The 141,962-nt window shown below is 44.1% G+C and overlaps 8 protein-coding genes and 4 long non-coding RNA genes across 20 annotated transcripts; 8 read left to right on the top strand and 4 right to left on the bottom strand.

Annotated features, from left to right (window-relative positions):
- The first annotated feature begins 5,750 nt into the window (after positions 1-5,750).
- On the top strand, positions 5,751-14,877 carry snw1 (SNW domain containing 1). The gene is made up of 14 exons (XM_060041356.1): positions 5,751-5,865; positions 6,324-6,477; positions 6,685-6,846; positions 7,110-7,205; positions 7,479-7,585; positions 8,206-8,310; positions 8,473-8,542; positions 8,675-8,740; positions 8,838-8,954; positions 9,336-9,477; positions 10,124-10,226; positions 11,438-11,555; positions 12,967-13,130; positions 13,848-14,877. Exons 1-14 carry the CDS (start codon positions 5,804-5,806, stop codon positions 14,041-14,043), a joined length of 1,662 nt encoding a protein of 553 aa, XP_059897339.1. The 5' UTR covers positions 5,751-5,803; the 3' UTR covers positions 14,044-14,877.
- A 6,378-nt stretch (positions 14,878-21,255) lies between these two features.
- Positions 21,256-45,239, top strand: sptlc2b (serine palmitoyltransferase, long chain base subunit 2b). Its single transcript, XM_060041828.1, has 12 exons — positions 21,256-21,509; positions 25,635-25,829; positions 26,548-26,702; positions 27,806-27,954; positions 29,051-29,175; positions 31,455-31,548; positions 32,696-32,801; positions 34,846-35,065; positions 36,707-36,833; positions 40,113-40,248; positions 41,035-41,164; positions 42,557-45,239. Exons 1-12 carry the CDS (start codon positions 21,291-21,293, stop codon positions 42,671-42,673), a joined length of 1,773 nt encoding a protein of 590 aa, XP_059897811.1. The 5' UTR covers positions 21,256-21,290; the 3' UTR covers positions 42,674-45,239.
- On the top strand, positions 41,184-42,497 carry LOC132449933 (uncharacterized). Of its 2 annotated transcripts, none has more exons than XR_009523705.1 (2): positions 41,184-42,005; positions 42,104-42,497. It is a non-coding gene; the product is annotated as an uncharacterized LOC132449933 (long non-coding RNA). The 2 variants fall into 2 exon arrangements; XR_009523704.1 differs by having other exon boundaries at positions 41,184-42,009.
- Positions 45,240-45,329: 90 nt separating the features above from the next.
- Positions 45,330-57,231, top strand: ism2b (isthmin 2b). The gene is made up of 6 exons (XM_060041829.1): positions 45,330-46,380; positions 49,425-49,673; positions 50,405-50,750; positions 53,145-53,282; positions 53,398-53,466; positions 54,383-57,231. Exons 1-6 carry the CDS (start codon positions 46,246-46,248, stop codon positions 54,898-54,900), a joined length of 1,455 nt encoding a protein of 484 aa, XP_059897812.1. The 5' UTR covers positions 45,330-46,245; the 3' UTR covers positions 54,901-57,231.
- Positions 57,232-59,380: 2,149 nt separating this feature from the next.
- On the bottom strand, positions 59,381-61,121 carry zgc:153284 (uncharacterized protein LOC751696 homolog). The gene is made up of 3 exons (XM_060041830.1): positions 60,918-61,121; positions 60,510-60,677; positions 59,381-60,164 (listed from the first exon to the last, which is right to left on the bottom strand). Exons 1-3 carry the CDS (start codon positions 60,963-60,965, stop codon positions 60,102-60,104), a joined length of 279 nt encoding a protein of 92 aa, XP_059897813.1. The 5' UTR covers positions 60,966-61,121; the 3' UTR covers positions 59,381-60,101.
- A 4,539-nt stretch (positions 61,122-65,660) lies between these two features.
- On the bottom strand, positions 65,661-115,222 carry LOC132449686 (deleted in malignant brain tumors 1 protein-like). Of its 6 annotated transcripts, XM_060041457.1 has the most exons (22): positions 109,543-109,561; positions 109,390-109,443; positions 109,190-109,267; positions 108,667-108,693; positions 107,946-108,266; positions 107,356-107,661; positions 106,590-106,904; positions 105,642-105,932; positions 104,978-105,292; positions 104,541-104,837; positions 104,038-104,352; positions 103,552-103,857; positions 103,160-103,468; positions 102,683-102,997; positions 101,991-102,290; positions 101,608-101,901; positions 101,168-101,503; positions 99,855-100,190; positions 70,634-70,969; positions 68,141-68,248; positions 67,760-67,844; positions 65,661-66,926 (listed from the first exon to the last, which is right to left on the bottom strand). In XM_060041457.1, the coding sequence occupies exons 3-22, from the start codon at positions 109,230-109,232 to the stop codon at positions 66,770-66,772; spliced, it is 5,112 nt and encodes a 1,703-aa protein (XP_059897440.1). In that variant the 5' UTR covers positions 109,233-109,267; positions 109,390-109,443; positions 109,543-109,561; the 3' UTR covers positions 65,661-66,769. The 6 variants fall into 6 exon arrangements, 5 of the variants coding, with proteins under 5 accessions (XP_059897440.1, XP_059897441.1, XP_059897445.1 ...); XR_009523632.1 differs by lacking the exons at positions 65,661-66,926; positions 67,760-67,844; positions 68,141-68,248; positions 70,634-70,969 and adding exons at positions 78,881-78,953; positions 79,376-79,541; positions 98,385-98,462; positions 98,778-98,885 and having other exon boundaries at positions 109,390-109,586; XM_060041458.1 differs by lacking the exon at positions 99,855-100,190 and having other exon boundaries at positions 109,390-109,583.
- LOC132449693 (uncharacterized) lies at positions 75,679-77,701 on the top strand. The gene is made up of 2 exons (XR_009523635.1): positions 75,679-76,470; positions 76,511-77,701. It is a non-coding gene; the product is annotated as an uncharacterized LOC132449693 (long non-coding RNA).
- On the bottom strand, positions 79,572-97,067 carry LOC132449690 (uncharacterized). The gene is made up of 3 exons (XR_009523633.1): positions 96,933-97,067; positions 96,307-96,436; positions 79,572-80,046 (listed from the first exon to the last, which is right to left on the bottom strand). It is a non-coding gene; the product is annotated as an uncharacterized LOC132449690 (long non-coding RNA).
- LOC132449692 (uncharacterized) lies at positions 83,825-86,674 on the top strand. The gene is made up of 8 exons (XR_009523634.1): positions 83,825-83,975; positions 84,082-84,277; positions 84,439-84,575; positions 84,664-84,757; positions 84,852-85,184; positions 85,288-85,457; positions 85,651-85,779; positions 85,906-86,674. It is a non-coding gene; the product is annotated as an uncharacterized LOC132449692 (long non-coding RNA).
- A 1,481-nt stretch (positions 115,223-116,703) lies between the features above and the next one.
- On the bottom strand, positions 116,704-122,207 carry sh3bgrl2 (SH3 domain binding glutamate-rich protein like 2). The gene is made up of 4 exons (XM_060041468.1): positions 121,968-122,207; positions 120,105-120,290; positions 119,055-119,138; positions 116,704-117,405 (listed from the first exon to the last, which is right to left on the bottom strand). The coding sequence occupies exons 1-4, from the start codon at positions 122,010-122,012 to the stop codon at positions 117,391-117,393; spliced, it is 330 nt and encodes a 109-aa protein (XP_059897451.1). The 5' UTR covers positions 122,013-122,207; the 3' UTR covers positions 116,704-117,390.
- A 216-nt stretch (positions 122,208-122,423) lies between these two features.
- lca5 (lebercilin LCA5) lies at positions 122,424-129,796 on the top strand. 3 transcript variants are annotated; one of them, XM_060041465.1, is made up of 10 exons: positions 122,424-122,648; positions 123,327-123,433; positions 124,418-124,812; positions 125,057-125,319; positions 125,855-126,160; positions 126,453-126,590; positions 126,806-126,902; positions 127,329-127,459; positions 127,599-127,764; positions 127,916-129,796. In XM_060041465.1, the coding sequence occupies exons 3-10, from the start codon at positions 124,425-124,427 to the stop codon at positions 128,806-128,808; spliced, it is 2,382 nt and encodes a 793-aa protein (XP_059897448.1). In that variant the 5' UTR covers positions 122,424-122,648; positions 123,327-123,433; positions 124,418-124,424; the 3' UTR covers positions 128,809-129,796. The 3 variants fall into 3 exon arrangements, with proteins under 3 accessions (XP_059897448.1, XP_059897446.1, XP_059897447.1); XM_060041463.1 differs by having other exon boundaries at positions 127,898-129,796; XM_060041464.1 differs by lacking the exon at positions 123,327-123,433 and having other exon boundaries at positions 127,898-129,796.
- A 248-nt stretch (positions 129,797-130,044) lies between these two features.
- On the top strand, positions 130,045-135,537 carry fam167ab (family with sequence similarity 167 member Ab). Its single transcript, XM_060041823.1, has 3 exons — positions 130,045-130,243; positions 133,163-133,654; positions 134,404-135,537. Exons 2-3 carry the CDS (start codon positions 133,190-133,192, stop codon positions 134,665-134,667), a joined length of 729 nt encoding a protein of 242 aa, XP_059897806.1. The 5' UTR covers positions 130,045-130,243; positions 133,163-133,189; the 3' UTR covers positions 134,668-135,537.
- The last annotated feature ends 6,425 nt before the right edge of the window (positions 135,538-141,962 follow it).

The raw sequence follows: 141,962 nt of genomic DNA, 5'->3' as shown, positions 1-141,962 counted from the left end.
GTGAGTCAATGGGGAAATACCCCAACCCCACACACCAAGGAGTAGGTGACGACCACATGAAGCACCTCTACGATATTCACCTGGTAGTGGTTAGAGGGCACACCTGCTTGTGTTAAAACAGGGACAGAATTATGCCGAGTTATATCAGTTCATAGGGGCATGTAGTCTATTTGGCATGCCTGGGAGTTGTGTGCATGCATGGAGCGTGCGTGTGTGCTATCGTATGCATACAATGTGTCCCAGACCCTATTTCAAGATTGCTCCTGGATCTAGCTGAAAAGTAAGCTAGGCAAAGGAAATGGAAATCTGAGTTGCAGTGTGACACTGAATAATACATGTTCACCAAAAAAAGAAGAAACAAGAACAGAGGTTTCACATTCAGGGACATCAAAAGATTTACTAGATTGTTTGTGTCATACCTTCTCCTTGTCCAAAGTCTTCCTCTCGCATTGTGATTCCTTATTCAAGTGTTAACAGCACCCTTAGCATTGTAGCTTGAGGGCTACAATTTATGTTACTTACACCATTAGAAAGAGTCCTGCAAGGCTAAGGCGTCACAACATTTCATGTGTTGTTATCTTGCCTACTGTGTTATTATAACATGTATTCTGGGCTTGTCTGTTTAAGCATGTGTAAAATGTATGCACTACAATGTCCCAAGCATTGCATCAGAATCCATGTATAAACCTTCCGACCAAGACAGAGACACGGTAACCCATTTGCAAACATCAACGGAGCTCACTTGGGTTCCACTTGCCAAAACACTCAGACCTTCGCGCAGGGTCAGGCTTAAAGTTGGAACGATGATACCTTTAACCGTCGCTCGCTATCAGCGACGGTCATCGAGGAACATGAGATTAACGGCTCCATACATCCATCTCCCAGCTTCCTCTTCAAGGTCAAAGCCGCGTTCGGACGCTGTGCTGCAGCCTGGCCGCGCCACGGGCCTGTATGGGACAAATGCCGCATGAAATGAGGGGCATCAGGAGAAGCGGCCACTGCCGCGATCGCTTGTTTACTGCGACGGTGGCACGCAGCAGGATGGGGAAATTGTGTAAAAAAAGGACAGACCACGTTCGTTGAGAGCATTTTAATTAGCTCACCACTCTGTTTGCTTTCTTCACAACAATATTTCCCAGAGTGACAAAGCAATTTGTGTCGATTAGAAAATGAGCGATTTCCTCCCCAGATTGGAAAAACAATGTGTCGCTGCAGTGGTGTTTAGGAGATGTTGCATCCCCTTCGTTAGCCTGCACGCAATTTGTGTTGAGCACACTTTTCAAGTATTAAGTTATCAAAGTGAGCCTATAGGAAGCATATCGGCTCGACTGATGGCAAGATGTCCTTGAGATTGTGCCGGAGAGGGTGAGCATGCATTAGTGTGTGTGTGTGTGTGTGTGTGTGTGTGTGTGTGTGTGTTAGCTGTGTGTGTGTGTGTTAGCTGTGTGTGTGTGTTGCTGTGGGTGTGTTAATGATTGTAACCCCACCTTTGTTAGGGCTGCCATCTAGTGGCCAACATTGCAGCCTCTTATTTACAGTTGAACATTTGCCAAATTGAAATTTGTTTTTTTAAACTAATTGGAACTAAACTCTTCCATCCCAAGGAAAGGAAGAAACAATATTGAAGAATAAGGAAGGAAAAGGTTGTGATAAAAGTGGAAAATGAACTGAAACCTCAATAGTTTATACAGCCTAGTTGTAATACCAAACTAGGCTGAAACTAAACTATGACAGGCCATAGAAAGGATAAGCCAAAAAATGTACATGGATGTACTGATGGTTGCGTGCGTGAGTGTGCGTGCCGTGCACATATGTGTGGGTGTGTGTACGTGCACGTGTGTGTTTTCCGTAGCAGGAAGCTGCAGGCCACTGACCCAGTTCACGTTGTTTCCATCTATCATTCACTCCCCGTGAGCAGCCACAAGGCCCTCTTTCCCCCCCACCACTCACCCCCCCAACCTCCTCCCCTGCTCCAGCCCCCTCCTCCCCCCAGTAATTACCTGGGAATCAGTGGGATATGAATCATTTCCGACAGGGAGGAGCCGAGCCTAGAAACAAACTCCACAACACTAGTACACTCACGCGCCATGCACACGCACGCACACAAATGCATGTGAGCCCAAAGCACACAGAAATCCACGCACACGCACACACAGCTAGCACACACACACACACACACACACACACACACACACACACACACACACACACACACACACACACACACACACACACACACACACACACACACACACACACACACACACACACACACACACACACACTACTCCCATGTAGAGTTTTGAGTGTGCGGGTATTGTTTGCATCTGATCGGCATGTGAGTGATTGGCTTGTGAGCAGAAAGTAAATCTTAAAACACATTGAAATCACATGCAAAATGGCTGCTAAAAGTACTTTCGTATTTTCTATCCCTATTTGTATTAGACCATAAATAATGTATTAGATGCATCTCTGTTTTTTTCTCTGTCAGACTGAGATTTTAGTAAGTCCCTTGTAACATGGGGTTTACAGGTCGATAAGGTATTAACACACAATATGGTATTATCCACAACATCTGCAGGCTATGGTGGATCATTGTTTATTTGCCTACCAAGCCTTTCATAACTTTGGATTGGACAGCTCAATAGCAATTGATGCATTTACCCACCAGCTCATTACACAATAAATGTATTTCCTGCAGTCACGAGCCAAACGCTGAATTTGATAATCACCGTGCTGAATGTGTCTAGCTCTCTGCTGGCTCTCATAAATTTTTCTCTCTCTCCCTCTCTCTCTCCCTCCCTCGCTCTCTCGACCTCTCTTCAGCTTATTTGTAGAACCGTTCTACCACATGTGCACCTTCCTTTGCACTTCTTATTGTATTGTATAGTGTTGTATGCAGCCTCTGTTGCTATGTAGTCAGAATGAATATAGGTTATCTTGCTCAAGGAAACCGACAGGTAAACTGCAAAAAATGAGGCTCAAACCCAGGACCAAGGTAGGACAGAAAATATCTTCTTTGTTGTGATGCCCTCACTCACACTATGCATTTGATTGCTGTAAATACATATAGATCAATATCAAACAAATTAAACGACTATTCATGGTTGCCAAGTAATGTAGCTGTACACTTCACGCTGGCCAGTTGCTTGTTATGGATACCCTTTCAGAAGAAGCGCATTGCTTAAATTTTTTTGTTGTGTCTTCAATATTGATTGTATGCTTTGGCTTGATGTTAGGCCTCATCTGTAAGTTGCTTTGGATAAATGTGTCAGCTAAAAGACCAAACGTGTATTCAATGTAGGCAACATCCCCACACCTCATAGGACATAGTCTCTCAATGTAGAATGGCCATGGAGGGTTTTCGTTTTATTCCTGAAAGCTTACGAAGCCTTGAAGTAGATTGAGGTAAGATAGGTTCCATAACAAGAAAGAAACATAAAGACAGAAGGGAAAAATAAAGAAAGGAACGACCATAGTCCAAACGTATTTTTATATTCATCCTATCCCATAAAACCTACAGGAGCATTTTCTAATTATATTCCATCGCAAACTCACCCAAATCAAATTTCTGCAAAGGCCCTTCAATTTGTTTCCCATAATCCTTTGCTGCTGTATTAATAATGACAATCTGCCCCCATTGTATCTGAGCACTGCCCCAACAGGTTATTTCAGCCCTTTGTACTGGTGCTCGGTGATAGAACTCCGTTTGGAGAAAGTCAATGCATGAGCCCGGCAAGTCTTAACACAGAAGTGAAAAAGAAGGAGCAATATGAACTATATTTACCCAAGAGGGGCCTGGATCAAGTGAGAACTTGGCAGAGAGTGGAACGGACAATGGTTCCCAGTTACATAAGCAATGGGCTATTCATCACTGCCATTCTGCTAACTAACAGGCAAAGAGAGGAAGGAATCCATTGTGGAAGAGTAGCCTTGACTGACCTCTATCATGGCCTTAGACTGTGAGTGGGAGAGAAGAGGAACTGCACCAAGCTGTTGGTTTTGGCTAAAATGAAAGATGCAGCACCATTAAGTAGCAAACTAAAAGTATACAACGTTTGGGTAACATATTCCAATTTCCCATAAAATAACCTTTTCGCAATAGGAATTACACAGGTGTTGTTCATAACATTAGTTATTGGTCCGCTCAATTAAGGTATGGCAGTTCATAGACATAGGTACATACATAGACCGCGAAACGTCAACGTCACCAACAAAATGGAGAAAAATCGATAGAAGTGCTGTTTTTATTGATACAAAGCACTATTTCGTTTACATTTATGGTCCATTATTTTTTTTTTTTATTATTTTGGTTTTTTTCTTATTTAAAAATATGAATATATAACCACATCATGTGATAAAATATGAATACAGAAATGAAACTTGGAAATCGGTTGAGAAAGGAAAACCTTATAGTGCTCATTATCCATAAAACCCGCTGCTCGCCCGTATTCTTTTGTTTTTTGTGTCATGCCACGCATTTTTTGTTTAAAACAAATTTGGATTAAATACAGATAACAGATAACAAAGTGCTTTTAGTACTTTTTCAGCCGATGTTCATGTATTTCAGGATAGACTTTGCGCCTCTCTTCGCAAACTCAAAAGTAAAATATAGCGTGATTGCATGTGCGTGTTTGAGCGTTTGAGTATGTGCATGTTTGTGTAAGTGTGTTTTGTTTTAATTCGTGTCCTTAAAAAGAGAGTTCTGTAAAATCCTTAATCAACGAAAATATACCCCGATTTATGAAAACGTATGGATGGTTCAAGTCGCTCCATTATGACAAATATTGTCACGCTGAATTACCAAACAAATAAACATTAGTACTTACATTAACATTCCATATGCTTCCAAAACGGAGGTGGTCGTTGCTACATGACGCGATGTACAGCCACAATAGAGTGGCGAAGTCACGCCCCTTCCGGTAGGGCTCATGGGACCTATGAGATCGAAAAATATGAATGGGTGTCAATGGAGAGAAAATAATTATTTTCTGGTCCCAGTCTTTATATGCCCTGGATTACACATATCTTGTTTGTGGATTTAAATGATAATTTTTCATGCAAAGAAAACTAAAAATGTTCGTGAAGAAGTTAGATTATTTTAGGTTTTATGTGAGGCCGCTTTGTGAACTACAGCTCTTCGCTGCTCTCAACGCATATGATATACGTCACCACACCCGCCCTTGGAACTCGGCACTGAGATGGCGATCTCTCTGCCCCACTTCAGCGCTTTTTCCAAGGGGAGGATAAAAGCATCGAAAGAGGTGAAAACCACGGGGCACGTGCAGAATTTCAGTGATGCCGATGGGAAGATTGTCGGTCTTCTCCACGCCAGTCGCAGGGAGCGTGACGTCACATACGAGCCGTGTAGTCTTTCTCGTTGTGTTTTCTCTACAGCCTTTATCTGAACAATTGCACAATAAACGGTCGAACTCTTTGCATGAAAAATTATCCTTTAAATCCACAAACAACATATGTGTAATCCAGGGCATATAAAGACCGGGACCAGAAAATAATTATTTTCTCTCCATTGACACCCATTCATATTTTTCGATCTCATAGGTCCCATGAGCCCTACCGGAAGGGGCGTGACTTCGCCACTCTATCATTGAGTAGGCTGGGGCTGCGAAAGACAATAAAAAATAACCTAAAGTTAGTCATTAAAAAAAGACATTAGGTATAAAAAGTTAAATAATGTTAGTGAAACTAAAAATAGTAAGTTACTTTAAATACCTATACAATTCTTTAGTTGTACTGTTCTATTGTATCATATTCTAGTGCTGCGCTGTCTCAACGCTACTCTATGACCTGTGGTGCGCATGCTCAGTTCCTGGCTAGGGAAGAAAGGAAAATGTCGCTTTCGAGGTAAGTCTTTCTGACAAGTCCATTCTTGTGTTTTAAAGTTGTTTAAATGTGTATGTGGTTTTTGATTGCGCATTGTGCCCCTTTATGCGACCTTTAAGTGTTTCGCAAAGGGAAATGTGTTCGTTTGACTTGTGAACTAGTGAAAAACTACCATCTGTGTTTAGCGCCGGCTAACGTTGCTAGTAAATACACGGCGAACGTAGCATGCTAGCATAGCAGTTGCCCTGTAACGCTTTTCAACTTAGTGTATGGTAAAATCAAACGGGCATTTCACCGACACAATGATTGCTATCAGATATATCGTCATCGATCTGTGCATGTTTGGGTGTTTTATTTATAGTATTATGTTATTGAGGAAAATAGAACGGGCTAGGTAGGCCGCATAGCCGCATAGTCAGGTGGTCTACATGTGTCTGCTGGAGCTGAAGTTCAACCCCGGTTGTATTGGATTCCTACAGCTTTTTACCCGCTCCGACCCAGCTGTCGCAGGACCAGTTGGAGGCAGAAGAGAGACTCCGGGCCAAGAAGTCGTACTCGACCGTCGTGGTATCCTCTCGCAATGAACCCCCGCCATACGAGCACCGAAAGGGCTGGGTTCCTCGTGCACTTGAGGTAAACATGACACTAACTGCCAAGCAGTATGGACTATACACTGCCATTGAGAGGTATATAATTAAGATGAAATGTTTTATATTAAAAGCCGTGCTTTGTATATACATGTTTATTGTGGTAATCGTTGAGCTTTGTGTCAATATTGTTTCTTCCACCTCTTCTTCAACCCACATAATATCTTGCTTGTTGCCATCTGTGTTTGCGTAGGACTTTGGAGATGGAGGGGCTTTTCCCGAGATCCACGTGGCCCAGTTTCCCCTGGAGATGGGCAGGAAGAAGAAGACGTCCAATGCCCTTGCTGTGCAGGTTGACGCCGAAGGGAAGATCAAATATGATTCAATCGCCAGACAGGGACAGGGAAAAGATAAGGTAAGCCATTGCATGATGAGCGTGGGTTATATGTGACAAACAGATTTAATACACACAGTAAATACTGTGGTGGAAAAAATGCATGCATTCGTGTTTGGCATATTTTTCTATTCTACTCTGTGAATATTCAAAGTCTTAATTATGTACCCATTCATATTGAGCATAATTGTATTTATTTTTAAGAACTGATATATTAACAATGTAGCGAGCCTTGGCTGTACATCGATGGATTACTAACTTGCTTACCTCCTCTACGCGTGTAGGTGGTCTTCAGTAAATACACAGACCTGCTTCCCAAGGAGGTCCTGAACGATGACGCCCCAGAGCTCCAGCGGCCCGATGAGGAGGCTGTCAAGGAGGTAAATCCTAGAGCTGTTTGTGGACATGGCTTCTGGTCTTTGGAAGGAACCCAATGGAATAAAGATCCCAGCCAATAGGATCGTATCTGGTTGATGTTAATGGGATTTAATTGATCTGAAATGGGTTTGTACCACCTCCGAGGTACTACTGAAATAAATTGCCTTGGATAAAGTTGTTTGTTCAACGGTTAAAGTAATACTTTTACTTTCGAGACCAAATACAAAAACGTAATTCCCTTAACCAACGTATTTCGGTATGTTCTCCGTCTCCAGCTTACAGACAAGACTCGGGCTGCCCTGGACAAACAAGTGTCTCAGAAAATCGCCGCTGCAATGCCTGTGAGGGCCGCAGACAAACAGGCTCCTGCCCAGTACATCAGGTATGTACCAGTGCATGACACCCATTCAGCCAGGCATTTGGATACAGCCAGAGCACCGTGGTTTGTTATGGCTTTCCAAGGACGTGACACGCATCCTCTGTGACCATGCACTTGAAATCACTACATTCAACAAATGTGTGGATCTTCACCTCAAATGTATATATTTTTGTTTTAAAGCTTGGGTAGGCTTTTTGGAGACACTAGCCAGTACTTGAATCATCCCCTCTCTTCAGGCCTTTCTCCAAAGCCAATCAAACCAAAACACTTGACTAGCTCGCTAGCTTCAGCAATATGTCCCCCTAGTCTTCTTGAATACTCTGGTTATTTGCAATCAGTGCAAAGACGTGCAATCATTTTATTTGGGCCGTATTAAATTATGAACGCTTACTACAGGCCTTTGACAGCCACAGGTACCATATTTTAGAATTATTTCTGTCATTTGATATATGGTTTGATGTTTGCACGAAATTCATAAAAATGTAATGTGTTGTCTACCCCTAACTCTTAATATGTGACATGATGCATGTTCTGGGGCTGCTAATAGTCATTTGTGTAATGTGCATTTGGTATCCAAAGGTTAGATCTGGTTACAACTTTTTGGAAATGTCCTCTACTTGCAGATACACTCCATCTCAGCAAGGAGTGGCCTTCAACTCGGGGGCAAAGCAGAGGGTCATCCGCATGGTGGAGATGCAGAAGGACCCAATGGAGCCCCCCAGATTCAAGTATGTGAACGACTCCTCTGCCTCCTTCCAATAACTAGGTGGACCTGAATTGTATGCATGTAACTTAATATCAAAGTCTGCCTGCTTTACTCTATGAAAAAACAGTTTAATTAGTGGCTGTTAAAGAATGAGATTTATGTGGTTGTTTTTTGTGTCCTTCAGGATCAATAAGAAGATTCCCAGGGGTCCCCCCTCTCCCCCGGCCCCTGTTCTGCATTCCCCGAGCAGGAAGGTACGGTTCACAACATAATTTATTTACTTTTATCCAAAAGTACTGTGAGTCGGCTACAAATTGTAGGATACTTTTTTTAGACTATAGGGGAATTGATCGAGGTTTGATGACCAACTCCTTCCCCTTCTTTAGATGACGGTCAAGGAGCAACAAGAGTGGAAGATTCCTCCCTGCATCTCCAACTGGAAGAACGCCAAGGTACTGTTGCAACAGCTGTCTGAAAATGGCCGCGTGACCTTCAAACCAATCGAATATATTTGAATGTTAAATCTGAATTTCTGTTTGTTTTTTTCAGGGTTACACCATCCCCCTGGATAAGCGTCTGGCAGCTGACGGCCGAGGTCTTCAGACCGTTCACATCAACGAGAACTTCGCCAAGCTCGCCGAGGCACTCTACATCGCTGACAGAAAGGTCATTGTCTTGGATTTAGTATTCGTTCTGGGGAGCTGAGACATGCCTGCATGTCTTTGGCAATATGTAGGCGCGTTTGACTTTTATTTTAATAGCGCCCATTAAAAACAAAGGTAAATCTGGGTTTTATATGGACAGGAGTGATATTTCAAAGATAAATAAAAGCATAAGAAGGTAAAAATCAATGAAAAACACTAAAAAGTGTGTATATGGAGTTTGGACAGAAGTCAGACTTCAAGTAGATAAAATTCAACCCTAAACTACTTTCCTGAACTGCCATTGGAAACATTGCATTTTGTCCTGTGCAAAGATTGCAAAGATGAATTGGACAAAATGGATGTTTAGTGGAGCTGTCTTGACCGTGGTGCTATTTCTCCATAGGCCAGAGAGGCGGTGGAGATGCGTGCCCAGGTGGAGAAGAAGATGGCCCAGAAAGAGAAGGAGAAGAAGGAAGAGAAGCTCAGGGAGCTGGCCCAGATGGCTCGAGACCGCAGGGCTGGGATCAAAGGTCACGGAGACAAAGGTCGGTCTCAAGGATGTGTGTGTGTGTGTGTGTCTGTTGTACACCGTTGGGTTGAATGAAAATAACATTATTTTTCACACAAGCCATAAGAATGCAGATCACGTAGAAAAGGTCATTCGGGTGCATCGACACATAATCAAGAGCAAAATGCCTATTGGACGGTTTGGAAAACACTCGAAATCATTTGAATCCTGCTGTTTTAATGATGTCTCCACTGAATTTAATGTTTATACATGAAAAAACAACAGCCATCTGCTCATTTTTTTTTTTTTGGTTTTCTTTTTTGGTTGGCAACAACCATAAAATAGTTTTCTCTCCGTTTTAGTTAACCTGCTACTTCTGCCTCCTCTGCTCGTGTCGAAGCTCATGTCAAACTCTTCTGCTATACTTGACCTTTTTATCCCCAATAGCATTCTTCCTCGCCGCTCCCCCGCGTTCTTTACTTTGTTACGAAACTTGCCTCCCGCTTTCCTTCCCTCACCCTCCCGACTGCTGTTTCCTCCCGCTCCCGCCTGCTCTCGAGTGCCTCCCATCTTAAGGCCCAATCCCATTTTTACCCCCTCCCCCTTCAAAACAAGGGGGAGGGGGAAGGGGTAGAAATGGGACTGGGCCTAACTCTGTCCTCCTGCTGCCCCCCCCTGCGCAGGGGGTGAGGACACCGAGGCCAGGGAGCGCGACGAGATCCGCCATGACAGACGGAAGGAGCGGCAGCACGACAGAAACATCTCCAGGGCCGCCCCCGATAAGAGGTACTGTCTCTCAGCTAATTCCCAGGGCGGCAGGAAGTAGGCGCGCCCTGTCGGTGGCGCTCGCTGAAGCCATTAGGAATAAACGGGTCACCTGTTGTGATCCGAGAGCCGCGTGGCGTTCAGTGTGCGACGTGTATTTTTGCCATATTCATGTGGCTGTAGTTAAGAATGCAAGAAATGCTAAAAAGGGAGAGTACTGTCTTAATCTCGGCAGGTACTCAGTTATGGTGCTTTTTGGTGTTTTTGTTATTTTCTTTTGCAATAGTTGCAACTAATTTACACATATGAAAAGTCTGTGTTTCTGTGTTTTAGACAGTCTAAACCTTGTTTGGGGATAACCCTGCATCGGTTCCATTAAGAAATGTGTCTAGTTTGATGGCTTGGTTAGTGTCCTGCATCACTCCCTCAGGCCTCATTCAGACCAACCAGTGGTTAAACTGCAGTTTTTCACCACAGTGCCTTATTTGGTCTGAATGAGGCCTTATTACCACTGTGAATATCTGGTCAATATCCAATATCTATTTCACACAGCCTCTCATACAGTGCATGACTGCACAACGGCAAATACCTTTGACTATTCAATGAAATTTCCTGCTCAAAATTTGCCAAAACACATATCAACATAATATAAAATGTATTGTAAAGTACATACAAAAGATTTTCGGTGACCATTCCTTGGAAATCCTGTATGATTTTTCTTGATGAGTACTCGTTCACTCTAGTACATGTTTGCATCCCTAGTTGCGGTCCACGTTGTGTCCACATTGGGGTCTGACGGGGTTGGGGGGGCGACAGAGAATGAATGTCATGTCATCCAAATGACAATTCCTGCTGTCATCAGGAGCGAGCATTTAACCTCCATTCCCTGCCGCTTCTGCCTAACTCCGGAACGGCGGACCTCTTCCCAGCAAATTACACAAGATCGTTATCACATTTTGATACCGCTGTGGGGCTAACTGCGCCCACAGTTTTGGAGGGCTTGTTGAGACTCTTTGTAAACGGGATTGAAACGGCTGACATCTGTCGGCACTTATGTTTTTTGCCGCCCTCAACCGTCCCACCGGGAACAATCCCATCTAATCTTACACATCTTTTTTTTTTGTGTGGTTACAATAAAGGGTACATTAGTGTCAAAGTAACCGCCTCGTTGGGATTTGTCTTGCACGTTTGGTGTGTTTTTTTAAACAGGCGTGTGTGTGTTTGATTTCCAGGTCCAAGCTGCAGAGAGACCAGGATCGAGACGTCAGTGAGCTCATCGCGCTGGGTGTGCCCAACCCCCGCACCACCAGCGAGGCCCAGTACGACCAGAGACTGTTCAACCGCAACCGGGTTAGTAGAGCGCCTCCTGCAGGCCCCCTGAAGTCCTGTTTCGCATTATGGGTCTTTTGGGTCACGCTACTACAACTCTGGACAGACATTGGCGCTCAGTGATCTTTGGGCGCTAGACTTTAGGGACATGACATCCTCACAGCCTGTTACAGGTGCTCAACCTTCATCTCCAGTGATGGCTTCAGTATAGCTTTAGCTTCATAATGGTGAGCAAAACATGGTGTTGCCCTCGTACAGATCATTTGCATTGTTGCTATAGCACCGACATTCAGGTCAAAGTGGCTACACTGGGCAAGCCTTGACTGTTGGATGTTTTGACTTGACTGTTTTGGGCTTGCACAGCATGCAAATGCAGATGTAATGGGTTGGTTTACTTGGTTATCGAGGCATGCAAAATGATTGTGTGGTAAATATTTGAGTGACTGTGCCAAATAGGGGTGTAACGATACATCGATGTAGATCGATACATCGATTGATTGGCGAACGATCCAACTGCATCGATGCAACGGCCAAACATCGATGCATATCGCAGTATTACACCCTTTTATTATTATTATTATATATCTCCTTTCGCGGGTGTTTGTGAAACTATTTCTGTGCAAAGCGCCAAGCCGCTCGTATCCATTCACCGGTTAAACGAGGCAACAGCGAGCACATGTGTGAGCGCGAGGATGTCTAGTTTCGGTTTGTGTTGCCAGATGTCCCGTTTTTCCAGCCTAACGTGATTAAAAGTAGCCAAATCGGGCTGAAAAATGTGCCCAATCTGGCAACACAGACGGCTTATCTTAACAGCCAAGATGATTCCGAGGGATGTTTTGTTTTTAGAAGAAAAATATCCACACAGATAGGTTGGGAATGGTCTACGTTCAAAATGAAAGATCATTACAGGCTCTTTAATTTAAGCCATAAAAAACCTTTGGCACTTAAATGCAATTATGTGGCACTTTATATTTGTATTAAAAATTGATTTTTTTGTTTAAAATATCCGGAAGAGCAAAGAAATAAAATGATGAAATTATAATTAAGTTGATGTGAGTTGATGTGATTGTAAGAGGTTGTGTTAAATGGGCATATGATATCGTCTCATATCGATCGCATGCCCCTGAATCGAAATCGTATCGCGGCAGACTTTTGATATCGGCAAATATCGTATCGTTGTCCAATGAATCGATATAATATCGTATCGTGATGAAACCAGAGATTTACACCCCTAGTGCCAAATCTATTTGATCTGACTAGATTCCTTTGGGCAGGTAGTCACATTCATAGTCTTGGATCCAATTGTGATTGGTTAGACGGATTCTCTTTTCCCGTCTACACCATATCCTGTTAAGGTGTGGTGACCTTCTCGAATATATCTTGTTTTCTAACATTTCCTACCATGTACCACTCTCTCCCTCCCCCCTCTCAGGGTATGGACAGCGGTTTTGCGGGCGGTGAGGATGAAACGTACAACGTGTACGACCAGCCCTTCCGCAGCGGCAGAGACATGGCCCAGAACATCTACCGTCCCAGCAAGAATATCGACAAGGACGCGTACGCAGACGACTTTGAGAACCTCACCAAAAACAACAGGTGTGTGTGTGTGTGTGACTCAAATGATTCAAAGATCATGGATTAAGAAAGCAGTATAAAAGATTATTTGATCCACCCTCGTTCAACACATGGACCTATTTTAGTAATTTTCCAACAGATTTCTTATTTATATAACAAATTTTAAGAATGGATTAAAAATCCAAGACAGTAAATCGGGGTAATCCAGCAGCCTAAATCGAGGTGCTCGTTTGAGGCTTATCATCAAACCATGTATTCTCTTTGGGATTGACGTCATTTCCTGATCTCCCAGCGGGCCTCGGTGTCCTTGGTTTCACACGGCCACCCTCGGCAAACAGAGCGTAGCCGGGCCCATATGTTGGCTGGCCACCAGCGCCAAGTCTGTGCCCTTCATGAACGGCCCGTTAGTTTGCTCATTGGCTTTGGCATTGCTGGGGTCATGCAGAGAAACTAAACAAGACACTTGTATTTGTTTAGATATCTGAAGTTAACCTTTACAGCATTGACGCCATTGTCAAGGCATACGTTTGTCATTGTTACTCATTCATCCGACGTCTCTTTTAATCCAAATTGACCCTTGAGTGGCGGTGGCATCCTGCTCCTGACTATAGTTCAAACTTTGGGGGACTTTTTGGGATCCATCAGTTGGCTGGGACACCCTTGTCGCCGTCCTGTCCTTGATGTATGCGGTATGACTCTAACGCCGTTCTTCCATGACCGCCCCTCTCCTCCTCCCAGGTTCGTGCCCGACAAGGAGTTCACCGGGGCGGACCATGCCCAGCGGCGGGATGGCCCGGTGCAGTTCGAGGAGGATCCCTTCGGTCTGGACAAGTTCTTGGAGGAGGCCAAGCAGCACGGCGGCTCCAAGAGGCCCTCCACCAGCGGGCGCTCCAACAAGGACGACTACCACGACAAGAAGCGCCGCAAGGAGTGAGCGCCAACACCGCTGCACTGGTGCTAGCGGCGGCGGCTGAGGCTACGCAGCGGCCCTGGGGGGCTTTGGTAGGACGGATCGGTTCTTTCAAAACCCTTTGGAGACCCTGCGAGTTCTATCTGGAACGTTCTGCTGGTTGTTTTTTTGTGTTGTTTCGGGGTTCTTCCGTTTTTGAAGGAACCCTGAAAGATACAAAAGAGGCCAACAGAAGATTCAAAATGTGGCTCATTTTGAAAGAGGATGAATTGTTTTCGTTTTTTACTTTCTTTTACCACGGAGAGTTGCGTTTTGGTTGCTAGGTGATTTCAAGTGAGTTTACAGCAGTGGTGTTGTCGGCAGTCTGCCAGAGCTGTTTCTGCATCTCACTGTTTTACTGTTCTCCTTGTAAGCTGCAACCAATGGCAATTCAAAGCCCTGGTTATGTCTTCTTATTTTTTGTATAACCAAACCAGCCCCTACAGAAAACTATCTGGGACTGTTTATATTTACTCATTTGTTTTTAGAATTTCACCATCCCAATGCAAATAACGAACGATTTTCGATTAATGTTTTTATTTAAGTCATGAGTGTATTTGTGAAAACATTTAGCAGCAAAACATATACATACGATAGTGTATAGCATTCCTGTGAATCCAGCATACCGTTCCTTACCATGATCTATAAAATGTTTGACGGATACAACCTCTGTTAGTGCTTGGATTTAAAGAAAAGCTCATCTCTATATTTCTTGTACAGTAAAATACATTTCCTACCATGGGAAAGAAAGTCTTTCTCTTGTGTTTTCAGTCTCAATAAACACTTATTGTAATAAATAAAACGTAGTTGAAACATCAACTATTTACTCCTTCTTGTTTCTGTGCTACGGCTTGGTGTTTAACTGGTTGAGTTTCATCTCCCTGTTGTGAAGGCTCTTGCTGGTATGTTGTCCATTAGCTGTGTAATTGTTCCAACGCTTCGCCGCCGCATTACAGAACACATAGTAATGTGTTCCACATACAGAGGTTTAAAGATCGAAAGATTATTCTCAGAAGCAATCAATTCCAAAAGCATGAACAGTAGCGAGAAGAGATTTACGCTGCAACTGAAATGAAAATAATTCCATTAATTACAATCCATTCATTCCTGCGACGGAATAAGCAAGTCATTACAGCCTCAAACAAATGAGAAAATCTGGCAAATGTGTAACTCGTAGCCAACTGCTAACTCATAGCCTACAGCCATCAGTCTGTGGAACTCCACACTTGACTAGTAATTCTAGTATTTGTTACGTTAATCATTAGCTGGAGATAATCAGTCTGTTCTACCCCCTGTAGCTAAAAAATTGTCTGAAACTTCAGGACAATAAACGAAAGGAATGTAAAGACAAGAACAAATATTTGGTAAGACACCATATATGGGCAGTTGCTCTGGTTGGAATGTTAACGTCCTCATTTATACAATTCCCGCTTTGTACCACACAAACCAAGAGTGCTTTTTCCGTAGGTCACAAAGGCTAATTTACATACACACACACAACACATGGCGATTAACTAAATGTATTCCTGTGTAGATTTGGTCTTACCCCCTGAAGGCCTTACAGACCACGTTAATCTGAATGAATAATAACTCATTAAAATGCCCAAAGTACCATTATCCTTAATATTGTCTTACTCTAAATATTATAGCTCCTCTTAAGTAATTATAAAGACAAAACACATTGTTAGTGGGGTTCTCTTCGTTTTAGGAAGTCATTTAAGGATTATTCCTAGGCTTGACTTTCATTTCATTTTCTGAGAATGAACTAACCATCCTTCTATTTATAATAGATCATTCTGCCCTGCCCAGATACAGATGGGGCCTCATCTGTCCCGGAAAATTATTAACTTCCACGTTTAATTTCTCCTCGCTGTTTAAAGCCCTTATCTGGCTGTCTCGTCTCTTCCTCCTTATCCAGACTTCATCTGGGAAGGATCCGATCAATTGGGGAAACGCTCATCGCCAGCATGCATGCAGGTTTAACCCCATTACACCAAGCTTCGATTAGAAAGGCGACTGTTGTGATTACACGTTGACCCACAGCTGTGGTGAATGCCTACCTTGGTTTTTCTTAGTCTTTATTACTGCGGCGTATCGATTTTTTTGCCTGAACGTTTCAAGAGAATCTTGTTTTTCCCACGGTGTCGGTGAGTCTGGCTTTAAAAGAAAGTCAAGATTATATTCTACTTATATTGTCCTAAATGGCCTGCTATAGAACAGCTAAGACTTCCCAGAAAGGGCTTGGAAATGCAGGAACATGACGTTTTTACTTGATATTCCTTGAGTATATCTGACATCATATTTAGGCCTGGATGCTTCCCGGTTCAAACAGTTCATTCTTAGCAGTGACGTGGTGTGACTGGCGGGATCTAGATTACTTTCACATTATTGGAGCCCTGGGAACTGACCGGGGATGATATCGCATAACAACAGCCCAAAGATAGTGGCCTGTCCTCCTGCGCCTCCTTCTCTTCGGCCCGTAGACAATACCTGGTTCTGGCAACTCCGCTGCTCAAGTGCTGATGTGCAGCTAATCATTCACCTCCGTGCGCTGCCCCCATGAGGAAGACGAATGGCTTCCTTATTCATGAAGGTAAAAGAGGAAATTGGTTTTACGGCGTTTGTGTGCTGTTTGGGCCGAAAACAGCGAAGCGGTGTGTCACACCATAATGGGATGTTGACTTCCGCCGACAGTGAGATACACCCCGGCTTATTGAGTGTTCTCCTTGGCGGGAAACAAACAGAGAAATAATCAACTTTACTGAGTCGTGGCAATCTGTACACTCTATCCACTTCACGGAGGACAGTGTGGTCTGTTCTGTGATAAAGTTGTATTTTCCCTCCTTTCTCTTAATCACAGTGTGGCAATACACTTGGGGTGGAGGTGATGGATGACGCCGGAGACGCACAGTTTGTCTCGTCAGAAATGTCTCAGCTTTCAACAGATGTTATCATCACACTTCCTCTCGGTTTTTGTTTCATCCCGGCCTGAGAAGGCTGATGCCGTGGGCATACAACAGCATTGGACAGGTTTTATGTTTCGGTCTCCATAAAGAAATCACCTCGGCCTACTTAACACCTAGGCCTAGTGTTGGCGAGGATATTTTCTTTTTATGAGAGAATCCTAGCTTGCAGGTGTACAACTTGAGATTGATGGATGATATTTCATCGTTGAACTGCCGTTGGGTGTTTCATCCTATTCTTCAATGAAAACCCAATGCCATCCATGTTGTACCATATTTTAGAATAGCTCGTCTTGGAGTTATATAATAAAAAGCCCTAGGTAACTGGGTACAAGTGAATAGATGATTTACTTTGTTGCGATCAATTCAATTTTAGAATCTCCCATCTGCGGTGAAAGAACAATCTTATTTTGTGATTTAATATCAATAATCAAACTTTGTGCAGTAAGATGGAGATACTCCCACACTTACTCCTCTCCTTACCAGATAATTTGGCAGAGACAGCTTAGTTGTGAAAATAGAACAGTTACAATACAACAGGCACATCCAGGTGATTCTGAGAAAACCTCTAAGGCGCAATCGCAGCTTAAGACATATTTTATCTCCTTTCTCTTCTCACCATTTCTCCCATGCTAAATTTATTGGATGTTTATTTATCAGTACCTCCACATCAACTTTCTACGATTACATCCGCCTACTCAATTACCCACCAGATTTTCACTCTTCACCTCTTATTTTCTATGTACGTATTTCTTGACTTCCTTTCACATGTCATTTGAATATGACTACATCGCCTATGACTCGGAGTCAGTCAAAGTGAAGGGACATCAGTAACAGCGCCTCCAAAGAAACTTCTATCATCATCATCATCATCATCATCATCATCACCATCACCACTATTCCCTCTCCTTTCAGTCCCCCATTCATCACATTAGTTCCTCATCACCCTCATCATGCATTCACTACGATCCATAATTCACCCATCATTTACCTCAGCCTAGCACAGCTGCACATGGACAGAGAAGGAGACGCGGCAGTCATTCTGTCTGTCTGCGGCGTGGCGGTGCGGAGCCATGGCCCTCATCTGACAACCAGAGGAACCCCACACACACACACACACACACACACACACACACACACACACACACACACACACACACACACACACACACACACACACACTCACACACACCTCAGTGTCTTCCTCCGAGGATAATCCATTACAGACGGGGAGTGGGGGTTTAGACAGGCAAAACCATCTCTAATGGTTGTGTCAGTCAGGACTCTGAGCCAAACACCCCCCCCCCCCCCCCCCCCGATGCCTCATCGCAGCGGGCCAGCCACAGGGGGCCGCCACCAGGGCCAACCCTGGGGGGCGACTGCCCCCTGACGATGATGACGGCTGCGGGGTGATTTTCTGCCACATCTTGGAATGAAGCCCAAACAACGTCTTCATAAACGCTGGAAAAGCTGTGGCCAGATAGAGAGAGAGTGGTCTCTAAGTCTGAATTATGTCTCTGAAATGGCTGTTTTGTTTTTCCCTATTGGCCGTGGTGGCCCGTATGTCTGATTGGGATTCACAAAGTCGTTATCTGGTTAATTATATAATTATGACATGAAATAGGGAAGGCATGTGGGGCCTAAAGTTTGATTCCCAAATTATCACAGTCCACCTGTGAGCCTCCCTGAGCAAGATGCTAAACCCCTTCCTGCAAGGCACCTTATTAATGTCATCCAAATCTGCTCCAAGTCACTTTGGATAAAGCGACTTGGAGCTCGTCTTTTACTCGTCTCTGTGACGAGTAAAAGGTAAATAGTAAGAGTGTAACAGTGTCGGTCCAAATTTCCTACGATAGTAAAACTATAAGCTACGAAAGCTTGTATATATCTTCATTTCCTTCTATATGCATCTATATTTTCCTTGATATTTAAGGTTAAAATGGAATTCTTTGATTGGTGCAGCAATAATTTGTTTGGATATAAACACCCTGTGTCCAGGGTGTTTATATCCAATATTATTCATTTCTCGGAGTGGCCAATTGAGAGATGCATCATTTGCAACCACCTCACCTCAATTCATGACTGGAATTCTAATAGGCATCGACATGGCCATTCATACTCATTCACACAGTTACTTGTGAGCCATTTGCTTCGCCATTTGTTATCTAAAACATTCAGAGGTTGGAGGAGGCTAGTGAAGTATGAAAAATGACTTGCTGGCCAAGATTTCCTGGTTGGCAGCGCCGGCTCCTAATAGGCTGTCTAGCAGATAGGAGGGAGAGATTGATTCTACTGATGATTGCATTAGATAACATCGAAGCAGGGGAATTGAAACCGAGAGCGGGAATCCATCTTGTGTGAATAGGAAATCATGACTTAATTTGAATGAAAATGTCTGTAAATGGCAGACACTATGGCACACAAACTTTGCAGGGGTGTGAATTATAATTATTGCATTTGTGTTTTGCATTGATATGGTGTATCCACACTGATTGGATTTTGGTGTTCATATATTTTTGTCGAGCAACATTACAAAACCATAAACCACTGGGCCTAGCCCATTTCCGTTGTTGTTTAGTGTGTAAAGTATGCTATGACTCTAACAAAAATGTTTGAATGTGTTTGTGATTAAATGAAAACTAAACCAAGGCACAAATTACACTTTCACTGTGGTTTGCTTAGAAATGATAAATATACATATATTGAATTGCTATCACTTTATTTAATCTACTCCTTACAATTCATTACTCTGGAAGTTAAGCATATGTTAGGCTATTCACCTACTTTATATATACAATGCACAATTTAACAGTTTTAATCTAATGCATTTTTAGAGCCACTTAATGTACTATTAGATGTTGGATTTGGCGTAGGCCTGCATCTTTGTGTGAAATTAATCAATTATTTTTCAATATTCTTTTATTTTTTGTACTGTAATGTTCTTTTTTTAATTACTTACATTTTTGACAATTTTGACAGACCTTTCGACAGACCTGTTGATACATTCAGTAATATGAATATGAATCTGAATTACGTTTTTTTTCTTTCTTACTGTCTCCATCTTAACCAATAATGTCCCAAAGCAGCTTATACCTTGTCCCAATGTCAATGAGAGCACTGTCTGTTCGTTAGCCTGTATTTAGATCATATTAGGATTGGATATTCTCCTTTTCCACTCTCACAGCAGTTGCAAGCTGATTGTAGCCTACTTGAGCAAGATCTTCCTTCTTCCATCATCTTTATCAAAGTGGTCAATTTAATTATACAGAAAAAATGTTCACATAAAAACATACTATCTTGACAAATGAAATTACAATTTAAGAACATTAATGTAACATGATTTTAAGTCTAATGGTCTGATAGAAAGTGTTTTTTTGAAATACGTGGCTCAACAGGGACGCCTAGCAGGTTGACACGAAAAGTGCATCCCAGGCAAATAAGTAATTCCTCAGTGAAATGTTGCCCAAATGTCAGCACATTTGAATGCAGGATAATAAAACCAACCCAGTTTGTTTTACATGGTTGCAATGTACATTTAGATATGATACAGTACAATGCGTAAGTAACATTTCAAATCGAATGCAGGTCATACATAACGTTTCGGATGTAGGACTATTCTGCTACATGTAAATTAAGATATGTCATTATCTCTTGATAAGAAAATAATGACGTCAAGATACGCAACCACGGTGCGGTTTCTAACATAAACAATGACACGAAGTAACTACCTCACTCACTAAATTTACAAACTAACAACTCTGTTAGAATACAAATTCAACGAAATCCGCAATCAAGACTATAGGAACCAAAGCTGTGATCATTTGTTTTTCATAAAATATTTTCATTACAAGGAAGCGTGTGTGACGACTTGTGTCTGAGTCTGACATAATAATGTAATAAACAGGTGATGCCAAGGTAACCGGCTACCCAAACAACGTACAATGTAATCTGACAGAGGGCTGAACACTTCCATTGGCCCAACACCATTCAGGTGAGATATGTCTTTGAAAAAAAAAAAAAGCGGCAAGGCCTACGTATCAATGCTTGACTCTCCCTATTTCCCATGATGAGGTTATTATAGGACATTTCCATAAGGTGGACCCGGTGCTTTTAGGACCATCCCCCCCATATAGAAGAGTGGGTGACGTCTGCCGCGGCGTCATTGGCCGATGTACAGCGGTAGGGGCGGGAGTTTCCGGCAATCTCGTGTTGCATAGTGCAGAGTGGGCGTCTTGTCGTCTCTTCTCCCCCCCTCCCCTCGGCACATACATGACTTCACGGCCACACACGAGTGAAGATACCTCCGTTTTCCAGTTGCCGGGCGCCTTCTGCTACCGCCTGAACATGACAGAAAGTTCCAGCAATAAGCTGCTGAATGGAGACGCCTGCCAACGGAGCTCAAAGGACAAGAAATCGGGTAAAAATGGCTTCGTGAAGAACCACTGCCTGTTTCAGCAGCCGCAAAAGTACCGCCGCCCGAGGGAAAAGGTGAGGCCCAGCCATCCTCTGTTGGATATTAAACCGCTAACTAGGGAGGAACAAGGTGTTTTCATCCTCATTTTGTCTGTAGAGATCGATACGTTCACGTCGTTGCCTGCTTGTTTTGACGGTCTGTGGGTCGGTGTTAACGGTGTGAATATCGCTATGCCCTGGGGCTCTGAGTCTTCATACATAACAACAGTTACGTTGGGTCGGGGTAGTTAAAACTTATCACAAACTACTGCAAATTAAAGATCAATCTATATTTTTTGTACTTATTTTAGTGTTTTTTTCCTTTGTCATGATCATTGGCTATTCGCTTACATTACTGCCCATACTATTATGGCAGGATTAAGTTAAACATATGTAACGAGATATAGAGTTCAATCATTCCTCAGTCTGTCAACTTGGAAGCTGACGAGAAGCGTTTTTATTTGTTTCCCAGTCCCGTCGTTTCGGTTTCTTAGCTACAGACTACCCAAACTACAGGTGCATAGTTGCTCATTCAGTGTGATTGCAGTGTTGAGGTCTTTGTAACCTTACCCCTTGTTGTTAGTGTGTGTGTGTGTGTGTGTGTGTGTGTGTGTGTGTGTGTGTGTGTGTGTGTGTGTGTGTGTGTGTGTGTGTGTGTGTGTGTACGCGTGTACGTGTATTTGTACGTGTGTGTGTGTGTGACTGCGGAGAGTGTCTCTGTTTACATTGGCACCAGTATGAAGAATACTAGTACCCCGTTGTACAATGTAACTGGAGGAGGCGTCTCTGTCGCCTGGGAGAAGGGGAGGGGGGTTGTTCCCACTTTATTCTCTGGGGAAGAATGTCTTCAGTCTGAGCTGGGTGTGGCCCCCACGGTAAACGGGAATATATGGCAACAGAGTTGGGTTTTGGGTTGGTGTGTGGGGTTGACCCATTCATGCTGCCTTGCATGCTTTTTCCTATGATTGTAGGCCTAGATCTAGATGGAACTGTCAACTTGGAAAAATGAATGTTTGTCATCATATTGTGATACCATGATGCTGCGTTTAGCAAAGAGTTTCTGTCAAAAGTGATACAAGTTGAAAACATAAGTTGATCCTAACTTACAAAATTCTGAAATCCGATTGCCTCACAAGAATGTTGAATGTTGTGTGTCATATCAGAACCACTCTTGCGCATTAAGTTGATGTTGTCAAGTTCACGATTTGGCAGATTCCATTCTAGATTCCAGTTTGTCAATGTCGGGAAGCTGGATTTCTGTTGAACTTGATAAATTGTGGTATTGTATAATTGGTTCCATGTTTTCTTTCTGTGGAGCCATTTAGATCCATGATTATGAGTCATTCTTCCCGACTATTGTCAGCGAGTTGGAGGCAGGTCTTGAGTTGTAAAGCTGTAATTTCACCTAATGCATGTCTAGGGCGTGGTGGTGAATCCTATTATATACAGGGAAAGATACTGTGCTATCGATAATATAATACATGCCCCCATCAGTGGATATTGTCATTGTTGAAATGTATTTTCAAAACACACAGAATATCCTGGCGATGTTTTTCATAATTTGATTTTCTTGATCAGTGATCTTCAAAATAAATCTCGCTTATCTTATGTACAGACACATTCCAGTTCTTGTTCAAAAATTATAAAATGCTGACCTTATTTTATTTTGTTTAATAGACACTGAGAAGTTGAAATGAAAGAAGTGTGTGTGTGTGTGTGTGTGTGTGTGTGTGTGTGTGTGTGTGTGTGTGTGTGTGTGTGTGTGTGTGTGTGTGTGTGTGTGTGTGTGTGTGTGTGTGTGTGTGTGTGTGTGTGTGTGTGTGTGTGTAATACAGGTTAAGGCACACTGAAACACTAGATGCTTGGCAACTTGTTTTATGAGAGGAACCAAGTGTATCTACTTCATATCTCCTCAGCATATCACCTACAAGTACAGATCCATCAAGGATGTAGGGCTTGTAAATCCATCAAGGTGGAATGAAGACTTCCTGTTATGGACTTACAGCTCGCAAAATGTATAAAAGGACGGGCTTGTGCAAAACACAGCTTTTACAACTGCGCAATAATAGTCCGTTCCCATCGTAGAGGCTCACTTTGTTGTGGTTTTCTTACCTATAAAAAAGCCTGGCCCCTTAGATATGGCAGGCCCGTATCTAAAGCAGCTTCCAGGATTCTTCCGGTATTTCCCTCTGGTTCGTGGAGATATCTCCCCTTGCATACTACCCTGCTTTAGCTTAACACGCCGTTATTGAATCATTTTGGACTATTTTTATTGAAAAGGAGTGTCAAAATTCCTTGAAAAAACTTCAGTTAAAGGGAGAGGCCTCTAGATCTGAGGTAAATATTTGGATCATTACTTGCAGTACACATTAGAATTTTTACGTTTATCCATGCAGCTTAAATGCCTGATGTGAAATGAAGTACACTGGAAATATGGTGGATGGTTTGCACAGTTGGGCTGAATTTTAATCTCCGGCACACATTGCTTTTTGTTCCTGCTTCCTAATCCAAGAGCCCTTTATCAGAGTTGTCCCCAACAGAAATGTGCTGTACATTGAGTGTACTGTATACCAGCCAATAGTTCCTCTTTATGACATGCATTACTCAACTTACACACAACTCTTTAACATACATATTCACGTAACGCTTGTTTGCTTCCTCGCTCTTTTAAGAATCTGTTACACGCCACACCACACCACACCACAAACACGACAATGCCTGTGGTGTCCCCTCTCCCAGTCGGGCCTGCTTGCATGATGCAGCCTTTGTAAGGTCAGTCTTGGCAACAGTTGCCACACACTTTCGTTTACTGAACACAACTTCAGTGCCAGCGCTGTCTTCCTATAGCCGGGTTTTTCTAAAGCCTTGCGATGTTTCCGTTATTTTTCCAGCAAGTGTTTGTGCTTGGGAGTGAAAGGGACTTTGTGCTCAGGGCAGGCAAGGTTTTTTTTTTTTTTTTTAAACTAGTGTTGGTACACAAAACACTAGGCAGGCCCGTTCTGTTTGTTCCCGGTGTTGGTCTTGAACGCACTCGTATGGAAAGGGAGTAACCTGCCCGACCAGCATTAAACACACACACGCACGCACTCGACGAGTTGAGGGAGCACTGTTCTCCTCTTTGCCTTCCCTGAGATATTTGCCAGTAAGCATGGGACTTGTCACATGCTATGGGGTTTGCTGAGCCGTGAGGCAGCGGAGCTGTATAACAACAGACCTCATTTGATTAGCATAGAATCAGGAGGAGAGCTCACAGTCTTGCTGTGGTTTGTTTGGTTGCTAAGCCCCAGATATATTTTTAAGTTGGAGACCAGGTGTGATGGGCCTACGTGTCAGAATCACACCACTCTCCTGACTATGCTCTAAATTTGCTCATGGGAACCTATAACAGTAATGCTGGTTCGTAAACGTACTTCAGCCCTCCCTGACCTCATGACTGCTGTATCGCCAGATTCGCCACCAAGCGAGCGGGCATGGCTCTGGTCTCCAATTACAAAAATATAAAGTATATTGTGTATTGTGCCTTGTAACCAGCTTCTAAAACAATAAAAGCAGCAATTTAACCGACGCCCTATACAGCAGCATGTAGTGTATTGTGGCTCTGTGTGGAGTTCTTTCCCTCATTGCCTTCATTCCTAATTAGTGACAAGGAGTTACAGGACCTTCTGTCCTTTGTCACGTATAAAACGTGGTCAGAGGCGCTGTGGTGGGTTTTAATAAGTTAACTGATTGCAAGGACTGATAAGCCATGAGGCCCTAAAGGGGGAAACCAGAGGCTGCTGTGAGGATGGCCCAAGGCACACAGACGCTATTGTTGTCTTAAGAGACCTCTGCCTTGCGTTGACAGGGTTTTTCTGATCTCCCCCGCTTTGTTTTTGTTTAAGTAATCCGAGACACCTAGGAGGGTTAATGAACGACCTCTCCGCAGGCAGCCATTGATTTATATATAATAAGTGTGTGTAGCCCATTACTTATTTCTGCCCTGGGGTATTTCAGGTGAAATATCTCGTTTTATTTGAATGAAATTGTGCTTTAACTATATTGAGCTTTAACTCGAGCGCTGACTGATGGGGAGTGGGTGCGCGGATATCGGGGAATGCAAACAAAAAGTAAAATTTTGAGGACGTTTAATTTAGTTTTTCCTCTTTCCCTGTGCTCCCCCAGAACCACAATGTGGTGCGGAACCCCAGCCTGTACAACAAGCCCTTCGTTGAATCCTATGAGGAGACCCCCCTGCTGGTGGCCGTGCTCACCTACATGGGCTATGGCATCCTCACCATCTTCGGATACCTGCGCGACTTCATGCGCCACTGGAACATCGAGAAGTGCAGCGTGGCGCGCGAGAGAGACGAGCAGAAGGTACGGTCGCTCTAGAGATCGCCTGTGGTCAGGGTGTTGTGTTGTAGAATAAAGGTACTGGGTTCGATAGCCCATGTCTGCAGTGCAACCATTAGGCACCCTTCAGCAGTGTCGTGGCACATACATGCTTATACTTTTTAACTTAGCAAGTCAAGCTATACTTGGCAAAAAATAGCAAAATCAACGTGTCTGCTGTATGACTTGGTATTTTTTATCCATGCATTAATATAGAAACATTATAAAATGTGTCTGATGACTCATTGCGTTGTAGTATTTGTAGGTTAGGCAAATTTGCAATGTTCATCCCTAGATCCTTTTGATTTCTAAGTACAATCTTCAAAACCTCAATGGTAATAGATGCACTTAAACCGTCAGATGACGAGAGAAGCGAGCGAGCTCAAACTAACCGCGGATTAGACCATCTGATCATGCAGACAACATCAGGGCGAATGCCGGGAGAAAAACATCCCTCAAGAGTCGTGTTCCGCGTTGTTCGGAGATATCGTACCCTCCCCTTATGGGAGATCAGCACACTGCTGGGGAACCTTGCGTGTCCTCAGAGATAAACCGTATCTTTTGTGTGGCCTCGTATCAGTCTCACGCAGTGTTTCCAATGTATTGTTAGGGTATGCATCCCCTATTGTTTTTGTTATTCGTACATTCTCTTGCTTATCTCCCGCCTCTCTCTCTTCCTCCGGTCCGCTGTGTGGTCTCGTAGGACTTCGTTCCCCTGTACCAGGACTTTGAGAACTTCTACACGAGGAACCTGTACACGCGGATCCGGGACAACTGGAACCGGCCCCTCTGCGGCGTCCCCGGGTCCAAGATGGACATTGTGGAGCAGGTCTCCCACGACTACAACAGGACCTTCCAGTGAGTGTCCCGGTCCCGGTGTGCGCCTGCCGCTGCCTTGTGCAAAGAGAACTGCCCGGTTGCATGTAGGCCAAGAGTGTGTGCATATTTGGACGAGTGTGTGTTAGTGTGTGTATTTATGTGTGGCTTGGGTATGATATGCTTGTTGTACGAGCTTTTCATGTGCATGTGTTTGTGCGAATATGTGTGTGTGTGTGTGTACCGGTATCTAGGCTTACATGTGACTGTATGTGCGTCTATACATATGTGTAGAAGTTCATTTATGTGTCATTGATGTGCGCACACTTGTACTTTGGTTCGATCCCACCTTGTGTATCAACACACTTGACAAGCTTTCCCTATGTTGTCCATGTCATCTGTCGTCATGCTTCCTCTAATGGGCGTGCGCGGATGACTCTGTGTGTGCGGGACGAGTGTAGTTTGCATATCTGGTCACTATCTCAACTTTATGGTCGTGTTCAGGGATGTTGACCCCTGGTACTGGTGAGCATAATGAAATGTCTCCGTGAAGGCCATCTGACAACTCATAACCACATCTCTATCTGCTCTTATGAGTGTGTGTCATGTGTTTTTTTGTCTTTGAAGTATATGTTTTATTATTCAGACTGACCGGCCAAATGTGCCTTGCCCAAACCAAATCGGTTCTCTGTTTACTTCTTCAATTATTTAATTGGATTGGTTTGAAAATGTCTCTTTAATGTGTGTGTGAGTCAACCTAAGGTGTGTCCTTGGGCCTCGGTGAAGTTTAACCAGCCAGAGCAATGCATCGATTTAAATGGCTGACCTGTTAGTGATAACATTATGTTAATGATGACAATAACATGGCAGCAGTGTTATTAAACTAGATGTTTTTTTAATTCAGAATACGGACTATCAAAGGTCAAAACGAATTGGATGTACTTTTTATAATTCCAAACATATAAATTACCTTTATAACCCTATATTTGTTTCATATGAGTATTAAATAAGTAATAACATATTTGTTTAGTAGGACTAAGACATGTTTTCAAAACAAGCGAGAATTGATAAACGCATACATTAAAGGACGACACTTTAGTGTGTTTATGTTCTTTTTCCGCTCTCTCTCTCCCTCTCCCACCCAGGAACACGGGTAAGATCATGAGGGACGTGATCAACATGGGCTCCTACAACTACCTGGGCTTTGCTGAGAACGTGGGCCAGTGTGCTGACGCAGCCATCCAAGTGACTGAAAAGTACGGATCCGGGGTCTGCGGCACCCGCTGTGAGATGGGTAAGGGAGATAGAGAAGCAACACACACACAACACACACACACAAAAACACACACACAGACAATTTCTTGCGCGTTATTTAATCTGAATGGATGTTAACGTTTTTGGCTTTCATAGACTTTGAGGTTGAGCATTATAAATTGGATATACAGGTTTTCGATCCCCGTCACTAACATCCAATAAGTGTTTATAGGACATTTTAGTGTGCCATGAAGTAAGCCTTAAGCCACTCTTATTTTGAAAAAGCAGCTTCCGCCTCTTATCTCCAAACGATAAGCGCTGTGAAATACGCTGGCTTTGAAAGTAGCTGAAAATGAGCGACTTCGAACGTCTAAATGAAAATAATACCGATCCATCTTTTGTTTTACTTTCGCAAATCAAAAACAAACATGTGTGAATCCTATTGACGCACTGAAGAAAGGAACAGAGTTCCTCCTCCAAGAGTTTTGGTGCTGATGGACAACATCGGAGTTCCTCAGATCGTTACAAAAAATAAGAATAAAGAATCGCAACTTTACTAAGTGCTGTACTAAGCCCTATCTCGACATCAGTGAACTCATGCTTATGGCCGATGAGAAAGGGCTTTTAAAAGTTATTCACTTTAGTCTGACGTGCTTCCATGCACTAACAGGCAGGTTAATTAGCACAGAGCAAAACACAAGGGGGATAGGGTTTGATCCTCCGGGGAGGAGTGATTGGATAGCGGCAAATTAATATGTTTCGCCAGCTGGGTCCGTTGCAGGGGAGAGGAAAGGTGTGGTATTATTGGTTGAAAGTTAAGCCAGCCCCTTTTTCCATAAATTCAAAAATACAAAACAAAAATGTGTCATTTCGTTAGGATCCAAAAAGGCAAAATAAACCAGATATGTTTTCCTTTGTTTTTCGCTATTCAATGTTGAACAGGTTAAAGACATGACGGTGGAAATGGGCTCAACGGTGAAGCATTTTCATGGGGTGTCTTTGAAGAGGAAATGTGTCATTGTGTCACCAAATGCCACATAGATGGCGTTCCTGGCAGCGCACAGGAGCTGTACCCAGTGACTAAGTGTTGCGGCGCGCGGCTAGCTGAACTATTGTCCCCGCTGTCCTCCTCACAGGGAACCTGGATATCCATCAGGAGATGGAGGAACTGGTGGCCCGGTTCCTGGGCGTGGAGTCTGCGCTGACCTTTGGCATGGGCTTCGCCACCAATTCCATGAACATTCCTGCACTTGCTGGAAAGGTACGGAAAAGGTTCCTTCCTCTTGGCTGCGTGGCATTTTTGTCCTTGTATTGCATTTCTTTCGGCCTGGGTCGCTATCTGAGAATATTCCCTCACGGTTGCTACTGTGAGGGTAAAATCGATGTTACTTTATGTTTATAAATGTAGGTGACCATTATCGTACAACAATTGACAATTTAACGTAAACATTTTTCTTTCTCTTTGGTTTTGTCTCTTTGTCTTTATCTTGACAATCCTGTTGAGTTAATGTCATACAAAACCATTAGCTCACGTCCTGTGGCACTAACAGAAAAACAGCCAAAAACATGTTTGTTTTTGAGATACACCTCCAGTCCTGCAGAGTTCAGGCTGTTCCAAAACACCAACACTTCCCACTCGCTGTTCTGAAAACACTGAGGGGTGTGTGTGTGTGTGTGTGTGTGTGTGTGTGTGTGTGTGTGTGTGTGTGTGTGTGTGTGTGTGTGTGTGTGTGTGTGTGTGTGTGTGTGTGTGTGTGTGTGTGTGTGTGTGTGTGTGTGTGTGGGAAGTGACTTTCCCCAGCTACTCTGCATCAACCATGACCCCTGCTGCTTCCTCTTTCTCCCCGTATCAGTGTTTAAACAGGAAGTAGAGAGTTTGAGGGAGAGATGGAGAGAAATGTATATAGAGAAAGACATGGGGAGATATAATAGATGGAAACAGAGAGAGAGGAGACAAATTGTGGCAAACAGAGGGGTAAAGAGAGAGACATGGAGAGAATCCTGGAGCGAGAGACACCAAGAAGGGAAAGTGAGAGACGTATAGAAAGGGAGGGTTAGAGAGTCATCCGGAGAGGGGGGGGGGGGGGGGGGGGGAGGAGAGAGAGAGGAGAGAGAGAGAGAGAGAGAGAGAGAGAGAGAGAGAGAGAAATGGAGGGAGAGAGAGAGAGAGAAATGGAGGGAGAGAAACAGAGTCAGAGACACACACAGAGTCAAAGAAACAGAGACCCACAGTCTTAGAGAAAGATAGACAAACACACACATAGTAATAGAGAGAGAGCCCCCGTCCGTCGGTCCGTCGGTCCGTCGGTCCGTCGTCCTAAAGAGAGGGAGACATGGAGGGACTACTCAGAACGCTGAGGCAGAACCTGGGACAGGAGGAGGGTTGTTCTCCAGTCCAGGTCAGCTGATAGGGATATACATTCCTCAGTGCGCCTGTCACTTCTCCCCCTGACTCCCTATCTTACTCCACAACATAATAACCGGCTTTGACCCAACCGCCCAGGGCGTCCATAGCACAACGGAAAAGGTGTGCGCCGGTGGGAAAAATGTTCAGTGTGAAATATCAGAAGACGGTTGCATAAGGTTTCGGTGATTGTGCCTGGGACTCTTTTTTTATTTTTTTATTTTTTCATATTTCAGGTCTTTTCAAATAGTAGAGGCCTGTTGGTGGAACGGTTTTATTGTCTTTATTGCCTCTCCAGTCATTCTGACAGGAGACTTGGACTTGTTGTTGGTTTTGACAAGTTTCCACCCGGTGACAGTCGACACAAGCGTGTATGTTTGTCTGTGCGCTTGTTTGAACTTGTATTTGACTGGATCTTTCCCGTGTGAAAAAATCCTGTATGAAAAATAATTTTTTACGATTCAATTCTGGCATTTTTACTTTATCAGTTTGTGCATATTGAGGTACTACTGTTGGGCGTGCTGGAGAAAAGTTGCTTGATTTAGCTGTGAATTTAAGAGACATGAATGTTGCATTTGAAACACTGAGAGTCTCAGACACCACCGTTACAAGTTCACCCGTACAACTTTAGATATCGGTTACAGTTTTAGCTACGAACTGTTAACGTGAAAAACGACAAAGAAATTGTTGAGTGCTTTACAGAAAGGAAATAGGTCATGTTCAGTCGGTCAGCCTTATCTTTTTGACCCTCATCCCAGTCATTTTGTTCAGATATTCATCTGAATGAGGAAATGGATTTATGTACTTCATTACGCAAAAGTGGAAAAACCGGACGGCTTAACTCAAATGTCACGGATGATCAAACTATAAATGCAGTTTCCCTTGCGCTTTGTATCAAGGCGCACAATAAAACATTCACCATCAAGGATCAAATGTAGGGCTGGTCAGTCTAGCCTCTCTTTTGTGTTTCTGCAACGTTCATGCTCCAGACATTCATATGAAATATAGATTAGATCACGAACGATATCTCCTTACGAAACCCCTCGTACCTGCCGTCGTCGGCCGGTCACGAAGGTTTCTCCCATGCACTTTGAGACCCCAAACGTGACGCTGTTGTTCTGCTTGTGTCCTTCCAGGGCTGTCTGATCCTCAGTGACGAGCTGAACCATGCTTCCCTGGTGCTTGGCGCTCGTCTCTCGGGATCCACCATCCGGGTCTTCAAGCACAACAGTGAGTCAGGGGCCCTGAACCGTCCGAAGTAGGGGGCTTTCAACCCAATGCTGCGTACACACCAGCCCAAAGCCCACAGAGGCCGCATCCAATTCTTAAATCGTAGTCTGACCCCAAAACATTATAATGATCGAAGCACACTATTGGGTCACAAAATAGTAGTCGCTCCAAAGAAAAGGCCCAAGTAAAACAAACAACAACAGAGTGCTATTAGGAGACAAGGTCGGTCATTCAAGTTTTATTAGTGAATATCAGGCACCGGAGATAGTCTATCTCAACAGGGTGTGTTCTAAATTCAACACGACTGGATAACACAGCAGAGTAATGCGTTTCCCAGGCCCTCACAGACACCATTGTTGACGCATCCCTGACATGTTTGATGAGCTCTGTGAAAGCAAACAGCTCGTCTGAACACCAAGGGTGTGCCGACTGCAAGTGGTTTCACCTGTTGTACCGATTTGAATGCTACCCAAATGGGCTGTTGGGGGGGATGGTGGTGGTGGTGTGTGATGTGTTTGAGGCTCTCAGGGGGGGGGGGATGTCCCACAAAGAACCGCGAGGGCATCGGCTTTCAGAGGGCAGAGGGTGACATCTCTCTATAGAGTCACTCGGATGATTTCAATCCATTAATCAAAACTTTATTTATATAGGGGAAAACCCAGCTGAAAAGTGGCGTGTTCGTTTACAAGTGGGCCTTGACTTGAACGCGCTCTTTGAAGGCATTACGGCCGTTAACAGAATCGTGATACGTGAGAAAGTAATGAAATGATAATATAAAACCAGCTTTACTTTTGATTCACTGTTCACTAAGAAAAGGAAAGCCAAAAAAAAAATACATTTAAAATAACGTGTTGAGTTCAAACGCAGAACAGGACGAGAACCCGAAAACGATAACAAAACAAACCTCTCAGATGCGACGACAGTAATGACGGAAAGGGCAGTCACTGTCATGATCCTCATGTCAGTCATCTGGATCCGGGCGTGTCGACATCTGGCAAAGGCTTGGCTTAACACCGCTAACGTGTGTGTGTGTGTGTGTGTGTGTGTGTGTGTGTGTGTGTGTGTGTGTGTGTGTGTGTGTGTGTGTGTGTGTGTGTGTGTGTGTGTGTGTGTGTGTGTGTGTGTGTGTGTGTGTGTGTTTCTTCAGACATGGTGAGCCTTGAGAAGCTCCTGAGGGATGCCATCGTTCACGGCCAGCCCAGGACACACCGACCCTGGAAGAAGCTCCTCATCGTGGTTGAGGGCATTTACAGGTGCAGCCCCGCCCTCAACACACCCTCAAATAATACGCTGATGATCCAAGACAATGAGAAGCATGACTCTGTCTGGTTGGCGAATTTTCCCGGAAAGGGCCCCATAGTGGCACAATGTTAAGGCGAGACACGGCAGGCAAAATCATCGATTTTTCAGTCACTGGTCAATTTTGATATTTTGGGCTATTTTGCACCATTAACATGTAATGTTTCACACAAAAGAAAAAAAAAAGTCAGAACAAAACATTTAGGTTTGTCAACTTGCGCCTCTGAATTTTACAGAAGATTCACCAAAAGTTTGCTTTATTACGCACTGTTTCAAATTACAGCCGCCGTATCATTGGAAAGCACTCGATCTGCTGCACAACATAAAACTGATATCTGATTGGCTTGACTCGATTTCCAACAGGACGATTGGTTCGAATGTATCACGTGGTATGCTCTGAAGCTTCCTGGTTAGCTTTTGCCATAAGAATCTTTAAAGGCCGTTTTCTCAAAATGAGTTTTTCCTCACACGCCAAGCAAGGAATCTCCACTTCTGTAGCACCTACATGCACCAAACTTTAGAATCTTATTCTCAGCTATTTGGGATTTGTTGATATATCATTCTTGGCCTGATTTACATGACATTTTATGCATAAAAATAGGGCGGCAATACATTTTTTTAAGGCATTGGCAGTATTTTCTGATTAACTGGATAACGAAAGGAGATATCCATAATCCCCTTTGTAAATATTTCTCTATTTAATATAGTAACAACATGATTTTTTTTTTTTGAGCCTGGCTTTTTCCAATGGTCCGATTCTTCGTTTAAAAATGTATGCATATTTGCGCATATTTTATTAGATATAGCCTAATTAGCATATCTTAACATACAATTACAGAAAACTTCCAATGCATTTTCTTCTTCTAATCATGTGGCTAATCAACCGGTAAAGTTTCATAAAGATATCTGTAAGTTCAAAAATAAATCCTATTCACCTGCCGTCTCGCCTTAAAGGGAATGACAAACCATAACCTGAAGATTAAGGACCAGGGTTAATATGTTTGGTTTATGGTGATCATTGAACGAGAAACCGTAGAATGAACACACACACACACACACACACACACACACACACACACACACACACACACACACACACACACACACACACACACACACACACACACACACACACACACACACAAAAGGGAATCTTAATAAATGATCTGAAAGAAATTAGAAGATGTGGAAATGAGAAAATATGGGATTATTAGGCCTGAATAATTTTACTTAGATTCTGTAGCCGTCGCTTCTTATTCTGATACTGATCTCTCATGTCCTCGAAGGCTGCCATCTAGGCATTTCCCTCCCTCTGGAATTTGCTGTGTAGCAATAAGCGCTTCGACGTTATCCCAGCAATGTCTCAATAGATTATAATTCATTCCATTGCTCTCCACACGTCCGTGTGCCAGTCCAACACAACGCCCTGAGCTACCTGGCAGGTTATTACCAAGCCAGGACAGGGCATTTAGAAGCGTGAAAGCCACAGCACAAGGGCGTGACTGGTCCTTAATGTAACACACATGCGCATGCACACACACACACACCAAGGTGTTTTAAGCCATTGAGCCAATGGCTGCAAAAGGTCAATAGTGCTTCAAGCGGTCAATACACTCGACTGATCTGAGGTTAATGGACTATGAGGTTTTGCGCCAGAAATACACACATCCCCAACCCCTACAAAACCGAGTATACAAAAGCCATTTGCTAGCCCTCCTCTCCACGTCAACCGCGGTGCAGTGGTTTTAACAACGGATGTGTTTTGGATTCGCAATAACAAACCCGTTGCCACCATCGACCCTACGGATGCGTCACGTGTTGAAGTGTATCGATGGATGGATCCGCCTACCGCTCAGTACAGTCCACCGGGTAGGCCGGTAGGGGGATCCATCTAGCGTACAGATTGTACGCTAGATGGATACAGTCTGTATCCTTCCCCCCCCCCATCATCACTTACACCCTGACTCGCTGTCCCCCCCCCCCCCCTCGCGGCTGCAGCATGGAGGGCTCCATTGTGCGACTGCCGGAGGTGATCGCGCTCAAGAAGCGCTACAAGGCCTTCCTGTACCTGGACGAGGCCCACAGCATCGGGGCCCTGGGCCCCAATGGCAAGGGGGTGGTGGACTACTTTGGCCTGGACCCCAATGACGTCGACATCATGATGGGCACGTTCACCAAGAGCTTCGGGGCCGCGGGCGGCTACATCGGCGGCAAGAGGGTGAGTGTGGCTGAGCGGGACGCACCCATCCCCCACACCACACACCCGCCACACACGCGCACGCACGCTTCTGCTTGTGGAAACATGATGACGCAATCCCGGACAGTTGCAGGCTGGGGGGCGTTCAGCGAGATAGTGGTGTGTGAACAGGGAACCGAAACTCTTTAACCCATTTACTCCTAAAACGCCTGCTGAGAACGCCTGCTAAAACCCTATGCTATTCTAGGCAAAAGAACCTCATTTCGTGAGGGTTTTCTGAGAAAATAGTAAGAATTGTCAACGTCTACATAAACCTTAATATCTAAGCCTCTGGAGCACCTACAAACATGAAATAAGAAGCATTGTAAAGCTAAGAACTTCTGAAAACATGATTAACTTTCACTTCAAGTGAAAGGCAGATGAGGGATGGGGGATGGTGTAACGGCTAGCTGGGGTCCCCCTACCTGCGCCTGAATGATCTGAATGATTCGTGAAAGTGAATTCACTGAAAGGAAAAAAATTATAAAAATCAGTAAAAGTGAATTCACCGAAAGTAAATTCAGATCTGAATTAAGGGCATTGAGGAGCTGAATTTAGGTCAATAAGGAGCAGGTAGGGGGGGGTTCTTCATGACCTTTATCTGAATTCACTAAGTAGGTCACCTCGGATTAAAGCGTCCACTAACTGACTTTCGTCAAATGGATGACATCTATAGACATTCTGTCGTACTAAAAGCACGGTAAACCGAGCAGCACCTGTAACAACACAAAGTAGTCATCCCAACAAAAACGAAACCAATGTAATTTACACAAATAACAGGGCCATCGATGATAAACCTGAGGTATCGTTAGTAGTGCGCTTTGTAAGTAGTGGTTGGTAATCCGCCTCAGAGAGTTGGTGGCCTTTTTATGTAATGCATGGCTGAGTGCTTCCGCCCGTAGTGTAAACCTGGGGGAAGTGTGTCTCACATGATCAGCAGCACTTAGTTGTGACTCGATCACATGCTTGTTTTTTTTTTTCTCCCTTTTCGAATCTTATGCAATGATCTCATGTAGGGGCAAAAAAAAAAGAAGGAAATCCATGGGACACGTTTTTGCTTCAAGATTCAAGAGGTTAATTTGTATGACTTAATGAAGTTGACAGCTACCCAGGAGCATTATACTCATTTGTATGCCTAACCTGTTTTGGTGTACCGGATACCTCATGCAATTATAGAATAACCCGCACACACCTTCCGAACAACACCATGACTCAAGGTGTGAAGAGACAATGTGATGAGGAAGTGACAGCCGGAGCGGGGGTGTTCCTGGTTGACAACATACCAAAGAAATTCGTAGTGTCCTCGAGTAATCACATTATTGCACCATCAAATCATCAAAGATGGAGGCACACATGCACATACACATGCACAGACCTAGTGCCAAGGTGTACCTTTAGCCATGCCCCAAATGTTCTGTCTGTATCTGGGAAATCATTTTTACTGCAGTCGCCAATTTGTACAAAATGAATATTCCTGTTTATTCTTCAAACCAGGGTCTTAGTTGACCTCAGTAGCCAACCATTACTTCAGATTATTAACCTAACTACGGTTAACATCTAACGATGGCCTCAAAGCACACGATGACCTCAAAGCACAAACACGTTGTGTTATCTCCAACCCAGGAGCTGATCCAGTACCTGCGCAGCCACTCCCACAGCGCTGTCTACGCCACCTCCATGCCCCCGCCGGTCGCCCAGCAGATCATCACCTCAATGACCACCATCATGGGGGAGGACGGCACCTCGCTGGGTAGGTGGAGCGTGCGTGTGCGTGTGTGTGCGCGCGTGTGTGTGTGTGTGTGTGAAAGCCAAAGCACGCCCTTGTGCTGTGGCTTTCACGCTTCTAAATGCCCTGTCCTGGCTTGGTAAACAACCTGCCAGGTAGCTCAGGGCGTTGTGTTGGGCTGGCACACGGACGTGTGGAGAGCCATGGAATTAATTATAATCTATTGAGACTTTGCTTGGATAACATCAAAGCGCTTATTGCTTACTGCAAATTCCAGAACTATGAGGACTATGAGGAATGTCAGTATAAGAAGTGAACGCTACAAAATTGAAGAAAAAAAAAAAGAATTTGGGCCTATTGATCCCATATTTTCTCATTTACATATTTTCTCTTTTCTTTGAGCTCATTATTAAGTGTGTGTGTGTGTGTGTGTGTGTGTGTGTGTGTGTGTGTGTGTGTGTGTGTGTGTGTGTGTGTGTGTGTGTGTGTGTGTGTGTGTGTGTGTGTGTGTGTGTGTGTGTGTGTGTGTGTGTGTGTACTATTATGGTGAACACAATCTGTGTGTGTTAATTTCCTGCCCCCACCACATCCCTCATGTATTGTCTGCCTCAGATTTCTTGGGCAAGATGACTGCGGTAATCACATATTTAGGACATGAGGACAGCTTTCTAGGCTCTGGCCATCTTTTATTTGTTCTGTGTCTTTGGGTCTTTGGTACCCTCTCTAAGTCAAGCCTATAAGATGTATACTCCATCTTTACACCCACTCTATGTGAAAGGGAAGGATATTCAAGTGTGGTTAGGGGGTTTGTGGCTACCATTCCAAAGAGTCTGGTTTTGAAATGAACAGGAATCCTAACCCCTGCTTGCTTATTCAACAAATGTATCTTGAAACTTGCCCTTTGGACCTAAATGACGAACAAGTCAAATGATCCGTCTGCATTTTGTATGACATCATTGCTGGCTTGACGGTACCTTGAAGCGTCGACCACAAGGGGGCATCCAAGAGCTTTGTGGAGATCGCGTCTCGGCTCCACGTTATGTGACCGCTCATATTGAATGCCTTTGACGTTTTCAGAGAACTCTCGTGATTCGATTTGTTTATTTTAGATTTGGGGTATTAGCTTTACCACCTTTGTACTCGGGCTACTTCTACGTGATAACCATTTTCTGCTTGCTATGGTAATCTCTCATTCCCAGCCAGCTGATACGAGCTGCTATCAAAAGGCCAAAGGCAGTATAGAAAATCAGTAAATAAAGGAGCGGTATTTGGTATGGGTTTCAGCCCAGATATGACTCTCATATCTCATGGACCAGCCCACTTCCATCCGTCTCACACTCTAAATATGAAGATAAAATTTAAACAATGGTTAACATTTAGTTATTATAATCAATTTGTATATAACTTGCCAAGTGCAAAGGTTTTCCAATTCCAAGCATTGGAGGATCGTTTCTGCAAATTGACAGAAAATAAATAGAAGAATCATCCGGCTTAAAAACGGATGGAACACAGAAGTCTGGCTTGGGACAGTGGTGTGTGTGGGTGAGGGGGACTGTGTATATCTTGCGTAGCACAGCTGTTTACAAAGGGGCACCATGCCGAAGACCTGCGATCAAACGTGCCCCCTGTGATCTCTCTCTCACTCTCTCCCCTCTCTCTCCCCCCTCCATAGCCTCTATAGATGCTGCTCTAGATCAGCTGTCTTGGTCTCTTTGTAGATTTCTATCGATCAGATACATCTATCTGCGTCGAGATGCCTCCATTGTGCATCAATCGTTGCATCACCGCAGTGTTGCAGTCCTCCTGTCACCTGAAACCGGTTTCAGACTACTTTAATTTCCAAAACGTGTCTCGTTGGACCCTTTTGAGACATTGTAAATGCACACTCTGACTCCAGGCGGACGAACCGGTTCTCAAGGTGTCAAATCAAGTGTCACAGTGACATCGGATCCATTACACGGTCGTTTCTCAGAAGAATGAACCGAAACCACTTTTGTTCGTTCGCCTGTCCCCCCCCCCCCCCCTTTCCCGTCAGCCCTCCGGCTCCCCTCCATCGTAAATAGTCAATTGTAAATTAACTGCATTTTCTATAGCGCTTTTTTCCTAAGCGCTTTGCAATATTGCCTGAATTCACCCATTCCCACACCGACGGCGGAGTCAACCATGCAAGGTGACAGCCAGCCAGCAGTTACGGATAGGTGCCTTGCTCAGGGACACCTCGACACTCCAGGGATCGAACTAGCAACCTTGCGGCTACCGGCCATCCCACTCTACCTGCTGAGCTACTGCCGCTCACTGTAGCCCGTTGTCCCCTCCACCGCGGCCCGTTCTCCCCTCCACCGCGGCCCCTTCTCCCCCCAGACGGCTCTCTGACCTTGGGCTGCGTGCACCGGGACACTCAGCAGGCCCTCCCCTCTTGGAAGAGGAATAGTGACGTGTGGCGTGACTTCTGATTGGTTGCAGCCGCGCTGTTTTGAGCGCTCTCTCGCCTTTTGAAGTCGCAGACGCCGACGCATTCCGAGTCCAAAAGAGAAGGAGGGGGGGGGGGGGGGAGATGAAGCTCCTTGCTTGCGTGTTGTTGTTTTTCGAAGTTTCAGTTTGTTTGTTAAAGTAACAAGATGGTCGCCTTCTGTTGTTGGAAGCTTTTATTCGTGTATGAGTTACAGGTGTGGACGTCATAACAAGCTAAGCGTTCTTCAGTGGAAAAGGCGGATAACAGATGCTAATATGCTACAACAGTACAAAGGGAAACCACTATGTCCCCCCCCCCCTCTCCATGTAATCACTCAGATCAGAGAGGAGCCCCGGGGAAATAAATCACGATAAATATCATGTCCAACGTTGTTGCGTCTCCCAACACTTTGAAGCCCGAGGATTGGGCCAGTCATCAGCGTGCCGTACCAGACGCTTGTTTGCTTGGATAAGATGCTATCTACCAGAGCCTTTTTCCAGTTTAGCAATGGGCACGGTGTAACCACAAATCACAGGAAGTGATTTGTGTGTGTTTTGATGGCCCAGAGTCTGACAACTAAACCAAATAAACCCACAATTTTGGGTAAAGAAATTCCCTTTTATCTGTTTTATCGAATTACGGCTCTCTCTCTATTTTGTGTCACGGAATTTGCATAATTCACCTCAACATGTTGGATAAATTCTAATCTCTTTGGAAGGAAAAGCCCTCTTTTATCATTACCTATAGGCTCATGTATAATTTCAGTTTCAGCGTTGTACGGGCTAGCAGACTTAAAAACCGACAACATTCAGTCCATCGTGACTCACCTGTCCGTCTGTCTCCTCCCTCAGGCGCTGACCGGTTGAGGCAGCTGTCGGAGAACACCACTTACTTCCGCAGGAAACTGCGAGAGATGGGCTTCATCATCTACGGCAACGACGACTCCCCGGTGGTTCCCATGATGTTGTACATGCCCGCAAAGATAGGGTAAGACCGCTTCCTCTAACCCCTTAATCCCTAAGCCCTTACTCTCCACCAGCCCGCAAAGATGGGGTCCGTCTTCTAACCCCTGACCCCTTACTCTCTACCAGTTAACAAAGATGGCCCCTACCTTATGCCCCTAACACTATTCCCATACCCAAACCCTAACCCCCTAAACATGACTATCAACCCTAACCCTAGGAAGAGACCACTTCCTCTAACCTTAACACTTAACACCTTAACCCCTTAACCCCTCCTGACCCTCGTTGCCCGAGCAACAACCCCAAACCCTCACCCCTCATAAACACAAAGTCTGCCAGGATTGGGTGGGACCGCTTCTCTGTGTAAGGTCAGGCAATTCTTAGTATAACCGTTAATCCCACTTGCAGTCTAAAAGGGCTTTACAGGCCGGAAAAACCCTGATTAACAATGAAGAAACCTTGAACCCAACGCGGGGGTTCATACTGGGGAAGCAGAGGAGTGCAATGGGGGCCGTCATGGACACGCATAATAGCAGCATGACAGGCAAACTGTCAAATTAAACTGAAATAGCAAACGAGTGTCCAGACCTGCCGGCGTCTCACCGTGGTTGTGAACATTGTTGTTGTTGTTGTTGTTATTTAATCCATGTTTCCATGTCTGGAGCACTGTTGTCACTGTCTCAGTCGATATCCTAAATGTTGTCTGTATATGTGTAAGCAGCTTACTCTTTTTAACTGCAACCAAATCTATCTCCGGGTACAAATAAAGTTCCCGTACCTTACCTCACCTTGTTGTTGTTGTTGTTTATAGGGCGTTCGGCCGGGAGATGCTGAAGAGGAACATCGGCACGGTGGTGGTGGGCTTCCCCGCCACGCCCATCATCGAGTCACGGGCGCGCTTCTGCGTGTCGGCCGCCCACACCCGAGAGACGCTGGACGTGGTACGAGGGGTCCGGGGGGTCCGGGGGGGGGGGGGGGGGTCTCTGGTCCACTGGTCAGACCGCTCTGTGTGTGTGTGTGTGTGTGTGTGTGTGTGTGTGTGTGTGTGTGTGTGTGTGTGTGTGTGTGTGTGTGTGTGTGTGTGTGTGTGTGTGTGTGTGTGTGTGTGTGTGTGTGTGTGTAAAAAAAAAAAAAAGTGAGAACTGGAAACGTTTATGGTGAGACCCGTGGGTCACGACGACTCGACGCTGCCTGGCACGCGTTTAAGGGAAAGCCGCGAGATCACACGGCCGCCGTTGACAGTGGGAGCTGATTGTAATCCGGGGTGACGCTGACAGAGGGGGGTGCTTAGGCCCTGGAGGGGCCATGTGTTTGGGCCGGCGGCCGCCTCCGCAGCACCCGTAGATCTGGGGCTTCACCATTAGTCAAGTTTGTCAGATCTCCGTGAGTGTGTGTGTGTGCGTGAGTGAGTGAGTGAGTGAGTGAGTGAGTGAGTGTGTCTGTGTGTGTATAGTAGCGCCAACACGTGCACATTCCCATCTGTGTCGGTTTGGGTCTGTCAGCGCTGGCCACTAAACGCAGCTGATGTTACCCCCCCCCCCCCCCCCCACACACACACACACCCAAGTTGGAAGGCCAGGCGCACCCGGCGTTCATCACCATTTATCCGGCTGACAGAGGGCTCGTGCGTCTCTTCAAAGGCCCTCCATCCATCGCGCCACGGGGCCTGAGTCAACACCGCTTTTTAATACGCCATTCACAAGGGGAATCGGCGCCCCTTAACTGTGTGTGTGTGTGTGTGTGTGTGTGTGTGTGTGTGTGTGTGTGTGTGTGTGTGTGTGTGTGTGTGTGTGTGTGTGTGTGTGTGTGTGTGTGTGTGTGTGTGTGTGTGTGTGTGTGTGTGTGTGCGTGCGTGCGTGCGTGCGTGCGTGCGTCTAAAGGAGAGGGGGGTCAGCAGAGGAGGTTAAATTGGTTCCAGGTGCTCCGCTGTGTTCTAGGAGTGCAGGATCTTTCATGTTTTAAGGGCCGATGAGTCCTGAGTTAATTTGTCCAGGGGTGGACATGCAAGTGTAGTACCGTCCTCCTCCTTCACTTTGATTGGTCAATGATCAAATACTGGCTGTCCAATGGGATGAACGTTAATAATGTTATAATCTCCCCGCCCTCCACCTCAATGTCTATCTATCTCTCTCTCTATCGCTCTCTCTGTGTGTGTGTGTGTGTGTGTGTGTGTGTGTGTGTGTGTGTGTGTGTGTGTGTGTGTGTGTGTGTGTGTGTGTGTGTGTGTGTGTGTGTGTGTGTGTGTGTGTGTGTGTGTGTGTGTGTGTAAACTAACGTTAACATAACGTTATAAGTCGACTGCTGACCGGGTTGTTGTGTGGTCTTCCCTACAGGCTCTGAAAGCCATTGGCGAGGTGGGCGACCTCCTCCAGCTCAAGTACTCCCGGCACCAGCCCACCGTGACCCCCGGCCTGGGCTGGATGTCGGAGGAGAGCTACCTGCAGGACTGAGCCCCCCCTCCAGCCTCTACTCCGCCCCTCTCTCTCAGTTCCATTCCCAGGCGACTCTTCTTCCCCTTTAAAAACACACTGGCAACCTCGACCCCCCCCCCCCCCCCCCCCCCCCAGCCCCCTGGTCCTGCTTGCTCAAACCTGGCGGGGGAGGGGGGATGTCACCAGTGCTGCAGTGGTGCACTCTGGGAGATCTGTTTTCACCAGATATGGGGGGAGGGGGGGTTCACTTCCAGTCCTTCGCAACCCTAACGCATTGTTACACAATGCGTTTTCACTCGCTAAAGTCTTAACTTATTGTGACTGCATTCACCTCACCCTTACCTAAATTGAAACACATATATATGTATAAATATATATATATTTAAATATCTTTAGATTTTTGTTCACACAGAATTATTAACTTGTGCAATAGCAGCAATCCAACCACACAGGTTACTTGTTTCCCCTTCTTCCTGTGACTCCAACAGCGTTTGAGGAGGCAAAAGAGAGTAAACCGCTACCTGTCTTGCGTAACAACTGGTTGACTAAAGAAAATACATATGCTAACCGGAAATAGGATTTTAAAAGAGGTTGCGATGCAAACGCAAGTAAAGGAAAGAGAAAAGAATATATTTGTAAATATTATTTATCCTGGTCTGTGAAGATGGGACTACAGCATGGTGGAGCCCATCAGATGCTTCTATGCAGGAAGCAGAACGTGCAAACATGTCCTCGGTCTCTTATTTATGTTGGTATTTTTGCTTTTTTCTCTTTAAACACTTTTACTTGAATACGCAAAAAAAAATCCCCTAACCAAATGATATAATTGTATAGATAGATTTTGTATTTTTCTTTTTAAAAATGTCAAATCAAACCATTCTGAAAGGGGGCAAAAAGTTTTAAAGGTAGAGGCTGCCGGAAGAGCATTCTCTTCATTTTTAAACGCGGTTGTCGTTTCATGACGCGCCACAATATTCACTGTGGACACCTGCACTCGAAAACTTGAGCTTTCTTCAACCTTTCTATATGCGACTGATGCCACACAGAAACTCAGACACACACACATACACAGACACACAGAAAGACACACACGCACGCACACACACACACGCACACAGATAAACACGCCTTTTGCAGACGCATCATTCTCCTCACTCAAGTGCTTTTCAGGGGGAAACACGCTTACCAAGCCACACCCCCCCCACTCCCCCTTGTGATAACCACGCACTGCTGAGCCACCATCTGTATGTATGACGACGAGGCGTCCCTGCTTCTCCGAAGTGCAGACGTGCTATTTATTTATTTTGGCCCTGTGTTGTATTTTTGGATTTGGTTCGTTTCTTTCCCAGCTGCCCCTGGTTTATCAAAGTGTAATCTTATCTGTTTGGTTGTTATCAGAACGGCAGCTTGAAATGTGTCACCCTGTGTTGATGCCCTATGTCTTTGTCTTTTGTACCCGACTACTCACAACGTTTGACTTCAGTGCGAGAACTACTGACAAGCATGGCAGATGCACATATGATGTAGGCGCTGAAGGTGGCTTTCGGCGTTGTTGGACGTGCTTTTGGAAAATGTTATGTTTATTTTGCACCCTTCACCGTTTATCGTCTGATCTGATTGGATGACATTCCAGATCCACCTGGTTCGAGGGTTTTGAATGTCGTTGTTATTCATCGATCTACTACTTCCGACTGTCTGTCTGCGCTAGCTAGCGTCGTAGGTTTGCCGCTACGATGTGGTGCATGGTGGGATGGCAGAACACTTAAAGCTTTCCATGTTCCCTCATGTTGTTCGCAGCTTTACGTTGTTGTTGTTTCTGTTATTGTCGTTGCAAGTTGAAGTTCACCTCATTGTTGTCAGTAAGTGAAGCGGCTGTTGGGGTCTATCTGGTCATTCCTTTATACATGTTGATTAATCTTAACACAAAGTATCAAGCTACCTTTTTTTATGATTCTGGCATTTTAGCGCCATGGGACTATTTGGTCACTTTTTAAACTGTAAATTCGATTTTCCATTGTGTTGCCTTTCTGCATTCATTCCAAAATGATGGTTTGACATTTGTTTGTTTGTCTTTGTCCCAAACGGCTTGAATAACAGTTGAGCAATGATTTAATAATAAAAAAATATATAGAACAAACACAACGTATCCTAGAATATTCTCTTCTCTGTCCTTGGATTTGCTCTGAAATCACAACTTGATTCAGTTTCCTTTCCGAATACCAGCTCTTCCTGGTTGTCTTCCTGTGAAGGCACAATGTGATTGCAAAATATCGCAACATGAACATTTTGTCCGGTGGTAGGCTAGTGTCTTCTGGCTTAGAACAGGTCACAAAGACTGACCAATAGGAGGCTGCCGGTGTGGAACTCTTTGATGTTCTTTGCTGTTGCTCAACCCACCAACAAATAAACCCGTGGACTGACCTTCATTACCCATTGGAAGCTCTATCAGTAACTCTTGCCCTTGAGAAGTTTGTTGTGTTGGGATTTTAAGATAAGGAGCACGAAAAGGCTGTTTTGAAGCAATGATGTTTGTTGAACATGCTTTTGGAAACTGTGCTGCAAAGATTAAATCAGTTTATTTGTATTGGTGTATCTGGTCTCTACTTTTTTTGTACGGTTATAGACTAACTGTTCACACACACGCACACACACGCACGCACGCACACAGACACACACACACACACACACACACACACACACACACACACACACACACACACACACACACACTAACGATTATAGAGAGATGGACATTGATACCGTCCACATTTTGACCGCTCGAAGTTGGAACGCGTCTAATTTGCTCAATTACGCACCATGGCATTGCGCTAATCCAACATTCTTGAACCCTTTCTAGCTACTCCGTGAACGACAACCTCAAAGCGCCCCCTCCTCCCCCCCTCCCTTATAGAAGTATGAGCAATGCACCGCCCACATCCCAACTTCTTCAGCATCGGTCCCATTTCAGGACATCTGAAAGCGTGCGTAAAAAGACCAATTTAGCGAACGCGTTCGGCATGCGGCAATCGCACAGAGACACACATAAACACTACCGAACCAGGATGAACTTCGACTGGGTAATGGATTAACGCGGCAGAGGTAAAACGCGTAGCATAGTCTACACCATGAACTCCAGATGTCAATGTATTGGAAGAGAACACCCACACGCGAGGAGATGACTCACATTTTAAAGTAGTCGAAGAAGCGCGCGCCGGTGCGGATGGGGAGATTTGCGCGTGGGAATTAAGGCTTTTCTCGGTACTTAAAGCGCGCCAAAGTGATTTTATGGAGACAGTGAAGTGCGACCTGGACTCCGCCGTATGGACAGAGATAACTGAGAGAGTCGCTGATAGGAGACATGGAGCGCGTGTTGGTTTCACTGGAGCACTGGCGCGCGTCTTCATAAAGTGCGAGACTGTGAAGCTGGCAAGTCGGGAAAACCACTTGTTCTTATAAACCGATAGACAGGGAACTCCTCTATTTCTAAAAATAACCAGTGGTGGTCCATAGTCCAAGCCGAACAAGAGGGGATAGAATAGACGAGATTCAACGTGAAGCAAAATCTTCGAAAGAAGCAATTCGGTGAGAAGATGCGTCAACTTGCCGGGAGATTTGGAAAGGTCTTGATGATTTGGCTTCTACTTGTCGCTAGTGTTGTGACGGGCTTCCCCACCAGACACAAGAACGTTGCCCACAGACTGCACCACAACGGCCTGTCTCTGGAGGTAAGAGTTCAGAGTTTATTTTTGAATTGAGTGTTGTTGTTCTAACGTACTTTTCTAAACCAGCTCAGCAACACGTGTCTCGAGTAGCTCTCGCGACGATGCACTTGATCACACCTGCGGAGGACATGCAATAAATTGCTAATTTGATCAGATCACTTATCTTGGCCCTTCACTACATATATCTTCCACCGTAGGAAACTTTTGTTTTTGTTGTAAAAGCAAAAATTGGAGGCATGCAGAGCAGAAACGAAATGCAGTGTATCCAGCTCGGATCGCAGTACGCTATATAATGTCAGGTTCCTTCTCTCCATCCATTTAAGGTATCAGAGACGGTTTCCAGCCCCTGGGAAGCTTGTGTGTACTGTGTGTACTGTGTGTGTTGTGTATTCAAGTGAAAATGAAAATAGATCGGGTGTGTTTAGTGTACTGTGTGAATGTTGTGATTTCAAGTGAATGATTCGTATGAAAATAGTGTGTGTGTGTGTGTGTGTGTGTGTGTGTGTGTGTGTGTGTGTGTGTGTGTGTGTGTGTGTGTGTGTGTTTTGGTGTGTTTGGGTTTGAGTGTGTGTATGTGGGCCGTGCCTTTGAACTTTTTTCCTCCCATAGATATCCTGTCGCGCTGCCTCACTCATATCATCCATGTGTTTGATGTCAGTTAAATGTCAAAGAGGAGCAGGTTTGAGAGAGAGAGAGAGAGAGACCGAGAGGGGGGAGACAGAGAGAGAGAAGAAAGAGATGCTGTAGATGCCATTGACTGTGTGTGTTTGTCACCCATGGTCATCAACTGGGGTTTTCTTCAGAAGATATGACCTTCTACCTGTTTGTGCAGTTCTAATGCACCCGGTAAGGTAACCAGCCCTATGTAACTGTCCCCATGCTAGGTCATACCTCCTGAGCTTCCTCCGGAGCACGGGCGAGGTCAAAGGTCACCAGTCTGATTGTTTACGTTGGCCCTTTTTTGTGTTAATGTGGAATTTCCTGTTTTTTCTCACCCGGGGGGTCTCTCATCTCATAGGGGTGTAGTGGGAGGAGGAGGAGGTGGGAGGAGAGAATGGCCTCTGTCTGCGTTGCCTCCCCCTCTACTCCATCACGCCGGCATTCGTTTTGCGCCCCCCCCCCCCCCCCCCCTCTTTTTGATTTTTGTATTTGAAAAAGGCGATCAAAGCGGCCCCATAGTTTATTGTTCTTCTGTAATGGTTTGGAAACGGCCGGGCGCAGGAGAACCTTTGATATTTACGGTTGCGTAAATCAAGGCCTGCCACATAGCCTGTGCACCCCAGCCCCCGCTCCACACATACACACACATGCTTCTTCCACCTCCACACTCAACCCTATAACCCCGTATACTCCACCCTACAACCCTGTAAACTCAACCCCGTACGCCTGTATACTCAACCCTATGACCCTGTTCACTCAAACCTCGGACCCAGTAAATGCAACCCTATAACCCTTCACACTCAACCCTATGACCCTGTATACTCAACCACACAAGCCGGTACACTAAACTCTATACCCCTGTATACTCAACCCTTTAAACCTGTATACCCTACCGCCCCCCCCCCCCCCCCCCCCCCCGCCGGTCAACCTATTCCACTGGCTTAATGCGTGTCGGGGTCGGGGACGTCCAGCAGGGGTGGGAGGGGGGGCGTTGGTGACGAGGGTGCTGTTCGCCAACGCTAAGATACAGCCATCGGGAGTCTGCTTTGATCGTCCCCGCACGCTGCTGCTGCTGGGCGAGGAGATGGGGAGGAGGAGGAGGCGTGTGGAGGGATCACAGAGGGGGTAGAAAGGAGGAGAGAGATATGCGGGGCAATGGAACACGCGATCCAGATGTGCAACAGGATGAGAGGAGGAGGGGGGGGGGTGAAGGTATGTGCCCCCCTCCCCCCCTCCCTCCTTGTTGTCGGACTCTGGTGCAAGCAACAAGCTGTCCGTTGGTCCGTTTGTGTGTGTGTGTGTGTGTGAGCAGTTTTCCACACTGTGTGTAGGATTGTATTGGTCCCCTGGTGAGGATGCATTGGTACAGAAAAGGATTACTTAAGAAGCTATCCTCCTTAGTAGATCGTGTTTATTTTATGGACGCAACCGATCCACCATGCCGATTCCTGCGTTCATGTATCATTCACCAGGAAAGGTGTGGATCACAGGATTCCAGTGAAGGCAAGGGACGTTTATTTATGGAGAAGCTTTCGATCACACAGGCCGTTTGGAGGGATTTACATGGGCAGGAATCACAAATGAAATACATTTCTAAAGGATGATCAGTCAAAGACGAGCATCGAGACATTTATTTTTAACAAAAGTGAGGTGGAACAAAAATGATGCCATGCATACATTTTAATAAAGAGTAAAAGCTGGCTTTGACGTACACATTTAGGCATACCTCAGATGTTGTTTGTCCACAGATATGTGCCGCCATAATAACTAAACCCCCCCGGCCCCTCCCCCCAACGACCTCGCCTGGCCCCATGGCGAAGTCCCCACCCCCCACCACCACAACCCCCCCTTGCCCACAGGCAGGGTCCAGGGCATCCCAGGGCCCTCTGACTAAGAGAGGGGCCTGTGTAGCATGGGGATCCATGCTACACAGGCCCCTTCTTTGTCCAGAGGGCCTGGGTGCCCTGGCTGCTGTGGGAAACGGGGGGTGGTGGTGGTGGGGGGTGGGGGGTGGGCGGCGAGGTCGGGGTCTGCTGATTGGAGGAATGCTTGGGTGCCTTGATGGCTTTTAAAAAAAGAAAGAAAACAGAGCTGTGAAATGCTGGATATTTCGGTCCTGGAAACGAGAACACAAGAAATGGGCCGATGGCCATTGGCTATTATTGTTCTGTTGTCGCCGGACCCCACTAGATGTGATTTGTTAATCCTCTCTGCCGAAAGGTTCTGGGTTTGAGCCCCAATGCCGACAGGCCAACCTGAAGTCATCTTGGAGAGCGTTGCCCCTAGTCCCATCCGTCTCATTAATGACCTGTATCTAAAAGATGCTTTGCATGCAAACTAAATCGTTAAGGCCACACATTAATGAACAACATGTCTTCCTTGGTCAGACCCAGGCTGCTGTCCAGAAGGATGAGGTTCAGAACATGGCACAGGAACCGGAGGAGCATAACCAGGTCCAGAGTATCCTGCCCGAGATCCACGGGCTCAAGAGGAGGGGCTCCCTATCACCGCATCGCTCGGTGGGGGTCCTGCCCCAGCCGGAACCAGAAGAAGAGACCAAACCCTTCATCCTGGACCTCAAGAACTTCCCAGACCTGGCCAACGCTGACATCAGCTCTCAGAACCCCAATATACAGGTGAGGTGTCACGTTGGTTGTCTCTGGCTTAGATGGAGGTATGAGTGGAGGTGGGAGGGAGGGCTGCTTTTGATGAGGCCTTTTAAGGCTTGCTCACATAGGTGGCTCGGGGTGTGTAGTGGTGAGGGAAACTCCTTTATTATAGAAGGAGTTTATAGAAGGACTATATTACCAAGAGGACATTTCATAGAAATGGTGAAACTCAAGTTGGTAGATACAAATAAAGTTAATTAAAGAATGCATTCCCAGTGACTCAAAGAGCATCTTTGAGATTCTTATAGGATGAAAAAATAAATAACCGAGAATCGTACGCTGATTTGAGTTTATCTCCTTTTATTGCCCCCTAATTGAACATGTCGGAAGTTGATGACTCATTCGGAGCTAAGGAAGGTGGCTCATCTTAGAGCTAGGTTGGTTTGATCTGTCTCAGTGATCGTGCTCATCTCTGGCTGGCTGAACAAAGTTCGGGGCCATCCCGATATACACCGATAATTTGTGGAGATGGTTCACTAGCCCCAAATACGTTCGTCACCCAATGCTCATGTGTTCAAAAGATCAACGATCAACTACAAACGAGTGTGTCTGCAGCGTTTATCAGCATAATTGATCACTCTGCTGCATTTCCTTTTTGAGCTTCAGAAGCGGTAGACTGCTCGCATCATGATACAGACGTCATCGGCGTTTAGAGTTTACGTTTTATACAGACGTCTGACCACGTTCTCACGCCCCAGGTGACCATCGAAGTGGTGGATGAGCCCCAGATGGAGGTGGAGATGGACCTGTCCAAGGATAAGGACTGGCAGCCGCCCTCTGCCCCGTCCTCCACCATCGACTGGCTGGGTGGGAAGAAGCTCTTCTGGCCTCTCTTCTGGGGATACACCGATGCCGACTCCAGCGAGGACAGCACTGGCCGCTCGGGTCTGGACGACATCGGAGAGGAGGAGGAGGAGATGGAAGAGGAGGAGGAAGAAGACTACTCCTTGGACTATGGCAGTGAGGAGCCCCTTCCCAGTGGCGTAGGAGGGGACTGGGATAGCCGCTGGAACGAGGGCTGGGATCCAATGCAGAGCTACTATGGTGAGCATTGCCAAGTGCTCACCGTCTGCCATTATGGCCGTATTAAAATATTTGCGCTTGAGCATATTTCACATTGTGTTCCGTGTGGCTTCCTGGGGGGAGCAAGTAATTACTGCTTCCAAATTATTTTTAACTGCAACAGATATAACCGCATTTGTTTGAGATAATTAGGGAAAAAATGAATAGGTTCCCTGGTAGGTTTTGAGCTTGTTGTATGGAATGATATACAATTAACTATGAAAAGGGCTGGAATGTTTGGAGAGAGAGAGAGAGAGAGAGAGAGAGAGAGAGAGAGAGAGAGAGAGAGAGAGAGAGAGAGAGAGAGAGAGAGAGAGAGAGAGAGAGAGAGAGAGAGAGAGAGAGAGAGAGAGAGAGAGAGAGAGAGAGAGAGAGAGAGAGAGAGAGAGAGAGAGAGAGAGAGAGAGAGAGAGAGAGAGAGAGAGAGGGGAGAGAGAGGGGGGGGGGAGAGAGAGTGAAAGAGAGAGAGGGAGGGAGAATATTGAGAGATATTGACTTTGGCGGATGGCGGCATAGCCCGTCCTAACTGCCAGAGTGGGCCGGTGCATGCCAGGAGCGGGAACATGGGCACTAGACCATCATGCCATTGTGGGCTCCGGGGCACTTTGAAGTGGACACTGGTCGTGCTGGTTTGTAGAGGCCCGTCTTTTGAAGACGGAGCCGATGCGCTCGCTAATGGCAGCGTGAGGCCGCCACTGTGCTGCAGGGACAAAACAGCCCGCGGCTTTGCGGACAATTAGAGGGCAGATTGGGGATCCAGAATGACAGGGGCCATTCGGCTGGTTCTTTCATCCATCCCACGGGCCCCCGTGCCCCCATCCATCCCACGGGCCCCCGTGGCCCCATCCATCCCGGACCCCGGTGGCCCTCACTGCCCTCCGCGGCCAGGCGCTACGAGCCAGTTCAAGAATTTTTGAGGGGCTATCAAGGACTCGGCCCTAGCATTTATGGCTTTGTTGTTTGTTGTTTATCTTCCTGCTTTCTTCCGGTGGGAAAAAAAAAAAGCCTACCGTCTCGGCAGGCATGGGTCTCGTACAGAGACAGAGTTTAAGAACCCCGGGTGGAAATAGGAAATGACAGATTAAATGAGCACATGTGGTTGGATCATTTGTACGATTTTTTTGCAGGACGCAGAGAGGAAGGATGATATTGGCACCCCTTCTGAAGGTCTTAATGGCCTTTAGGAAACAGACGTTATATTTCACAGAAGCTTGTGTTGGCCTTTGCTGTGGTCGACCCCAGGCGCTGTATGGATCTGATTAGCCCAGACCAGTGTAATCCCGTGCCTCACGTGTGGAGGTGCTCCAGCACAGTAGTTAGATAAGATGGATAAAAACAACAAAACAGTCAAAGCCATGTGTCCTACACTGCATCCGCCAAATAATATAAATGTGGATCCAAGAACAAACCGTCTAGCCAGAGAAAATACATTAAAAGAATCCAGCAAAATTGCCTGTGATTTGGTGAGATCTAAACGCTGCTTAGGCCTAAATCAAGGCCGCCTATTTTAACCCATCCCGTAATTAAAACCCTTCTGAGACCCGGGTCACATGGCCGTCGGGCAGCACCCACGAGGGCAAAGGGAGCACCCAGGCTGGTATTACTGCACCCTTCTCCTTTAATTGGAAATTACTTCTTTTTTTAAAACATGTCTCCATGTCATTAACACTGCACACTGATCCACCCACCCTAGTCACCCTGACTCTGTTTCTCTCTCCCTCTTTAATTCACTGAAGGGTACATAACATACGACCTGAATGACTAATGGTTGTATGGGAAAGTTTACATCACAGGGGGAAATAATTGCCATTTGGTATTGACTATGGCAGCCTATACAACATTCTATGAATTAGGGTCCAGAACATTCTGTCTCTTCCATATTAGGGGCCAGAACATTCCTCGGGAGAAAAGTGCAGCAATTCTTAAATACCGCCAGCTACCCCAAGCAACAATGACTGTTCAAGCATTGTTTGTTATTGGTGTCAAAAGTATCAATTATCAGAGTTTGAGGGTTGAGTACACATAAAATCTAAAGACGGATGGATTCTGGATCGATTAAACACGTGTACGTTTACAGGACGCTAAGCATAGCAATAAGGCCTTTTGTACAAACCCAGCTGTCACCTTTCTTTGTGGAGTTTCAGTGTTCTCCGGATGCTCTGGTTTCCTCCCACACCAAAATACATAAATGTTAGGTGAATAATCCTGCCAGTGCTCCGGAATTAGACCTGGGGTAGCTCCCTGGGCGCTGCACTGTGGCGCCTAGAGAGAGGCCGAATGCAGGGATCACGTTTGAAATGACGTCTTGTTGTTGTGGGGAAACACAGGGTAAAATTGACTGGATGGGTGGTTCCCCTCCTGTTTGGCTTCCCACAGAGAAGGAGACAGAGGATTGGTCTGCCTGGACCCCCTGCTCGGTGACCTGTGGCCAAGGAGAACGCAAGAGAACCAAGTCGTGTGGCTACTCCTGCACCCTGACCGAGGCCTCCAGATGTGACCAGGAACTTTGTCCTGGTTAGTTGGATCTAGCTTTTTGTGAATATGTACTTTAACACACTGTCTGTGGTGGTGGGGTGCCTCTACTGGTTGGAGCTATGGCCTTCATAAGCGTCGTCTTTGCTTTTCGTAGATGATGTCAACACATTGGTGGAGCCCTTCCCCTTTGAGATGGAGAACGGCACAGAACCCTTCGGGACAGGTCGGTTGAGCTGTGTTTGGTTTGTATTTCCTGAGGGGGGTGGTCAGGGTGTCTGTCGCCAAGCTGAGAAGGTCTTGGTATGAAACCCATTGTCTTCATTCCTAAACGCTTGATTAAATTGCCTGACCCCATATCCCTATGAAAAGTCACGTATGTGACATTTAGGAACAGCTATGGGTCAGGCCATCTCAGAAACTATCGGCTATCGTCTGACCCAGGGGTCGGCAACCTGCGGCTCCGGAGCCGCATGCGGCTCTTTAGCCCCTCAGCCGTGGCTCCCTGCAGTTTTCTTCAAAAAAATAAAATATATATATATATATTTTTTTTAATATATATCGTCAACTAAACGAGAGGTCGCAATGAATGCGCAATTGCGCTACCGTGAGGGGGGGAGTGAATGACAAAGCTTCGTTGATTTGCAGGTGGCTAATCCCAGTAGGAGTTAAATCTTTAACTGGCATCTGGCATCAGGAAGTAGCCTAGATGCTGCCATTGGCAGGAGGCGGGACATGCCAGTGAGCCGCCAATCAGCAGCATCCACCGTTGACAGCCAATTGCACGAACGAATACTGAGCGAGAAGGGTTTACAGCATTAAAGTTTGTTGTTTTTTTACAGAGTGTCACAAAAAAAAAAATTTGCGGGAGATGGGCCAAAATGGCTCTTTTGATACAAAAGGTTGCCGACCCCTGGTCTGACCCAAGCTTTTCCTTAATGAAACGTATGTTACTCCCTGTGAATAAAAGCACCCCCAAAATAACTAAATAGCATATAGCCAACGAAACTCAGTCGGTGAAACTTACCTCGAGAGGAACAGGGAAGGACTTGGTTTTAGAAGAAGCGATTTGCAGCGGTAGAGCTCAGGCTCCGTAATCACCCCGGCCGTAATGCGTGCGTCCTCCTCCCTCTCACCTCCAGACGTGGACACCTGCGAGAAGTGGCTGAGCTGCAAGAGCGACTTCCTCCAGCGGTACCTGCACCAGGTGCTGTCCGAGCTGCCCGGCTGCCCCTGCTCCTACCCGCCGGCGGCGGCCTACGCGGTGGTCAGCCTCCACGACGAGGCCCGCGGCCGGCCCTTCCGGTGGCGCGACGCCAGCGGGCCCGCCGAGCGCCTGGACGTGTACAAGCCGTCGGCGCGCTCCTGCCTCCGCTCCGCGCTCTCCGGCGACTCCTCCACGCTGGCGGCGCAGCAGTGCTGCTACGACGAGCGCGGGCGGCTGCTCACGCGGGGGAAGGGCGCCGGCACGCCCAACCTGGTCAGCACCGAGTTCTCCCCCGAGCTGCACTTCAAGGTGGACGTGCTGCCCTGGATCCTCTGCCGGGGGGACTGGAGCCGCTTCCACGCCGTGCGGCCGCCCAACCGCGGGCTGGCGTGCCCCGAGAACCCTCACCAAGACGTGTTTCTGAACGAGCTGGAGGAGGCCAGGGAGTACTGAGGGAAGGGGGGAGGAAGGGAGAGAGAGAGAGAACACAGCCAAAACCTCCACTTCACCCTGAGATCCCGATGGGCCGGTCCCCGTAACACGAGATGTGTGTTGGGGGGGGGGGGGTTCCCTTTTATTAAATATGTCTTCTAAATCATGCATCTGTTATTGTCAAAGCGTTGTTGGCATGCAAAGACATACGGTGTTGGATGTTTTGGGTGGCTTCAAAGTTAGCGGTGAAGGGTTGGTGGTCGGAAGTTTCTGACGCAGGTGTCCTGATCTCAGACAGGAGCCGAGCTATGAACTGATTCACGTGAATATAACAAAACAATGCAGTATCATACCGGTGCTCGCCCCGTTTACACATCTGGCATGACATCAGGCTTTTTTGTTTAGTATATTTTTGTGCATGTAAGCAGGATGTCTACCTGCTGGCAGTATTTTTTGTTGTCTTTTTGATTGTGTCCTGGAACACAAGCGGTCAACATTTGCAACATGTGGTTACCATCTTGACTGTGTGTTTTACCGTAGGAAACGATGAGTCGGTTTCAGTAAGTGCAAAGTGCAGATTTGAACTAATTATTTATTATAATGATTTATTGCTACTCTGGCGAAGCTGCTAAGCTAGTTTAGAATTTCAAAGTCGGTGTTGATGAAAGTACTCGGGTCAGGATGGACGGAAATAAGTCAAACTAATTTGACCATAGAATAATTCGCGAATTTTAGAACATGAAGCATAGTGAAGCATGGTTAAGGAAGAGTTGGTTCTTAAAGGTTTAAAATCTCCTATCAAACATGTCAGTATTTCATAATTCATAATTTCAAAACTATTTCTAAAGTAAATTAATTCAAATAACGTTTATTCCCTTTACTATTGTCTCGTGCAAATGGCTACTTGCGTGCTACACTAGCCTCATCTATGTGACGTGGAGGTTAAAGCTGCTCTGGAATTCCAACTGACATCAGGGTGAGGAGATAACAAACTCTCATTTTGAGGACTTGAACTTTCCATTAATTAATCTCTTTGGGAATATAGACGCTTGTAAATCAGATCAAACCACAAGGATGGACAGTTCAGGGTTCAGGGAGTGAGACAGTATTTTCAGTACTTGTTCCACCCAATGCATTGAACCGGCTGACTCCACTCATTAAATGCACTTCTTATTCTGGGCTTTTGCTAATTAGTCATTCCAGATGGTTGAGCTCAAACAGATTAGTTATCGCTGAACCTGGAGGTTATAAATATCAAGAGATGGAATTAAGTCTAAAACAAAAACCAACGAAGGAAAGGGCTCCAAGTATGTAACCGTGATTCGAGAGTGATGTTTTTCAGCATCAATTAGGACAGCAAGAACCACAACACGTATGTGTCCAATGGTCTTAAATGGTCTTTACCTTGTCCCCAGAGCACAAATTGTCCCCAGCGCAAAAAGTGCATTGAGTGTATTCAACCGGTTGAAGCTCGAATTAGGTTCACTCTGGATCAGTAATGGTGTTAAGATCATTTATTTTGTGTGTTATTATTCCAGGTCGTTGAATTCATTTTTTTATACATGTTGTTATATGGGAGTACTGCGGGGGATCGACCACATAGAGCTTAAATTAACAGACCGGGCGATCCTTTTGAAATAAGCTTCCTCATGATTTTAATTACAAGAATATTAGGAGAGAAAGAAGCAATGAGAAGTCATTATCACTGTCGAGGCATCATGACAATATTCAGCCTTTTAATTATGTGTATTATTTTATAATTATTACTATCATATTATTATTGGTATTATTATTATATTATAATTATTACCATCATTATCATTATGATTCCTGTGTCAACATTGATGAACACAACTAAATACCATGATGCTCTGGGAAGAAGCCCTTCTATCTACTCTACTTCTATGGGCTGACGCGCCCAAACTATTTCAGGATTTTTTCCCCAGATGTATGCTATCATTCACGCTGTTTGATCACCGATGATGAAGGAAGGCACTTTATATAAATTATATATATACATATATATATATATATGTGTATATATATATATATATATATATATATGCATACTAGATGTCGTCTTATATTTTAATATTCCAAATATGAGTGTATAAATATATATTTCTATCTATGTTTGGAATATTAGAAAGAGGTTTTCAAAAAGGGGAAATTGCTCCTGTCCTCAAAATGCTTATCAAGCTGTTCTATTGTCGAGAACTTTTTATTCTGGTGATTTCTAAAGAGAAAAGAACAAAAAATATAAAAAAAACATAGCATTACGTATATGTTCTTACTTCTTGTACAGTATTTATTTCATTTTTTTTTTTTTTAAGTTTGCTGAAGCTTTGAAATGACTATACACAGAAGTTGGCACACCGCTTGGACTGGGGTCACCAAAAGGGAAGCTGCCTTGAAAGCCATGTTCCTCACCGCCATCATATCAAGTGTCTGGTGATTCTGTTGTATACTTACAGTGTGTGTTCTATGAATATGTTGTTATGCAGTTATGTTGAAGAGATATATACATTTATAAACATATATATATATATATATATATATATATATATATACATAAATACTTTGCATTCATCCCCTGGCTCATCATGGTTGTTATTGGTTCTGGCTGAATTGGTAAGAAAGAAATAGTTATATAGATTTTCTGATGATTTTATTAAGCCGGTACTTTTATCCAAAGCAACCTTGGATACATGTAATTTAAGAGCAGGTAGGGGGTTCTGAAATCATGCTCACAGGTAGACTGGTGACCGTGGGAATCGAACAACAAACCTTTCGGTTGGGAGTCAGTCACCCTATGCTTCTACACTATCCTACTCTCATGTTATGAAGTAAATGTTAAGGTTCATGAAAAATCTCAACTTCTTAGAGTCCAGTACTAACTAGCCTGGTCCTACCAGACTCTCGTACTTTCATTTGTACAGAGAGTCAACTGAAGGGAAATTCAAATTGAGCGGAAGTACTTAGGCGGGCAGAGCCAGGCTAAGTGACAACCTCATCACATTTGTGTTTTGTTTAGTCTGAGATGTGGTTTAACACCAGATCTTTGTCACAATCGACCATAATGGAGGCCAGAAGCCCTTCAAATTTACATTAAAATGTATTTTTCAATTGGAAGAAAGAACAACTATTTCAACTAATAAAAATGGATTTAAATGACTTTCACATTCAAAACTCAATAATTCAGGAAAATCCAACATGCCTCTATTATTTAATGAGTGTAAAGTAGTACATTTTTAAATAGTTGAATCGCATTTGTGTTTAGACGTTGTGTGCATTGCTGACATCTTTGAGGAGAAGGTAATGTGAGGATAGGATAACATTTATTTCTATTAATTATCTTTATTCACTTTTTCAGGGCCAAGGATGATATCACTGGCCAGTAATCTTGGATCAAGCTGCAGTCCTTCTATTTTATTATAGCAGGACTTCAGGGGTGAAACAGCACCACAGATCCTGGGCTGGAAGTAGGCCTACTCAGCAATGGCACACCATTGCCATTAAAGGAACTTTAACAAAGACACTTGACCAAAAAATACAATCTCCCCCTCTGTTCAAATCAAGTCTTTATATCTATCGCCGCTGGCATATGTTAATCTAAACCTGTGTTACTATTTTGAGCCCAAATCAATATACAGGAAGGTGGACGAGGTATCTTCTAAGCATGTTGTTCATTCTAAGTGAGTGGGTTTATGCAGGACAGATGTCCACCACATTGCTGTTTCACCATCACAGATAAATAACCAACAGATGTTTAAATGAGGTGTGTGTGTGTGTGTGTGTGTGTGTGTGTGTGTGTGTGTGTGTGTGTGTGTGTGTGTGTGTGTGTGTGTGTGTGTGTGTGTGTGTGTGTGTGTGTGTGTGTGTGTGTGTGTGTGGTGTGTGGGGGGTGTATGTTGGTCAGATTATCAGGAGACTATTTGTATTTGTATTTTGAATTCAAATGTCTGCTGGGAAAACTGGCTAATGGTCCAAAATGTGTGTGAGGCGAGAAGTGCTGCCTGGAATCCTGGGGATCCGGAAGCACAAACCACATTTGTTTTAACATGCATGTGCAGGTTTTATAAACACATACTTATTGAATATTCATGAGTCACTTCTCGCCGAAGGATGACACGATTTCATAAAACGTTTTTAATAACTCCATCCTAAAGAGTAATTCCTAATATAAAGTCGGAAGTGGAATATTCCTGTGTCTGAATAAAACAGACCGTTTGATTGTCTCTCTCTCTCGAATAATACAAATTAACTGATATTAATTAATTATAGGCAGCCAGTTACAATACTATACTAGCTTCCAGCCTCCCAGTGTTTACACAGAGCCACGACCCTCCAGCACAGTTTCATAAAGTAAGAATATGGAAACATTTGGAGGTTATTGGCAAAGGTATGGAATGAAATACAAACTTCTCCAAGTAATTGAAGTAACTGCATCAGACGGTTTGGTTAATCAACTTGAATCGGGCAAAGGGAACACATGTTGACAAACAGAGGGTTGCTCATTTATTCATTGCTGCTTAAACTATACACGGTTACATAGTTTTATTGTATGTGAACGTTCCATGGGGCAAATATTGGCGATTATGAGATCTTGGAGCGACCTCTACTGGTCGTTGTCACGCAATACAAAGGTTCCCTAACTGAAGGTTTATCAATGTACAGCTTTCCTATAGCCGGCTCTGGCTAACATAGCGCCCTAGGCAAGATTGTCAAAGTCTGTGCATTTAATCAGTGTACAAATCACTGCCTGCTTTTTAAACGCTTCCTTTGACCCAATCGCACACCGAAACCATTGAGGCTTAGCCCTGGATCGGTGTGTTAAAATCACTCAATAATTGTTTGCTTATGCTTTTTGTAGTGTATGAATGTATAATCTATTCTATATCAGGCTTTATTTAACATATCTCATTGCAAGGGTAAGGACTTACAACACTGAATTTTGGACTGAATTTTTTAAATAATAATAATTCAAACAAATGTGTCATTAGCAAAAGAAAAAGGCCTAATCGTACAGATAATGCTTCAAAATATATTGGCACAATGGGTGGCATTAATTGAGAGAGAATCCACGAATAGTAGGCTAATAAGTGTCTCTGCAATGATAATCATCAACAGTAATTATTGAGTCATGGATAATTATACAGCCCTTTATTTGTATTTTCAAAAAAAAAAGATAGCAGCAAAAATGCACTTTTTCCTTGTCGTCTTCAGAGTTTAAGGAACTCTGTCAATTTTTCCTCCTCTACAGCATTCAAAAAACCCTCATAGTCCTATAGAAAGAAGGACATACAGAGTTAATTATACAACAAGACAACTGGTCATTTTGCGTGTGTCTGTGTGTGTATGAGAAGTTTGAAGACACACTTAAACACTTTGGTACTGCTACTACAGTCTCTATTGCGGTCAATGATTCAGTTCTGCACATATTTGCAAAATATGTGCAACACACCCACATAGCCCCCCCCCCCCCCCCCCCCCCCCCCCCCCCCCCCCCCCCAGCACAGAGGTGTGGCTGTTGTAGGAGCACGACGAAGTTGACTAATGCAGAACTGACTAATGTTTTCAAGTGATCAAGACACTAATGTGTCGCCATAGTCGTGGTTTGAAGGACTCACCCCGCAGTATTGGTCACCGTTGCATATCTGGGGAGGCAGTGCTGCGTCGTTGCAGGCAATCCTCCTCATCTTGTCCTTGTTCTCAGGGTCCTGGGTAACGTCCACGTCAGTGTGGACTATTTTTCTCCCGTCCAAAACCATTAGTATGTGTTGCTGTTGTTTCTTCGTCTAGAAAAATGCAAACGCAGAGCCAGGTGATTATCTTGTTGTTCCTAAAGTGAACAGTAGGCCTACAGTACAGACTGTGCGAGAACAGCTCCCGAAAGGCAAGTAACTAAAAGTGACAAGGTAAAGAGATGCCGTGGAAGTTATTTGAAATCCATGCATCCATTTGTATTCAGTTAGGGAGTCGTAACATGAAATGAGAAATAACATATAATGTGAAATTAAACAAAACCATTACGGTACCTTGAGACAGCCGCTGACACTGGAGTAATACACTCGGATTTCTGACATAATCAGACTGGACAACAAATCTCGACGAATCACTAGTAGGAACCCTGGTTTAAAGCAGTGTGTCGGGAAGAGTAAATTAATCTGAGAAACTGAGAGAGAATGTCAACAACACGTCTACATCAATGTGGTGTCTTGCTGCAGCAGCAGAACAGGTGAGCAGGTCGCGACATGACTTACCTGTCTGCTGAACACACCCACTGGAATGTCTGTGTGGAGTCTGTCTGCCCCACCCACACTTCCTTCTTCCTTTATTTATTTAATTAATTAACCCTCTCGATGTCTCATGCTTCACGGTTTTGCTCTGCATTCATAATTGAGAATGATCACACTTCCTAAAACGCAACCATAATCTTCGCACATAGTTATAACTGCGCGCCTCGGTCTCCCTGAGCATGCGCCGTGCAAGAGCATGGGCAGTGGCATGAAAACACAGAATCGAAGCTTGTGTAGCCTACATCTTTATTTGTGGGCACTTTTGGAGAAAGATACCAAGGGGAGTTCGTCTGCGATTGCCTGTGTTGGACAAAGATACAGCCATGGAAGCTGCTAAACACTATTTTTATTGTTTTATAATTTGATATATCTTACGACTATAATAGCAGTCCTGAGGCTGTCCGACAAGTTGCTTCTCCACACACTCCACACCAGTGCTCATGTGACCACTGCAGCCGGAGCGGTACGGTACGGACGGTTAGGTCCTAACCTGTTGTCTCGACACAACACCGGGTCGATTGAAACACTTTTCAGTTAAACGTCTTTTTCAAAGATTAGCCTACGTTACGTAGGCCTGTACAAATAATTTCAACATGTAATCAACAACTCACACGTGTGTTCTCTTAGTTACAAGTGTAATTTAATATATATTTTGGATGATCGAGCTGTTTTTTTAACTTTGAACGTAAGTTGAGATCTGTTTCAAACGCCCCGCCTAGTCGGGACGTTTGAAACACACATGCGGGACGAATGAAACAGCATATTTTAAAAAGAAACTATTGACCTTACTCTTGTTTTTATGCAACATACCGGACAACATAGGAGTGTACTGGTCATTGCTAAAATTTAATAACATAAATAAATAATATAAATAGGTTCAAATATATGGCCCGTGCGTAATTGTGAAGATGCACATTTCGATTAAAACTAACCTTTCTTCTTTTGGACGACTACATTTGCATTAAATGTACTTATTTCCCAGTCCTAAGTCATGTTTAGGGATACACAGTCGAACATCCTTTTATTTATTTTAAACAAAAACGACCACGTCAACCGGATAACATGACTCCTGTTGCGTTTGAAACAAGTGTTTCAATCGTCCCGACAGCGCGGCTATACTGACACTTAGCCGGGACACCTTTTTTACCTCTAAACTTCAAAACTCTGACATTGCACACTTTAGCACAGGTTTAAGTACTAACTCATCTGTTGTATAGTCATATTATTATGGCATGAAACAAAAAACACATCTATTTATTACAAAAACACTACCGCAGGAAGGATTTTACTTAGCGCTCTCGAAAACAGGTTCGGGGGATAACATTTGAACGGTGGGACGTAATTACACGAAATTTCGCGGGGTTGGTCAGTCTTGCGTGCTGAACGTAGTGACGAAATTTGACGTGAAAGCCTTGCGTGGTTTTCGAGGAAATCGCTGTGTTTCAACCGTCCCGTCTCTCTATATCATATCCACCCTCGGGTCCCTCACCCTTCCGACTGTTGTAACGGCCCCGCCGTAGACACTCTCCCAGGTAAGGCGTTCTGTCTATAGACTACACTTTGTTGCTAATCTGAAATCCGATTGCTTAAATGTTATATTACTCTCCTTCTTGAGCCTCCCTATATGTCTTTGGCTTGCACTTTCTTGCTAATAAAAATAATATCAGCCTACTCTCCTCCTTGAGCCTCCCGAAATGACTTGCATGCATATCCCCCCTGCCGACTGTTTTAGTTGTATTTTTCCAATGCTTTGTGTGTAGGCTATGTCTGACTGTAGGCTACTGCTGCCTGTCTTGACCAGGACACTTGGAAATCAGATTTTAAATCTCTTTTTTTTGCTGTTAAAAAAGTAAAAAATAAAAAACATCTTAAACAATCACCTCAGGTAGCCAACGTAGCCTACAATGTGCCTTTTATTTTATTTATATATTTTTAACTGATTTTGAAAGGTTTTGCGCACAGAATGTCAACATTCATATCAGAAATCATTTTTGTTTTTAGTTCAACTTATTTAACATTCAACTTCCCCTGCAGTAAGTGACTGCCTGATTACAATTGCAGTAAGTAACAGCCGGTTTGCAATTCTCAAAACTGTGGAGCTACTTATTTGAATTCAACTACCCTTGTAGTAACTGCTGGTTTACAATTGTACTAATTGCCTGTTTACAATTCCCAATTATCTGGTGTTCCGTTAGTTTCCTATTAAAGGCACCCAGTGCAACAAAAATGAACATTCAATTTCTAGTCTTTTTTACACGTAGTATATTTCAATAACTCCCTACCATTACATATCGACATTCAAGGTGCGAAGATGAGACGTCGTTGTGTGGTGAGAACTGATAGAAAATCGTAAACAAAAACAATGGGCGACATTTTCTTTATTTATTGCGATCTCACAAAAATAAACAGGATTCCAGTCGGCAATCCTCGGAACAAGACCGATGAGTCCCGAACGCTTCCGGAGATTCTAAAATGTGATCCTGTCACTGGTTCTGTTTGCCAATGCGCGAATTGTTTTCTAAGTGTACATACTTTACGATACGCACCCACATTCGAATTTTGTACCATTTTTGTACCGTTTTGTGCCGTTTTGTACCGTTTTGTGCTGCTTTTTCTGCGCCCGTGGTTTTCTCATTTCTGTAAGGATGGCACATCGTCCTCCCCGAGCAACAAAGCAGAAAGCCCTGGAGGGTTTTCACCTGATGGAGGAAGATTCCAGCAACGAGGTATGTAGAAAAGTTTTGTTTTCTAACTTTTGCGTGGACCGTAACGTTATGTGTTGTCATCGATCACCGGTCTCACTTAGTATTCTCTAATAGATATGAGTAGATAAAGTAGATTACTTACCTGTCAACCACCTTCAGTTCCGATTTGATAAGTTTTCCCATTTATATAAGTTTGTTTTCATGGAAGTACCGATTTGATGAATTTTGCGTCCAGCAAGCCATTTTTTGGGGGGGATTTATAGCATCTACCGTGGAAAATAGAAGCCAGGCGGCAATTTACCTGCCGATATTCCCTAAAGTCTACGCTTCGAACCTAATGTAAACAACAGTGGAGTTTAGCATTTCAATGACCCTGTCACCTTTCTCGGTCGAGTGCTAATTATGGAAGATCTGAACCACACCAATATAAAAACAAGAGAATGCATATTGCCCTTTATCCGACCGCCAAACTTAGTAACTATAGATGAAAACCTATAAACATGATAATCACTTATTAGGCCCGATTTACATTACTGTTCTACACATCGTACAGCAATTTCAAAGTGTAAAGCGGGCCTTACTTTTCATCTTGAATCGTACCCTTTCTCATTCATCTTTTACTGTCTGGTCTAGGACAATCTGGGGCCACAAAGGGCATTTGCCCGACACATGGCAGAGAGTGTATCATCAGGTCCGGCCACTGAACCACTTCTAGACATGGACATGTCCTCTGCAGATATGTCCTTTGAGATGGACAGTGATGAGAGTAATCTCGACAGTGCCAGAAGTGGAGGAGAAAGTGAAAGAGGAGCCAGCAGAGGAGCAAGGGGAAGAGGTGCAAGAAGTGGCGCAAGGGGACGAGGGGCAAGGAGAGGAGGAAGAAGGCAATACAACCCCCCACTAGCATCGGTGGAGGAGAGGCACAGGGTCCAGAGACTAAGGGACGGCAGAGTCAATAGAATAAAGGTGATGCTGGCTATCTTGTAGATAAAACCATGCGCTCCCAAATAGCGACGTCACGTGTTCGGAAAACTCAGAGGCTTGCCGACTGGAATCCTGGGTTATTTTTTGTAGGTTACAATAAATAAAGAAGATGTCGCCCATTGTTTTTGTTTACGATTTTCTATCAGTTCTCACCACACAACGACGTCTCATCTTCGCTCCTTGAATGTCGATATGTAATGGTAGGGAGTTATTGAAATATGCTACGTGTAAAAAAGACTAGAAATTGAATGTTCATTTTTGCCTCGAAAGTTGCACTGGGTGCCTTTTAAAACTCCCTCAAGATCACTTGGTCTAGTTTTTTCTTATTGATTATATTTGGTATGAATGATCATTTGTCATTCCATTTGATAATCCCATTTAACTCCATGTGGAGTGGATTTAAAATATACATTTTAAAGTGAGATTAATCACGAGTTAACTCACCAATATTATGCGATTAAAATGTTTAATTATTTGACAGCCCTAGTTTAATTAGGCCTACAACTAGAGGTTGTAATTAAACTAGGCGCAATGAGCGTGCGGAATCTCTAGTAAACATAATTTATAGCCAACTGCCCAACTTCGGAACGCATATTCATGTGAGACGTTTGAGTTTAACAAAAGTCATGGCTAATTTTACGTCCTAAGCAATAACCTTGTAAACTGTCCGGGTCCTTTAACGGTGCAATGCTGATTAAGCAGGTTCCGAAGCAGGTTTTCCAGGTTATTAAGCAGGTTATCCGTCTTTGCAGCTTGTTGTGCTACTGTTAATGTCACTGTTTTGACTCCCCTGCCCCATTCATTATATTCTATATTGTAAAGTAACAAAACATTTTCAAGTAACATTCATTACTTTATTTAAACATACATCGCTATGAGTAAATCCACATTTGAACAATTTTACTTTTTTATCTGAAATCATCAGCAGTAGTCTAAAACTAAACTATAGAGCTTGCAATATCGATCACAAAGGCAACAATGCTGTAGGCTGGGATATTTAATCCAATACAAAGACATTTCTTTACACCAATGCCTTTTTTAATGGCATTTATTTAATTCAGATTAAAATATACCATAGCCACATTTGTTTTTTGATAATCTGTGATTATCGCTAGTGGGCGTGTCCCCCTTGATGTATGATAGATAGATAAACAACAATTGCCACAGTCCACTGGGTAGGCTGGTGGACTGATCTAGCCAGTATACATCTAGGCGGACACACCCACTAGGGATGTCAGCAGGCTAGGTCATACAGGAAGGCAGATTTTCAAATGGCTTGTAATGGCTAATAACACTCACACCTGGTGGCTTGATATCTACCCTTTAATATATTGGTTTTATCTTGGTCCCATCTTTGTACTAAACTCTAGCAGCACGAAGGAACTCAATGCGAAATTCTGCATTCTGTTCCATCAATAGACATACATAGACACTGAGTTGGCCTTTGGATCACGTTTGGATCACGTTGCTGCCATATGAGGGGAAATCTATTAAAAACGGGATAAACTGCGGTTTCTCTTGATGAGAAGCACAATTACATTTACATTTTTCAGCTGATTTCAGTGAGTAGTTTTTGTGTTCATATTAAGTCATATATAACAAACTGCAGCCTGTTTACTTGTATTTGTTTAAAAGCCAGTCTTGGCCTCTCCAATATGGCTGCCACGTCTTTATACATCGAATGTGGTTCCATCACCCTGCTAGAGTTTAGAACCAAGAAGGCCATCAGATGAACGTCCAATGGAATGCATATCTATGCTCTAAATGTAGCCAATTATCCCACTAGTAACCTCTCTCAATTAAAATTTTCAGTAGATTCTTCAGTTCCTTTCCAAGATCCTTGACGATATATGAATGATTACATAACACCACAACCCATTGGCCCTTTTACTGTGTTTGTTTTCATGAGTGAATAAGTGGCTCAAGCTCGTAACAAACTCGCCCGGTTAGGTCTTCGGTGGCATTTCTCTCCAGATTGTTGTCGGACTCGACCTCGTTTGGGCCCTTATCTTCGGGGTTGGAACCATTGCCATATTCATTCGCCAGGGTATTATAGTCCCTGAGGAGAACAATATTGGATATTTGTGTGTACTTTTAGGGAGATTATTCAGCAAAGCGACTTAGTGTCTGTTAGACGATGTCATTGGTTAGAGCATCCTGCTCAGGGACGGAATAGGAAGATATTGGGGTTTGAATCCAGAACCTTTAGTTTGGGAGCCTAGCCGCTAGAATATCATGCCTCTATATTAAACAGTGAAGCATTGCAAACATATCACATGGTCTTCCCTTATAAAACGACTTGGACTCTATTGCCGCGTTTCCACTGCAGGGTGCGGAACGGATCGGATCGCAAAGGGGCGGTAGGGAGGGGGCAGTATAGCCCAGCTCAGTTCCGAGGTCGCGACAGTACCCTTGGTGGTAGGCCGGATGTCAATCGCCGCGGCAGCTACGTAAACATCGTAAACAACGTCTTCCTCCCCAAGAATGCAGACGAACGTCTCCACCTCCTTGTTCGCCCAAGCAAGCTTTTTACGCGACATGTTAATTGTAAAGAATAATACCTTGAGGCTACTGTTTGTTTGTTTTTATCCCCGCGTCACCCGGAAGTGACGATTCTGTCGACCAATCAACGGAGGGGGGGTGTAGCTAGAATTCCAGGGTACCCTTTCAGGCGTCTGGTCTCGTTTTGGGTACCGCAACGGAGGAGTCCCTAGAATGGGGTCGGAACGGGTACGGCAAAGTCCGGGTCACGCCCACTTTTGGCGGTGGAAACGCGATCCGACCCGCACCTTTGCGATCCGATCCGTTCCGCACCCTGCAGTGGAAATGCGCCATATATTGACAAATAATTATGAACTGCTTTATTGGACATTATCTTCTTTATGTCTTTACCTTTCACTCGGCGCTCCACCTCTTATTTCTGCAGTGTCTTCTTTAATCACTTCCCCAACTCTACTGGTGAACTGTACCATGGTGCCTGAAACACAAAGTACAACAAAGGGTTTCTTGGGGTAGCAAAAAAAGCAGTAATCCTTGTTTGGTATTAATGCTAGCTCTATTCACCCAGAGTTGAGCTTGTCTGCTATCATTTTTAACATTATTATGTTGTAAAGTCTGAAGCTATGTAAAGTCTGATTTGTGAAACATGTGTTTACTGTGTTGCTACAGTAAATACCTTTTCTAAAAGTACAGGTGTGTGTGTGTGTGTGTGTGTGTGTGTGTGTGTGTGTGTGTGTGTGTGTGTGTGTGTGTGTGTGTGTGTGTGTCACTAACGTGACGCCATTCCTCTCCTTCTCCAGCAGAGATACACAATGGCGGACAGAATCAGGACTAGCGCGAGACCAACCATGGTTCCTGTCACGGTCGAAGAGACAGCAGATCCTGTTGGAGAAAGTTTTGAAGCATTTACCCCAGGTGTTACCAAAAGTATGTTGAGTATCCATTTCCATACCTACCCTTTAGACACCTTTTCTGTCAGTAACCTATAGCATTATTTTGAGGGTGGGGCTTAGGGGTGAAGGCTAATGTTTATCTGAATATGTCCAGAAATGAAACCCATATTTGGTATATGGTTTTCCTTAAGGCCCTAGACACCGGCAAGACTCAACGGCCAACTGCCTTAATCCAACAACTCCGCCTCTCGTCTGACCTGTTCGCAGAAAAACTGCATTGAAACACACCGCGAAGACTACTGCCAACCAAACCGGTAGCCATACATTTTCCCCTTGAGCGAGATGCAGGCGCTAGCCTCGCGGTGCTAGTCCACCCCTCCCAAACACCACGCTGATTCTCTGGTTGTGTACACAACCAATCAGAGGCTCTATACCTCAGACGCCTACGCTCTCAGATTAGCATGTTGATTCTGACCAGAAACCGTCTGCTCTGTTCCAAAAGCTTCCAGCACAGATGAACACACAAACAGATTTGTCTGAGTCTCCCCAAACGTTTCAGATGGCCAACGGTTGGGCCAGTGTGTTCCTCGCTTTAGACGCTCTTTTATCCTAATAGTTATATAGGGTTTAATTTAAGGCTTGAATTGGATCAACCTCAACACATAGGGCAACATTTAAGAGTTTTGTTTTTGTCTAAAGTTTGGAATTAAGTGTCTGATGTTAGAAAAAAATCGGATGCAATTCTTTGCTTTCGTTTATATTGTGTTTTTTTTCCTCAATGGTGGAATAAGTACATAAATAAGAATAAGGTCACGTTTATATGTAGCAGGGTATTTATAGAAACAAATATTTCCCCCCCTCCGTTTTCAAAAATAACATTGTGCACACAACATCGTTTTCAAAAAGTTGTCGTTGACATCAAAACGCATAAATACGCCGTTGAGCGCCATTATAACTATGCCAAACCTATGGGCGGCAGTGTAGGGAGAAGGATAAAGCCAGGCAAGCCATCAGAATCCTCAGAATCAACAACAACGAATAACACGAGCGTCTTCCTGTAACAAACAAACTGTAAACATAGGGCACTCATATGACGTTAAAGGGGACCTATTATGCTTTTCGACTTTTATGACCTATGAACGTTGTTATAATGATTGATAGTCATATTTAACCATACACAAAAAACGATGTCGATTTTCGGGAAACTCTTCCTCTCATCTGGGCGCTTTCAGCATTCTCTGTCAACGCTCGGTTTCGTCCTTCTCCGCCCCCTCGCCCCCCTTCTGCCAACCCAACTCCGTTGTGATTGGTTACCTTCCTTGAAGCGCGCGCGCGGGAAGATTTGACCAGGCATATGGAGGCGCGGCAGGAGTGCCTCTACGTCTACGTAGATGATTTCCCGGAAATGTGAACAAGTGAATCGCAAACGTTGTCCCGAGTGTTTAGCGCTCTGCACAGCCACCCCCGACTGTTAGCAGGGAATACGTCAAAATGCATGTACGTCATTATTTGACTCTTTAGTTTGATTAAACATGACTATCAATCATTATAACAACGTTTATAGGTCATAAAAGTCTAAAAAGCATAATAGGTCCCTTTCAAGCATTTCCTGGTGCATAATGTGACGCTTCAGAACCTAAAACCCTGTTTCTCCTCGTTGACACGACAACACATAAACTGTGTTTTCAGAAATCTCCACTTTGGCCGGAGTTTTTAGAAATTATCGTTTTCTGTGATAAAAACAGCATTTTCGTGTAAATGAGAGGCCAAACTGCGTGGAAATATCTGCGTTTTCCCTTCCTGTAAACGGGGCTTAAGTACATCTCACATGTGTAAGTGAATCTGAAATCTGATGTCATGCGCAAAGCGAGTTCTAAGCTTGATCACCTGTTGCTTCTAGTTTCCATATATCTGATTAGATGGACATTACAAACCTTAGTCACATGTGCCACCTTTGTGTTTCAATTTAGGACTTCAGGACGTGGGTGATGCAGAGAGAAACTCAATGCTTACAGCCTTAATTTGACACAACTTCGTGCAAAACTAGCATGAAGCTGCATCATATAAGCCTATCAGCATACATTTCAACTCGAGCGAACATCATTTAGAAGTGATAATAGAAGTGACACCAACCGCCAAGAAACGTCTCCATTCATCGCATCTATTCACTTCTTTGCAAAAATTCTCTTTGCTTTTATATATCCATCATAGACCCATAATAGGTCTATGTGGATAGGTGTCGCTATTAACACTAATTAAGGGTCCGCTCCATTTAAGGACCCACACCTGTGTTAATCCTACGATGACACCTTTCTGAAAAGGGTCTATTCACTGCACTAACATGGAACATGTGACACAAAGTCCTGGAACTCACCTGACACTATGACCTGGATTATTTTCGAGGGCACTGAATGGAAGGATTGTGTAGAGATATTGATGGAATAGACACATGTGTAATCGCCCTGATCTTGCGTGGTGACGTCGAAGAAATCAAAGTAAGCCACTTGGATGATGGAGTGGCTTAACGATTCCTGATGCTTTGTGGCGGTGGTGTTGGACTTGCGCAGGTAGAAGGACCCCCCCTCGTATTTGGAGAAAATGGAGCAAGAGATGGAGAAGGTGCTTCCTCCCTTGACCTCTATTTTGTTAGTGGGTATAAGCATCATGGGGCCACCCGATGGCAGGGAGATGATGGGCTGCTGGAGTTTCACTGTGAAGGAGACACCAAACAGAACTTGTGTGAGCTCACGGAGGATTGGCCGACGCCTTGTTGTTATGGCATGTCATAGAAACAACAGTGAGGCTGACCTGTGACTTTGAGCTCAACAGGATCCCCCAGCATGTCAATGGTTTTGGATAGGATTTTCTTTTGAAAATGGCAGTGATACAAGCCTCCATGGCTCAAGTTGGTCTTGGGGATAGTGAAGGTTGCACTTTCACTCACAGAGTATCTCTGCATTCTGAAGGGGCCTGGTGTCTTTTGTAAGATATACGTTCCTCCCAGGTGGTCGGTTAACACGGAGCACGTTATTTCAACTCTGTCACCGAAGTTTACCACTGGACCCGGGTTCAGAGATACATGTGGCTTGGGTAAATTTCCTGCAAACAGGAAAACCTGTATCAATGTCGGACAAACGGATCAATACCATACAAATGAAATTTTCAAAACAAATGGTGTTTGCTTACCTAAACATACAATGCCCACATCTTCACTATGACCGCAGTTATTTTCGCCATAGTTCTGATGAGAACACTGAGTGATCGCGTCCTCTTCACCGGTACAAACAACATTGTCCAGCCATATTGGGCCACTTCCTGCACCAAATTCACCACCAAAAGAAAGGCCCTGGCCACACCCCATCTGCCGGCACACTACTTCAGTGTTACTCATTTGCCATTCGTCGTCACATATCGTTCCCCACTGGCCATTGTGTGAAATCTCCAGCCGGCCAGAACATTTGCTTCTGCCATTGACCAACCTTATCGATTCTGGATACAAGAAGAGAGGAAGCGTGAACTGCATTAAATACAGATACATTGATTGTTTAAGCTGGAGGAATAATAAACTAAAGGGAAGGAGCAGCCATATTAACTGTAACAGGAATCGGTACATTCTTTTTCAGCAGACAAAACGTTGTTGATTTGAAAGAGTTATACTTTTTTACTGTTGAATACTTCTGGCGGAGTTAAGTCCGCAAATTAAGTGCTTAAAGATTTCAACCTCCAGCAAGATGATTGCTCGAAAACAATATGAAGCCAAATAGAGTGAAACACCCTGATTACCCAGACTTATGCTCATTGGCAATCAGACTTCAGAATCATTCTGAGTAATATAACATTATCTAACCAGCTCACTGTGTACCTGTGCAGACAACACCGGCATCCTGTTCGTGGCCACAGCTAGTGCCGTTGAATCCACTCTGTGAGCATTTGAAAACTGACGCCTCATTGTTGAAACACAGATCGCTGGCTTCCCATATGGGCCCGGTGCCTTGCTCAAACTGTGCATTACCAGAGATGCTTGCCGCATTCCCGCATCCCAAGAGACCACACACAACCATAGCGTCGGACATGGACCAGTCTTCACCACACACGGTGCCCCACTGGCCTGCGTGTTGGACCTCCAATCTCCCAAAACATTGACCCGTGGAATGGACCAAGCGCGTCGGCAAACCATCTGTGGTTGTGGACAGGTTGTTGGAAGAAATATAAAATCTGTCATTGCAATTTCTACCTAATATTTATGCATTTGATTTAGATTGTTATTTTCTTGGGAGTGGTCTCATAGTATTTATTTGAATATAATATAGTACATGAAACAATAACTAAGTTCCCTTACCTGAGCACAGAAGTCCAGCCACTGAGGTGCTGTTGCAAGTCGAGGAACCAATGTTCTGTTGTCTGCATTCGTCGGGTGAGTGCTCGCGTCCAGTACAACTAATTTCTCCGATCAACATGTTTGTGCTGCCTCGGCCAAAGAAGCCAGAATTAGGGATCTTCTGGGCCCTACCACATTGGAGATACGTACATACCACCGCCGCATCATTCATATCCCAGGTTTCATCGCACACACTTCCCCATTGGCCATTCTGGTACAATTCAACCCTTCCGGTGCACTTATTGGATCCATTGACTAACCTCACGTTACCTAAGACAAAATACAAAATATATAAAAATAGTAATGTGATAAGTGTGCCTTTCAGACATCCAGACTTCCCAAAGAGTTTTTACCTGAACAAACTACTGTTGCCGCAGCAGCATGATTCTGGCTGGTCTGGGCATATCCTCTAAGGGAGCACTGGCTTATCGAGGTTTCTCTGCCGTTACAAGTGGTGGTGTACCCTGTCGCCTGGCCGGCATGTCCGAAATTGAACGGTGTTGAGGCCACCACCGGTTCTCCACATTGCATCTCTCTGCACACCACAAGCGCTTCATTGAGCCCCCAGTTAGCATTAAACACTGGTGCCCAGTGTCCTTCCTGGTTGATCTCCACTCTGCCTGAGCAGTGGTTGCTCCCGTTCAGGAGTCGGGTGGAAACTGCAGAACACAGGATGGGAGGATCAGAGACGCAATCGCAATCAAAGAACCGTCTGAAATGACATTTGTTATTTAAAGGGTGATCCCTTATGTCCAAAGCCTACCCGTAGGCATCTGTTAAATCGCTTTGCATTAAACCGTCTGCTAAATGACTGAACAGTTAAAGGTCAGGACACTCACTTGAACATTGCACTCCAGCATCTTCCATGTGGTTACAGTTGCTCTCACCAAAGTCTGTGTGTTTGCATTGCATGAGCGAGGTCTCGTTACCAAAACATTCCAAGTCGTCTAACCAGACGTTACCCCGGCCCGGGCCATAGTAGGCTGCAGGTTTGATGAGTAAGGGTGTTCCGCAGTCCATCGCTCGGCATGCGACCTCTGCGTCCCTGATGTCCCAGGAGTCATCACACACGGTTCCCCATTGGCCGTCGTTTTGGACCTCCACTCTCCCCGTGCATCGATCAGTGCCATTCACCAGTTTAATATCTGGTTGGCCTTTGCGTAATACAAGAATACAATAGTCATTGATTCTACAACTCGGACAGGTATTAACACAACACACACACACACACACACACACACACACACACACACACACACACACACACACACACACACACACACACACACACACACACACACACACACACACACACACACACACACACATATGTGGTACCTCAATTATGCACATGATGAAAAAAATCAACACGCTATCTTTTACCTGTGCAGTAAACAACTGCTGCTTCACATGCGCTCGGGTTAGACTGAAGCGGGCAGGCGGCAATGGAGGTCTCAGCGCCGACGCAGCTGGCCGTGAAACTTCCCAGATTAGTACTCGCTCCGATGTTGAGCCTCACAGCCTTTTTATCCGGCGTGCCGCATTCTAACTCACGGCACACCAGTGACTCTTCCTTATTTCCCCAATGGCTGTTTTTACAAATCTTCACCCACTGGCCCTCGTGTTCAACTTCCAGTCGACCGTTGCAACGACTGGTGCCGTTGAACAGCTTGACTTTCTCTGAAAAGGGCAAATAGTATATTACATAACGCATTCTCACCAAACAGCCCTTTTCCTTGTAGAGTAAAAAAGCCTTCAAGCCTTCCATCTTCTTTTGCCTCTCGTTTTGTGCCTTGCTTCTCTTGATCCCATGATCATGCCTCATCAAACATCTACTGAATGTCTGCTTCAGATGGGACTTTTCCGACATTGACTCGTTTGGTGAAAAAAGGATGAATGATTTTAATCATTTTCCAGTGTGTCAACATTGAATTCCCACTTGATTTGGAGATGAATTGTGAATAAAAGAGAATACCTGAACACTCGACGCCGGCATCTTCCGAATGGCTGCAGTCATTGACCCCAAAGCCAGCGTGTTTGCATTCTCCCAGTGTCCTCTCTTGGCCATTGCACCCAAGGTCATCCAGCTGAATGGAGCCAGCCCCCTGGCCAAAGTGGGCTTGGTATTTTACCCCCAGGGCCGTCCCGCATTTCATCTCGCGGCACGCAACTTCTGCCTCCTGTAGGCCCCAGCTATCATCGCAGACTGATCCCCACTGGCCTTCGTGTAAGACCTCCACTCGTCCAGAACAACGAGTCGTCCCGTTGACCAGCCGAATCTGTTTACTGTCTATCCCGGTTCAGAGAGGGACCAGTTACTCACAAAACATCAAAGAGTGAAATGCCAATAACAATGCCTTTTTTGCAATCTCAAAAATTTGCAGAAATTTGTTTTTTAATACCATTTAAACCTCACACCAATCGATTCCTTGAAGGGCCAACTACCCTTAAAAATCCACCCTTGAAGAGTCAGGCTCTTCAAGGGTGGTTGGTATTAAAAAACACATTTCAACAAACTTTTAAGATTGCAAAAATGCCCACACTCTGGCTCCAGCCACTGCTTCACAATTCCCTCCAGTTGGAATCCAACCCAACACCCTACACCCCTAGAAGAGCCTTGCTCTTCAAGCATGGCTCTTCGAGGAGGATGGAGTCACCCATCCCAAGAAACAGGATAAAAGCATCCACCAAATGGCACGCGCATTCTTCACACATTACAAATAGCAATACAAGTAAGGGTTAACATACGTGTACAGAGAAGGGAGGCGCTGTCACAAGTGTCGGCTGTTTCCTTGATTTCACACTCCATGAATGACGTCTCGTTTCCCAGGCAACTTGCCTTGACTCCTATTGGTGCAATTCTGTCCCCAAAGTCTGGCATATCCTCTCCAACAAGTGGGGTCCCACATTTCAGCTCCTGACACAACACCTCATGCTCTTTCTGGCTCCAGCCACTGCTGCACAATTTCCTCCAATGATCACCATGTTTGACCTCAATGCGACCCTCACAACGCTGAGTCCCATTGAGCAGCTTGATGTGGTCTGAAAAAGAAACCCCACAAGTTTCCACGAAGCAACAGATTCTTGAATTTGTGAATTTAATTTCTGTGACCGTGTATGAGTAAGAATGACTTCTGACTTCTCTACTCTGTAGTGTCATAAATCCATTTTGAATGAAACTGTCGCTTGTTTTATAGATAATAATACATATTACATTTTTATTAATACATTATATGATTATGATTGAAATATTACATCATTATCAATTTTATAGATATAACAACACCGGCCACCGCAAAACACAAACAATTGTAATCTATTGAATACCTTTTCCGGAAGTTAGGGTTTCAATGTCCCAGAACTAGGGGATAAGATCAAACTAAGCAAACATTGCATATGCATATATGTAACTCTTTTTAGTCACCTATCAAGTGCTGATATTGGAGGTGTCTCAGTAGAATTGTAGCCTTGCCATTGTGGCAGGTAGTTGACCTGGCATGTCATCTGTATTTTGTTCACGTTGGACGTATAATACTACTTCACAATGTGGCCAATGTGACGACTCTTCTTCAATATGCTGCTCAATACCCAATTATCCCCAAACTTCTCTAAGGCTGTGGGACTCCTTATGCGTGGTTGACCTCATTGCCAGGTAGACCAAAACATGCCTTTCTTCCCCGCTGACATATACCTTTGTTAGATGTGCTTCCCCCCTTTTAACCCGCGTGAATGTATACATATTGCGCCGTTCTAGGTAAGGTCTACTGCCGCGTGTCACACCGCTGTCCTATGGAGGTAGATTTGTGTCTTTATTATGCAATCAAAAATAATAGGTTTGAGAGCAAAACTTTCCACACTGCAATCAGAAAATAGGTTTGAGAGCAAAACTTTCCACACTGCAATCAAAAAATAGATTTGAGAGCAAAACTATCGACACTGCAATCAAAAAATGTTTTATTGCAAGATAAATTAATGTGACAAAAAAATATTAATGGGAATCCAAAAGTTTTGTTTGCAAACCCAAAAGTTTTGTTTGCAAATCCAAAAGTTTTGTTTGCGAATCCAAAAGTTTTGTTTGCGAATCAAAAAGCTTTGTTTGCGAATCCTAAAGTTTTGCTTGCGAATCCAAAAGCTTTGCTTGCTGTTGAGCTGAATCTCGTGGGCGGAACCTACGCCGAAAGATGTAAGATACGTCTCTATTGGCCAGTCTCGATCGGAGTGACAGCTTGGCAACATCCACAGTTAGTAACGAGAGAGGGAGTTCTATTTCATGTAGGCTACGCCGTCTAGGCTTCGCCTTATGGGCTTGTCCCGTGCGCGCGCATGCGCGCCCTGAAAATTCCGTAGGCCTCCCTGTCAGCCGACAAGGAGACCATGGCAGAGGAGAGCAGGGCGATGTTGTTGACCGCCGCCGCGGATTGAGAGGCACAAACGAACACCCTGTCCGTCAGGCCGACAATCCGCTTCTGGAGGCGGTCGGGGGGAAGTGGCTTTTCGGATGTTGCCAAGCTGTCACTCCGATCGAGACTGGCCAATAGAGACGTGTCTTACATCTTTCGGCGTAGGTCCCGCCCACGAGATTCAGCTCAACACCAAGCAAAGCTTTTGGATTCGCAAGCAAAACTTTAGGATTCGCAAACAAAGCTTTTTGATTCGCAAACAAAACTTTTGGATTCGCAAACAAAACTTTTGGATTTGCAAACCAAACTTTTGGGTTTGCAAACAAAACTTTTGGATTCCCATTAATATTTTTTTATCACATTAATTTATCTTGCAATAAAACATTTTTTGATTGCAGTGTCGATAGTTTTGCTCTCAAATCTATTTTTTGATTGCAGTGTGGAAAGTTTTGCTCTCAAACCTATTTTTTGATTGCAGTGTGGAAAGTTTTGCTCTCAAACCTATTATTTTTGATTGCATAATAAAGACACAAATCTACCTCCATACTGTCCATGAACGGCATCGAGCAAGGGTGGGTCTAATCTGGATGGCTGCAACGTAACGCACGTAACACCCCCGTCTCACGGACGATACATTGAGACACATTGGTCTTGTTACATTCACCTCTCTTAAGAAAAACAAATCTGTGGTGTGGAGTGTTAGGACAACAGGCGATATATAAAAAACATATAAAAACACGTTGTTGTACTGCAGCCGAACCTGAACACACGACCCCCACGTCTTCGCCGTGGCCACAGTTGTTGGTGCCCAATACTCTGTGTTCGCATTTCAGCAACGAGGTCTCCAGGCCGGAGCAGCGCACGTCGTCCAGCCAGATCTCCTCTTTGCCCTCGCCGTAGAAGGCGCGCGGCTTGATCTCCAGGGCCGTGCCGCAGTCCAGTGAGTTGCACACCACCTCGGTGTTTTTCAGGGTCCAGCCGTCGTCACACACCGTGCCCCAGGTGTCGCGGTGGAGCACCTCCACCCGACCGGAGCAGCTGGTGGGCCCGTTGACCAGCCGCATCACCGCTGCGCCTGGAGGGGGGTGGGGATGTGTGGGGGGGGGGGTTGTGGTCTTTGCTCTTTGTATAGCACACGTTGTTTGTAAAATGGATTGAATGTACTTACCTGCACACAGAGGGAAATTCAGTAGACCTACAGGGGGAACAAAACAATTAAGGGATTCATAATAATAATAATTTCATTATATTACATTGTATAATAATAAAATAATAACTGACTATTGGCCTATCAATAATACATATTGGCTATTATTATAATTATAGCTAAGAACTAACTACTAACTAACTATGATGCAATCTACTAGCTGATAAAGATCTCGATCTGTTGACTGAAACAAATAAGTTCTCAAATAATTAATAATTTATGTTTTTCTTATGTCTTGTGTGTCTCTAGAATGTCTCTGGTGTCTTCTATGTCTTCGTGATGGGCCAGATGTTATCAGGATGTTATTATTTGGTCAATGTACTGTTAAATAAATAGCGTTGATCTAATAGTTAATTCCCTACACTAACTAGATTATAAAAATGTTCACGTATATTTCACATTTGCAACAGAAGAGGATAGAAACATCCTTACCTATGGCTATAACAAGGAGAACATGAAGATGTATGGTATTCATAGTAGTTATGAAGGACAGCCTAACTCCTGTTAATACTGAGGATAAAAAGAAATACACAAGTAGTAGTTGTTTAACATGTAGGTGCTCATTTATGTGGACAAAAAGTAGAACCTTTTGGCTGTGGCAATTTGTTAAGATAATGATTGATATGTTTTACCTTCTTAGTACACCCAACCAAAGGATCTCCTTAACAGCAGACAAATCCAGGATACTAAATCGAAATAGTGGAAAAGTCTGGATATGAAAAAAAGACAAAATGAACATCCCTGTACAGGTGACATAGATGAAATGACAAAAATGGCCTTTGGACTTGGAATGCCTGTTGACTTTTGGATCAATCATTAAAGTTGTATTTTGTAAATTGTGGGCAATATTTACACAGTTTGGGAAAAGAAAACGTGGTTAACCGTATTCACTCTGTCGCATTTGGATAAGCAAGCAAGGGGCAATGCGAGTTGATGCGATTACCTGTGTTGGAACAAACAGACATACAGCCATGGAAGCTGCTAAACACTCGTTGCACTAGTTTGGAACCTATATATATTTTTATTGTTTTTAATTGATATATAATTATAATGCATAGCAAACTGCCCAACTTCGGAAGGCATCTACACCGCGAGGCAATTTGAGTTGAACAAAAGTCATGGCTAACTTACGTCCCAACAAACCACTTTGCAACCCGGCCGGTTCCTTTAACGGTGCAATTCTGACGAAGCAGGATCCAAGGCAGGTTCTCCAGGTTATTAAGCAGGTTATCCGGTCGCTGCAGCTTGTGCTGGTGCATGATCACTGTTTTGATTCCCCTGCCCCATTCACTATATTCTATAATGTAAAGAACAAAACATTTTCAAGTAACATCCACTACTTTATTTAAAAGTACATCGCTATGAGATATCCACATTGGCACAGTTAATAAACTTTGTTATCTGACATCATCATCAGCAGTGGTCTCAAACTAAAATAAAAAGCTTGCAATATCGGTCAAAAAGGATACAATGCTTGAGGCTAAGATATTTAATCTAATACAAAGACATTCAAAAACATAGCGAGCCATCTCTTTCTTTCACACCAATGCCTTCTTTAATGGCATTTATTTAAATCTCCAAAAAAAAAACACTAGCCACATTCATTCGTATTACCTTTTTTTATTTTACCTCATTTTTTGATAATCTGTGACTCGGTCGGAAAGGGGTGATATCATTCCACCATGTGTGAGTGTGATTAGACATTACAAGCCGTTTGAAAATCTGCCTTTCCCTGTGCCCTAGTGACATCACTAGTGGGCGTGTCCACCTAGATGTATGATTGATAGATAAGCAACAGTCCACTGAGTAACCCCTGACTGCAGCTCGCAGATGTGGGCGGGCTTAAACGTTTAAGGCAGCCCACATTTAAGGAAAATTCCGCGCAGTATCATGGACTCCGACGGAAATACGTTCTCCCGCTTTCTGCAGAAAGCGGGAGAACGTATTTCCGTCTGAGTCCATGATACTGAGCGCTTTTCTGCCTAGAGGTAAGTTGCCGCTCTCTGTTCGTGTACATTATAAACTAATGTATGGATAGACCAACAAGTTGATCATTCAAATATTCATGGAAGTAACATGCATAGGCCTCATGTTTATGTCATGAGGTCGTTTGAAAAATAGCATTTAGGCAGTGTTTTTCAGCTTTTTTTAACGCCATGCCCTCGGGCCAAATATGAGGACACATAATCGGGTCCACATATGAGGACAATTAAATAAACTCCAATATTTTGCTTATCATGGTAATATTCTCCAAACCACATTGGTAAGATATGTTTCGTGAAACATTGAAACCTGATTAAAATTTTGCTTTTCCCCTCCAGATTTGCCTGCACATTGCACCACGACATTGCACCACATAACACACACATTACGAAACCAACAGTTCTTTTAAGAACTCCTCTCTGTCTGTCTGTCTTTGTCTGACTGACTGACTGATGGTCTGTCTGTCGGACTGACTGATGGTCTGTCTGTCTGTCTGACTGACTGACTGTCTGTCTGTCCGACGGACCGTCTGTGTCCTTATTTTCTCTTGTCAGGTAGGTTCACTGCAATGCTTAAAAAATATCATATTTCATATCCGGGTCTATAAAAACAGTTACTAATGCGCTATATTTGTGTGTGTTCCTACCCTAGAGTATGTCTGAGAGAAATAAAGAAGGTAATCAATAAATCATTCACTTGTATTAGAGTATGATAAGGCATAATAACAGGATTTGAATATCAACATTTAATGCATGGCCTTACTCTTTGCATAGTGCATTTCATTTTGATATTGGAATTCTGCGTTGACAATGATCAAAATAAAAGTAATGAAATACATTCATTTATTCATTCTTTGTGTCCATTTGTTACCCACAGCTACTTTGATTGACCTTGTGTTGCCTTCGTACATGTGTGTGTGTGTGTGTGTGTGTGTGTGTGTGTGTGTGTGTGTGTGTGTGTGTGTGTGTGTGTGTGTGTGTGTGTGTGTGTGTGTGTGTGTGTGTGTGTGTGTGTGTGTGTGTGTGTGTGTGTGCATGTGCCTGACAGGTGTACCACTGCTGAAATTGACGGACCTGGAAACCGGGAACAGGGTTGCTTGCTATGGGCCAGAAAAATACCTTGATACACAGCAAATTGAGGAGAGTTAAAATGTCGGTGTTGAGGAAGTTTAAGTTAGAGCATAGTTAAATATACTCTGAAAAGAGTCAAATCCCGTATATTTAACTCTAATTTTTCAAAGAGTTGGTGTTAAAACAGGGTGTCAAAACGAATTATCTTCAAATCAAATTTGTAAGTGTCATTCTAGTAAAATTAACTCTGAATAATTGAACACTTAACTCCAAACCTGGAAGGGACACTTCAGGTGTACATTTCTGGTAAATTGACCCTCCCCCACCATAGCCTATAAAGCCGACGTGGTACACACTGCGCAGTCTCGTCTCAACGGTGCAAGGAGTCTGTTTGAAACCTGCATCCTCTTGTGAAACCTGCACAAGCCTATGGAAGGACATTATTCGGTAAGTAAGGCAACTTTTGTATTTCTTTTAACATTAGTTTCTCATATTAAGGCTATATTTCGCCTCCGGCCCCCTGTGTATTTTAAACCGGGATCATTTGTAGGCCTATTTCATTTGGTGGTCAAACTGATAAAATGGCCACGCATATTTTGCTATCTTTAGGCCTACTTGTTTTCAAGGTGTATGACTTGGCTTCGGTATTACAAGTTCAGTATATAATATGCATCCTCATATAAAGGGGATCAATATTGCGTCATGATGTAGGACAGCTGGAGTGTGGCTAATGTATAAATTGGACATGCTAATGTCTGCTAGCTTGATGCTAATTGTTAGCTACTTTTCAATGTGTTGGGGTGCACTCACACTAGGCCATCTTGCCGTGGCCGTGGCCGTTTTCACACCTAACCGTGCTCAAATGTGTGAGTGTGGCCTTAATATCAGTGACGACTGGTGGTGCTTTTAGGTGGGTGGGCTAACATTTATCAATACTTCACAGGGCCGGCCCAGACGCCATGAGGTCACCTTTATATCTGTTCATAACTTTCATATAATGTGAATGATTTTTAAACAAGAATAAGTTGTAGAGAAATGCGTGTCTTTATTTGAAGCACAATTATAAAGAAAAATAAGGTGTTTAAAGTGCTTCACTGAGCTGAAATTGAACATTTCGAACTAAACCATTAAGCAAAATAAAACATTTTTTCGTGCTTAAAGTATTAAACAATTAAAATGTTGACCGGTCTCCCTTTGCGCAAAAATGCGGCTGTAGACGATCACACTCTTTGGTCGAGACGTCTGTCTCGCCGTGAATCGTGAAGGACATGTATGTGGCGTTTCCGACGTCCGCAGCTGTCTTTTGCTTTAAGGTGTCGCCTATTACCGCAATGAATTGTGCACATGCCATCTCATTGCTATACGTTGGGTTGACGTTTAATCCATTTTTCTTGATGAGAATAATTTCGGATTTAAATTTGGTGAATGGCATCTCCTCTTTGGCAATGTTGTATGCAACATTATATTTGATCATTTCTGATTCCTTAGAGAACCTTATTGTTACTGCCTGTCGCTGAAATGCAGCTGGGAGAGGGGCCAATTTCTCTCCACACTTGTCATGTCATGTTGGGTTATTTAGACGTATGCTTTTTTAATGTATCGATACGAAACGTTGTTGACCCGCTTACAAATGCACTATTACCGGCCATATTCTGGCGGGCTAAATGAAATTAGCCCCAATAGGGGCGTGTCACGACACCTGCCAATCAATGAAATGGCCGCTTACCCATGTGCTTGGGCGAATGACTTTAGCCCAAATGGGAAGCATATGAAGGGGGCGTGTCACGATACCTGTCATTCAAAATTTAATGGATGCTTACGCTACCGCTTGGGCTGAATACATTTAGCCCATTCACGGGGAAAAACCCAAGATATATCATATATCCTGGGTTTTTCTGTCACTGTTTGGTGCTGTTGCTGCTTTAGGTTCTACCAAAATATAAAACAATATGTTCTACGTTTTTTAATAATAATTATATAAAATAAAACATGTTTACTGTAGCGAGGGCTTAGCCCTGTTAGCCCATTAATACCAGCCGTCCCTGGTTAATATGGTGTATGTGTTGTGCTAAAAGCCTATACGGGTTAGCCTATTGTGTAGACTATATTAGCTTAAAGTGAAATCTTATGTCTTGGTACTGTAAGTCATTCTGAAATGATTACTGTTTTACTGTATATTTATTGCTCATTGTTAAAAAAAAACGAATGTACATTTATTACATAAGGGAATTAATTATTATTATTAAATCTATCACAATAGTACATGCATAGAATAAATACCACTGAAATGGTTGTTTAACTTGCGTAGTCTATTGTGCAGAATGCTAACCTCATTTATTTGAATGCAGGCTGAAAATGCTGGCAAAAGTGGAATATGGGGAGTCCAAAAATACATTAAAGTTCCTCAAACTGATGACAATTTCCATTTCCTTCAGTTTCTTAAAGAAGGTCTGTGTAATTCAAACAAAGGAATAATTATTGCTCAAATAGCTATATTGATAATAGAAATTTTTTTTCAGTGACGGACAAATTTAGTCTCCTGGCTCAACATCTATCCGAGGGTGTGTTAGCCTTGACTGATGCATCAGATACCGAGGTTGATGCAGACACATTTGATGAGCTGATAAAGTCAGGGGTCCGAAACTTCAAGGTTGGATACTGCAAGTACCCAGTAACGGGTAAGGATAAACCTTTTGAGTCCAAGCATCCGTATATGGAGGCAGGGTGTTCATGTTCATGCTTTTCCACTAATCGGTGTGTATGTATTTTTTACTTCATTTCTAGAGTTGGACATTGAATTGGTGGAATACAACTCGCAGTCCTCCGTATTGTCAGACTCCACAGCATCACCAGTTTCATTGCCAGGACCCCGGCCCCCGCATCACCAGCTTCTACAAGTTCAGGTTCGACAATCATCCTCCCATCCACTAAAAACCGGCAGAGAGGCCTGGTAGAGCTGGAACGTAATGAAGCAAGAAGGGTAAACCTTGAAACTGTCTGTAAAATGTACTGGATTTTAAGATTATTAGATTAATTTATAACAGTATATAGTGTTACTAAACTAATGTAACAAAGCTTAGGGCCCTAATTAATTTGTTAAAACGTGAAGCTACTGGTTACTTAAAAAAAATGTTTTTGCAGAAAGTTGATACTATTCTGAGGTCCAACCCGAAAGGTGAAGAAATCTTCAAAGAATATGACAAAACTAAGACGCTGTCAGACACAACACGCAGACATATGATCAACATTCTGGTTGCAGAAATGACAGATTCACATGGGTAAGAAATCCTTTCAAATGACAGAGGAAAAACATTAATAAGAAAAAAATGTAATAAACTGTATGTGTATCCATTTATTTTTTCAAAGGAGGATTCCCCCCAGAAGTGTCAGGACTAGTTATGCACTCGGAATTGTGAACCTTTTCCCATATCTACAAGATCCGTACTCAGAGCATGGATATGTAAGTCTTTTTGATATCCAAAAACAGTTGTTTTCATCATCAATCGATATTTCTGCCTTATATTTCTAAATGTTTTGATTGTGTGTGTGAACAGGAACATTACTATGACCCTGAGGCGAATACTGGCTATCTTGCTTGGAGACTCAAGACAGTCCAACGCAACACGCACGATGGCCTCCGTGGGCATTCCAGGCCCAATCCCCAGGGCAGGCCAACAACCCAACGAGAATCTTTGTTGATTGCTGAACAGCTCAAGGATGAGGAGTGCAGAGAGGCCGTGTCTGTAATAAGACACTCCACAGATGAATCCGTGGTCAAAGAGAAGATGAGAGCCACCTTCGAATACAGACAGAAGCTGGTTCATGACCAGGATGCAACATCTTCAGTCTTTGACGTCTTCCCTCGTTTCCTTGACATACCCGGACTGGTAAGGATATCTATAGACTATTTGATAGTGTTATAAATATTTGAATACTGAATCCTTCTAAATGCAAGTAACCTGTAAATGGATGTTGTATCTCTGTTTAAAGATTGACCAGGATTTCTCACTGATGTTTGGGGACGAATTGTCTGGAAAGTTTCTTGCAAAGTGGCCTTCATATTTCAAGCCCAAAGTCATCAGAGAAAGCCAGTCTTCCTTTCAGTCTTCATGTTGAGGAACTGCGGGCAGGTTGCAACCCTGAGACTGAGAATGATCATGGTAAATGTGGATAGTCTTCCTGTATCAATAATATCTCAATTTGTTTTAATTATTCACATATGCAGTTCAGCTTTTTTTAACATAATGATCAGCTGCTCTTTTAGCTAAATGTCAAATGTATTAACCCTAACCCTATAAGAAAGGTGATACTTTTTTTTTAATTTTCCGTGTTCTGTCCTTTTTTGTCTTCAAGGCTGGGATAGTGATATGTCAGCTCTCCTGTTGCTGTTGCATCTTCTGCCCCCTGCATCAAGAGGCCATAAGAAAACTGTCAAGATCAGCGCCGCACAGGCAGAGGACCATCTTGGTTAGATTTGTTAAGGTATGTACCCTGAACTTGTACTGTATGTAAATAAGTTTGAGATGTAGGTTGACAAAGGACTAAGACGGGATCTGTTTATCTACTATAGTATGCTAAGCATATCCATTTGTGTCTTTGTAACTATAGCATGGAGCCAGCCTCACTACATTCCTGGAGAAAGTTGATGCCAGACAGCCTTTCCTCCTCGGCACTGGACAGCAAAAGAAGAAAGTCGAGAGATTCTTCATCGTTGTGGACAACAAACTGATCCCATGCAACGCCCTGACGTCGGTGGGTGCCTTTGATGGGCTATTCAAAGCTCATTATGTTTTCAGCCTCTCTTATGATGAAGCCCTCTTCGGTTTCTACACCTTCATTCAAACCACAGTCTACAACATAGATGTTGAAAGCGCAAAGGAAACGCCACGAGTCAAGGAGCTGAGAGCACGACTGCTACGTGAGCCTTCAATTCCCACCATTGCACAAAGGTCAAGGAATTGTTAAAAAAAAAAACTGTTCAGTGATTATGTTCACCTGTTTTGTTTGCAAAACACACCACAAAAATTGTTCGCTTCCATGTCAACATTTAAAGTTCCAACACGGTTTATACCCAGCCAAAAACCTACGTCTGAAGTGTGGAGAACAAGGATGTCCTTCTTTTTGTACATACAATGGCTTCAGGAAGCATCTTAACAATGTACACAGTCATCACCATGATGATTTTCATGCATACTGTATAGAGGAGCAGAATAATGACAATTCTCTGATTTGCATTGACCAGCTCACCTATTTGAAACCCTTTGACAAGCAGTATTCTATTGATGGTGAGATATACATTGTTCCATATTGCCACATGTTTTAAGAAGCAGTGTTTATGTGGTGAATGTTTTAAATAAATGTTTTTTGAAACTGAAAATGACCTCGTAATTTCTGCCATTTTTATTCTACAGAGCATTTTATTTTGGAAATCCAGAAAGCTATATTTACACCTTTACAGTGTTAAATTGAGGCAAAACTTCCATAGTTAAAAAAACAACCCTGTGAGTTGATGTCTTAACACTGCATAAAAGGGCTAACAGTGTTAAGACATTTTACATTTTAACTCCACAAGTGTTAATAACACTCAATAAGTGTTAAGGTACTAACACTTCAAAAAGAGTGAAATTAACTATGTGGTGTGGACCCATATAGACACTTAACTTTCTGTGTACTTGCCTTTGTCAAACATTTATGGAAGCTTTTTTCTTTACAGATCAATTTTTTTTGCCTGGGGTGAAAATAAAAATCAATGATGCAAAGTCTTGTCTTTGGTTTATTTGACTTAGCTAAAATAATTGAGTGTACGAAATAATGTGGCCTCAGATTTAGCGGTGCTGATCCTCATCCCAGCCGAACTCGGCCGCCAGCCGATCCAGTGAGTGCTGAAGGTCACAGGCCGATGATCCAATGAGGACCACATCATCTGCAAAAAGCAGTGACGAGATCCTCGGACCACCGAACTGCAAATGTGTCTTGTTTTAAATAAATGTAATAAACACGGAGATACACGCGCGCGCGCACACACACACAGAAACACGTAAACACGATAAATAATTAAATTCTTGAATATAATATATCCCGGGTTTGGATTGACCTGGGCACTGTTACATTTCTTTGGGGTAAAGCCTCACAATGGAGAGGGACAATCAATAACAGAGTTGGTTTTCATCAATTTGGGAGATCGCTTATCTTGTTATGAAGGGGTTAATGAGAGCCCGACAGGACAGACTAATAAACCTAACAGATATCAATAATTGCAATAATCACATTTCCAAATGGCTTCGTTATACCTAGTTCGTATGCGACCCAAATACTAAATAGAAAAGGTAGGCTACATTAATATTTGATCACTTTTATTCTAGAAAGGCTTTTCATGCGCTGCGTTCGATACGGAGGGAAACTCTTTATCGGCTCGAGCTTCTGGCTTGTCACAGCCATCCCGTTCTCGTTCTCATTAGCTATTAATTGAGTTCACCTGTGTCGCCCCGCACGTGCGGGATGAATATTTTTGCGTTGCTCCCAAACGCGAATTAAAATGGTCCCGCGGTTGATTGTTGGTTTTTTGTGCGCTTTTGACTGAACAATCCGGACAACGTGGCCACCAACGGGGGAGCGAGGACCCCCGCATGCAAGTCACCAATCGTTTGTTATTCCTTGAGCTGGTTGAAGTTGTTTGGTTGTGTTTGGCTGCTGTTTTCAGAATGTGTCCACCGCACACACACATCGCTATATTCTTTCCCCTAAACTTAACCTGGATTTTACCGCTCGTCTGTTTGGTTTTGGCTCATTCTAAGTTTAGTGCAGTGTTGTAGGTTGTTTTTGAGTGCATTGTTGCACGTGTTTGTATGAGGCCAAACGGGGGATGACTAAACGACTGACTTTACTAACGCTGCGGACCGCTACAACAACAACAACAACAACAACAACAACAACAACAACAACAACAACCTGTCTGGACACTGGGAAGGGTGTGCTATTGAAACTAGACGCAAAATGGAAGAACACCTGCAACTATTGTGAAAGTTCAACGTTTGGGCAAAATTGGAATTGGTGAAAGCAAACAAGCGCAAGTTAAATGGTAAGTATATCAATTGGCGAATGCAACTATTTTCGCCAATTGCTTTTTTGTTTCACAGCACCACTGGACTACAGAACATCCCTAGTGGAAATGACATCTGTGCAATTCTGGAGTTTACAATTTGATGTCACAGCACCTTCTGCCGATGCTCCACCTCCCTCAGGAATCCACAAAGAACTGGAAGTTCTGGGAAAAACCCAAAACGGATGTCTGGCAAACCGAAATTAGGGCGAGTGTGAAGTTGTGACCTCAAACTTCCACAATGGGGTTTGTTTTCGCTCCACCCGTAACCCCACTGGACTGGTGTATAAAAAGCTGTCGGACTGACTTCACTAGACGAATGACTGCGGGCATGTTATGGTTTGGTTTCAATTGTTGGTTTTTGGCTTGGTAGGTTTGAATTTAGGAGATGGATTATGCCGCGTTTCCACTGCAGGGTGCGGAACGGATCGGATCGCAAAGGTGCGGTAGGGAGGGGGCGGTATAGACCAGCTCAGTTCCGAGGTCGCGTTTCCACTGCCGACAGTACCCTTGGTGGTAGGCCGGATGTCGATCGCCGCGGCAGCTACGTAAACATCGTAAAAAACGTCTTCCTCCCCAAGAATGCAGACGAACGTCTCCACCTCCTTGTTCGCCCAAGCAAGCTTTTTACGTGACATGTTAATTGTAAAGAATAATACCTCGAGGCTACTGTTTGTTTGTTTTTATCCCCGCGTCACCCGGAAGTGACGATTCTGTCGACCAATCAACGGAGGGGGGGTGTAGCTAGAATTTCACGGGACCCTTTCAGGCGTCTGGTCTCGTTTTGGGTACCGCAACGGAGGAGTCCCGAGAATGGGGCCGGAACGGGTACGGCAAAGTCCGGGTCACGCCCACTTTTGGCGGTGGAAACGCGACCCGACCCGCACCTTTGCGATCCGATCCGTTCCGCACCCTGCAGTGGAAACGCGCCATTAGTTGATTTACACATCCACACAGTGCTCTACATTCTCTCTTTTTTTAATCTTTCCTTTTTACAACTTTCCATACATTTGCAAATTGTTGACTGCTGCTGAACTTGTAGGCTACTGCTGCTTCATACTTCAATGTGGTTTTATTCTGTGCTAAATGATTTTAATTCCTTGCAATGTGGTTTGATTCTATGCAATACGGTTTTAATTCTTTGCAATTCTATGCACTACGATTTTAATTCTTTGCAATTCTATGCACTCACGATTTTAATTCTTTGCAATTCTATGCACTACGATTTTAATTATTTTGCAATTCTATGCATTTTACGATTTTAATTCTTTGCAATTCTATGCACTATTTTAATTCTTTGCAATTCTATGCACTAAGATTTCAATTCTTTGCAATTCTATGCACTACGATTTTAAGTCATTGCAATGTGGTTTTATTCTGTGCAATATAATCTGAAATATGTACTCGGACAATTGCAGTTGGCCAATTGGGGAGTATAGTCGACCTATGGCTATAAGATGTGTATGTAAACATACTGACTGTACAGCAAATGCAATTGTGTTGGGAGCGTTTCACCTGGTAGCCTGGAAGCTAGTTTGCTCCAACGCAACTGTGTTGGGAGCGTTTCACCTGGTAGCTTGGAAGGTAGTTTGCTCCAACGCAACTGTGTTGGGAGCGTTTCACCTGGTAGCCTGGAAGGTAGTTTGCTCCAACGCAACTGTGTTGGGAGCGTTTCACCTTGTAGCTTAGAAGGTAGTTTGCTCCAATGCAACTGTGTTGGGAGCGTTTCACCTGGTAGCTTGGAAGGTAGTTTGCTCCAACGCAACTGTGTTGTGAGCGTTTCACCTGGTAGACTGGAAGGCAGTTTGCTCCAACGCAACTGTGTTGTGAGCGTTTCACCTGGTAGCTTGGAAGGTAGTTTGCTCCAACGCAACGCGGTTGATTGTTGGTTTTTTGTGCGCTTTTGACTGAACAATCCGGACAACGTGGCCACCAACGGGGGAGCGAGGACCCCCGCATGCAAGTCACCAATCGTTTGTTATTCCTTGAGCTGGTTGAAGTTGTTTGGTTGTGTTTGGCTGCTGTTTTCAGAATGTGTCCACCGCACACACACATCGCTATATTCTTTCCCCTAAACTTAACCTGGATTTTACCGCTCGTCTGTTTGGTTTTGGCTCATTCTAAGTTTAGTGCAGTGTTGTAGGTTGTTTTTGAGTGCATTGTTGCACGTGTTTGTATGAGGCCTAACGGGGGACGACTAAACGACTGACTTTACTAACGCTCCAGTTTGCTCCAACGCAACTGTGTTGGGAGCCTTTCGCCTGGTAGCTAACCTGTGTGTTGTATTTATTCATATTACTTAATTCTAGCATCTGCATTAGTTAGCTATAGCTGCTGTATACGGGGAATGGGTTAGCCTAGCTATTTTTAGTACTTGCACTTGGTCCTATGAACATCAACACCGGCAAATTCAGATTTGTAGTACTGCAAATCTAAATTTTTGACAAATTTTCCATTTCAATATTTTGTCAAATTTCACAAAGTCCATTCCCAGATGTGTACGAACTTCAGCAATGGAGGCAAGTAAGGTTTATCACTTTCTATGGCAATTTACTTGAGTTAAATTATTTGCTCTATAAAAACATATGGTTCTCACTGTACCATAATCATCTTACTAGATATGCCTCATGCTGTCCTTTATATTACTTATTTGCAAGGAATTTAAGCATTGACAATTATTTATGAACGTTGAACCATGAAAGAATTGAATTATTTTTGTTCAGGGGTGGGTTTGCCCCTGTACATTTATTTTAAGATCAGTGTTCTACAGCGTTTGTCAAATTCAGGACTGGCGCTGGAAGCTGTAGGTGGAGGGAAGACCAGGAATGGTGCAGCTCTGCAGATGCTGAAGGGTAAGACAATGGAATACACATATTGATAGCTTGCTTGGATTGTTTAGATTGTTTAGAATGACACGTCAGCGACTCATCGTACAGATCTAAAGTAATCCATACAGATGTGTTCATTCTGACTGTTAAGAAAGCATTCTCGGCCACTAGGACTTGTCAGGATGTGTATTACATGTGGCTGGCTTTTGGGGTTGGGAGTAATAACTATTGTAATTAGTTCTATCAAAACAGCCCACTATGTACTGTGCTGTAAAAGTGCATATAAAATACCCTATTGACATCTGAGTGAAGTGTTGGACTGCATTAATGGGGAGAAAACAAATGTCCAGTGTGCCAAAGGGTCACGTGTGTTCCTGAAGGGACTGAGGCGACGCAGTCGGAGGTCCCTGCGGTGGCGGTCAGCGGGAGGTGTCAAGACCAACCAGCTCCTCGTCCAGGAAAGGGGAATTCTTCAGACCGTTCTTCAAAGGTTCAATAAAGTAAATCTTATAATCTAAAAAAGCTAGGACACAGTAGCTGGGTTCATCAGCAAATTGTAGCTGGGCTTTTGGTCCCCCAGAATAAAAGTCAATGGTGCTGAGGAGCGCTGTTCAGGTGACCCCCCCTTATTTATTATCTCTCTGGGGGGGAGTTAGAGATCTACCTATTTATTTTTTATTTATTATGTTTATTTTTTTTTCCACAATGTCTTGTTTTTTAAACGATTTATGATGACTATATGCTCTGTAAGGTGACCTTGGGTGTCTTGAAAGGCGCCTCTAAATTAAATGTATTATTATTTCCTATGGTAGAGAGGTGCGTGATATTTATTCGAGAGATGGTACATGAAACGGATGACCTGTTAAGATGCTAGGGGGATCAACTCCCAGCAGCGGTACCGTATCCCCAATGTCTTAATGTTGTAACCTGTCAAACCCAACGCTAACATTTCGGGAAGCTTTCAGTGCATCCTGACAATGCCACTGTTGGATACATTTACACTTGGTTGGGGCCATTGTATAAAATTAATCCATCGATACCATCTCAAAATAATGCTCTCATAGTGTGTGCTTTTGATTTTTTTTTTTTGCTTAGTCAAACTGATATTGGCTAATGCTTAAGAATCGTAAAAATGAATAATTGCTCTTCCGGTCACACAATGCTTGCTTCCATCCTTTCGTATAATTTTTATACCTACCCTTGGTGTATATTTTTTGCCCTTCTTGCTCTGACTAATTTCCACTTGGGATCAACAAATTACTGTTTTTTTCAGGTCACGATGGAAGACCAGATGGCTGTGCAGTTGCCATGGTGGAGAGACCCAGGTGAGAACTTTGATAAATGGTTCCTTCATTCTTAAATGGACCAAATGGCAATCACATAATCCCTCCCGATTTTAATAAAAAATTTGAAGACTGGGAATAGCTGAACTGACTTGTATACATTTATTGATGAAAGATGGTAATCCAGCACTGGCTATTTTAATGTGGTTTTGATGTTGATGCACTATACAATTTTAATTCTTTGCAATTCTATGCACTATACGATTTTAATTCTTTGCAATTCTATGCACTATACAATTTTAATTCTTTGCAATTCTATTCACTATAAGATTTTATTTATTTGCTATTCTATGCACTATACAATTTTAAGTCTTTGCAATTCTATGCACTGCGATTTAAATTCTGTGCAATTCTATGCACTGTACGATTTTAATTCTTTGCCATATGGTTTTATTCTGTGCCGTATAAAACGGAATATGTGCAGTGCGGTTCCTTTGTGATTGTTCTCAGGCGGTGTCCTTTTGGTTCAATCCATCTAAACATGTAATCATCAGCGAGACTTGTGTTTACATGACACTCGAGAACCAAATTATTGGGTTAGTCTCACTGTGATTGTATTTTTAAGATGCATGTATACACCTTAGTCTGACTAAAATCAGACCGGATCGGGTTTCTCATCGTCGGATTAAGACCTCTAGATTATTCGATTGATGGTCTCATTAATCATGCATGTACGTTCAATCAGGGTTATGCGTTCTGCGCATGCTGGAGATTTTTTCCCAGAGCAGGAAATAGAAGGAGACAATAGTCATGGCGTTGTCACTGTCAAACGGCAAACACGATGGAGAGGTCCAGGAGCAAGACACACTTTTGGACTGACGAGGAAACTCACCATGATGTACCAGTTAAAATACGTGCACAATTTACAGTTTATGGATGGGAGGAAGACTAGAAACTGATTTATTTAAAAAAGGTGATTGAAATGGGTACAATGCCATGCCACCTATCGTACTGGGACATGACATGCTTCGGCCATTGAATCGATGTGTACTTGGACATTTGCAGTTGTTTCATAAAAAGGTTGAAGACTCCCTGGGAATAGCTCAACTGACTTGTATCAATTATACATACATTTATTGATGAAAGATGGTAATCCAGCACTGACGATTTTGATGTTGTTGCCGTAATGACTTGAAGCCTTTTCTCTCCTGTAAATCAATATAAAATCCAACCTAAATTACTGAATGTAATGACCTATGTTTGATGCCAGATGGTGTTGTTACTGCATTTGTGTCTTTGATTGGCCTTCACGTTTGGTGATCAAAATGTCTTCTAAATCTGCCAGCACACTGTGAGACTGACTTTACTTTGTGCTTTCAATTTATTTCAGAGTATGATGACCGAACAGTTGATCTACAACGATGGCCTTCTCCCCATCCACCCTGAGGATCCCTGGCTACACCTACAATCCAATCTACCCCAGACATAACCAATCCTCCTGCCTCCTACACACCATACTGTTACCACTTTACCATTTTAACTTTAAAAAAAAGTACTGTAATTCACACCATGTTGTAGGAAAAGCATGTTTAGCTCAATGATTTATACATTCTATTTCTGTGACCCCAACTATTGTATTTCTAACCCAGTTACCTCGTAACCCTCTTTCTAAGGGAGCCACTAAAGGGACAAAGCTGGAGCAAACCTGAGCTTAACAATCTTTCTTTCAAATGTCCTAAATTGAAACATATAAAATGCCTAAAGTAACTTGTCTAACAAAACAAAAAGCCAACCTAATACCCAAACTTAACCATCTAACTAAAGATCTCAAATGCCTAAACTCTCTTACCTTAACCGAGTACCTAAACCGAACCATTTAACTAAACATCTCAAAGGCCTAAACTCGCTTACCTCAACCTAACCTAATACCCAAACTTAACCATCTAACTGAAGAGCTCAAACACCTAAACTCTTACCTTAACCTAGTACCTAAACTGAACCATTTAACTAAACATCTCAAAGGCCTAAACTCGCTTACCTCAACCTAACCTAATACCCAAACTTAACCATCTAACTGAAGAGCTCAAACACCTAAACTCTTACCTTAACCTAGTACCTAAACTGAACCATCTAACTAAACATCTCAAAGGCCTAAACTCGCTTACCTCAACCTAACCTAATACCCAAACTTGACCATCTAACTTAAAAGCCCAAATGCTTAAACTCTTACCCTAACCTGGTACCTAAACTTGACAATCTAACTAAGCATCTCTAATAACTAAACTCTTTCCTAATACCTAAACAATCTTTAATACAATCACTAATGCCTAAACTTAAACAAACACCAATAATAAAAGTTAACCATCCTTAATCTTAAACCCAAACCAGACTTGTCCCTGGGTCGCTCCACTTTGTTTCTTTAAAGGCATCTCTTTTCCCCTGCATCTGTGTTTTATTCCTTGAGGACTTCAGGTGGGGTGCCATACAGTGTTGCATGGGTTCTTGGGTCAATTGTGGCACCCATTGCACTCCTGACCATCCCTGGAAGAAGGGATCCCCTCCACTGCGTTTCTTCTCAAGATTTCTTCCTTGCTGATTCAAGGGAGTTTTTTCTTGCCCGTGTGGGGGCATGGGTAAAGGGGGGTGTCACAAATATTTGGCCTGTTAAGCCCTTTGAGACTGTAATGGTGATTAAGGGCTATACAAATAAAATTGAATAAAGATACTTCATCTTTACAGATTTTGTTTTGGGGAATTGGGACAGCTGAGCAGCTTAAGCATCCTTACTGGTGAATCTGATCTGACGATATCAATCCTAGGACTATGAAGCTGCAGAGTTCTTCCAAGAAAGGGTTCCAATCCAGGATAGCTTTTAACACACTTTATTTGTTAAAGTATTTCGGTATGGTAACTACGGAGCAAAAGGAGGTGGAAGCGTGTTGAACACGTGCTGAGCGTCTTCCTGCTGATCAAAAACATTAACCCTTTGTCTGGTAGCAGCTAGAAGATTCTGAAGTCCAACTTCTCTGTCGAGATTGAACTGAAATGCAATGCACAACATGCAATTTGTCCTTATCTCAATTTTTACAACTTTTTAGATTTTTTATTATTACTATTTATTGTGCTGCGCTCTCTCTCTCGCTCTCGATCTCTCTCTCTGTATTAATACTGTACTTGACTTGGGAAGCCCTGCACAAGAATTCCAATGTGTTTGAACTGTCTGGTTTATGCACAAATGGCGAATAAAAACCTTTGAACCTTTTTTTTTTAACCTTTTTAGATTGATAGGGTGAAGTGGGCGTGGCCTATGTGACGTATTAGCCTCGGCTTCACCTATCTAAAGGTGCTGCCTTCTGTGTGGTTGGAGCAGCTATTGCAGCCTTTAATAAGGTCCTGCTCCCCTTAATTTGTCCGTTTTTACATGTTAGACATGTCCAGGGGCTCACTCGGCAACTCTGTGCTGGAGTCCGGGACCCCTTTTACGGCTTAAGAATATAGACATGTTCTTTAAAGCGGCGTGGTTGGATTTCCTCTCGCCGGCTGGCGAGTTGGACTTGATTACCAGTCTAAGAAGACATTTGAAATGACAAGTTAAAAGTAGGAAAGTCTATCAAATGCATGAACCTTTTTCCATATTGCCGGTAAGTCATTGTGCTGTGCTGTGCTGTATTGATGTTTGAGAATGTGCTGCCGAATCTCCGCCACCAGATGGCGCCCGAGAGGGTAAAACCATGGGTTAAACGTTTAGACCCGCCCACATTTAGCTCCTCCTCGATCTGCGGGCTATAGTCAGGGGCACTTGAGTCCACTTGGTAGGCTGGTGGACTGATCTATCCAGCATAGATCTAGGTAGGCCCAATAAGGATGTCACTAGGGTACCGGGAAAGGAAGATTTTCAAACGGCTTGTCATGGCTAATCACACTTACACCTGGTGGCATGACACAGTGGCGCAACTGCCTACTTTCTGGGAGGTATGCAGACACATAGCAGGCAGCCCCCCCCCCCCCCCCCCACCCCTTTGATCTGGGCACAAATTTGACCTAAAACACACTCTGATATCGAATCAAAAAATTCATTTTGAGTGCACCAGGACAGATATCCAGTGTTTTTTTAGAGGCAGCCTTTCGAAGATGCTCTGCCGGGGGGGGGGGGGGGGGGGGGGGTATATTCGAACTACGGGCTTCAGTGAGGGTTTCAGAGATTGAAGTAAAACAAAATAACCACAAACAACTTCCTATCTTTTTCTTCCCCACATGGCGCCCACTGGAGCGCCGTGTGGGGAGGAGGGGGGGAGGGAGGCGAAGGAGCGGGGGGGGCGCCTTATCAGTGACGTCCCTCTGTTATTGATCATCGCGATATTCCATCGCTTTGGCGCCCCCTCTGGTGCGGCGCCGCATATCGTGCATACCCACTTTTTGCGCCACTGGCATGACATCATCCCTTTAAATATTTTGGGCCCATCTTGGTCCCATCTTTGAACTAAACTCAAACAGCATGTAGGAACTGAATACCTAATTTTGCATTCAGCGCCATCGATAGACATATACACAGGAACGCGGGAAGTGGGGGTGCTTAGGGTGCTGCAGCACCCCCTCCCCCCCTGGCGGCCTCTGGCTGTAACTGCAAGTTAGAAGGTCTTCTGAACAAATCAATACTTTTTTTTTTTGTATAATTTTATCATACAATATGATTTTTCATTAAATTATTGACATCCACCCTTTTTATAATATTTATCATATTATCATTTCATTTTATTTAGAACATTGTCTGAGTAGGCTGACGTAGGCTATGACGCACAACGCAAAACTGTCGATAGCTGAATATCGTACTATGCTGATTTTACATAAGCATGTTGGTGTTCAACATCTGTTGTAGTGAACATTCTAAAACTGGTGTAAAATGTTGCTGCCATATTAATAGATACGTTGAATGTTATCGTTATGATTCTGGAATCCCGCACGTAAACTGGTTGGCAAAAAAAGAGCAAAGACGGACGGTTCACTTGACGGAGAAACTGTCACTTTCCTCATATCAGACAACTCGTAACTCTGGATGAAAATGAAGGCTTTCTTTTATTGTCACTTTCATTTTAAACCATTAGAAATAACCTCCTGAATCCTTGTTATAACACTGTGTATAATCCCGGACCGCAACAGCTTGTCGGCATGTTGTTAGTGTGCGAAATTCAGCACAGTATCAGCCGAGTTGACTCTAATTTCCACATTGTTTACTTGCTAGCGATTGTGAATAACAGTGGCTAGTTGGCAGAACTCTTTTTACACACCAGTAGAGTGTTTATCAGAGCGGAGCCCTGAATGTGACGTCACCCGTCATCTCGTCTCTGTCAACAATGGATGTTGCGCAGCATTTATTATGACGTCATTATATAGACTCTCTCTCAGCACCCCCCCCCCCCCCCCTTGGACTGACTTCCCGCGTCCCTGTATATCCAGTCCAAAGACACCGCATTGGCCTTCGGATCATATGTCAACTTCGCTGACATATTGGTAATGTCTAAAAGCAAATACAACGGGATAAGCACAATTACGTTTGCATTTCTCAACCGATTTTAGTTCTTGTATTCATATTAAATCATATATTACAAACTGAAGCCCGTTTACTTGTATTTGCTTAAAAGCCAGTCTTGGCCTCTCAAATATGGGTGCCACGCTGACGTATCGCAGCAACGTGACAAGGCTGTCAAAGTGGTATCTACATACGGTTATCTCTCAATTAACATTTTCAGTAGATTATTCAGTTCCATTTCCAGAACCCTGACGATATATGATTGATTACATAACACCACATCCCATTGGCACTTCTACTGTGTTTGTTTTCATGAATGAATAAGTGGCTCAAGCTCGTAAGAAACTCGCCCTATTAGGTCTTCGGTGGCATTACTCTCCAGATTGTTGTCGGACTCGACAACAATTGGCCCTTATGTACCATGGCACCTGAAACACAAAGTACAACAAAGTGTTTCTTAGGGTAGCAAAACAAGCAGTCATCCTTGTTTGTTATTAAAGCTAGCTCTATTCCCCCAGAGTTGAGCTCGTCTGCTATCAGTTTGAACATTACGAATGTAAAGTCTGATTTGTGACACTAACTAACTGGTATGGTGTTTCTACAATAAGTACCTTTTCTAAATGTACAGCTGTGTGTGTGTGTGTGTGTGTGTGTGTGTGTGTGTGTGTGTGTGTGTGTGTGTGTGTGTGTGTGTGTGTGTGTGTGTGTGTGTGTGTGTGTGTGTGTGTGTGTGTGCCACTAACGTGACGCCATTCTTCTCCTTCTCCAGCATAGATACACAACGGTGGACAGTATCAGGACAAGCGCGAGACCAACCATGGTTCTTCTCATGGTTGAAGGGACATCAGATCCTGTTGGAGAAAGTTTTGAAGAGTTTACCCCAGGATAGCAAAAGTATATCGAGTATCCAGTGGCGGTATTAGGCACGGCCGAACCGGTCCCGGGGCGTCGTATTTGTGGGGGGCGCCAAATTACGTGGGTACCATAGCATTGTTTGGGGAATTGGCATATTGGCGCCCCGTCTGGCTACAGGCGCACCTGCTCGTTGAGAAGGTAAGACAGATGGACTGAAACCCCCACTGAAGTCCGTCCGTCTGTCCTGCTCAGAGGAAGTTTTGCCCGGGGCGTAACCGGACTTAGAACCACCACTGTGAGTATCCATTTCCATACCTACCCTTTAGACATCTTTTCTGTCACTAACCAATAACATTAATTTGTGGTTGGGGCTTAGGGGAGAAATCTGTTTTTTACAACGTTTATCTGAATATGTACAGAAATGAAACCCCAATTTGAACAAATGGTTTTCCTTAAGGCCCCTAGACACCGCCAAAACTCAAACCAACGGCCATCTGCCTTTATCCTACCACTCAGTTGCCTCTCGTCCGACCCGTTCGCAGAAAAACTGCATTGAAAAACACCGTGAAGACTACTGCCAAGTACACAGTCGCGTGTACGTTTTCCGACTGCGCGAGATGCAGGCGTTAGTCTTGTGTCTCCCCAAACGTTCCAGACGGCCAACGGTTGGGCCAGTGTGTTCCTCGCTTTAGACGCTCTTTTATCCTACTAGTTGTATAGGTTTTATTTTAAGGCTTGAATTGGATCAACCTCAACACATATCGCATCATGTAAGAGTTTTGTTTTTGCCTATTGTTTGGAAATAAGTGTCCGAAGTTTGACACAAATCAGATGCAATTCTTTACTTTCTTTTATATTACGTTTTTTTTCTCACCAGTAATTCCCATAAAAACAATTTACATGAGTGTCTATGTGTTACATTATGTTGGCGTGTAGAAAAGGTAGCACAAAGTCCTGGAACTCACCTGACACTGTGACTTGGATTGTTTTCGAGGGCACTGAATGGAAGGATTGTGTAGAGATATTGATGGAATAGACACATGTGTAATCGCCCTGGTCTTGTGTAGTCACGTCTGAGAAATCAAAGGAAGCCGCTTGGATGATGGAGTGGCTTAACGCTGCCTGAAGCTTTGTGGCGTTGGTGTTGGTCTTGCGCAGGTAGAAGGTCCCCCCCTCGTATTTGGAGAAAATGAAGCAAGAGATGGCGAAGGTGCTTCCTCCCTTGACCTCTATTTTGTTAGTGGGTACAAGCATCATGGGGCCACCCGATGGCAGGGAGATGATGGGCTGCTGTAGTTTCACTGTGAAGGAGACACCAAACAGAACTTGTGTGAGCTCACTGAGGATTGGCCGACCCCTTGTGGTTATGGCATGTCATAAAAACAACAGAAAGAAATCAGTGTCTGAAGTAAGACACAAATACGATGCAATTCTTTACTTTCTTTTATATATCGTTTTTTTTTTCTCCCCAGTAATTCCCCTAAAAACATTTTACATGCGTGTATGCGTTACATTATCTTGGCGTGTTGAGTCGTAGAATAGACCTTCTTTCATAATCTTACTCATCCTACCCTCATTAAACCCTAAAAAGACACACTTAAAGTGGCACTGAGAATGTCTAATGAGAACTTGCATGGTGGAATAAGTATCCAACTTCTCATATGTGTAAATCTGATGTCATGCGCAAAGCGAGTTCTAAGCTTGATCACCTGTTGATTCTAGTATCCATATATCTGATTAGCTGGACATCACAAACCTAGTCACATGAGCCACTTTTGTGATTCAATTAGGACTTCAGGACGTGAGCGATGCTGAGAGAAACTCAACGCTTACAGCCTTATTTGACGCAGCTTTGTGCAAAACTTGCATGAAGCTGCATCATATAAGCCTGTCAGCATACATTTTAACTTGAGCAAACATCATTTAGAAGTAGTAATTTAGGTTTGCGCTACGCTATTCAAACCATTCGTGCTGGGCCATTCACACCTTTCACGCAGTCAGTACCAACCGCCAAGAAACGTCTCCATTCGTCGCATCTTTTTCGCTTCTTTGCATTGACTTTGTATGTAATCGTGCCATGCAAAAAATATCTCTGCTTTTATCGATCCATCATAGACCTATAATAGGTCTATGTGGATAGGTGTTGCTAGTAACACTAATTAAGGGTCCGCTCCATTTAAGTACCCACACCTGTGTTAATCCTACGATGAGACCTTTCTGAAAAGGGTCTATTCACTGCACTAACATGGAACATCTGACACAAAGTCCTGGAACTCACCTGACACTATGACCTGGATTGTTTTCGAGGGCACTGAATGGAAGGATTGTGTAGAGATATTGATGGAATAGACACATGTGTAATCGCCCTGGTCTTGCGGGGTCACTTCTGAGAAATCAAAGGAAGCCACTTGGATGATGGAGTGGCTTAACGATTCCTGATGCTTTGTGGCGGTGGTGTTGGACTTGCGCAGGTAGAAGGACCCCCCCTCGTATTTGGAGAAAATGGAGCAAGAGATGGAGAAGGTGCTTCCTCCCTTGACCTCTATTTTGTTAGTGGGCATAAGCATCATGGGGCCACCCGATGGCAGGGAGATGATGGGCTGCTGTAGTTTCACTGTGAAGGGGACACCAAACAGAACTTGTGTGAGCTCACGGAGGATTGGCCGACGCCTTGTTGTTATGGCATGTCATAAAAACAACAGGTAAAAACAGTCTGACCTGTGACTTTGAGCTCAACAGGATCCCCCAGCATGTCAATGGTTCTGGATGGGATTTTCTTTTGAAAAAGGCAGTGATACAAGCCTCCATGGCTCAAGTTGGTCTTGGGTATAGTGAAGGTTTCAGTTTCACTCACAGAGTATCTCTGCATTCTGAAGGGGCCTGGTGTCTTTTGTAAGACAAACATTCCTCCCAGGTGGTCGGTCATTTCCACAGAGCACGTTATTTCAACTCTGTCACCGAAGTTTACCTCTGGACCCGGGTTCAGAGATACATGTGGCTTGGCTAACTTTCCTGCAAACAGGAAAACCCGTATCAATGTCGGACAAACAATACCATACAAATGACGATTACGTTTTTCCAAACAAATGGTGTTTGCTTACCTGAACATACAATGCCCACATCTTCACTATGACCGCAGTTATTTTCGCCATAGTTCTGATGAGAACACTGAGTGATCGCGTCCTCTTCACCGGTACAAACAACATCGTCCAGCCATATTGGGCCACTTCCTGCACCAAAGCCACCAAAAGAAAGGCCATGGCCACACCCCATCTGCCGGCACACTACTTCAGTGTTACTCATTTTCCAGGTGTCGTCACATATCGTTCCCCACTGGCCATTGTGTGAAATCTCCAGACGGCCAGAACATTCGCTTCTGCCATTGACCAACCTTATTGATTCTGGATACAAGAAGAGAGGAAGCGTGAACTGCATTAAATACAGATACATTGATTGTTTAAGCTGGAGGAATAATATACATGTTAAGGGGAAGGAGAAACCATATTAACTGTAATAGGAATCAGTACATTCTACTTCAGCAGTCAACACGTTTTTTACAGATAAATCCTTCTACTTTTTTACTGTTGAATACTTCTGGCTAAGTTGAGTCCTCAAATGTATGCTTACAGCACACATTTGCTGTGCTTACAGCCTCCAGCAACATGATTGGTCGAAAACAACATGAAGCAAAATAAAGTGAAACAACCTGATCACCCAGATTTTAGCTCACTAGCAATCAGACTTCAGAATCATTCTGAGTAATATAACATTATCTAACCAGCTCACTGTGTACCTGTGCAGACAACACCCGCATCCTGTCTGTGGCCACAGCTAGTGCCGTTGAATCCACTCTGTGAGCATTTGAAGACTGACGCCTCATTGTTGAAACACAGATCGCTGGCTTCCCATATGGGCCCGGTGCCTTGCTCAAACTGTGCATTCCCAGAGATGCTCGCCGCCTTCCCGCATCCCAAGAGACTACACACAACCATGGCGTCGGACATGGACCAGTCTTTTCCACACAAGGTGCCCCACTGGCCTGCGTGTTGGACCTCCACTCTCCCAAAACATTGACCCGTGGAATGGACCAAGCGCGTGGGCAAACCATCTGTAGTTGTGGACAGGTTGTTGGAAGAAAGATAAAATCTGTCATTGTAATTTCTACCTAATATTTATGCATTTGATTTAGATTGTAATTTTCTTGGGAGTGGTCTCATAGTATTTATTTGAATATAATGTAGTACATGAAACAATAACTAAGTTCCCTTACCTGAGCACAAAAGTCCAGCCACTGAGGTGCTGTTGCAAGTCGAGGAACCAATGTTCTGTTGTCTGCATTCGTCGGGTGAGTGCTCGCGTCCAGTACAACTAATTTCTCCGATCAACATGTTTGTGCTGCCTCGGCCAAAGAAGCCAGAATTAGGGATCTTCTGGGCCCTACCACATTGGAGATACATACATACCACCGCCGCATCATTCATATCCCAGGTTTCATCGCACACACTTCCCCATTGGCCATTCTGGTACAATTCAACCCTTCCGGTGCACTTATTGGATTCATTGACTAACCTCACGTTACCTAAGACAAAATACAAAATATATAAAAATAGTAACGTGATAAGTGTGCCTTTCAGACATCCAGACTTCCCAAAGAGTTCTTACCTGAACAAACTACTGTTGCCGCAGCAGCATGATTCTGGCTGGTCTGGGCATATCCTCTCAGGGAGCACTGGCTTATCGAGGTTTCTCTGCCGTTACAAGTGGTGGTGTACCCTGTCGCCTGGCCGGCATGTCCGAAATTGAACGGTGTTGAGGCCACCACCGGTTCTCCACATTGCATCTCTCTGCACACCACAAGCGCTTCATTGAGCCCCCAGTTAGCATTAAACACTGGTGCCCAGTGTCCTTCCTGGTGGATCTCCACTCTGCCTGAGCAGTGGTTGCTCCCGTTCAGGAGTCGGGTGGAAACTGCAGAACACAGGATGGGAGGATCAGAGACGCAATCGCAATCAAAGAACCGTCTGAAATGACATTTGTTATTTAAAGGGTGATCCCTTATGTCCAAAGCCTACCCGTAGGCATCTGTTAAATCGCTTTGGATTAAACCGTCTGCTAAATGACTGAACAGTTAAAGGTCAGGACACTCACTTGAACATTGCACTCCAGCATCTTCCATGTGGTTACAGCGGCTCAGACCGAAGTGTCTGCGTTTGCATTGCATGAGCGAGGTCTCGTTACCAAAACATTCCAAGTCGTCTAACCAGACGTTACCCCGACCCGGGCCATAGTTGGCTGCAGGTTTGATGAGTAAGGGTGTTCCGCAGTCCATCGCTCGGCATGCGACCTCTGCGTCCCTGATGTCCCAGGAGTCATCACACACGGTTCCCCATTGGCCGTCGTTTTGGACCTCCACTCTCCCCGAGCATCGATCAGCGCCATTCACCAGTTTAATATCTGGTTGGCCTGTGCGTAATACAAGAATACAATAGTCATTGACTCTACAACTCGGACAGGTATTAACACAACACACAAACACACACACACACTATACATCTCACAATTCTAACTCACAAATAATAAAATAGTGACCAAGAATATGTTGTGCCTCATTTATGCACATGATGAAAAGAAATCAACGCGCTATCTCTTACCTGTGCAGTAAACAACTGCTGCTTCACATGCGCTCGGGTTAGACTGAAGCGGGCAGGCGGCGATGGAGGTCTCAGCGCCGACGCAGCTGGCCGTGAAATTTCCCCGATTAGAACTCGCTCCGATGTTGAGCCTCACAGCCTTTTTATCCGGCGTGCCGCATTCTAACTCACGGCACACCAGTGACTCTTCCTTATTTCCCCAATGGCTGTTTTTACAAATCTTCACCCACTGGCCCTCGTGTTCAACTTCCAGTCGACCGTTGCAACGATCAGTGCCGTTGAACAGCTTGACTTTCTCTGAAAAGGGCAAATAGTATATTACATAACGCATGAATAACGCATGAACAAAAAAAGATGAATGAGTTATACCCTTTTCCAGTGTGTCAACATAGAATTCCTACTTGACTTGGAGATGAATTGTGAATAAAAGTGATTACCTGAACACAAGACGCCGGCATCTTCCGGATGGCCGCAGTTAGTGACCCCAAAGCCTGCGTGTTTGCATTCCCCCAGTGCCCTCTCTTGGCCATTGCACCCAAGGTTATCCAGCAGAATGGGGCCAGCCCCCTGGCCAAAGTGGGCTTGGTATTTTACCCCCAGGGCCGTCCCGCATTTCATCTCGCGGCACGCAACTTCTGCCTCCTGTAGGCCCCAGCCATCACCGCAGACTGATCCCCACTGGCCTTCGTGTAAGACCTCCACTCGTCCAGAACAACGAGTCGTCCCGTTGACCAGCCGAATCTGTTTACTGTCTAGAGTGAAATGCCAATAACAATGTCTGATAAATGAATATTATAATGTACATTTATAAGACATTGTTTGGCAATCATTTTGTTTTTTTTACAATCTCAAAAGTTTGTAGAAATGTGTTTTTTAATACCATTTAAACCCCACACGCTGATTCCTTGAAGGGCCACCTACCTTTAAAGAGACACCCTTGAAGAGCAAGGCTCTCACCCCTAGAAGAGCCATGCTCTTCAAGCATGGCTCTTCTAGGAGGATGGAGTTCCCCATCCCAAGAAACAGGATAAAAGCATCTACCAAACGGCACGTGCATTCTCCACACATTACCAATAACAATACAAGTAAGGGTTAACATACTTGCACAGAGAAGGGAGGCGCTGTCACAAGTGTCGGCTGTTTCATTGATTTCACACTCAATGAATGACGTCTCGTTTCCCAGGCACCTTGCCTTAACTCCTATTGGCGCAATTCTGTCCCCAAAGTCTGGCATATCCTGTCCAGTAAGCGGGGTCCCACATTTCAGCTCCTGACACAACACCTCATGCTCTTTCTGGCTCCAGCCACTGCTGCACAATTTCCTCCACTGATCGCCATGTTTGACCTCAATGCGACCCTCACAACGCGTCCCATTGAGCAGCTTGATGTGGTCTGAAAAAGAAACCCCAACAAGATCCTTGAATTTGTGAATTAAATTTCTGTGACCGTGTAAGAGTAAGAATGACTTCTGACTTCTCTACTCTGTAGTGTCATAAATGCATTTTGAATGAAACTGTCACTTGTTTTATAGATAATAATACATATTAAATTTTTATTAATACATTATATAATTATTTTTCAAATATTACATCATTAGCAATTTTATAGATATAACAACACCTGCAACCGCAAAACATAAACAATTGTAATCATTGAATACCTTTTCCAGTAAGTTAGGGTTGCAATGTCCCACAACTAGGGTATAAGATCTAACTAAGCAAACATTGCATATGCATATATGTAACTCTTTTTAGCAACCTATCAAGTGCTGATATTGGAGGTGTCTAAGTAGAATTGTAGCCTTGCCATTGTGGCAGGTAGTTGACCTGGCATGTCATCTGTATTTTGTTCATGGTCGACGTATAACACTACTCCACAATTTGGCCAATGTGACGACTCTTCTTCTTCAATATGCTGCTCAATACCCAATTATCCCCAAACTTCTCTAAGACTGTGGGACTCCTTATGCGTGGTTGACCTCATCGTCAGGTCGACCAAAACCTGCTTTGCTTCCCCACTGACATAGACATTTGTTTACTGCAGCCGAACCTGAACACACGACCCCCACGTCTTCGCCGTGGCCACAGTTGTGGATGCTCAATCCACTGTGTTTGCATTTCGACAACGAGGTCTCCTGGCCGGTGCAGCGCAAGTCGTCCAGCCAGATCAAACCCTTGCCCTGGCCGTAGAAGGCGCGCGGCTTGATCTCCAGGGCCGTGCCGCAGTCCAGTGAGTTGCACACCACCTCGGCGTTCCTCATGGTCCAGCCGTCGTCACACACAGTGCCCCAGTGGTCGCGGTAGAACACCTCCACCCGACCGGAGCAGCTGGTGGACCCGTTGACCAGCCGCATCGGCGCTGCGTCTGGAGGGGGGGGGGGGGGGGGGGCGTAGAATTATTGCTAATTCTTGTGTTACGCCAGAACTAACTAGAACTTTAATACTATCTACTAGCTGATAAAGTTCTTGATCTGTTCAGAATATCAGCATTGGAAAAGGTAGACAGAAAAAAAAGTTCTGAAATAATTGTACGGTTTTATTTTTTTTTATGTCTTGTGTGTCTCTAGAATGTCTCTGGTGTCTTCTTATATGTCATCGTGATGGAACAGATGTTATCGGGATGTTATTCTTTGGTCAATATGCTGTTCAATAAATAGCGTTGATCTAACACTTAATTCCCTACATTATCTAGATTATAAAATGTTCAGTATACATCTCACAATTTTTCTAACTCACGAATAATTAAATAATGACCAAGAATATTTTGTGCCTCATTCATGCACATGATCAAAAGAAATCAACGCGCTATCTCTTACCTGTGCAGTAAACAACTGCTGCTTCACATGCGCTCAGGTTCGACTGAAGCGGGCAGGCGGCGATGGAGGTCTCAGCGCCGACGCAGCTGGCCGTGAAACTTCCCAGATTAGTACCCGCTCCGATGTTGAGCCTCACATCCTTTTTATCCGGCGTGCCGCATTCTAACTCACGGCACACCAGTGACTCTTCTTTATCGCCCCAATGGCTGTTTTTACAAATCTTCACCCACTGGCCCTCGTGTTCAACTTCCAGTCGACCGTTGCAACGATCAGTGCCGTTGAACAGCTTGACATTCAACGGCACATCTGAAAAGGGCAAATAGTATATTACATAACGCGTTCTAACCAAACAGCCCTTTTACTTGTAGAGTAAAAAGCCTTCAAGCCTTCCATCTTCTTTTGCCTCTCGTTTTGTGCCTTGCTTCTCTTGATCCCATGATCATGCCTCATCAAACATCTACTGAATGTCTGCTTCAGATGGGACTTTTCCAACATTGACTCGTTTAGTGAAAAAGAGATGAATGAGTTGAACCCTTTTCCAGTGTGTCAACATATAACTCCTACTTGACTTGGAGATGAATTGTGAATACCTGAACACTCGACGCCGGCATCTTCTGAATGGCCGCAGTTATTGACCCCAAAGCCTGCGTGGTCGCATTCCCCCAGTGCCCTCTCTTGGCCATTGCACCTAAGGTCATCCAGCAGAATGGGGCCAGCCCCCTGGCCAAAGTAAGCTGTATGTTTGACCCCCAGGGCCGTCCCGCACTTCATCTCGCGGCACACAACTTCTGCCTCCTGTATGCCCCAGTGATCATCGCAGACTGATCCCCACTGGCCTTCGTGTAAGACCTCCACTCGTCCAGAACAACGAGTCGTCCCGTTGACCAGCCGAATCTGGTGACTGTCTATCCCTGTTCAGAAAGGGACCAGTTACTCACAAAACATCAAAGAGTGAAATGCCAATAACAATGTCTGATATATGAATATGATTATGTACATTTATAAGACATTGTTTGGTAATCGTTCACATTGTGGCCTTTTTTGCAATCTCTAAGGTTTGTAGAAATGTGTTTTTTAATACCATTTAAACCTCACACCAATCAAATCGTTGAAGGGCCACCTACCCTTAAAGAGCTACCCTTAAAGAGCCACCCTTGAAGAGAAAGGCTCTTCAAGGGTGGTTGATATTAAAAAACACATTTCAAAAAAACGTTTACGATTTCAAAAATGGCCACACTCTGTGGCGGGGTGTCGTGGTCTCTGCTCTTTGTATAGCACATGTTGTTTGTCAAATGGATTGAACGTACTCACCTGCATTCAGAGGGGAATTCAGTAGACCTACAGTGGAAACAAAACGATTAAGGGATTCATAATAATCATAATATCATTATAGTACATTGTTTAATAATGATACTAAAAACTAATGGCCCATCAATTATAAATATTGGCGAGTTTGTTATAATTATTGCTAATACAATTTTTGTATTACGCCAGAACTAACTAGAACTATGATGCAATCTACTAGCTGATAAAGTTCTCGATCTGTTCAGAAAATCAGCATTGGAAAAAGTAGACTGAAACAAAAAAGTTCTCAAATAATTGTACGCTTTTATTATTTATTTTTTTAGAATGTCTTGTGTTTCTCTAGAATGTCTCTGGTGTCTTGTTATATGTCATTGTGATGGAACAGATGATATCGGGATGTTATTATTTGGTCAATGTGCTGTTCAATAAATAGCGTTGATCTAATAGTTAATTCCCTACATTATCTAGATTATAAAAATGTTCACGTATGTTTCACATTTGCAACAGAAGAGGATAGAAACATCCTTACCTATGGCTATAACAAGGAGGACATGAAGACGTTTGGCCTTCATAGTAGTTATGAAGAACAGCCTGACTCCTGTCAATACTGAGGATAAAAACAAATACACAAGTAGTAGTTGTTTAACTTGTAGGTGCTCATTTATGTGGACAAAAAGTAGAACCTATTTGCTGTAGCAATTTGTTAAGATAATGATTGAGATGTTTCACCTTCTTAGTACACCCAACCGAAGGATCTCCTTAACAGCAGACAAATCCAGGATACTAAATCGAAATAGTGGGACAGTCCGGAAATGAAAAAAGGACAAAATTAACTTCCCTATATAGCTGGCATAGAGGAAGTGACAAAAATGATCTTCGAACTTGGGATGCCTGTTGAATTTTGGGTCAATCATTAAAATTGTGATATCATGCCACCAGATGTGAGTGTGATTAGACATAAGCCGTTTGAAAATCTGCCTTTCCCTTTTCCCTTGAGACATCACTAGTGGGCGTGTCCACCTAGATGTATGATTGATAGATAAGCAACAATTGCCTGGTTATTAAGCACACAATATACACCGTAAGAAAATAAAATGCAGACTTCACATTTAAGAAAGACTACTGGGGGAAGTACATTTCAAAATCAACATAAGTTGAGTATCTTTTTTTCACATGTGAATTGGGATTCTCACTGTTGGCCCAACCTCATTGAAATCAATACGACAAGAACACATTGGAGCGCTTTTTGTTGGGGATACTAAATCATCAAAATCGTATAAACATTAGTTTTGTACTCCAGGGTGACAACGAAGTGCAAAACAATGTGCCTTTTCCTATTTATTTTATCTGTTTCAGTGTGGAGAAACTGTTTTCCCAAGAGGCTGAGCTTACAGGAAGGGTTGCAGCAATCTTGCACAGTCTAAAGAGCGCAAAGGAAACTTCCCTGTTCTACTGTTCTTTCCTCATTTCATGACAGCTGCTATAAGAACAGCAAGTCAGTTAAGAAATGAAATCGTTTTACTTAGCTTCGACTCTTGCAACAGGAGAAATCGTGGCTCTTTCTCCAAGACTAATCGCTGAGCTCTCATTTACCGAGAAGCAGCAGCACAGTGTTTGGGTTAGCCGCTCTAAGTTACCTGTGTAGAACTTTGCGTCAAATTAGTTCCGTAAAATCTGTAAAATCATAGTTATTTTATTTGGTCATCACGGGGGGGGCACAGGGGGGCCACAGGGGGGGCCAGGGACATGTCTAAAGGGGCACTGGCCCCTATAGGCCCCCGTGTAGAATCGCCATTGATGGCCCGTGTTGTAGCAATGTTCACTACCATGATAAAAGCACCCTGCAAATTCGTAGGCTGTGTGTGTACTCGGGGCATATCCGTCTAGGAAGAATGTTCCATATTGAACCTCACCATGATTGAGAGCATGGTGAATCTTCACAATCCAAACCAAAACTCAAGGCAGGTTGTCAGCCCGACATCTAACCCAGAGTACCCTCCATTTAAATAAATAAATTAGAATCAGTTAAGTTACTATATATTGCTCAATAAGGGAACAAAATGGAGATTTAGCTTATGGAGCACTTATGAAAGCCCTTGCGCAATAATATGAATTCTAAGAACTAGGTTTTGGTGGTTCCCAACATGCGTAAGATAATGTAATAATTGCAAAGCAAACAATTTCTGTTCCCTCTTTCTTCATTTGTCACGTGAAGTTGTTCCCCATTTTGTTATACTTTTCCATCATTGCCAGTAGGCCTACGTTTTTCTTTTTATTATATCAATATAAATTGAAATAAAAATAAATAAATATAAAGCGAAAAGTCGACTCTCTCTAGCTTTCAATCAAATCCTTTTATTTGTTAGTTTTAATCCGACTGTACATTACTTTGAAAGGATGAACCTCAGTTTTGTGATTTAGACCTCACTTGACCTCACTCCCAGAGGTCTACGGTGTAATGTTGTTTTTCACCACTGGGATGCTGACGGCGTTACCCGCCTACATTTTTTTCCTTTGGCGGCCCTCAGTCAAATTTTGGGTTCCTAAATTGGCCCTCAGCTGTCAAAACTCTGAGAACCCCTGTTGTAGACCAACTTCGGAAAACTGTAGTTCCACCGTAGAAACGCTAGAGGTCAGCAATACTTCCCGTCGCGCAATGACGTCGGTTAGGAAAAGTGGAGTAGAATTCATTTTAAACAGCGCTGTCTTTTCCTATGTTCGAAAGGAAGCACATTTTCATCTCTCCTTGACCCGATGACGTTTTCCACAAAGGTTAAGTAAGGGATAGGAGATTAGACTATTCGTAGAGGAATTGGGACACAGCTAAGGAGTCTCACCCATGTGCCGTGTTCCACTACCCGTACAGTCCGTACTTACTAGCCAAATTTTAAGTACGTAGTACGTTCCAATCTGGCGAAAAGAAGTATACTTCAAGGACCCGGATGTCGGATGTCGATGTCGTACTCAAAACGGACTAATCGTGAAGTGTGGATCGAAGGGATCGAAGGACACTTTCCGAACTCAACGGCAGCCATCTTAGCTACGTAGCGGAAGAGGCGGAGCCAGGCTGAGCAAAAGTCGGCGCATTTTCCACATAGCCTGCATTAATAGAGTCATTTTGTAGTTTTTATAGCTTTTTATAGCTGCCGAGTTCCAAGTGCGGGTGTGGTGACGTATATCATATGCGTCGAGAGCAGCGAAGAGCTGTAGTTCACAAAGCGGCCTCACATAAAACCTAAAATTATCAAACTTCTTCACGAAAAATTTTAGTTTCCGTTGCATGACAAATTTTCATTTAAATCCACAAACAACATATGTGTAATCCAGGGCATATAAAGACTGGGACCAGAAGATAATTATTTTCTCTCCATTGACACCCATTCATATTTTTCGATCTCATAGGTCCCATGAGCTCTACCGGAAGGGGCGTGATTTCGCCACTCCATTGGAACACGGTCATCTATCGTAGATTCGTAGATTCTTCAGTTCCATTTCCAGAACCCTGACGATATATGAATGATTACATAACACCACAACCCATTGGCACTTCTACTGTGTTTCTTTTCATGAATGAATAAGTGGCTAAGTAAAAAACTCGCCCGGTTAGGTCTCTGGTGGCATTTCTCTCCAGATTTGTATGGGACTCGACCACGTTTGGTCCCTTATCTTCGGGTTGGAACATTGCCATATTTCATGGTTGCTCAGGGAAGGAATAGAAAGACATTTTTGTTTGAATTCAGAACCTTTCATTTGGGAGCCTAGCCACTAGAATATCCTGCCTCTATATTAAACGATGAAGCATGCAAACACATCACATGGTCTTCCCTGATAAAATGACTTGGACTCTATTAAAACTGCTTCATTGGACATTATCTTTTTTATGTCCTTTACCTTTCACTCGGTGCTCCACCTCTTATATCTGCAGTGTCTTCTTTCATCTCTTCCCCAACTCTATCTGTGAATTGTACCATGGCGCCTACAACACAAAGTACAACATGGTGTTTCTTGGGGCAGCCATCTTCTTTGGTATTAAAGCTAGCTCGATAATATATCAGCGATTTTATCGTGACTCCATCCCTTCCAACTAGATATTCCCCCCACAGTGTGTTATCTTGGGTGGAGCAGCCCTACTATGTTGTAGTAGCACTTTTGGGGGACACATCAGAGCCTTGGCCGGAAACAAAAAACTGAAAGGGGCGGAGTTACACCTTTTTTCCTGTTTTGTTACACAGCTAATCTATTGAAGATGAACTAATTTGTGAGATTGAATGAATTCGCCAGAAGGGGATTTTATTCTGGGGAATGTGTTTTTCTGCAGTGGCCAGTCTACACAGTGGTGATTAAAAACCTTTATAACCGAGGTGTGTTCTGTGCCTAGTTGCAGGTTAACCAGAAGGTTTGATTGATGGGTAAATAAAGCACTCAAAATATGTATATCATTTAGAAAATGTCTCTAAAACAGTGTTAAAGTCCAGTTTTTATCGTTTTTGGCAGTAACAGGTGTTTTCTAACTATTCGGCGGTGACTTCACGTTTGGGAGACGTGGTGGAAGGTCGTCTCAGCCTAGTACTAGAACTACGGCGTCTAAGAGGTGGCAAGAGCCACAATTAACATGTATGATGGCCCACAGTCGTATAATTTGGAACCTGTCAAACGTGAGAGGGCGAATGAGGAATTGCAGAGAACTGATGCATTAAACTGAGAACAATTAAAGGCATGGTCAGATGAGAATGAGTGAAGAGTTGCTATCATTTAGCAATGCAGCAACGAGCGCTGGAGCATGAACAGCAGTGCATACAATAGCAACACTTTTATTTATTTTTACTGTCAGTGAATAGCACCGAGTGAAAGTCATAGTTTTCTTTATATCTAGTGACAGCGATTATGTCGTTCAGATTAGTACAGATAAATTGAGTCAGAAGATCTAGAAATAGGTGGCATAATGCTATCTATGGGCTAATTTGCCAGTCCCACCTGTGAAATCCCACCCAGATAATCCCTAAATATATCTTACCCCCGACGTTGTAAACAGATTTCCGATTAGTTATCCCACGTTTTGATGGTAGCCTACTAGCGCCAGTAACAGCATCTTTGCCTACTGTTTATTTTTAAGCTTTATTTTACCCAGTGTGCGAAATACCTGTCAATATTCGGAGGTCCCCATCTCCCGATTGTTGCACAATACCGATATACATTTTGCTGTAGGCCTATAACATTACAATATTTCATGGATGCAAGCCAAGACAATCAGTATTTAGCCTACATGACAACACACACACACACGCAAACACTTAACATTTTTTGATAATCTGTTATACTATAAATCAACACTGACATAGGAGGCTGCATTGGCTAAGTTGTTTGGATGCACGTTGGACTGGGACCAGAAAATAATTACTTTCTCTCCATTTTTTCTCCGTTTTGTGTGAGGCCGCTTTGTGAACTACAGCTCTTCGCTGCTCTCGACGCGAATGATATACCTCACCACCCGCACTTGGAACTCATGTCGATCTCTCTGCTCCACTTCACGGCTCCAAATCGGGGCATGTGGAGAGTTTCATCTGGTTTCATTTATTCCGATGGGGAGAATGTCGGTCTTGTCAACACCAGTCGCAGGGAGCTTGACGTCACATATGAGACATGTAGCCTTTCTCATTATGTTTTTTCTACAGCCTTTAACTGAACAATTGCACGATAAACTTTTCAATAAACATGAAAAGTTATCATTTAAATCCACAAACAACATATATGTAATCCGGGGCATATAAAGACTTTTTCGATCTCATAGGTCCCATGGGCTCTACCGGAAAGGGGGTGACTTCGGCTCAATGAGATCGAAAAATATGAATGGGTTTCAATGGAGAGAAAGCAATTATTTTCTGTCCTCAGTCCGTCCTTTATATGCCCTGGGGGGCTTGACTCATTTCTGCCCCAGGGCCCTTCGTAAAGTTGTTCCGCCACTGGGGTGGGGGGGTTTCGTGGTCTCTGCTCTTTGTATTGCACATGTTGTTTGTAAAATGGATTGAACATATTTACCTGCACTCAGAGGGGAATTCAGTAGACCTACAGAGGAAACAAAAGGATTCAGAATAATATTATAATTATATTACATTATAATAATGATAATTTTAGATATTGGCTAATGATTTTGTTATAATTTTGGCTAATACAATTCTTATATTTCGCCAGAACTAACTAGAACTATGATGCAATCAACTTGCTGATAAAGTTGTTGATGCTGTTCAGAAAATCAGCATTAGAAAAAATGTACTGAAACAAATAAGTTTAAAAAAAAAATTGTATGTCTTGTGTTTCTCTAGAATGTCTCTGGTGTCTTGTTATTTGTCATAGTGATGGAACAGTTGTTATCGGGATGGTATTATTTGGTTAATGTGCTGTTTGTTAAATAAATAGCATTGATCTAATAGTTTATCTAGATTATAAAAAAGTTCATGTATATTTCAGATTTGCAACAGAATAGCAACATATAGAAACATCCTTACCTATGGCTATAACAAGGAGGACATGAAGACGCTTGGCCTTCATAAAAGTTATGAAGGACAGCCTAAATCCTGTTAATACTAAGAAATAAAAGGAATACACAGGTAGTAGTGGTTTAATATGTAGGTGCTCATTTATGTGGACACAAAGTATAACCTATTGACTGGCAATGTTGGGAAGAAAACAAACAAAAGAAAATCTGCTGTTTTCCCCCATTTGGTAAGATGATGATCGAGATGTTTTACCGTCGAAATGCACCCAACCCAAGGATCTCCTTAACAGCAGACAAATCCAGGATACTAAATCGAAATAGTCTGGATACGAAAAAAAGACTGAATGAACATCCCTGTACAGGTGAAATAGATGAAATGACAAAAATGGCTTTTGGACTTGGGATGCCTGGTGACTTTTGGATCAATCATTAAAGTTGTATTTTGTAAATTGAAGGCAATATTTACAGTTTGGGAAAAGAAAACGTTGGAATCGGTATTCAGTCTTTTTCGCTTTGGATTAAGGCATCTTCTAATTCGCTGAAAAGTAATTAAAAGGATGATACTTTTCTCAGTTTGAAGTTGAAGACTCATACCGCATTCAAGACAACATTGAACACGAGTTGGACAACCGTTAAATTCATTTTGAACAAGTGGGAGGTTGTTTATACCAGGTCGCGGGTTGTCTTGAATGCAACATTAAACCAAGACACAGCAGGCGAACCAAAAATACCATCATGTCAACGTTGCTAGATACGTGTAGAGCAACTATTTCCTCAAGGTGCATCAAAAGCATCACTAACAGCAACAAATACTCTTGATATAAAACACATTTTTACGTATGCATTTCAGAAAAGTCCAAGTATTTTTGTAAAACCTATACTAAAATCCTAAAACCAAGGGTTAGCATTATCAATAATATATCTATACATATAAGCATCTCTCTAGCTCTGGTGAATATCAATTAAGTAATATGTTCTATGTTCATTCTAGAAAAACATCAATTACATATTTTCTAAATTAAATAAACAAGTGGAATCAATATTTGTACAGTGTTAGTAGGCCTGTAACTGTGATGAAACCCTGTGATAAATAAAGTTATATGAAAAGTCTGAAAGTCAAAATGCAAAACTGGTTAATTTCATCACTCAAAATGGATCATCTTTTTTTGTGTAATTATGACATGGGATTATGCTTAATGATCCTTACTAGTTCCTAAAGTAGATTTACATTTAGGGCATTTAGCAGACGCTTTTATCTCTAAAGTGACTAACAATGAGTACATTTTTCAGAAGAAAAAGAAACACCATTATATCGCTGTCTGTACAGTAAGGATGTTCATAGAATTGCCAAGCACTTGCAATTACTAGATTAACCAATTCCCTGTATACAACTAAGATAGCTAGGATAAGCTGCTACATGAGTAATATTTTTAAGTGTCAGGACATTCAACATACAATAAGTGCATAAGCGGTGTGTTTTTAGGAGAGTAAGGGATAAGGGAGGAGACTATGCAGAGCCTCAAGTAGTCTCACAGAACACTGAGATAAAATATTAATGAATTAAAATCGTTTTGACTGACAAGTGTATAGCACTGTTCCCGCCAACTTTGGTGAAAATAATAAGCTGTGATTTTTTAATTGCATCGACAGTCATCTCCTCTGCTGATGCTACGCACACAACGTCGTAACCTCATGAACCACATCTTGAAGGTTGACAACAACACAGAGCTTTTTCGAAGGACTTACTCACTGTCCACATGCACACAGAAACACACACGCACGACCAACACAGAAAGCAATCATGCCCTTGGTCTCAAGGCCATTGCACAACATTAAGCTTAGCAAATAGCTTTATAACGATATTCTATCTTACACACCAATGTTGCATGCCGGTTGGTGTTGTTAAGCAAAACAACAAAACGTGAGTGCAAAACGGTTGTCCACATGTACAATAGTTCCTCCTTGCAGTGGTGGGACAGCGGTTCCTGGAAGGGTTTCTGAGCACCCACAAACAAACTTCTAGTAGGGCAAGGGGGGGGGCTGTCTGTCCGGGCAAATGTGTGTGTGTATCACTTGGCCAACAGCCGATGTTCTCACAAAGCGATTGGCCCTCGCAGTAGAGTTGATCTGGGAGGAGGAAGTGATGTGGGACAGGGAGCGGTGGCAAACCCTCGGCTACCTCCTCTTCTTCACCGACAGCAGAGAGGCACGCACTGCTGCTGTCGTGGGAGCGCACTCTAGGACTCTGAATCCTGGAAGATCATCAATCAATGAATCACATTTTTTTGATTGTTTTACATTTCGTCATTCAGTCAAAGGTGATTGTGTCAGGGTCCGCCCCTGGTTTTCCCATTCACCTGCCTGCCATCCTGATCTCCCCTAATTAACCCAACCACCTTCGCCTGTGCTCCCCCTATAACAGTCCTCTCCTTTCACTCAGTCCTTGCCAGATTGTCTCTTGTTTCATTCAGAGCTTTCCCACAACTCCTGTTAACGAACCCTCGCCTGTCTGACCTCCTGCCTGCCGTCCAGTCCCTGTCGGTCTGTCCGCTCCTCTGTCCCCGTCTCCTGATCCACCTGCCTGACTTCCTGTTATCGACCCTTAGCCAGCTTGACCTCCCGCCCGACGTCGAGTCCCTGTCGGTCTGTCTGCTCTCCAGTTCCCGACTCCCGATCTGCTCTTCTGCCCTCCCGTTGCCGACTCCTCGCCTGCTGACGATTCCCTGCCTACCTGTCGGTGACTTTACTGTCTGCTCTCTGCCTGCCCGATCCTGTACCAGAATAAATCCTTGAAACTGTCCTACAACTGTCGTCTGTCTGTGCACTTGGGTTCTGCCTAACCCTCTCCCCCCCCCCCCCCACTGTTCAGTGCAATGTGCTTGGCATGGGAAACAACAAGATAAATAATAAAATCCGATATAACAAACACAAACGGATGGAAGAATCACAGAGATAAGGTTGAGAGGCATAGATGTATACCAAATGGTAGTTACAGTCCTGAATTAAGACCACCATACCAACATGGACCAATATGGACACATTAAAAAATAAACAATAATAATAATTCAAATAATTCTTAGAAGCACTATTCAAAACAAACAGGGAAGGCATTTCAGCAGATAAACAGTTTCTGCAAGAGTGGAAAAACAGACATCCTGTTGTTCTGTGCTTAATCATATCTCAAATTGGATCATCCAATCAAATGTAAGAACGATATCATGTGACCGAGGGGGAAATCCAATGACAATCAATTACCAAACCCTTGCCTCATAAGCGTGGCCTCAATAATGCTAGATTCCCGAAAGAAACACTCTGAACGCCATCTTTGGAAGCGTTATGTCCCTCGGAGAAAGATACGTGACGCTAAGTTATACATTTTGGTTTTAATATGTGTATATTTGGATTGGTGCCATCGACCATTAGATAAATAAAAATACTTGCCACGGTTTAAAATTTAATTGTAAATCTTTAAGGAATGTGTGTGAAACTAAACAAATCGCATCATTTGTTTTTTTGCAATGTAAGACAATAAAACGTATTCCATCAATGCAGAGCGACATAGAGCTTGACTGAGCTGTAACCAGTCCTCCACTCAGCCAGTGTTTGCTAATGGTTTAGAATGTCAGCAAACTGGAGTTCATGTTGAGGCTGTTGTTGCTGTTCTAGTAGTGTCCTCAGAGAAATGAGAGGCAGGGGAGGGGGGGGGGGGGGGGGGGGGGGTCGGGGTTGTGTCTGAACCATTTATGTCAGTGAGCGAAGCGGCTATCTGTGCGTGCATGTTTCTGCATGAATGTTTGTCTGTCTTCGTGTGTGTCTGTGTGTGTGCGTGCATGCATGTAAGTGTTGATCCGTGTGTTTGTGTGTGTGTGTGTTTTCCATTGCAGTGTTTACTTTCCCTTACTTTCTCTAAGGCTTGGGAACTAGAGCAACCCAGGAAGGCAAATACGCTGTTGCTCTCCTTGGACTGGAAGAAGTCTTCATAGTCCTGTTGGGGGAACACATAACAGAGATGCACTGTATTATGTAACATCTGCCTACAAACAACCTTGCGGAGCTGTGGCTGGTTTGGATGGGGACAGAACCCTCTGAACCCACCTTTATTCTGGGGGCAGTGCCACCGCCCTCCTTGTTCACTTTAGACCCTTCTCCCAGTGGTGTCATCGAGAGAACAGAGGCTTTTACTTTCAGAAGGGGTAAATCGTGCACAAAATCTTTCTAACAATCCTGTAGCGTGGACCCAGCCTAATTTACGGAGGGAGTCATAAAAACACATCTACAATCGTCGTTTGGTTATGCTTTAACACTAGTCTTTTTGTGTGGTCTCTTGCCCTGAAAAGAAGACATTTGATTTGTGATTGACATCTGTCGCTAATTCAACTGCGTTTCAATTGGCTCCCGAGAGCCACGCCCCCTGCCTTATATCTCTCTCTACTACAGACGGCCAGTGCTAAACCACTCGCACCTGGGACATCACTGTTGAAAGGGAGGGCTCGGTTAGCTGTTCCCAATAGACCCTCCCTTCTCAGCTGTGCTGTAAGAATGTTGACATTCTGTGTATGGGTGCTCTTCCAGCAGTCCCCTGGGAGTGATATAGGATTAGCTTTGATGAGAGAGAGAGAGAGAGAGAGAGAGAGAGAGAGAGAGAGAGAGAGAGAGAGAGAGAGAGAGAGAGAGAGAGAGAGAGAGAGAGAGAGAGAGAGAGAGAGAGAGAGAGAGAGAGAGAGAGAGAGAGCGCAAGCTGCCAGATGAGATTATCTGCGACATCACTCGACTGGATTATGGCACTAGATCTGGATTATGACCGTGTGCAAACATGGAAACAGGGATCGCGGTGCACGTGAGCCAACTCAAACTCAAAATGACGAGCACTGTTCTCCGACTGCCGTCTGACCTTTTGGGGCTCGGACCAAGACCTTTTGGGCTGCAAAAAAAAAAACTGGACTGTCCTTACCCCACAGTAGCGATCTCCATTGAAGATCTGCGGCGTCAGCGGCTTGCCCACCTCTGGGTGCTTGTCCTGGGGGATGTGGCGGCACATCCACAGCCTCTCCTCCTCCCCCATGGTGATGTCTACTTCCTGGAAACTCAGGCGATTTGCTTCCAGGAAACTGACCACGTCCTGCTGGTGCTTCTTCACCTGGGAGGGATGAGAACGGGAAGAGGTTGGGAAGAGTAATAAGGAAAGAAAAGGAAAAATTGGATGACGGCTGGATTAATGTGGTCTGATAGAGAGGTGAACTGTGAATAAAAATACTCACTAAGTGTGTGTGTGTGTGTGTGTGTGTGTGTGTGTGTGTGTGTGTGTGTGTGTGTGTGGGTGTGTGTGATTACAATTCAGCTATTGTCTGTGCTGGATAGTAATTTACAGACACCAAACACCCAAATAAGACTCCTGGAAACTGTGTCAGGCTTCCATTGTCTCTGAATATTCTTTGTTCATAGTTCATATACAGCCTGATAAAAAAAATGCCTTAATTGGGAGACCAGCAGGGATACTTACCGTCTTTGTCTTGTAAAACCGTGTTAGTTATTTCATTTTGTGGAGGATGAACAGTTTTTTTGGCAATACATGTTTTTACATGAGAAATAATGCAAGTCGTGGGAGATTATACTTTAGATATTATAGCCGAAACCTAGTTTCCCTTCAGAGTAAACGTTCATGCTCAGACATGAATCCACTTACAAGAATCTACTAGATAAAGGAGTAATTACTGACATGGGTCTCCCTTGTGGATTTATTCACCAACCAGATCATTACCAGCCGAAGACAAATCTGTTATTTTAAACTTATTTTCTAGCGTCTTTATCTTCCCTGCTGTCCTTCCATTGCTGTCCCTTATATGATGTCTCCCTTAATCCACCTCTTCCATCATTTGTCTTTCACACTCCATTTGTTACCTCCTGTCTAATTAGTGTGTGCTTTCCATGTCGTGTTCGGACGTATGAATGCCGCAACTATCCACAATATCTCCATCTCTTTCTTAATTAGTTGATCTCGTTTTAGCCCCTGCTGCATCACATGCCGAAGCACAATAGTGGATGACATGTATGCGTTGAATGTATCACCTCCTCGCTCTTTTGTTCCATTACAATTCAAAGGAATTTAGAGAGAATGAAATTCACATCAGCCAACTGACCCAAATAAGCCCAACTGAACTATCTCAGTTTCTTTTAGTGTGAGGGGTTCAAATGTTCACAACGTCAAGTCTTTATCCGTCTTTAAGAATTAGTCAGAAATGCTTTTAATGTGTTTAATTAAAATAATAAATAAAGAGACAAGTGATGATCCTTGTGTGCGCGTACATGTGCGCCCGTGTGTGTTATTGTATATCTGCTAGAATAGCAACCCACAGGTTGAAAAGCGAAAGAAAGACAATCCAGGTGGAGTTCAGAATAACCAAAGTAGGAAATGTGGAGGGCAGAATAACCAAATAGGTTGAACGAGAGAGGCGATAAATGGAAATCATTTGGCAAATCGGGACTCCTGAACTTAATTAAACAACCCAACACAAATAGAGCCTACATATTAAATATGTAGACTCCATATGTAGGCTTATATTTCAGTCAGTCAGTATAGCAGCAAATATACATGCGGATTGCGTTCCTCTCGAATATAGACAATGTGTGAATGTTAAAATTTAGTAGGCAAGAAAAGTTTTTTCCACTGATCGCTGAGCAGCACGTTAGGCATTCATAACTGGGAGCTCCTGTTATGCTCTGTGCTGACAAAACCATCTTTAAAAAAACGGGGCTTATAGGCTAAACGAATCAAATGGAACTGATATCATATCCTAAATCATGCTACACGACTCACCACTACAGATCCGGTTGAGGAGGCAACGTAGACCTTGATGACCATTTTAATCTTCGTTGAACTATCAGAGCGAAAAACGATGATAAATAGCCAATACGCTACTGTTTCGACCCCTTCACAGTACTTAGCCTTAAAAATGAGATATAAAGTAAAAGACGACTTTGCTTAAGACTCGAATCGACCCAGACACTGGGTAGACGGGGGAAACAGCGCACGTCTCCAAGCTCACAGTTTGCCATAATAACGCTCGGTGCGTTTCCGAGCTCTCACGCTCCCCCAGCTGGCTTCTATCGTCACGATCTCTAGACGCGACTGTACCATCACACAAACAGCGAGGGACGGGCTGTATCAGTAAACTGCACCTGTGATTGAGCCAGCGTATGTGTGATTGGGAAAGGTTGTTTACTGAGAAGCATCGAATCCTCGTCGATAAATTCTCGTTTCATTAGTCGTGGAAATCGTTTTAATATCCGTAGTACTACTATAACGAAATGTATAGTGTATTTACATTTAAACTAAATTAAAGTGCACCACAGTGCGACCCGTGGGAGGAAGAGGAACTGCTCCTCCTATAGTCAATTCCATGGTTGCCATGGTGCAGCGTCGGCGATGGGACTGTCAGGAGCAGATGATTTGGAGCGAACAAACACAAATCTAACGATTATTTCTCCAAATTACGAGGTAAATTCCGGTGGTTTGGTGTTTTTTTTGCGTCAATATAGTCGTTTCTGTCTAATTGGTTGTTTTAGGTGGTGTTGTGGTTATTTACTGGCACGATTTAAGGTGTATACCGAGCGATATTAGCCATTTAGCTATCTCGGCTAATTCAACTCAAAACTCCCAATGATAACGCAGGTATTTAGTTCACGCATATATATTGCTACTGGAAAGCCGAGGAAACACGTTTTGTACGAGCGGATGGCATACAGACACACTAGCTCCACAGCATGATAACTTCAACACGAGTCCAACAGTGACCGCCTGTTGCACTGCTAGCATGTCAGTGAACTAGCTAGCCTTAATCTCAGCTAGTTGGCTAAGTAGCCACACGCCTTGTTTTGTAACTGGTAGATTAAATTACCACCAAGATAACTCCGCTATGGTTGCAATCGCCTGCCATCTCTGCTATATACGTATTACTGAATACGTGGTGTCCTAGGCATTATTCACAGAGTGTGTATTTGGCTGAACTCAGACACACTTGACTTGGATGTACATGACGGATATTACTAAATGTTCCACTTCAGTCCCCTGCAGTCACGAAAGGATAAGACCCCAACAAGTAGATAAGTACACTAGCCGCCAGATGCTGACATTTTACGAATTTGTTTATTTTCTTTGTCTTTCTTTTGTTGCCAGACATTGGTCGTCGTGCATACGTTTGGACGTTATGAGCTCAATAGTTGGCACGACTAAAATATGAGGATGAAGATGATGACTTCTAAGAGGATAGGGGCTGTTTGACTGTAAGTTAAGAAATAACTACACAATCCGATGAAGCTATTATTTCATAGTTGGTCCATTTCTCCTGAAATGATTGCTGATTGCATGTGTTCACATTGTCGAAGAGATGTACAATGTGTTTATTGTTTGCAGATTCAGCATGTAAGCGTTAGGAGGGCGGGTGTCAGTAACTTGCTTTCTTTAGCATCTCTCATGTTTCACATGGCCGATACATTTCGTTTGTGTGTGTGAGGCAGAAGTATTCTTTGATTAACTAGTATTTTTCCAACTTTTATGGAGGGTGATCTGGCTGTACAATCAAAATCCAGTTTACTATTATGCACATGTATCTGACCCACCATAAGGGGAGGTGGTGTCTGTGTTTGTCCCTGTTGTCATGGACACCATGATATCAAGTGCTTTTCCTTTGTCCGTGGTTGATTACGTGACCAAAACAGTTAATAGGGTTAAGTATCTCTTGAAAAAAAAAAAGACTACACGGCTCACAACAGCCTTCTTATTTGAAAGATAATTACATGGATACATATTCCTACAGGCTACTGTTTTGTTGTTCCATTGTAGCGGATATGTTTCCTTTGTCAGCAAGAAAACATAATTGTGGGAGCCTAGGTTGCCACTTATGTCACAGCTAGAGGAGCAGTGTTGTTTGTGTGACCGGGGTGTGACCCCTCACGCTGTCTTATTTAGAACATTCACCATTGTGAATGTGTTGTGGCTTATTGGCCTGGTTGCTGAACTGATAAGGAGATTGTGTTTTTGTTGTAAGGCCTTACATTTTTTCATTAAATTTGATTGATAAAAATGTGATGATTGTAAGGGCTCGGTGCATAATACATTTAGACTTGAGTGCCTTTTATGATTCCCTATTTTATTTAACTGGTTCTTGGGCTAGATTTAGTTTTTGACACTGACACTGAGGAGACAAATGACAAATTCCTACTTCATACTTTGGAAACGCTTCTTCCTTTGGCCTCCCGTCAACACAGTGAGCTCATGACAAGTGACCCTATGGAGTTGGAAACCAACAGCGGTGACCATGACGACAACCGGAACTCCGACCCGGGCTGTCTGTCCATCCGGAGCAAAGGAAAAGATTCCCCAGCGTCCACGGGGCCCACTCCCAAGCACGGCTCCAGCGCCCGGGACCGCAGCCAGGACAGGTCCAAGACCCGGATCTGGGAGCCTGATCCCGACCGGGACGTGGCGTCGGACGGAGAGAGGGGGGGCAGCGCCGGTAGTTCGTTATATTCAGACGACTACGAGTCTCGCTCTTCGGGGCGCTCGCTCTCGCCGTACTCGCGGTCGCGCACGCCGTCGCGCACCTCGCCGCGAGGGCCTCGGACCAATGGGGCTCTGCAGGCCAGTCCTTTCCGCAAGACAGGTGGGGGAAGTGTGTTGTTGTAGTTCTTGTACCCTCCCATTAGATGGCGGCGTTGCTCCTTTCAAATACAAATAAAGTATATGTAAATGCAGAAAAGGCTATTACTTGCACACCGAGGAATACTTTCGGAAAACTTTCTATAAAATGTAAAATGGGTGCAGAATAATCTTGCGGCTAAGTCCCAGCTGGAAGATACGGGAACTTAAAAAAAATGCCTAGCCTGAAATGTACTTCTCCTTTCCAGGAGGAGGAGGGGTCCGGCGGGGAGTGACACGCCCCCAGCGCCACGGTGGCCCCCCTTCCCTGTCCCGACCGCTGCACCGAGGCGGCGGCGGCGGAGGGCGCTCCCTGCAGAGCAAGGAGCCCGCGGCCCCCAAGGACCTAGACCTGGTCACCAAGCGCATGCTGTCGGCGCGGCTGCTGAAGATCAACGAGCTGCGCAACGCGCTCACCGAGCTGCAGCTACGCATGGACGAGTTGCAGAAGGAGAACCGCGTGCTGCGGCAGGTAACGCTAACGCTAACGCGACCACACGTCAACCACACCACGTACCAGCAGGGTAAACGTGCACAGCAAGAGCCATTCCGTTAAGGTAAATGGATGGTAAATGGACTGCGTTTATATAGCGCTTTTAGCCAAGGCGCTTTACAATATTGCCTGACATTCACCCATTCATGCTCACATTCACACACCGACGGCGGTGTCAGCCATGCCAGGTGACTGCCAGCTCGTCGGGGGCAGTTAGGGTGAGCCTCCTGAGCAACTGCCGCCCCAAGGTCCCTATGGAATGTGTATTTTGATGTTTTTCGTCCACGTAAGGTTGGATGGACGGGTGCTAAGCTCTCCCACTATTCATGTCACTTTCTACGAGTAGTATTTCGAAATGGATCGAGATAGTTTAGAAAATTTGAGGCCAGCCTCTCCAGAGGATATGATGAAGGCACAGCGCGGGGGGGGGGGGGGGGGAGGGAGGGGGGGGCAGGTCCATCCATAACGTCAGGACCCCGTTACAACCGCCCCCACCCTCCCTGTGTCCCCTCAGCTCCAGGTGCGCCAGGAGAAGGCGCTGCATCGCTACGACGACACGGAGAGCGAGATCTCGCAGCTGTTGACGCGCCACAGCAACGAGACCGCGTCGCTGCGCGAGCGGCTGCGGCGCGCCCAGGAGCGGGAGCGGGCGTCGGAACGCCGGCTGAAGGACGCCGAGGAGCGCCTGCAGAGGAGCCAGGCAGCGGAGGCGCGGCTCCGGAGGCTGGCGGAGAGGCAGGAGCTGGGGCCCCGCGAGGAGCTCAGCCGCCAGCTGGAGCAGGAGAAGGGCCTGGGTCAGGAGGCCCAGCGCAGGATCAAGGTGGTCCGGATCTATGACACGTCTACATTTATCAGAACAGGTCGCTAGGAAGATTTTAGTTTTTCCGATCAATCAGATTGCTAGAAATAAAATAAAACATTTCAGCCAGTCCGATCACTCAAAATAAATCTTTTTTTTTCGACCAAGCACATCGCACGAAAAAGACAAAAAGTTAGGCAGCGTCGCTTTCATTAATGAGGGACTAACAATAACTCTGGATGTAACCACTGCGTTCGAGGACATCGCTTCATGCTCGGGGTCCACAGGTCTTGACTAATGAGTGACCTTGCAGGAGCTGCAACGCGGCTTGGAGCTGAGCAACAGCAGTTACCAACGGCAGCTGGCCGCCGAGAGGAAAAAGGTTGTCGGCGTTCAGGAGGAAATGAGGACGCTGCAGGAGGAGCTGGTGAGGCTGAGCGCTAAGCTAAAGGTACACACACACACACACACACACACACACACACACACACACACACACACACACACACACACACACACACACACACACACACACACACACACACACCGAAGGAACAGTACGTCTTGTAAAAGAGAATCCCAGCACACTTGAACAATACTGAACATGGATCAAGCATGGCAGCATGCTCAGAGGACACTGATGCACTGTTGTGTCTCTGTCTTCAGGAGAAGGAGAGGGAGCTGGACACGATGAACATCTACGCCAACCGTGTGATGAAGCCCTCTGCTCGAAAAGACACGGATCTCGGAGCGAAGAGCAGAGGTACGGCTCCAGTGTCTGTGGCTGTCGGTTTTTTGCGCGTATTCGTGTTGTATGTTACGCATGCATTGGGTATATTTACTCAATCTCAGAACCAGCAGTCCTAGAACTGAGGGGAGACCGTTCAGAGAAACCAGGGCTGCAAGGGGCAGAGTTGCACCTAGATGTATATTGTACTGAACATAAACTCGTGATGATTTGAATGTGTATTTCTACATTGGCCAGTCTACATTGATTTGAATCCTTTACAGACACTTTTTACGGATTACGAGTGCCAAGTGTCCGTTCACCAACTATGACCGTACAGATCCCTGCAACATGATTTGTCGCCAAACAAATTAAAGCAAAATAAAGTGAAATTCGAAAGTCTGATTTGTGAAACTCGGCCCCCTCTGAATGACGACATTCCCTCCCCCCCCTCCCGGCCAGCACCCAGCATCACCAAGGCAGTGCAGACAGAAGAAAGGCCCCCAAGCCCCGGATTCCCCACACCTCCCCCTGCGGCCATCGCCGACGGCAACGAGTACGCCAATCGCACGCCCGATAACCTGTCGTTGAAGGTAGAAGAAAAAAAGATTCAAACCTTTTACCTTTACAACTCTTGACGTCCAAATGCTACAATATGGAGATCGATCCCATCCCCCCCCCCCCCCCCCCACCTACTCTCTCACCTACCTCTTCCTCCCTCCCCCCGTACAGGAGCTCCACAACGACCACAGGGGGCAGGAGGGAAGCCGGGAGAGGAGGGATGAAGACCATCAGGAGAGAGAGATGGCAAAGGGCAGAGGGAGGGAGAAGGAGGAGAAACGGCCGCAGAAATTGTTTTCGAATGGCCTAGAGCTGAAGCCAAAAAGATCAGAAGAAGGTAAAACAATTTTTCACAAAATAAAAGCAAACATTTGGATACACCACATGGGGGCGCCACAGGTCCATGCCCTTGCACTCATGGGCCTATTTTTCCCAGCTGTCTAAAGAGAGCACATATTTTTCCTGATCAGAACATGCTCCTTCAACAGGCCGGGAGAAAGAGGAGAAGAGGGAGCCGGCCACCCTCACCCACAAGCTGGACGACAAAAGGCAGCGGAGGGGCCCGCTCCGGGAGGAGGTGGAGAAGGAGGAGGTGGTGGTGGAGAAGGAGGAGGAGGTGGTGGTGGGCAGCAGGTGGAACCAGGAGGAAGCCGAGGAGGAGCGACGCAGGAAGGACCATCTGCTGGCCAAGCTGAGGGAGATCGACCTGCAGAAGGAGCCCTCACCCCCGGACCCTGTGTTCTCCGACCGAGACCCCCGCCCTGTCCCACACCAACACCACCACCACCACCACCACCACGCTGCCTCGGGGCCACCCCCACCCCACAGCCTCAACCCTGCAGCCATCTTCAGCTTCACAGCACTGGAGGAGTCGGCGGGCGCGACGCACACCACTCAGGGGGGCGGGGACGGGGGGAGGAAGGTTGGGGAGGGGGTGGCGGTGGCGGGGGCGGGGCGCAGAGGGCTGCCTCGGCCCCAGCTGTCGGACCCGGACGACCTGACCTTCGGCAGCTACGCCCCCACCATCGGACGCCCCCCCGCCCGCGGCTCCATCTCCGGCGGCTTCCCTTCACCCCCGCCTCCGCCCAGAGAGGGAGACAAGGAGAGGGAGAGGAGCGCGGGGAGCGGCGAGGGTCGGAACTCCGTCAGTCTGATGGAGCAGCTGTTCGGAACGCTGGCCACGCCCCCCGCCCAGATCTCTAGCTCATCCAATAGGATGGCGGCGCTCGCTAGCGAGTCGCGCCCGCGGCGGGAGAAGCTGTTCGGCCCCGAGGCGGCGGCGCCGGGCGCCTTCCAGGGCACGCTGCACGTGGCGGAGAGCCGGCCCGCGGTCCGAGCCATCGCTTCATTCGACGACGACATCGAGGAACTCACACTCTGATTGGCTCACAGGAAAAGAGGAGGGGATTGTACCTTTTTTATCATAAAATAGTTTGAGGCAATTTTTGTATGAGGAATTATTGTGCAAGTGTGTGTGTCTGTACCATTGTTCAGAATCTGGAACATCTGGATGCAGGAAGTGACATCATAGTTCCAATTAAATTTTGCTCAAGCACTGTTTAGCTACAGGCGGTTCGTTATTCTGGGATAATCGGATCGGTTCAGAATAAAAAGCAGGCGGTGAATGGTTGTGTACTCAGGTAAAAGTATTGTCAATGGAATGAATCCATTACAAAGATGTAAATTATACAAATGTATAATTTTATACATTGTCCTAATGTATAATAAATATATGTACATACATCGTCAACCCTTATAGTCTGTTGGACGCTGTAAGTCTCTGATATGAATGAAATTATACATTGATATCACTTATTCTTCTGACATGATTCATCATTTCATGTATGGTGTTTGTTATTTTGTGTTTGTATGGATGTCGTTATTGTTTGTATATATTTTCTGAACTACAGTTCCGTTATCGTACTTCATAATTCGTAAGCTCTAGTATATGTATTAAATAGTACAATTTACATTGGAGCTGGTAAAATCATGCTTTTGAAGCCTTGAATTTTTAGGTAATTGAGGCAATTTACCCTATTAGATGAATGACGGAAAATTTAATTCGGTGCCAGAATGTAAAATATGATATAACATTATTGTCAAAAAAAGACTTGTACCACTTAACTTCAAAACAGTAAACAAGGAATGCTAATTTATACTACCTTCAAGTGCCAGTGCTCATTCAAAATATATCAAATAGTTAATACTTAGTGTATATTTTTTAACTTTTATATTAGGAATAGGATTTTGGGGAATTTATTTAATATTTATGCATTTGGTTTGTTATTTCCGTTTTTATACAATATGTATAAATGTATTGTATTTGTATGTCAAATAGTTGTTTTATGTCAATAAACGAAGTCAACCAATTCCCATTTAGTCCCTGGTGCAATTGCTGAAATTTCTGTCTTTGGATGAGGGACGTGTGACAAGGGAAAGCAGTAGTTTAGTTCCAAGGGTCCGAACGTACAGTGGGCGGAACCTGTCTCTGCGCCTCCCAAACAATCATCTGAGCAGTGATTGGATGTTGCTGGAGCGAGGTACCGCCTTCTGTACGTTCGGACCCTTGGATCTATGAACTACCACGGGAGATTCCTGGGAGGTATCCAAGCAACTAAACCCTGACGCCACTGCCCCTCCTTCGGTCCCTCCCGTTAAGAAAAAACAACAAGTGAGCAGAGATGAAGCTGTAGCGGGAATCCAGAGGATATATAAATGATGATCATTGAGAGAGTGCGTAGTCGTCGTTATACAGATCAGAGTCATTCCACAAGAGTTTCCGTCAGAGGGTTGAAGTAAACGCAGAGAGCCTACCGGTATGGATGCACGTATTTATTTATTCTTAAGTGTCTTGACCAACATTGCAGCAATCTGACTTAACATAGACGCATATGTCAATACCTGTAGGTTTTGCGTTTCACTGCTCACAGTTATTGACCTTATAAATACGCGAACGTGTCTTGCAATTTAAATTCCAATGAGACCCCGCTGTTCAATACGTCTGACTTCTGGCATAGGATTGGATTGTGTGTATGCTTCTTCTCACTCATTCACAAATTGTCCATGACAATTTTACGGCCTAATGAACTTGCTCCTTTTATCTGTTCTTATAATAAACAGCTTGCGCAACTTAGTCGTATCCTACTCAATCGATTACGTACGGTAACGTGTTAGTGGCTGTTGGCTTACAGGAACCCGCGTGATCAATCAATCAATCAACCAATCAATCAATATTGACTGCGCTGTTCATGTAATCCTCAATGTAGGACCCTCATTCAACCATCGGCATTAGTTAACTTAAGGCTCTAATAAGGTGCCTATAGGTCTACATTTCAATATATTTATTTAATTTATCCAATTATTATAGGCCTATCATTTGCCTATATCCCCTTCACAGGCTTACTTAAACACTTAAGGCATACGCCACATTTTCCCTCAAGTGGAGGAGATGTGTTGTGTCCACATTGACTCCATTGCATAGACAGTAGAATACCCAGACATTTATAAGCCGTTTGGCCAGACCAGATGTGATGAACTCATACTCATAGCACCACAGAGAAATGGATTTTATTGGTATGGCATTGGCAACCCATACTACTCTTGAAGTAGCTGCTGAGCTGTCACAATCTGCAGCCAGTAGCGATTAAACCAGAGTCATAATATGGTCGGAAGGTTGGCGTTCTAGGTTGTTTATATTTCAAAAAGGACGTTTAAATCACAGAGGGCCATTTGATCTTTTATTTTTCCGAGCTCCGTTAATGCCATATCACTCTCCAAGCCACCTGGTGATATTGAGGAGGCTATGTAACTTTTGGAAGGAAACAGACGAATAACTGCCTGGTCTTGTTAGAAATGAACTAAGTGCCTGTTAAACTACTTGTCAGCCAGCACAGTAGGAGTAGCTCATTGTTGCTGCTTTGATTCTGCCACCGTTTTCTGTTAAAATCCTCTTAGCTTATGATTCTATTATGCCGCTGTTAATATCAGCCCCTGGATTAGGCAAATTATGTGAAACACACATAACCTATGTTACTGTTGTTGATGTTTCCCTTCCTCTGACTCATTATCCTATTTGCACAAACCCCACCTTTTAGTCTTTGGATTTAAAGGTCCACTTTAAGTGGTCTAGGACTTAAAGGTAGTTATGAAGTGTAACCAAATAAGTAATTAGCCTTCTGCTTTATTGGTTTTGAATGGTCTTAATTCCTTGATTTGTCTATAATTCCCATCCCACAATATTGGAACCAGCTCTGTCATTCTTTTCCCTCTCATATTATACATCCTGTACCGCACCGGTGTCCTGTAGAAAACCTTCAAAAGATGCATGTGGCATGGATTCTTCCTCTTTTCTCCAGCACATAATGTGATGCTATTACGATGTGCACTGTCTCAGGAGACGCATCGATTCCTTTCCATACAGATTCCACTCCCTGCGCGTTCAGAGCGGCCAGCCACTTGGCACAGCGGGGCACGTCTGCCTGCACCTTGCCAAAAACAGCCAGGCCTATCATTAGATACAAGGGCAATGACTTCACTGCTGTCCGCTCCGCGGTCCATTATGGAACAACCATAGACTGGGTAAAGGAGGGGTAACTGCTTATTGAGTGGTTAAGCTTTTTGTGCAAAGGAGCATGAGCCTTCTTCCCTTCTCACTTTGTATTGAATGAAAGCACAGTACTTGGACTATCCTTTGTAAATGCCTTCCTTGCGTAGCTCATTATTTGTTTCCGCTGCCTTTTGTCGTCCAGCTTGTGGGTGAGGGTGGCCGGCTCCCTCTTCTCCTCTTTCTTTTGTTTTTTGTTCATCTTGGTTGTTTTTTTTCTGTCTCTGGATTTTAAGTAACGCCAATGTAATACAGTAACTACAGTAATGGGTTAAGAAGTAGCTATCATAATACATATCATAATGCTATTTATTTTAGTGTCACAGGGGATATTTTGAGTTAAGAACACTACACCCACATACACAATTTTGTTTAGCATCTTTCGTCTAACACTTAAAAACAATTGTCCTTTGAGTCAAAGAATGTGTCCGTGTAACTTAACTCCCACCAGCAGCCTACAGTGAAAAAATAACTATGTGGGGTATCTGTCAACCCACAAATTACACCCTTGGTTTGATATTGCTCCTGTGTCCATGTCAAGATTTCCGAGCCTGAGTTGACCATCATCTGGACAATGTAGTCAGTTTAAGTGCTGAAAATGCTTAGTCCTTCGGCCCATGTGGTGCTGCGCTCTTCCAACCGTACCACCGCCAGCATCGGCCAGTGATCTTTGGGCTCCTCACACAGTAGCAGGGATCGAGTATCAAGTTAACACTCCTCCTCTCTGTCAATCTGCTGCCACAGTCACAGACTGGAACTGGGCTTTTCGTCTTGGGAAACCAAGAGGAAAACACTGAGTCATCCACAGTGGCCAGGTTGGTTGCCATGGAAACGTCTCCTTCCCCCAAAAAAAGTTTGTCTGTTTGTGTCAGGTGTGTCTCTGTCCCATGTGCTTCCTCCTATTAACAGATGAAAGCACCCTAGCTACATTAGCACTAGCGACCTAAGAGCAGGTAGGAGGGAGGGGATCTTGCTCTTAGGATGCCTATAGGTTAGGCTGTCGATTTGGACAGTGGGGATCAAATCGAGGACCCTTCTCCTGGCAGACGCACGCACTAACCGCCACCAACTCGTGAATGAAGTTTCAACACCCAAGTTCATATCTAGAATCCCCTTTTACGTTTTCTTTCAGGTTCGGTGTTTATGAGGCAGAACAGCGATGGAAGCGTCCACAGCTCACATGACAACGCTGTGCACCACCAGCGATCCTCAGGAAACGGAGGAAGAGGAGGAGCAGGAGGAGGCGAAAGAGACGGACGCCGGACCCAGCGCGAGCAGTGAGGACGACCACCTCCTGTCCCTGAAGGCCCTGACGGAGAAGCTCCACCTGCAGACGCGCAGGCCCTCCTACCTGGAGTGGCAGGCCCACGTGGAGTCCCCCAGCTTCGGCTCCACGGGCCCCCTGGCTGCACCTGCGGACCGGCCGGGGACCCAGCCTGGAGACAAGGCATCCCGTCCCTTAAAGGGCCCCATGGAGGAGGAGTTGGGGGAGGAGGAGACCACCACCGCCGCTGCTACTGCTGGGGCGACGCCCAGTGACGACGGGGGGATCCGGTTTCCACCTGGGTTATTGAGGGGCTTCGGAAGCATGGACGAGGCGCTCACTTGGCTCCGGAAAGAACTGGTGAGCTGCTAGGTTTAATGTTCATCCAGGGGGCGGTTAATTAAACAGAGAGTTGTTAAAGGAACACGTAGGGCTTCATTTCCCCCATTTATTACCCTGTTGTATCAACAAAGGCTTGTTTTATATTCACCTTTTACAGTTGAAACCGGTTGGCTGACGTTGGTGTTCGAGAGTGGGGGGGAGAGTATTTCAATGAGGTTATGTTGACAGCGTAACCCCAGGGAGAAACTTAACAGAGTTTAGCAAAGCACATCATTTCGTGAGGGTCTGGAATCACTTCCACTCACTCTAAATGACTTATACAGGATAGTGAGTGGAAGTGATTAAGAGGGTTAGGGTTAGGGTTAGCCCTAACCCGAGTTAGGGAGTTGAATCTGAGTTCTTCATGCATGTAATAATCAGTTGTACTTCTAGATTGCTCATTCACTCTTGGTTCATGTACTTAAACGCTGGGCAGCAGAAACCCGGTTCACCGACTCAAACTACTATTGTTTAGACTTACCAAAGGCTTGTCTATAATATTTCACACGACACCTTTTTATCACACCACACTAGACTATTTGTCTGGACAATATGCATTACCAAAGACACCCATGAACGTGAATACAGAGAAGTTTACAACTTAAATCCCTGGAAATACCATTGTGATCATAGCTATATTCGTGCCTGTCCGCATCGCATCCATTCATGGTCATTCTCCGTCTCTTGGCATCTGGTTGCACTGTTTCTTTAAAAAAAAAACACGACAGGCTGACATGCGCGTGCAGGACCAGCAGCTGGCCAGACAGCTCATGCGTCTCCGCGCCGACATCCACAAGCTGAAGATCGAGCAGACGTGCCACCTGCACCGCCGCATGCTGAACGACGCCACCTTCGGCATGGAGGAGCGGGACGAGCTGTCCGACCTGCTGTGCGAGTGTCCGGTCACGCCGGGCCTGGGGCTCTCCGCCCCGCTCAGGCTCATCGGCGTCACCAAGATGAACATCAACTCCCGCCGCTTCTCGCTGTGCTAGCCGCGACCTCCAGGAGATCGAAAGACCTGTAGGTTGGGACGTGGGGAAGGGTTCTGTTTGGCCATGGCAGTGGCCGTTTGGTTTCCAACCAGACCATAAACACACACACACACACACACACACACACACACACACACACACACACACACACACACACACACACACACACACACACACACACATTCACACACATTATTTTAATATTGATGTTCGCACAAAGTGATGATTAGCAGTAGTTCACAGCAGGGTAGTCTGTTCCATCGATACATGACCTTTAGGAGACCTTTTAAGCCTTTTCAAAAAGCTATATTTTTCTCAATATGTGTAATAGCTACAGTGTTTCTTCCAAATATCTATGGCGTATATGTCATCAGTCTCCCTTGACCCTATATGTGGACCCATTGGGTCCGCGACCCCTTGGTTGGGAACCACCGGGTGGTGAAAACGACACGACCGGATGGGTTCATGGATGCTAAAACGTGGCTCCAGATTTATCCAGATGATGGTGAAAGAGGGAGACATAGACATCGTAGGGTTTGATATTGTGTGGTAGGCATTTATGGAAAATAATGAAAATACATCCGATTATTTTACTGTTTAATTTGCAGATGGCAGCTAAAGTCTTAAATTGCTTCCGTTAAAGATTTCATGTAGGCTTCCTACATTTGGTCTGCTTAGTATTGGTAAATAATATGGATAGATTGATAACGTGTATAATTTAGGGATAGTAGTATCTAAGACTATCCCCATGTACCTGAAATGAAAAATGTATTTTAAAAAAGTATATATTTGTGATTATATATATTTTTTCTAATCACTCTAATTCTCTTATGATGAAATCAATGATGATTAAACTTTATTGTTTTCTTACTGGCTGAGTATCCCTATCACACTGTTGGAAAGGCATGCTGTCTTGACCCGTCCTGAACTCCTGGCTGTAGCGGTCCCTTAAATAATCCAACTCATGACATCCACACCTTTAACCCAGCCTAGCTGGGGACAAGCTGTATCGAGAACAAGGCCTGTTCGTTACACGTCAAACTAATGGGCCTCACCCCAGCGTTGCCAAACCCTAACCGCTAACCGGAACCACTAACCCGTCTGAAATATTCATATCTAAATCATAATATAAATGTATTTTTTTAATCAGTATGTTGAGAGTCGCTAGCATGCTAAATGCACAACGACACGATAGCACAGTGTGCATTTAGGCAGAGAATGTGCACCATTTCCCATTCTCTCGGAAAGGGATCAAATGATCACACTGCCATGCTTGGTGGATACGGAGTGGCCATATTATCATCACACACTGAGAGTCAACAATATGTATTTGTCTATCATACTTCTAACATAGCATTAATTCTGTTTTTGGGTGAAATGGATACAATGTCAACCACCATGAAGTGCCCTGCTCACTCCTCAACCAGCAGACAGAGAACTCGTCACACATTTTTAGTCGAGGAAATTTACAGACCCAACAAAAGCTGAAAGGAACGCCAGTGGCTCAACATGTAGAAAAAACCTGTGTTTGTACCCTAGTTTGTCGGTTAACGTTTCCTTTCCAATGTCAGAAGGTTCACACCTCTTGTTGTTATGGGGGCCCCCTACATGTCTCCTACCCTGAGGCCCCTGTGTGCCTCCCGTGCACTGAGACAAAGACATTCGGTTAGATTCATCTTTATTGTCGTTGCGCTGTGTGAGTAGCATAAGAAGTAGGCCCAAGCCGTCAGACTGCTGGTAATGACCTAAATATATATATTAACAGTTAAAGTGGACTTGGATATGAAAATATGTTTCATATAATTCAAAGGGTGACGAAAAAGACAAAAAAGTTGCATATTTTATGCAGCAAAGGGTTATCGGCGGCTTTAGGGTGTGTAAAGGCATATCGCTGGCTTTGGGAACACGACTTGGCTTTATGGTGAGTGGGGCCAAGGGGAAGGCATGCTGTAAATTCGGCTCTCTGTGAACCGACGCGTCTCCATTGATCTGTACTACAGGACCCGTGGTGGCCTGGATGGGATCAATGACTTTGCTGAGCAGGGGGATTTTCATGCATGACTTACAGCTCTATGTGAGCTTAGCGCGACTGAACGCAAGGAGCCCCTTTCAGTGACTGGCTGCTCAAGTGTCACATCAAGTAGGTTTCTTCAGTGCATGGTTTATCATTTGATTCCTCCTAAAAGTCCCAAATCCAGCCCACCCCCTAACCCCTCCTGTTTGTTGTTAAAATGAGTCATTCAAGGGATAAAACAAGAACGTCTACCTTAAAAGGAAAAAAAATCTTTAGGCATAAAAAGGTGAGGTCTGGAATGGGAAGTTGCCCGGCAACGATTCCAACAGCATGTAATGATTGATAGAATTGCACGTCCATCCTGCACAGATTGTAACTGTGATTATTATTTCATTACACTTTAGTGTTAGTCATCTGTTGATTCTGCTCCCTGAAAACAAAAAATACTGATGACGTTATGCTGCTGGTTTAACATGCAATTAAATGATTAGGAGACACAGGAACAGGATAAAATAGACATGTTGGCTCGAACATTAAACCTGGAACCAAAAGAGGATCTAATTGAGGGGTACACATAAAGTAGACAGTATTAACCGTCCACTTTGCATTGAGCTGACCAGCAGTTCTAACCAAAAACAAATTTGTAGATCTGTAGAGAGCAGAAAAAAGTTTGACATTGGTGCCTGTGAGCAGGAATGTGTACATCATGTCTTGCCATGTTGGGTACTCACACTGAATCCTTTGCAGAACTCTTCCCAATAACTATTTTTTGTCTTCGATCCTATTTACTTTTGTTCGTGGAGTTATGCAAACATTGAAGGTTGATTTCTGAATTAAAAACAAAGTAAGCAGACAGACAAATGTTAATTGTTAATAAATATATTTTCACGGTCACTTTTTAAATAGGATATTGATTCGCCGAATCCTGGTATATAATCAGTTTTCCCTTTCAGAATATTCAAGGGCTTGAATTTTTTTCTTTAAGTGAAAATGTCTTGGGCCAGCAGCTAGAGACACAAGACTTGAATCGCAAGGGGCTAACATGAAGATCTGTCATGGGACAGGGTGACATTTGGTGAGTAATTTAGTTTGCACTAATTCAGATGTTGACTTCATGAGCTATTGGAAGTTTTGAGCCTTTGAGTCAGTACTTTAGGACTTGGAAGTAAATCAAAGTCTTAACATTGGATCCGGGATCTTTGGCCACCAATGTTGGATTAGTTAAGGCCCAGCCAGGCCTGATATGGAGAAGTAAAAATACTTAGGGTGCTTGTTTTAATACGGTCGATGGTGCTCCCCTACTAATCCTTCACTTTAACAGCTTCCAACCAAAGAAGTAAGCCTAAGTAACAATTCCAGTTGCTCTCCAACACAAGGAACGCTCCAGGTAGCAAATTAAATCGTTCTTCTTAGTTACATTTTAGGATTATTCTATTAAAAACGGCTTAATTAAAACCGCTCATGCATTTTGTATGACCTTCTGTATTTATTACATGAATAGAGAAAGGGTTTGGTTTATTTTCCCACTGGATTAACCTGAAATTTTCCGACAGGCCCCCCAATTAGCAGAACTCCTTCATGTAGCGTGAGAAAGCAGACATGACCGGAGCAGCATGGGGGCCCGCAAGTCACGCAATTCTCCGCCAATTTTAGCCGTTGTCTAACAATAATGTCACCTTGTCACTAAACGTTAGCTTTGATGCACAACCCTAGCATAATCTGTGCTCGGCTGTTGTTTACCCGCACTGCTAAAGATCGCAGGGTGCCTTGGCTCTCACACAGCGTGTGTCCCGGGCTGGGCTCTGCCACGTGCCAAAGCAGCCTTTTAACGACCAGATGTAGTAGCGTTCCACATCAGAGGTCCCTTGCCCTCGTCTGTTTTGTGTAACTAAATTGTAGGCATTAGCGGCAGAAGGGCAGGTACTGAGGTCGGCCCTTCCCTTTGTCTGTGTCTGTAAAACCAGAATAAGTAATGATCATAGGCGTCGATTACGGGGGGGGGGGGGGGGGGGACGACGACACTATTTGAAATACGAATTCTGTCCCCACCACTTTTAAAAATGTGCAAACCAATTGCGACTGAAAAAATTCCCACATACTCAACCGAAATCTTTTATTTTTTAAATATATTTATATATATATTTTTTAATAATCTTCTCATTTTGAGAATTAATCTATTTTAATTGCATTCGAATAATGCATTTACTTTAGAATATCTTTAGAATCCCCCATGATCTTCATTCACTGACATGTTCAACGTTCATCTTGGTGAAGTAGATGTCTTCCGTGGGGCGCTTTTCGCTCAGCCCCACATGCCTGAATTATTAGCCAATGCTTCCCCCGTTGCTAGGCAGAAAAGTACATAATTTCGCCAATCAGCGTCGTCGAATTGTATGGCTTTGGGGCGCTCAAGATATAGCCCCAAGCGCAGTGCACCGTCCACTGCGCGTAACCGCGGATTTGCTATTACCTCAGAGATCAGCAAGATGGCGACTTTGAGTACTGCTACCACTGTTTCCCTGTGAGTTCAGCTAGCCCCAAATTCAGTTAAGTCTTTGCTTATGAATCCCTTCGAAAGAAGAACATTTGCCGAAAAATTGCAACTCGAAGAAATCGGAGCAGAAAAGCCAGAAGTGAACATGACCCAACAAGCAAGAGAAAAGGATAGAGCCTACAAGAGAAGTTTTTCCAGAGTTTGGTTCAGGCTTGGCTAACTAGCTGTGGGTATGCCAATGCAATTTTTTTGCTTTCCTTGTATACTTTTTAAAACAAGTGCGAGTGATAGTTCGTGGACACAGACAGGGTTGACAGACCTGAAACATCTGTCAGAACGGATTAAAAAAACACAAGCGAGCAAGAGTGCATATGAACAACTGTGAAGCTAGCCATGCTAGAGGTAAGCAACTTCTATTTATTCCACTAGCCTATATGTATTTCCCTTGAGATGGACACTGGTTGAAGACCCTCACAACCTCCCCCCACCCCTTTCAAGTGTACTGTATATAGTTCTCTGCAAACCTATGGTGGGACCAGGCCTTCAGTGTGCATATTGTATATAGTCCTCTGTAAACCTATTCAGTGTACATACTGTAAATAGTTATCTGCAAACCTATGGTTGCTTCAGGCCTTCAGTGTTCATATTGTATATAGTCCTTTACAAACCTATTCAGTGTACACACTGTATATAGTCCTCTGCAAACCTATGTTGGTATCATGCCTTAAGTGTGTCTTCAACAACCACACACAAAAGTTTGCACATTTACAAGGATTTTGAGGAATTCATATTTCATTATATTTGTCTACAAGCATACTAATGCAGACTGTAGATATATTTATGAGTGACGTTTACCAACACAATTACACAGTTACTTGGCCGTAACACACTCACCCATTATCTCTATCTCTCTCTCTCTCTCACTCACACACACACACACACACACACACACACACACACACACACACACACACACACACACACACACACACACACACACACACACACACACACACACACACACACACACACAGAGAACGTTACCTTGTGTGTAATTCAAAGTTATTGTTGATGTATCTGCATATATCTCTTAATGTTGCTGAAGGCAAGGCAAAAAATTATTTATTTTATTTTTATTTTTTTGCCTTTACTATTTTGTCAGAATGCACCAGAATGCTTCGTTTGTTTGCGAAAATCACAAAAAATCTGGTGAGGGGGGGGATGCCCCCAGACCCCCCCCTACAGGGGTTTGGAATGCAAACGTTCAGCCCCCCCTCAAATAAATTCCAACAGCCGCCACTGCCCACGGTCCTATGCGATTGTGATCTGATTCTGGTTGGTGCTCCAGCTAGTATGCATTGTATATATAGATTGCTACACACATTGCTATGCCAATGTGGTTATAGTTGTTTTGTCTGATTGAGATATGTGACGACTTGGAGCCTGGTAGGCCTATCCTGACATAAATATGTTCTCGCATAACCTGTGTGATTATCCTAAACTGTAGGGGATTTTATTTGCGGGCAATTTGCTTATGATGTTGTAACGAGTGAATTCTACATTGGTCATTCGCAAGTGTTTACTGGTGGTCAGGATTTGGCAGATGCAATTCTCCTCTGGGCGCTTGTTTTTTTCTTCTTTTTTTAATGCAGCATAACATATGCTACCAGCAGCCCTTGCTCGTCTTCAAAAGGCTGATGCTCAGTACCTCGTTTCATTTCGTACCCCCTTTACAGTCTGGCCTTGTTTGTCTGGTCAACTTTGTTGATGTCAAGATAAGTGTTAAATTGCCAACACTGTTCTTTGTCCTGTGTGTATTAGTATTACCCCGAGCCAGTACCCTGGTGTTTCCAACGCCGTTTTGCAAAACAAGCCAAAACACAAACTGTGGTTTTCAACTTATATTGTTCGAATAGGATTTTCAACACCTGACAATACACTGTAGAGCATATTGTAATGCAGCGTTGAATGGATGAATAGCTTACATAAGGGTACCCAGCACGTTTCAAACCACACTCAAGCTTATGGTTTTTGTCCCCACCACTTCTAAAAAGAAACTGACGCCCTTGGTAATGGTGGATCTGCAAAGATAATAAGGAATAGAAAGAAAAACTAAAATCATGCCAGGCTGGGATAGTCCCAACTCACCTCTCTTCCAGAGAGCGGAGTATGTCTGCAGCCATGGACAGTATTGGTCAGCGACACTGCTTGGAATAAAGGTATGAAATTTCAGAGCATCGTAAGGGCAAATTAAGGATCACTTTGCAAAGCAGCTTCAATAGCCAAGCTGCCACCTGCACTACTCCCTAGCGTTATGAAGCATGCATTCTCAAATTAATATTTTTTTAATTAAGTGGCCTCCTTGCAGATGTCAACTCTATATTTGACTATCTCTGCAGACACTTGTTTATTGTCTGATCATTTACATGTTACAACTCACTGTCATTACTGAGGGGAGGGGATGGGGAACCTGCTGAAGGATGCCTGTAGGCCGGTGGGCTGTCAACCTTGGGGATTGAACCCAGTTCTTCTGGCTGGGAGCACAGAATACCCTGGCCTTTACACTTTCCTGTTCTCATATGATATTTTATTATAGTTGTAATGCATTCATTGTGTCTACACTTGAGATAAATATTTATAGTTTTCTTTTATCACAGACACATTTGGTAGATGTTATTTTCTTTACCTGACATGTTTCGACGGATATACTTCCGTCTTCATAAGAAGGTCACACGGGTGTATTAGTGTGACGCGTTCTTATCAGCTGATGTTAACGGAGATGTGATC

This window comes from Gadus macrocephalus, chromosome 21, assembly GCF_031168955.1.
Source record: "Gadus macrocephalus chromosome 21, ASM3116895v1".
Classification (NCBI taxonomy): Eukaryota; Metazoa; Chordata; class Actinopteri; order Gadiformes; family Gadidae; genus Gadus; species Gadus macrocephalus.
The sequence above is the reverse complement of the archived record's forward strand: the minus strand, read 5'-3'. Positions and strand labels throughout refer to the sequence as shown.

What these genes read in the sequence shown, in the direction of transcription:
- fam167ab (XM_060041823.1), top strand. Translation starts at nt 133,190, where the DNA reads ATGGAAGCGTCCACAGCTCACATGACAACGCTGTGCACCACCAGCGAT. An exon ending in CTTGGCTCCGGAAAGAACTG is followed by an intron (nt 133,655 to 134,403) that starts GTGAGCTGCTAG and finishes AAAACACGACAG; the next exon opens with GCTGACATGCGCGTGCAGGA.
- lca5 (XM_060041464.1), top strand. Translation starts at nt 124,425, where the DNA reads ATGACAAGTGACCCTATGGAGTTGGAAACCAACAGCGGTGACCATGAC. An exon ending in CAGTCCTTTCCGCAAGACAG is followed by an intron (nt 124,813 to 125,056) that starts GTGGGGGAAGTG and finishes TCTCCTTTCCAG; the next exon opens with GAGGAGGAGGGGTCCGGCGG. An exon ending in TCTCGGAGCGAAGAGCAGAG is followed by an intron (nt 126,903 to 127,328) that starts GTACGGCTCCAG and finishes CCTCCCGGCCAG; the next exon opens with CACCCAGCATCACCAAGGCA.
- ism2b (XM_060041829.1), top strand. Translation starts at nt 46,246, where the DNA reads ATGCGTCAACTTGCCGGGAGATTTGGAAAGGTCTTGATGATTTGGCTT. An exon ending in CTCAGAACCCCAATATACAG is followed by an intron (nt 49,674 to 50,404) that starts GTGAGGTGTCAC and finishes CTCACGCCCCAG; the next exon opens with GTGACCATCGAAGTGGTGGA. An exon ending in TCCAATGCAGAGCTACTATG is followed by an intron (nt 50,751 to 53,144) that starts GTGAGCATTGCC and finishes GGCTTCCCACAG; the next exon opens with AGAAGGAGACAGAGGATTGG.
- snw1 (XM_060041356.1), top strand. Translation starts at nt 5,804, where the DNA reads ATGACCTGTGGTGCGCATGCTCAGTTCCTGGCTAGGGAAGAAAGGAAA. An exon ending in TCTACATCGCTGACAGAAAG is followed by an intron (nt 8,955 to 9,335) that starts GTCATTGTCTTG and finishes ATTTCTCCATAG; the next exon opens with GCCAGAGAGGCGGTGGAGAT. An exon ending in AACCTCACCAAAAACAACAG is followed by an intron (nt 13,131 to 13,847) that starts GTGTGTGTGTGT and finishes TCCTCCTCCCAG; the next exon opens with GTTCGTGCCCGACAAGGAGT.
- LOC132449686 (XM_060041457.1), bottom strand. Translation starts at nt 109,232, where the DNA reads ATGAAGGCCAAACGTCTTCATGTCCTCCTTGTTATAGCCATAG. An exon ending in CCTCCTTGTTATAGCCATAG is followed by an intron (nt 108,694 to 109,189) that starts GTAAGGATGTTT and finishes TTTCCACTGTAG; the next exon opens with GTCTACTGAATTCCCCTCTG. An exon ending in TGCCGGCGTCGAGTGTTCAG is followed by an intron (nt 107,662 to 107,945) that starts GTATTCACAATT and finishes TGCCCTTTTCAG; the next exon opens with ATGTGCCGTTGAATGTCAAG.
- sptlc2b (XM_060041828.1), top strand. Translation starts at nt 21,291, where the DNA reads ATGACTTCACGGCCACACACGAGTGAAGATACCTCCGTTTTCCAGTTG. An exon ending in GCGAGAGAGACGAGCAGAAG is followed by an intron (nt 25,830 to 26,547) that starts GTACGGTCGCTC and finishes GTGGTCTCGTAG; the next exon opens with GACTTCGTTCCCCTGTACCA. An exon ending in GGAGGACGGCACCTCGCTGG is followed by an intron (nt 36,834 to 40,112) that starts GTAGGTGGAGCG and finishes CTCCTCCCTCAG; the next exon opens with GCGCTGACCGGTTGAGGCAG.
- sh3bgrl2 (XM_060041468.1), bottom strand. Translation starts at nt 122,012, where the DNA reads ATGGTCATCAAGGTCTACGTTGCCTCCTCAACCGGATCTGTAGTG. An exon ending in CCTCAACCGGATCTGTAGTG is followed by an intron (nt 120,291 to 121,967) that starts GTGAGTCGTGTA and finishes CATCCCTCCCAG; the next exon opens with GTGAAGAAGCACCAGCAGGA. An exon ending in ATGGAGATCGCTACTGTGGG is followed by an intron (nt 119,139 to 120,104) that starts GTAAGGACAGTC and finishes TTCCCCCAACAG; the next exon opens with GACTATGAAGACTTCTTCCA.
- zgc:153284 (XM_060041830.1), bottom strand. Translation starts at nt 60,965, where the DNA reads ATGTCAGAAATCCGAGTGTATTACTCCAGTGTCAGCGGCTGTCTCAAG. An exon ending in GTGTCAGCGGCTGTCTCAAG is followed by an intron (nt 60,678 to 60,917) that starts GTACCGTAATGG and finishes GCATTTTTCTAG; the next exon opens with ACGAAGAAACAACAGCAACA. An exon ending in ACGGTGACCAATACTGCGGG is followed by an intron (nt 60,165 to 60,509) that starts GTGAGTCCTTCA and finishes TTCTTTCTATAG; the next exon opens with GACTATGAGGGTTTTTTGAA.